At 34.7% G+C, this 144,179-nt stretch overlaps 3 protein-coding genes across 5 annotated transcripts; 1 reads left to right on the forward strand and 2 right to left on the reverse strand.

The window, feature by feature from the left end:
• Positions 1-16,310: 16,310 nt before the first annotated feature.
• Positions 16,311-66,829, reverse strand: HSPE1 (heat shock protein family E (Hsp10) member 1). Of its 2 annotated transcripts, XM_074302784.1 has the most exons (8): positions 36,164-36,379; positions 33,036-33,098; positions 26,651-26,751; positions 23,176-23,218; positions 22,885-22,971; positions 19,537-19,616; positions 18,666-18,777; positions 16,311-18,533 (listed from the first exon to the last, which is right to left on the reverse strand). In XM_074302784.1, exons 1-8 carry the CDS (start codon positions 36,221-36,223, stop codon positions 18,402-18,404), a joined length of 678 nt encoding a protein of 225 aa, XP_074158885.1. In that variant the 5' UTR covers positions 36,224-36,379; the 3' UTR covers positions 16,311-18,401. The 2 variants fall into 2 exon arrangements, with proteins under 2 accessions (XP_074158885.1, XP_074158884.1); XM_074302783.1 differs by lacking the exons at positions 16,311-18,533; positions 18,666-18,777; positions 19,537-19,616; ... (3 more) ...; positions 33,036-33,098; positions 36,164-36,379 and adding exons at positions 63,304-63,546; positions 63,634-63,723; positions 65,540-65,704; positions 66,674-66,829.
• On the forward strand, positions 66,761-78,186 carry HSPD1 (heat shock protein family D (Hsp60) member 1). 2 transcript variants are annotated; one of them, XM_074302781.1, is made up of 12 exons: positions 66,761-66,970; positions 68,435-68,610; positions 70,963-71,215; positions 72,090-72,172; positions 72,630-72,725; positions 73,358-73,451; positions 73,903-74,071; positions 75,371-75,470; positions 75,844-76,089; positions 76,395-76,569; positions 77,241-77,419; positions 77,563-78,186. In XM_074302781.1, exons 2-12 carry the CDS (start codon positions 68,437-68,439, stop codon positions 77,713-77,715), a joined length of 1,722 nt encoding a protein of 573 aa, XP_074158882.1. In that variant the 5' UTR covers positions 66,761-66,970; positions 68,435-68,436; the 3' UTR covers positions 77,716-78,186. The 2 variants fall into 2 exon arrangements, with proteins under 2 accessions (XP_074158882.1, XP_074158881.1); XM_074302780.1 differs by lacking the exon at positions 66,761-66,970 and adding an exon at positions 67,208-67,333.
• A 521-nt stretch (positions 78,187-78,707) lies between these two features.
• Positions 78,708-101,771, reverse strand: COQ10B (coenzyme Q10B). Its single transcript, XM_074302782.1, has 5 exons — positions 101,508-101,771; positions 89,268-89,417; positions 85,398-85,590; positions 82,343-82,444; positions 78,708-79,733 (listed from the first exon to the last, which is right to left on the reverse strand). Exons 1-5 carry the CDS (start codon positions 101,621-101,623, stop codon positions 79,566-79,568), a joined length of 729 nt encoding a protein of 242 aa, XP_074158883.1. The 5' UTR covers positions 101,624-101,771; the 3' UTR covers positions 78,708-79,565.
• Between the last annotated feature and the right edge of the window lie 42,408 nt (positions 101,772-144,179).

Genomic DNA, 144,179 nt, shown 5'->3' on the forward strand with positions numbered 1-144,179 from the left:
TTCACAGACCCCTGATAATATGGGCAAAGGTTGGCCTGGACTGGCAGCTGTCTGGGCTAATCAATAAAGGACCATTAGATAGAGACCTCCAATTGAATCGAAGGCTTTTTCTAGAGTTTAGGAACCCCCTGAAGGGGATCCGGGCTATTCCCAAAAGATCAGTAGAGGGTGATTTGACCAAGATCTCCAATTGAATGAAGCCACTTAACTTGTACATACACATGCTCACAGAAATCTTGTGCATATGCATACATACAGATATATACCCTCTACCCAGACATACACATATATCTATATAATATATACACGTATGCATAATGTTCATGCATGCACACATATATGCAAATTCTAGAATTTGTATATACAAATAGCAAGTTATCTTTATTTGCCTTAATTTCCTGATATTTAAAGAGAAAACTAATAAAGCATCCACCTCCCAGAGTAGTTGTTAGGATCAAAATAAGATGATTGTAAAGTGTTTAACAAAGTGACTAGCACATGCTGAACACTATGTTATTATTATTTCTTTAATAACTCTAAAGTGACTTTAAAATTTCAAAGGTAATAAAGTAAGTTATTTTTAATATATGATCATTTGAAAATCTAATTGATTCCATTTAAAGTTTTGTTTCCTCTTTCAAATACATGGTAGTGTTTATTATTCTATTTCTAAATTTTCTTATACTATGAAATTTGAGAGACAATTGTAACAGAAATGCAGTTGAGCACAACTTTTTAACCTGGATGCTGTTACACAAGAATTGGACTTTTTAAAAGGATGTAATTTTTAAATATTTGAAAACTAATATTTAAATTTTAATATTTAATGAGGTTTATTTTGTTATAAAGAAGATAACATGTAATAGCAAATTATCATTTGAAATCATTGGCTATAGGGGACAGCTAGGTGGCGCAGTGGATAGAGCACCAGCCCGGAATTCAGGAGGACCAGAGTTCAAATCTGGTCTCAGACACTTAACACTTCCTAGCTGTGTGACCCTGGGCAAGTCACTTAACCCCAGCCTAAGAAAAAAAAAAAAAAAAAAAGAAATCATTGGCTATTATAAAGCATATGGTGGTTTATAGATGTTGCTTCAACATATTATTGATGAAACAATTATCAGGTACTTGCTATAAGTGTGAAGTCCTAGAAAAAGGGTAATTTTAATTTATAAATAAAGGATTGATAAGAGAGTTAACTTTTAGGGAAATATTAGCAAAGTTGCAGTTAGTAAAATTTTGCTATTTGAAGTAAAAATTCTTGGGACTGTAATTTGCTATTGGTTTGAGCTTTGATTACAGGGATAGTTGTTTTAATTGTCATGAAGCCAATAGTGGAAAATGGCATGTGCTGCAGTTTAGGAATTGCTAAAGGTGGATGGATGTCTGTGCCTGGAAAGTTTTGGGGATGATCATACCACGGCTTGTGTAGGATCCTCCTGATTGCATTTCCCCAGTGTGCTACATGATTGGCTGTCAGATATGACTCATTCCTGGAATCAAACAGAGTCAAGCGAATTTTTGCTTCTGTTATAATTATGTCCCTCTTTTTTCCTTTTATAGTGAATTTCTCTAATAAAGTTTTTTTCTTAAAAAATAACACTAAATCTATTAAGTTATAGATTGAACATCTCTGAATTACTATAATAGGATACAAATATGAACATCTTATAATTTTAATCTGTATTGTGGTCAAATTATAATATAAGAATGATATTCTCTAAATAGGAAATGATTAAACAGGATAATAAGGCCAAGATATATGTAAAAGTTTTCTAATAAAATGAAATAGTAAATTTTAAGAAAACAACAGGATAGATGTTTTCTCTAAGAATTATACACATATGTATATGATTGGTTTCCAAAATTTATCTATCATGGAAATTCAGGCTTTATGTTTCAGTTCAATAAGTTCTCAAAATTGGATTTTACACATAAATTGCATGGTAAAGAAAGTTAAATTATTTTCCCAGTATTAAAGTATCTGTGATCATTTTAAAAAGCAGAAGTTACTTTTACAGTTGGACTCTTGTAAATTTTTTTTAAAATGCTTCTATCAGATACAGGATTTTGGTAAGGCTAGACATAGTAAATGACATATAAACCGAAAGTCTTTGAAGTTTTAGGATTGAGGAACCAAATTTACTAAATTGTATTAAGTCTTTTTTTTTTTTTTAATTGTATTAAGTATTTTTGCTAGCAGAATTATCTGATAACCTCTAGATTTGAAACCAGAGAAGCAGTCCTCTTCAGGGTTGTTCTGAGAATAAGCATATTGACAAAAAAAAAAAAAAAAAAAAAAAAAAAAAAAAAAGATCACATAACTGGGACTCAAAATACACCCATTGAATGGACATTGAAAATGGACACAAGGAAGAAACAAGAAGAATTGATGTTCATTAAAATTGATGATAACCATTATATTGCTTTGGTCTTTTGTTTCAAGATGTTTATGTTTTATTTAATATGTATGGAAATGCTTGCCACCTAGGGGAGGGGGTGGAGGGAAGTAGGGGAAAATTTGGAACAGAAGGGAGTACAAGGGATGATGTTGTAAAAAATGTTATAATTATAAAATTAATTAAAAAAATACATAAAAAAAGAGATGTTTATGCTTTCTTGGTCATCTTGGTGACATGTAAATCTCTGTTTTCAGAATTAGTTGATTATAAGACTTTTAAGTGATTTGATGTGTACTTGACTTAATGTAATTATGCAGTAATAATGAATTTATGAAAAATCTTACTGCAAAAAACTTTGCAGACACTAGCCCTGGATAGCTGAATGCTTAGATGCTTTTTGGAGATCCATAATCAAGGACCTATGTTATGCTGACTCAAGTCCAAAGGTTGATGCAAGGAGTTTTTCCAAATTGTACATCTCAAGTAACTCATATGTCTTTATCTGAAAGCTGGAAATCAGTTATTATTTCTAAGGGGTCCCCTACCAGATCCTTCTCATTATTCCCACAGCTGCCAAATTTGTGGATATGGTCTCTTGGATCATCCAATGAAAGCCCCTGTTCCTGAGTGGATAGCAGAACTTTCCAATGAGCTCAAGGTCGAATATGGACCCAGAACCAATCAAGACCCAAGATTCCAGATGAAGGCTGTCCTAGATTTTTTTTTGCTCTTCCCTTTTATTATGTGCCCAACCCCTCAGGCCTTGATGCAAACATGAGGTGGCATTTTCTCCTTCTATTTCGTAGCCCCACCTTTTCTGCTTGACAAGCCAACAATGGCTAGCAATGATATCTGAGACATACTCCCCAACATGTCCCCTCAAGGAACTAATCCCCTGGGCAACATCTCAGCCTGGCCTTGTGGCATCTTAGTATAGATCTGCCTCTCTTTAATCAACTGTAAGGTTAAGAGTTCTTTCATACCTCATCCCTTTGATCAATCAGGGAAATGTCAAGATATTAAGAGACACCCTATTTTTCGAAGCTAAGTCCCAGTGAGCTGTCCCTAGTCTACTCTATTTAGCTCCAGCTACCCACAGGTTAGATGCTGGTTCTGACGGGTTGACAATATACACATATAGGACGTGTATGTGTGTGTATTCATATATATATATATATATGCAAATAATGCATTTTAACATGAATTATTCAGGAATTAGTTTTGCTTTACCTATGCATATTTGTACTTAGCTTTATTTTTCTTTTCTTCTCAATGGGTAGAGAAGAATTTGTAATTGTCGTGGCATCCAGCTCTTTGTGACCTCATCTGGGTTTTTTTTTTTGGCAAAGAAACTGCAATATTTTGCCATTTCCTTTTCCACCTTATTTTTGCAGATGAAGAAAATGACACAAATAGGATTAAGTGACTTGCTCAACATCACACAGCTAGTAATTATTTGAGCTCAGATTTGAACTTATGGAGATGTTTTCCTGATTTCAAACCCAGTGCTCTATCTATTGTACCACCTATCTGCCCTCTAAGAATTAATAACTAAATATAAAACTAAACTTAGAAAAATTTAAACAAAAGGAATGAATGTCACAAAATTATAATAACCCCAGCCTCAAAGAAATGACTTGAAAACATTCCTCCACTCTTTTGCAGAAGCATGGGGATAGTGGGTGATCCATAGGTATGGAACATTAGAAATAACATCAGAATTTTTTCTACTTTCATCAGTTTTCCTAGTGTTTTCTTCTTTATGTTTTTTTTTATTTTAATTCTTTTAAGTGATAGTTACAAGTTATATATATATATAAGTTATAGTTTAAGTTGTAAATGATAATTTTCTAGAAGGAGACAGTTGGGATACAAGGAGAAATATTATATAAAAAGGTATCAATAATGGTCTAGACAAAGAACACACGTAAATATTATATATAATATATATCGCAATTGATAGAAGTACATCAGTGAGAAAATTTTAAACCTCAAAGATTTGTGATTTTCCCAACATATATGTTCCTACCCATTAGTGCAGATCAAAAATGTCAAACACTTGGCCAAATTATTCCTGAATGGCCAAAATGTAATTGGGAAATAGAACATAGTTAATGTAGAATTTCATGTCATCATGCAGCCAGCAGGGATCCTTACATATAGGTTAGTGATCCCATTTCTATTTGAACTTGAAATCACTGGGGTAAATCATGACCTCTTTACAACTAAAATGACTGTCAAGAGTTACTGTAGTAGAAAAAGTTGTCATGCTTCAATCAACCTGATCATCTTGTATTTTTTCCAAGACAATTAGGGTCACATAGCTAGGCAGCATTAAGTGTCTGAGACTGGATTTGAGCTGAGGTCCTATAGACTCTAGGGCTATCCACTGCCCCAAACCTGACATCTTTAAACTTAGCTAGGCTAGTCCTTGGATGACAGATATATATATATATATAGTCATTTTATCACCAGTATCCATTACACTGGATGTTCAATCTTGAATATAAATCATACATAGTTTAAATTTTCAAAAGTCAGTTCATCAATATTCCTTGCACACTACAGAGACTTCTCCTGACCCTAGGATCATAGGATATAAAAACTGGGAAGGTCATTTAAGATGATCCAGTCCAGTCCTCTCATTTTATAGATTAGGCTGCTCAGACCCAGAGATAGTGAATGCCCAAAATCACACAGATAGTGCATAGCAGAATGAAGATTTGAACTCTGACTCCAAATAAAGAATCTTTCAACTACATCTTTATCAAGCAAATAACTCACATCTCAAAGACTGCAGCCTTTTGAAGATGGAGATTGCAACTAAAAGATATCAGGGTCGTTTCAAGATTTCAAACTCCAGCTCAGTTTATTAGAAGTCACACCTTATTCTCTTGGATAAGGAATGGATTTCTCACTTATGCCGATAAGAAAGGTGAATATATGCATACCTTATGCCTGTCCCCAGGTGAGAATTACAGAGAGCCTACAAACTTACTTTGTGACTTCTGAATAATATGGTTACAAAGCAAGAAGCAAATGTAGGCATGAACCCAAACTAGGTTGTTCATTGAACTATGTTAATGGACACAATTAGCTTCATAGACACAATGTTATAAGCTCCTGTGGATCAGGGATTGTTTCATTTGTCTTTCTATCCAGTGTCTAGTAAGCAGTAGTCACCTAATAGATGCTTCTTAAAGATCAAGTAAATAATATATCTCAATGACTATAGTTTTTTGAAGATAGAGGTTGCAATTAATGATGTCAGGTCCATTTTGAGATTTTAATAACAGGCTCAATCTATTAGAAGTCACATCTTATTCTCTTGGATAAGGAGTGACAACTGACAGTCTATACCTTCAAAGGCAGTAGTGTTATTGATCAATTTTACTTCACCCCCTTTTTTTGGGGGGGTGCAGTAGTAGTTTCAATGAGACTATGACACATTAAGAATTAACCCACAGGGAGGGGAAAAAAGCAATAAAATTCTAGATGATGTTGGATCTAAAATTAGCTTTAAAAAAAAGTAATTCTAATACTGAAGGGACACGAGAGAAGCAATATGATGCTTATAGGCTTTTTTATTTGCTTACATAAACATTCATTATCTATTGCATTTGCCAACAATACCAAGTGGGGCCAATGTTTGTAATCAAGGGATGTTCTGAAGCAATAATACCAAGGAGGAATGATTCTGCTGTGCTCCCTATTTGAGTGCAACTAGATATTAATAAAAGTAAAAAAAAATTTTAAATGGAGTTATAGGAAACTAGGGATTATTTTTTAAAGAGAACTTTCCACATATCCGCTGATGTCTTAAAAGTATTTTAAGTATTGTTTGGTAGAAATTGAGCTAATAGATTGTGAATCAGTCCAAACTTTATGGATATATATCTCAAGAAACTCACAGAAACAATGGTCCAAGATGCCAAAACATTTATAGCAGCATTATTTGTGGTGCCCATTAATCGGGGAATGGCTGAAAGAATTACTATGGTATATGTAATGACAATGGCTAGCAAAAAATAATGAATATAAGGAGTTCAATGAAACATAGATTTTTTTTTTTCCTAACGCATAGTAAAAATAAGAGCAGCTAGGAGGTGAAGCTAGCTAGACCTAGAATCAGGAAGACTCATTTTCCTGAGTTCAAATTTGCCCTCAGACACACCTTTTAGCTGTGTGACCCCAGGTCAAGTCACTCAACTTGTCACAATTGACAACCACTCCAGTATCTTTACTAACAAAATCCCAAATGGGATAATGAAAAGTCCAGCATGACTACTGACACAACAACCATAAAATAGCAAAATAATCAGAAGAGAAAATAGACAATGATTACCAGGGTGTTAATTGCAAGATCTTTAGAGGATTGTCTAACTTTGAGTTGGCTTCTACCAATGAAGCCCCCTAGAAAAGGCAAAGTAATAAGCCACTTTCCTATGACAGACAACAGCTCTGTCAAAGGTGGTCACTAAATAGTTTGATTTTTTGTTTTTGCTTTTTTTTTTGTTTGTCACAGAGGGTACACTATGAACAATAAGGGAATTTTCTTTTTTCCAGAAATGACTGGTTTAAAAGTAAAAGCATCAATAAAAAATGTTTTTTGTGTAACTCATGGGCAAGTTATTTCTTCTCTCTGACCCTCTTTTATCTATAAAAACATTTCTATTCCCAATATTATTGTCAAAATGCTATAGAAATGTGAAGAGCCTACAGAGTAGTTAGCCAGTGCTAGAAAATGTAAGTCAAATTCTACTTCTGAAACTAGCTAGGAAACTATGAGCAAATTTCTTTAAGCCTTTGACCTATTAGCTTTCTTTTGTTTATTCTCTTTCCCTATCAGACTGCACACTCCTAGAGGGCATTAACTTTTTCCAATTTGTTTCCCAGCACCATAGCATACAGCAAGGCACATAGTAGTAGGTACTTAATGTTCACAGAAAGAAACAATTAAGGTTTCTCTTTCCTGACCCTTATTTCTCCAAATCCCTCAGCCATCTGAAGCCTCCTGCCACAGTCATTTACTCATTCATTGACTCATTCTTCAAAGCTACAAACTCTGTAAAAGGCACAGAACATGTCTCATCTAAATTCTGTATCTTCCCCAATATTGTGTTCTACACTGAGATGTTTAGAGTCAGATACAGATTTGGTCCTCAGCTCTGCCTTATACTACCAGTGTGACATTGGGCAAAGCACTTAAACCTTTTTGGGTCTTTATTTTCTCATCTGAGAAATGAAAGAGGTAGCTAGATGACTTCTTCTAGATCTAAATCTTTAAGTCTAAAATCTTGCCTATTATTATGTAAGATAAACTTTCCCTATCTTGAGTTAATGTTCTTTCTTAGCCCTTTTTCCAGTATTTCATTAAAAGAAAATGGCAGGATGCCTATGACTGAGATGAGAACCAACATCTACCATTAGTCAAGCACTTTTCACTTCCCCCCCTTTCAGGCCCTTCAAAAAAAAAAAAATCAACACATCTTCTAAAAAAAAAGTCCAGCTTTATTTTTTAAAAACACATATTGAACACTGTACATATTGAATGGTGTATTCAAAATAGTTACTTTACATTAATTCAGCACTGAAAGACAAAATCATCATTAAATAGGTTGATTGTTAAGTGAATATGTTCTTCTGGATAAATTTAGCTATAAGGTGGTTGACATCAGAATTTCTTGTATCCACATAATTAAAGAGTTATTCTGAATAGTAGCCAGGACTGGAAAAATAGGGTTTTTGTGTTAGACTGGATGTCACAATGAAATTTTTAAAAACAGGGTTCTACCTATACAGTATATTACAATGAGTTTACAATGCAATCTATACATTTTAGGATATATTCATCCAAGTGTACAAAGTACTATCCAAGGAGCAATTAAAAATGTACAAGTAAAACCTTTTTCTTGCCTGGCATTTCTAGCATGATTTCACATAGGGGAACACAAATTTAAAACTGTGTAAGTGTTCTAAATCCTGATTCCCAAGAAATCAAGACTGACCTAGCTCAAGCTACTTTCAAAAATGCATTTCCTACTCACTACCCTCCCTTTGACAGAGAGGATAGGACTAACAGTATATTACACATACTAAACCCTATGTCTGTTGGTTTTCACTATTTTTTTTTTTTTAACTTAAGAGGGCTCATTTAGGTTAGGAAAAGGTATTCTTAAAAATATCTTTAACATAAAAACAAAAGAGCATCACCAAAAAAAATTTTTTTTACTAATTTTCTATTTTGCCTCTGCGATCTTAAGATATGTTTTATTGATGCTTTTTTTTTTTGTCATTGTCAATTTCCAGCAACTTATTTTCCTTCCTAGAGGACCTTTTCTTATATAATGTAATAAATGTGATAAAGCAATAGTAATTTTCACATCTCTAGTTCAGAATCTCATTGCTGATAATTGGGAAGCAGACTTCCCAAGTCAAAATTCATTGCTGCATTCATTAGAATTCTGAAGTTTTTCAAAATCATTTTCTTTTATTATTGTAGTCAATGGGTAAATTGTTCCCTAGCACTGCTCACTTCACTCTTCATCAGTTCATACAAAATTTTCCAAGTTTTACATTTTTTTTTTTTGGTTCAAAATATTTTATTGCAATTCCACTTCATGCCCATCAGATTGGTAAAGTTGACAAAAAAAAAAAAAAAAAAAAAAAAAAAAGAAAAGGTATGTTGGAGGGACCATGGGAAAATAGATCTATTAATACACTGTTTTTGAAGCTGTGAACTGATATTGCCATTCTGGAAAACTACTCTAGAAAGCAAGTGGAACAATGTCCCAAAAGTCAGTAAACCATATTATTATGTCAAATTATTACTAGATGTTTATGCCCCCAAAGAAATTAGAGAGGAAAAGGTGCTATATGAATTCAAATACTAAATAAATTGTGGTATATTAAATGGAATATTATTTTGCTGTAAGTAATGAGGAAGAGAACACTTTGAGAGAAACCTGGGAAGATTTATATATGAACCCATGCAGAGTGAACAACAGAGTAACTGTTACATAATATTGTAAGACTGTAAGACTTTGAAAGACTTAAGAACTTTGATCAATGCAATAAGCCTGATTCTAAAGGACTGGTGATAAAGAATATTAAACCAGTTCCAACAAAAAATAATGGACCAAATATATGCAAAATGAGATTGACATTTCATTTAGGACAAAGTCAATATAGAAATTTTTTTTTGCTTGACTATATCAATTTGTTAAAAGAGTTTTCTTCCTTACCAAGGTAGAAGAAACTGGCAGATTGTTAGAAACTGAATCAAAAAGACCTAAATTCAAATCCAGCCTCAGACTTATACTATGTAATCTTCGGCAAGCCACTAACTTGTGTTGCCTCAAGTTGTTCATCTGTAAAATGGACATGATAATAGAATCTACCTCCCAAATTTTGTGTGAGGATAAACTTATTTGTAAAACACTTTTCAAACCTTAAAGGGTCATTTAAAAAATGCTAGTCTCATTCATCTTTCCTGACAAGGCATATGAAATATGATTTTATCCAAGCAAAGACTTGCTTTAAGGGATACTAACAACACTACATAAAATAACATACACTATAAGGATGTGTTTAATAATGCCTTTGAAAGGAATTTAATTTTTTTTTCTATTTTATGACCTTAAATATGCTACTTAATATCTTGTGTGACATTGCATAACTCATTTAAGGTGTCTGGTCCGGTATCCTCATCTTTAACATGAGAGGTTTAAACTTAATTATCTCTCGAAGATCTCTTACAGCTCTTAATCCCTTCATGTTTTTGACATTGTTCCATTTCCTTCACTAAAGTGCTTCTCTGATGCATCATGGTTAAGAGACACAAAAATACTGGGGCTAGTCAAATTCTGCCAAATCATACATACCAAAATGCAAAGCATGTGTCAAGCATCTGAAGACACATATGAAGGAACTCATAGACAGGTTGATTACTAGGTGATGAATTACTTTAGCTATAGCAATTCACAAAGACAATCTATCAAAGTGTGGAGTGGGTTACAAATTGTCTCAGTAAATAGTACCCATGATGAGAAAAATCACACATCCCTCAAATGCTGTTCAATCTGGAATAATCTTGCAGATTAAATTTTAGTTCACTTCAGTCACAAGTTTCCTTAGAGGCCAGAAAAACCCTGAAGTATCGATTTAACCAAATTTCCCAAATTCCTTTGAAATACTTTTTATTTTTAAAAATTCATTTTTCAACCTCCTAAAAAATGTTTTCTGCATAATTTTGAGCATGACAATTTCAGCCCTTTATGCTTTTCATCTACACTACTCAATGTTTCTCCTGAGACATGAGAGCAGAAGGGAAGTACCAAATGATGACAACTACAATATTAAGCACTAGTTTAAAAAAACATGTTTGATCCCACTCAAGGGGATTCTATCAGGTTAATATGAATCTACTGAGGAAGCTCTGATAAAGAATCAATGTATTGTGAAGATTCTGGCATCCTTATAAACTGGCTAATGGCAAGTAAATGCAGGTTGGAAATTTAGAGCCGGTCTATTTTTCATTTAGAATTTTAAGGCAGGAAAAGAATGTTTATAATCAGATCATAAGGAATAAACTACTCCGTGGGAGTAAATTAGGGTCTTTGGAAATCAACGAACATTACTACTATTTAATGTACTACATTATAGCACATCTGTAGTAAATATTTTCCAATGGCTAAAAAAATTCATAGATAATCTGTAAATGTTATACTCCCAGCAAGCATTGTCAAGTCTGGCTAATTAAAGTATGGATATTTTGAGAATTGGAATTTTGAGGAACAATTGTGTAGAAATAATTCTCTCATTGGGCACGTAGACAGCACAGTGGACATGAAATCAGAAAGACTCCTTTTCATGTATTCAAATCTGGCCTCAGGCACTTATTAGTTATATGACCCTGTGAAAGATATTTAACCCTGTTTACCTCAATTCCTCATATGTAAAATGAGCCGAAAATGAAAATGGCAAACTGCTCCAGTATCTTTACCATGAAAACTCCAAATGAAATAAGAGCTGGACATAAGTTAACAAAACTCTCATTTATAGTGATCACTAGTATTATGTGTGCTATGTAGTTAGTACATGTCCTCAAACTATACCCAGTTCGAGGTGTCTCTACTAATAACATACCTACATTTCAAATAACACACCTGAAAAATTCAAGACAAATCAATATCAGGAGTTCATTTCCTTCCCACGAGTAGGGCTATTTCAAATGAATATTTTTTAAAGCCCTATGAACATTCTTTCAGCTCTCTTCCCCATTGTGAATGGGAAAGTTTTGCTATGGCAGTGGCTCCTTAACTAATGACTTATTGGAACTTGCCTGATTTGCTTACTATCAAAATATACCAAAATATTTTTCAATAAAAAAAGAAAGCTTAGCCATCCAATGTAAAAAGACATTATTGCATTTACACATTATCATGGCTAAAGGTCCACAAAGTAGAATTACATTGAACTATTTATAAAATAAGGTCTCCAAATTATGTCATGATATGATACCCCTTATGTCCATAAGAGAGTGCAATGGTCTTAAAGGGCACTAACCTTATTGGCTTATATTGAGAAAATCATGTTGTAAGCTGCTAAATGTGAGCTGTTACTAAAAAAAGACCAGATAGTCTTTTAAAGTAACTTCCAACTTTACCATATAAGGGAAGTAGTATGATTCAGTGGAAAGAACACTTGATTTAAAAAATTCCTGTCAAAGTTAATATACACTTTGAAAAACTGTATGTAACAAAAGTTCGTGGTTTAATATATAATGCTCTTTTTTGGTTGTACTTTGTTTCTTAAAGATTACATTCACAATTTTTAAAAAAGCTTATAAGAGAAAGGAAACTAAACTTGGGAATCAAAACACTTTAGTTTGAATCTCAGTTCATCTCTTGTACTGTCTATATGACTTAAAGTAAATTACTTTTTTGAGCCTTGGTATTTCCACTAAATAAGAATATACTCATCTAGCTTATCAACTTTATAAGGTAATTTGAGAAGTGTTTTGTAAACCTTATAGGGCTCTCTGTGGAACCTATATAATCTACAAACATGTATGTGTGTGTGTGTATCATTAACTTAAATGTTAAGCACTGGCTACATTTGGAAGTTATTATTGGATAAGTATATGGAGAGAAATAGCAATCAGGTGGGGACACAAAGAGCCTTAAACTCACATTACTGTGTCATCAAAGACTTCTTTTATAGTCCAGAAACTGACTGGAATCTTTTCACCCCCAGCACCTTCTAAATAATCCTTAAGAGATAAATTCTAACTGCAGTTAATTTTCAACATGCTTTTATAGCTACTATGATGCTGGTTTCTACCCCATCTTCCTCTGAAGTTCAGTGAATGAACCAGTTAGCTAGATTATGCCCAGAAAGACACCATCTGCAAATTATTGTTTGGTTAACACTAATTAAATTCCTCTTGGAATTTAATACATGGTGCAAGAAAGAGCAATCATAGAATCACATTGTTGAAATTAGAAAGGAACTAAGGGAGTAATAATATAGGAGAGTACTAGATTTGGATTCAAAAGACCTGAGTTAAAATACTGGCTCTGTATCTTACCTGTTACTTTGAACATATTACTACTTAATGTTATACCCCGGGTCATAGTTTCCTTAGCTATAAAATTATGAAAATCTTTATTATTTTCTTCCAACTCTAAATCCTTTGACATATGAAATCTAATTTAATTTGCTTATTTTACAGTTGAGAAAAACAAGGGCATATGCTTAAAGTTTTAATCTATCCCCTGTATGAAAACCACATGCAAGATTTGGGGAGCCATAAGTAAGGGCATAATATACAATAAATAAAAATAAGTGCTGTGGTTAGTATTTTCCTAGCAGGGTCCATTTCAAGGATCCAAAGACAAGAACAGAGAGGATCTTTTAAGAAAGGTACAAAGATTATCACATACTTTGCTAAGTGATAATTATGGGAAGAATTTGAATTCTGTAGAATTGTTGAGTGGGAACTATGAGAAGGGGGAATTTAATAATGATCTTATTAATGGTACCCATGTAGAAAAAGCAAGATAATCAACTATTCTTGATCACCAGTATCAGAACCAAAAAGAGTAAATAATAGTGTCTAGAAATACAGAAGACCTGAGTTCAAGTCCTGCTTTTCATATACTTGTGTGACTCAGCAAATTCTTTAAACTTGCATGCCTTGGAGATTTACTAAGATTGTAAATTGCAGAACAATAATCATCTGCACTAGTACAAATAGAGGGTGTCTCCTAAATGGGAATTCCTTACACCAATGAAATGACATTTTATTAACTGGAACAGGAAGTAGGTTAAGTACAGACATGACAGAAGGAAGGCAATAGGGGCAATCCCTATGTAAAAACAGCAAGCAGGAAAAAGAGAAGGTGAAAAAGATGGCAGCAGCATTTCAGCCTCTAGGATACTCCCATGGCTCAAGAAATCAGTACCACCATGGGGTTAATGCTAACTCCTTAAGACTTGGGTAGGTAGGATTCCCAGTGCAACACCTACAAGATTATTAGGCACAATGTGCATTCATTATTATAAACTTCATATGTTTCTATAAAGATGTGGTTTACAAATTAGTTTTATTACCACCACAACCCAAAATTACCAAATCCAAGAGTAATATTTTTCAAAATCAAAGAAAGGCTAATTTTTTAATCCTATAAGAAAATAATAACTTCAAGATAAATACGAATAAAAAAAGGAGGTAAAAATAGCAATCTATCCTCAAAATCCAAAGAACGTATACATGCCATCTAAAATCAAAGAAAAAGTGAATTTCCTTCCTTAGAAATTCTTACAAATCCTATTAAACTGTAATTACTACTAAACTATAAAACAAACACAACACAGAAAGAATCCTTTAAATCAATAGCTAAAGGATAATAAACATTCCTATAAACAAGTCATTCCCATTTTAAAAGTCCCATCATTATCTCACACAATGGCCACAAGCTAAATCCAAAAAATCCCTTACTATCACACAAATGTTAATTAAGAAAATAATATTTCAAAAGTTATGAGTTATAGTAAAAGTTGCTTATATGATCCTTGATCTTAGGGGGGGGAAGCAGCAACTATCGGAAAATATTGCTTATGGGAAAAACAACATGTTCTTACCATTTGTAAAAGAAATTTAGGGAAGAGTAAAATTTTATGATATTTTATGTTTTTAAAAACAGAAATGGTTTTGAAAATGGACATTTTTTACAAATCTTAGAACCAAGGTCAGAAATTTAGATTATAGTGTTAATATCTTATAGCATGTGTACTCTTTTGTGAATTCAGGATACTTATGAAAATTTCATCTTCTGTTCACCCAACTCTATTATTTGTTTTTGTATTTGAAACTAAACATTGTACATAAGAAAGGGAGAAATAAAAACAGTAGACACTTAAAGCACTGCAGAAAAGATAAATAGTTCCAAGTACAGAAAGAACCCTTCTCTAAATTTTAAAAATTAATTTCCACTTTGTGGAGTGAATACCACCTAGTGGATTTAATTGGTAATACTATGTTTATAATATAACCAAGACACTGATTCATGTAACTCTTCAGTTAATTAATTTGATGTTCTCACTGACATGTTTCAGAAAATTCACTGAACTGGTCAACAGTAATGAAACAAATATAGTTGCATTCAGATTATCTATCCATTAGCTTCATTTAAAAATGGAAGCAAACTCTAATATTTCTAACATAAAGCTTATACTATATGTAGAAATAAAATAAACTTGCAGTGGCAACAAGTAGTTGTGAAACTTAAGTATTTCTAAAAACTGGAATTTATATACTTAAACGCAGCTCTTATCATAGGGAGAAAATTCAATATCCCAACAAGCAATGGACCATTCACAATTATCAAAGATCTCAATAATCCATCATTTGCAAAATTCTGGTTATGAAAAGCCACCAAATAAATGCTAACTTATAATTATGCCCACTGCTTTGAAGATATTTGGGGATAAAGGTAAAACAAGGTCAGTTACAAAAAGTTATGGCTTCTGATTAACTTTTTTTTTTTTTTAAAGAGTTAAATATCATTTAGTTCTTAACTAAACCCACCAAAAAATTGAAAATAACTGTTCTTGTGTGTGTTAAAATACCAGTAAGACCAATATTGTCTTTAAAAAAAACAAACCAACCAAAAACTTAATTAACCAAAGGTAAAATAAATCCTTACCATCAGTGTTTCATTTGTTTCTACCGAATTTAGGGTAGAATTTAGGTGGCTCAGAAGATAAGAGTGCTGGGCTTGGAGTTAAGAAAACAAATTCAAATCTGACTTTAGACATTTACTAGCTGTATGTTCTGGGCAAGTCACTTAACCCTGTTTGCCTCATTTCCTCATCTATAAAATGAATTGGGAATGGAAATGGCAAAATATTCCCCTTGCCAAGAAAACCCCAAATGAAGTCACCAAGAATCAGAAATGACTGAAAAAAACAACAAAATTTAGGTAAATCTCATAGAACAGAACCGAGAAACTACCACTCACATAAAATCAATACCTTAAAGAAAAGAAAAAGGAGAAATACCGCACAGAACTAGAATAAGCCATTTATAGAAACATGAATTATAAGAAAAATCTACTGTCCCATGCATGACAAAAGATGAAGAGAAGAGTGAGCCACAAGGCCAAATACGCCAGCATGGAAAGCGAGAAATTTAATTTTAACCTCTTGACCTTTACAACATAATTTAAAGTGGAACCCAATTTCCCAGCATACAGGGCTTTAAGTTCATAAATTTTCCTCTTAAAATACTTACTATACAAATTGATGGGTTTGCCAGGCTCTTTAAACTCTTGTAGTAAGGACTCATAAATACACGTACATTTTTAGATAGATCCAATAAACATCAAGAAAAAAAAAAGGAACTGTTTCACTTAGGTCTTTTATACGCAGGTTACACAGTGTAATAAATAAACTTTACAATACAACATATATGAATGAGATGTTAATATGAATACAAAAGCAAGACAAACTGTTGCAGGATTTTGTTTGGACTTGGTTTTTTGAGGATCAACTCCAAACATATATGAAAGATGGAATAAATGCCTTTAGGTATTTCTACAGTGCAGTGAGCTATACTATTGAAAATACTAAGCAAAAATGTTAGTAGGTCACCTCTCCTAATCACTGCCTTAGTCACCAAGAGATGAAGCCACAGAAATTCATTGGGATATGCCTTGCTAAGGTAAACAGCTGCACTGTATTAACTAGAAATGTACTTCTTCCTTCCCAAATTTAGCAATTTTACTACTTCAGTTGGTTTACAGTGAGATTAAAAGAAATGTAAAATTTCAGAGCTAATTTCTTTTTATCACATATGTAATAAGATATCCTTAAAGATAGAACTAGAGGTGGGGCAAAATATTTTCATAGAAAAATGTCTTAATTAGTAGAACATACTACTGTCAGTCAAATACATCTGAATAAAAGGCCTATTTTAAAAGAAAAAAAATTATAAACATTCTCTATACCTTATCCACATTTCCTCATTGTACATTTTATAACAGTCAAAGTTCAGCCTCAAGTTGGGAAGAAATGGTAATACAAAAATGAATGTATTTCCAAACAACCCTAACTTCTACACTCAAAAAATATTTTTTCTCTTCTGGGCACTTAAAACTGCCCAAAAACCTGTCTTTTGATATTTTCTTCATTGTTTGTACTCTCTTAAACCCTACATTATTGTATAATGTTTCTACACAATATGATAAAAATAAGACAAGTACTTTTTAAAAGATTATATTCAATTACACCACTCAAATTAGCAAATGTGAAGTTCTATCCTTAAGGCATTTCATTTTAGAGGTCCACTAATGCAACAACATTAAGTAGCACTCCTGGATCCTGGGAATTATTGCAAATAATCTCACATGCATACACAATTCAAATATGAGATTTTTTGGAAAGGGGAGAAGGCAATATTTTTCTATCCATATCTAAATATTGTCTAAATGAATAAAAAGATTAATATTACTCATAGAAATATCCAAACTATTTTAAGACTAAAGGTTTTCAAATATTTAGTTAAAATAATTCTGCCAAACATAAATAAATGAAAAAGTGTGTCATTACATTTTTCCTGTAGTGTAGTATGAATGCTAATATGAGGTATACTCTGTAGGCAATTAATACAGATACATATAAGCATATAAGCCTTTGCACTAATAATTCATGGTAGCCTCAAAAAATATTTTTTGGTGAGGGGATTGAGGGAAAGAGGTAGGAAAGAAAGGGGTTTCATTGGGAGAAATATTTATTTGCCTTAGCATCATTACCATGATGTATGCAAAACTTATAATCCACTATTACAGAAAGGTAAATCTAGAAAAACATACAGCTTTCAAGTATGTTGGCCCAGAATATACTTTGTGTAGCAAAGTAAAGTTAATATTATAGCATTAATAACACTGCACTTGCTTTTACATTTGGATATACACATAATCTTCATAGATATATGTCAAAATTCATAAGGAGACCATGGAAACAACTTTTTAAAAAAGAGCTACAGTTTAGTCTGAATTGTATTATGTGGAATTTTTTAGAGTATTCTAAATTTAGGACACAAAAACTAAGGAAAAATGTTGCTATTTCATTAGTAAATGGCTTATGTGAAACCTAAAGCTCACTCATCTTTTTCTGATAGATTTGTTTGATGAGGATTGTGATTCAACGATTGTTTAGCAGCAATTTTACAGAATTGTAAATTCTTTTTATTAACAGGCATTATAAACAGATAATACTAATCTTATTTAAAAACCATGAGTGCCACACTGGTGAATATACAGCTCATGAATAACTTAAAGTCTTTCCCATTTTAAAAGGCAACACACAGCATACAAAACTATACTAAACAAAGAAGCTATAATATGAATACATGATTGAAGTGTCTAAAATGATATATACAGTACATAATTAATGTTAATTATGTGTTCAGTACATTTTTATGTATGATTCCCATCATGCTTCACTCTCCCCAGACACTGAATTCTGCACTTCCTCTTCCAAAATTGGTACAATCAGGTTATCCTTAGACATCAAATTATATTTCATCACAAATTTAGTAAATCGATGACACAAAAATGTTTCATTCTGTGGAATGGAGAAAAAAAATTTTAATTTGTAATTCAAAAACAAAATCAACAGAAATGTATACCACCACTACCACAAAACTATCACCATTTGATAAAAATAGCCATCACCAACACAGAGTAACATACTTACCTCATATTCATCAAATATTTGCCGATGATGAAAATAAGCATGTGAAAATATTCTGTAAATTCTACGGCATACTGATCCTAGTTTGGCTACAGATGACTCCTTTATGCTAACTCTACAAAATAGAGAAACAAGAAATCATCTTTTTATTTCATTCAGTTAACTATTAAGACTCAGAATTCAATCTTATAAAATATTGTTAAAAGTTTTAAGATGTTAATATGATATACTAGGACTCCATTTAGAACTTTTAACATTTTGTCCTCTCAGTAATTATTAACAATAAAAAAGTATTAGTTTCATCTTAATTCTTTCTTGAAAGGAAAAAAATTACATTTTTATGACTTTTAAAATCTGAACTATTCTTTTATTTCAGCTAAAGGTAAAGAAAGTATCTTTTTAGTGAATTTCCAGATTGTTGGCTTTCTATATTTAAGGCTTTAAAAATCATTACCAAATTCAACTAATTGAAAACAAATACAATGCCTAATGATCCTTTTACACTTAGAAAAGAAATGGAACTTCTCAGACTTTATAAGTCTACAGATAAGCAAAAATTTTAAATGCAGAGTCAGCAACCACAAAGGTAAACTCAAGATGATAATCAACCTCTTCTTTAGCATGGGTATGGTGGTCATCTGTATGTCAATCATATATATGTTGCCCATACCACTTCTATGTTGTAATTATTTCATTCGGTTTAAACAAAAGATTTAATCTCAAAACCTGAATAATTTAAAACACATTATACCAGAAATATAATTTGAGTAAAAAATGCATTGTAGCAACAACCTGATACTTATTAAAATATATAAAAGTTTTATGGAAAAAAAAAAATAGAAGAGATAAATAGCACCATATTTAAAAGTTTTACCTGCTAGGGAAATATTTATTGCTATTCAGAAGACATGCAGCACCATCAAGTGTGTGCCTAGTGTAGTCTATAGCAGGACACTACAAAAAAAGAAAGTATAAAATGATATCACCAAACATCTCTATCTCTATTATTATATATATTTATATAGCAAGAACGAAAGGTCAAGCCTTGTCTTAATCCAAAGAACAGAGAATAATAAAGAAAAAGGCTACAATAATTCAGATAGAAATAGAACTTAGCAAACACTGAATGCAAAATAAAATTCTGCTGAATTCTTGATGGTAGAATCAGAACATGCAAACGAATAGTCATTTTAGTAAACAAGACTTTAATATGCTAATGTTAGACTTCTCCAAGACAAACTCTTTCCCTGTTCCTCCCCACCCTAACATTCCAGCCTTTAAGGAATTTTTAAACATCTTTTTTAAAATTTTTTTAAATCTATATCTAAATTAAATTTTTTAAAAATCTATATCTAATCCAATCTCTTCATTTCACTGAAGAGAAAGAAGGCCCAGAGAGAAATCAAGATCTTGATTTAACCAAGATCACATAGTAAATACACCAGAGCAAGAACCTAACTTTTAGTCTTTTCAGTGTTACCACATTATTTTCTAGAAACCATCTGTTAGAATTAAACTTCCTGCCTCACCCCATCAGCCATTAGTGGGTTTTAATGGGGTATGACTAGGACTAGAGATTCTTTATATTACAACTGAAGAAGCTCTTCTCTCTTGTACACATCATATCAGGAACACTGACACCTAAACTATCCTAGTTTTTTTTTTTTTTTTTTTTTTTTTTTTTTACCCTTGCTACTGTCAAATAAATATCTGGGAGAGATGATGAGGGAAAAGTGTTGAACTTGGAAGTCACAAGAACTAAGTCTGAATATCAATAAACTTCCTATTTGGACACTTAATATCTTTGGCCTCAACTTCCTCATATCTAAATTGAGGAAATTGGATTAGAAAGCTTCTAAGTTCACTTCCAGCTTAGATCTATAATCTTAAGGTTCTCCACTCTTCTAGAGGGCAGATAGGATGAAACCAAGAGTAAATAGAATCAAGCAGAGACCCAAGCATGCAAAGAAAAGGACTGAAACTCAGATAAAATTAACAGTAATGATAATTATGGTTCTATCCAGTGGAGAGAATATTTTTAAAGCAAAAATGTGCTTTTAAACCTGCTATTTGGAAATCACCAGCTGTTTCAATGCTGATATGGCACCACAATAAGCAGCTATCTTTATGTGCATATTTACATCATATTTACATTCAAAGGAATGTTAATTTCTTCAAAAATCTAATCTCCATATGCCTACTAAAATATCATTCTCACTATTTATTCAAATAATATATATACCTCCCAAATATACTATCATCCTTCACAGTTAAAACTGATGCAATAATGATAGATTATATAAGCATGAACATGACTAAATTCATAAAACTATCATTCTTTTCTATAAAAACTATCCTTTGGGTAAAGAAGTCACTGTATGTAAATTGAGCATCATTTGATCCTCTGGATCATCTCAGAATCCAACTAATGACTTTGTTTCAGAATGATTAAGTTACCCCCAAAGCTCCTGCTTTCTTCTACAACATATAATGATGCTCCTCTTCCTATCTTTAAGTGTTTCTTCACATACTGTTTATAACTATCCTTTACCACATAGTAACTGCAGAGAATTCGTTTTCACTTATTTTCCATACATTTCAATTCAGAAGGGTAGCAAACAGAGTTACAATACTGATAGATTAGTGGTTTACAAGACCTCTTTTTAGTAGTGATCTCATTTTACTAAATAATATTATGGTAAGAATTAAAGAAACTAGCCATGACACCTCTAGGATATTCAGCAAGTTGAACACATCCATTTATCAAGAGTGACACTTAAACTAGCTTTGGATTGTTTTCTCTTTTCTAAATACCAGAGGACATACTAACCTTGTTTTGTTTCTAATTTTTTTGTCCATCACTGCCCTCCCAAAGTGACTACATAGTAAAGCTCAATGAAAGCCTTTAGTTCTATTTTAATGAAAATGTCTGCTGCCAGTAGGTTTATCTAGATATGGCCTGGGTACTTGGATCTCTATTTTCTTTAGGTTTAACATCAATTCAAAAGTTGTAATATCAACACTATGAAAGAAATCAGCATTTTGAATCTTTTGTTCCTGGTCCTAAGTCCTCTTCAATAATCTTCCTCCAACTACAAAGTAAGCTCCTTGGGGGCAGGGACTAACTAATGAGGGGTGGAAATTCAGGTTGTGATTACACAATTCAGTAACATCCAATTAATGGGGAATAATCAAGTGAGGGACTTATGCTTCAGAAGAGGAAATAAAAGGCTGCCTTTGGAGTTTCAAAAATGTGTCTACTAGGCACTCATTCTAGCAAGAATGTAAAATAAAACTTTCCTGCATTCTTCAAAAAAAAAAAAAAATCAGTCTTTGTAATAAGAACTATTCAATAAAATAAGTGCTTCAAATATTGTATTCTAGAAAAAAATTTTTCCCTCTTTAAAACAAACATTATAGAAGTAGAACAAGGTAATCCCTTGCTTTAGGGTTCTCAAAGCTGCCAAACAGCATAATTGACTGACTGACTAGAATTGTCAGTTTTAGTTTACCCCTCAAAATCTGCCTGCCAAAAAAGATACAATGAACAATTATCAATGCCTACAAATAAGAATGAAGATTCTGAAGACTTCATTGCAAAATTCAGCAGTTATATGGAGGATTTCAATGTATATAACATATGGAAAAAAAACCCCCAACTATTTCATATTACAAAACTCAAAAGAGTTTTTCACATTTAATAACTATATAAAATATCAAATAGTAATCACACTATTCTTACAAAAGGAAAAGATCATGAGTTATGATTCATCCATCATGTCACTTTTTTCCAGTAGCCTATAAGATTATTTCGATTACACAGTTTACAGAAAGGAGAACTAATCATCACTTTACTTCATCTATAACTGTTACTACCAACGTGGCTCTAGTTCATCTAGATCATGGTTCATATAATTAAAAAGAAGTACACAAACACTTTGTTAGTATGGGTAAATAAAATAATTTGAATTATTGGTAGAATGCAAGTTCCTTCAGAGCAAAGTCTATCATTTTTATTTGTGTATTCCTAGTTCTAACATTGTGTTTGAACCTCTTAAGTACTTGATAAATATTTGTTAAATTGAATATAAGCAGTTCTAGTTAAAGATATGCCTAACTTCTTACAACTTATAAAATTTCACTACTCATGTATTTAAGTAAAGAATCTGTATTATAAAGCTATACTCAATCACATTCTAATTATTTTAAAATAAACTCTCACCTCTTTTGGAGTTTTATGAGCTGCACAAAGAAAAATCCATTGTTCAGTTGCTGTCATCTGAGTACACGTGTCTGGGTGGCACTCACTCTGTTAAAATATTTATGCTTAGTCTCAACATACAAACATAATATAAAGTCACAATACTCAAAATCTGCAAGAGATTCTAAGAGAAAGCATTTAAAATTCTGAACAATCCTCTGTAAATACACAGAAAAAGCATAAAGATTTTATACTTTCATAAAGATTACAGTTGAAACATAAAAAATTAAAAATTTTAAGCAAAAAAATTACCTGAAGTTTGACAGCAAGTCCATTTAGCTCTAGGCAGAATTGCCTGGAAATGCAAATATATAAATGAAAACATCAATCTTATAATTTTCCAAAGATAATGTTTAATTTAACATTATATTTTTAACAAAAGAGTTACACTACACCACCACTACAATTCAAAAAGTTTATTTCTTCCAAGTACTTCACAAATCTCATTTATTTTTTAACAAGAATGTAGGTATATGTAATCCCCATATTATAAAAATTGAAAATATGGTATAAAAAAGTAAATAATTTTCTGTACAATCTACTAAGATCAAAAATATTTCCTTTTGCCTAGCTACAACTTAAAACACAGTTGAAAATAAAATTTATAGTCTTACTTAAATCTGATAAAGCCATGACCTTGAATATCCCTTCCAACTCTAAATATAAGAAATTTCAGGAGTATCATTTTGATGGAGTGAATTCTGAAACTGTCCTTGACCTTTGGGGTGAGCCCTGAAACTCTCCTGACAGGGACCCAACAACCCTTCAGGGCAGTTAAATGGTTTCATTAAGATTGGCCCAGGACCACCCCAGGTACTTAGTTCAAATTTAAGTGGTCTCATTTAGCTGGAGATCTGAACCTGATATGACTGAGCTAAAAATTGGCTGAGGACCACTCCCAGTAAGTGGTCTCATTCTACTGGAAATCTAGGCCTGGGGCAGTAATCTCATTCAATTGAAACTTCAGTCTCAGATCTCTTTTAAAGGGCAACTTTGGGGCTCATTTCTTTGCAGAGGCCATAATGCAGGACCATGACTTGTGAAAGAATCTAATATCTAATATCTAATATCTAATCAATCTCTCTCTCTCTCTCTCTCTCTCTCTCTCTCTCTCTCTCTCTCTCTCTCTCTCTCTCTCTCTCTCTCTCTCTCTCTCTCTCTCTCTCTCTCAACATTCTCTTCTCAGCATTAACCCCTGTTTATTTCTCTCTGCCAGGATTTCTCTGCTAGACCTAAATTTACTTCTCTGTCAGGGCTTGCCGCTGAGGAAGTCAGCCTCCTAGCAAAAGCTGACTTCTCAGTGCCAATAATTTTTTTTTTTTTTTTTTTGCCAATCTTAAGTTTTCAGGTTCATGAATTCTTTCATGTTGGACCTGCGCCAAACCTCATCAATTTTGTAATATACACCAGTAGCTGAAGAATTATTAAAGTAATAATATGTCATACAGTCTTATTTTCAATTGCCAAAAAATTGTTTATCCCTAAAAAAGAAAAAACAAAAAACAACTATTTAATAATTTTCAGTTCACTGCCTCAAAAAAAAAAAAAAAATTCTAAACTGGCATAAACTTAATTTTCAAAAAAAAACTTTAGTTCCCTAAAAATGTAACACTAATATTATGGAAAATAAAAGAGAACTTTCTCAAAGAAAAATGCAACATAGTTAAAAAAAAAAAAAATCACCTGGTAAGAGAAGTAATCCTATCTTATTAATACCACAGAAGAACAATGTAATTAAATAAATAGCATGAAGTATCTTAATTTACTTTAAGTTAGGAATACTTTTATAGTGACACTACTGATCAACCAAAGAAGATAATTCTTATTTTCTTTCCAGATTCCTAATAATACTATCTTTGGTATTAATAAATATATTTTAAAATGCATATCTAATATGCTATTTGTATCATGTGCTTAGAGCTATATTTTTAATGGTGATGATAAGTTTTATCTCACCTGGTTCCTGTTATCACCAAATAGTCAAGATAAAATAAAGTATGAGTTGCAATCTGTGGCCAAGAAATATAGTGAATTTAACTGGCCTTTACTGGAATAGAATTTATAACTTAAGATTCACCAACATCTCGTTAAAAATTCTGTTAAACAACTGCCAACAATGTCTCAATGTAGCAATTTCAAACAAAAATCTACTATCCCTGAAACTTTTTTTTCTTAAAACACTTTAAAGAGACATTTCCTGAATGTATAGAATACTGAAAAAACAATATTTAGTATTTTTTTTAAGGGTAACAAACAATAGCACTAGGCTAGTAGACCATGGATGAGAATTATATTTTGAATTATTCACTTAATAAAATAAAAATAAAATAAAATAAAGAATTCTAGGGGCAGCTAGGTGGCACAGTGAATACAACACCAGCCCTGAATTCAGGAGGACCCGAGTTCAAATCTGGTCTCAGACCCTTAACACTTCCTAGCTGTGTGACCCTGGGCAAGTCACTTAACCCCAGCCTCAAGGAAAAAAAAAAAAAAAGAATTCTATTAGACCTAAAATAAGAATACTACAAACAAAAAATGGTTTCTTTTTTCTTAGAAGGAAACTAACAAATAAATAAATAGCCTTTTTTATGGTATCATGCTACAACTATGCAGATCAATTAAAAGTTGATTGAAATTTAATTAAAGAGTATAGAAAAGTTAAGGAACATAAGAAAATATTCCACTTAGTAAAAATAGAATCATAAAAATGACTGAATAAACCTACATTTTTCAATGACTCTGAAGATTAAATTAGACTCATTTTTTTTTTATAAAGAAAATAATGGGGCAATTTATTACTAGTAACTTAACCAAGAAAACCATATGGAATACAAAAATGTTTTAGTCTACAGAAAGGGCAGCATTTTGAAACGAGGGGAAAAAAAGTCTTACCCTAAAAAACAGAGTGATAGCAACAAGAAATGGGGTGTTTTGTCATAGACAGATATGGCATCTATTTTGCTAAGGGGAGGTCATATTATCTACTTTAGTCATAACATGAATCAACTGAAAGGCTATTTTTAATGCCTCATTCCACTCCATAATTTTAATTCCTAATTCAAACTTCCCAGGCCAAACTCCAATCTGGATTTTAAAATTTGAATTTAAAAGCAGTAATTCTAAGTTTGAGCCTAGCAATTTTATGACACTGAGATGATCATACTGTTATACCCAAACTTGTTTTAAAAGCTGTCACTCTCCTCATCCAAACAATACTGAAAAAGATTTGAAAACAAATTCTTTATGCCAAAATTCTATTCAAATTTGGGTTTACAGGTCTACGAAGTCTTACAGAGTCCACAAAGTCAAAGAATAATGAAGAATGGCAAAGGCATGCTATTAAAAAGTTAATAGATACTTAAAGGATGAGTAAACTAGAAATATTCTTATGGAATATAATAAGTACTTGAAACAATGTATAAAAAAGATAAATGTCAAGTTCAAAAATTTAGTAGTGTGTTAGAGCAGATACTTGAGCAAACAATTTATTAACTCTCTCTGAAGCCAAATTCCAGTTGTCTTACTTGTTCTGAATACTGATACAGTAAATGCCAAAGGTGAGAAAATTATAGCATTAAAAGGCACAAAAACTTCGCCATTTGGTTTTTTAAGTTTCTAATTACATAGGTAATTTATATTTATGTATTATAGTTATCAATGAATCAGTATTACTGAAACACATTTAGCAGAAGTCAGGCAAATAAAAATACTAATATTAATTTCCTACCTTAAATGTTCATATTTCCATACACCTTCATCTTGGCCTTCAGGTGGTTCAAGAATTTTGTCAATATTGGAGCAGTCTGCCCTTATGTTCTGTTGAATATACTATGAATAAAAAGTCCTCAAAGTTATTTAAATTACAAACAGTATAACACATTGCCTATGTCAAATTTTATTTTTAAATATATGTAATTATTTTCTGCTATTTCAGAAATTCCAAAATGCTTCACTTTTATGTGAGAAATGAAGTGTATATAGTCCACAATCAATAAGCCAAAGTCAGTAACTACCATGCACAAAGCTAATTCTTCAATATGTTTTAAATGGTCTAATATCAAGGAAATTAAATTCTAATATATAGGAAAGACATTGGATTTATCGGAACTGGAACTGAAACTGAAAATCATTTTCAACTGAACATGAATTTATATTTATATGATGTGGTAGAGGGTTATAAGAAATTATGAAGTATTCAGTTACTATTAGCCACTTCAATTAAAAGTAAAAAAGAAGACAAACTATTCAAATGAAATCAATATGTTCAAGACTGAATTTGGTAACATAGACAAGATTTGCAGATATTCTTAAACTTGAAGCATAATCTTGAATACACCACCATTAGGAAACTCCCCCTTCAATCCATATTTCAATACATATTTCATACTAGCTAGATTCATCTTCCTAATTCATCACATTCATTATCCTAACTCTGCTAAAACTCTTTCAATAACTCCATAATTCCTACCTAATTAAACTGTTCTGTCTGGTTTTCAAAATCCTCCAAAACTTTATTTCCCTACACCTATCTAACTTTATTTCTCACTGCTTCCTAACACTGTTTTTAGTTAGGTTGGTCTTGATTACTGTGCCTCAAAAAAAAAAAAAAAAAAAAAAAAAAAAAAAAAAAAAAAAAAAAAAGTACTATGCTTAATCTTATTTCTGTGATTTGCTCATAGTTCTGCTTCCCTAAGGAAAAAAAAGGTGAGAAAAAAGATCATTTCAAAAATCCTAAAATATATGTAGTGCTGCTTCTCCTTTCCTTTCCCTTTTAAAAAATAAACGCTTTATACAGAGATCTAGGTCATTAAAATGAATAATTTATAAGCTGATTTACTCATAACAATATTGTTTGATGTAAAGACATGTAAGGTATAGTTTTTCCAGAAATAATTAGTAACTGCATTATAAAATGTAATAAAAAAAAAATCTGTTACAAATGTAGCTAAACTGCTGAAGTTAAAAGAATCTTGTATCTCAGTTTCTGACAGTGGATGAAAAGAAAAAAAACAAAGAAATTTGTTTTTAGAGTGGTCTCCTTATTTTACTTAGGCTAGCAGGGCAACAGCTTCTCACAATCTGATCCCAATACAGCAGAGACGTTTTTAATTTGCTGTTTTTCTGGCATGGGCCAGGTCATTCCTCCTGAGGCAGACTGGTGACCCTCTACTCTTGGAAAACTCACAAATATTAATACTGGTCTTTAAAAATTCACTAGGATTTAGTCCTACTATACCTCAGAACTCCCAAACTCAAGCAATCCACCAGTCTCAGTCTTCCTAGAAGACGACATATACCACCATACCCAATGTATGAAAAAACATCAATATTATATTAATAATACTTGATTTTTGTTTCCTAGAGATCAGGTACTACAATTTTTTAACTTTATATCTCCAATACCTAAAACAGTAGTAAATATTTATAAAGAGAAATTAATATTAAAAAAAAAAAAAAAGAATAAAACTATGTCCTAAGGGTTTAAAAGAATTTCAACTAAATCTAAAAAGTCTTCATTTTCTGAAAAGAAATCAGTGGGTTTTCACTAGATAAAATTTGCTATATGTGACTTTGCTTTGTCATTTTCTAAACAATCACTTTCATCAGTTTCTGCTTCCTTTATTGCTTCATGTGTATCTTCATGAAATTCTGAAAATAAAAAGATTGCCCAAAGTGGAAAAAAAATTCTCTACTCTTTCACCTGTTTATTTCTTGATTTTATTTATTTGTAAACACAGACCAGTTTCCTTCTGATGCTCCTAAAGATGAAAGGAACTGAAGCGAAGGAAAAAAAGTTAAAGAATTAGTTTTGTCATTCAAATGTCTTACTTCCATGTTGCTGAAAATATATACTTGGGAAAATCCCAGATGGAATATTTAGCCAAATCCCTGAAAATATTCTGCATTTTGTAACATTTGCAGTTCTAACTGTGCTATTTATTTTGTAATCTTGTCAAATGGAAAGCAGTGCTATCATCACTAATATATTTGCCTTTGTGTATTTGATGCAAGGACATAAACTTGGTGAGCCAAAAATACTTCCTATATCTTAACAAAAGCAGGAATTTTACTTCTTCTATACTTATAATGGATATGCCTAAATTCTTCAAAACATTAAATCTAATCACTTTGTAAAAATTTTATCTTTATACTTATGACAATTTAAAATATATATTACTTTTTCTGCAAGACTTATTTTTTATAAATCTTTGTTAAATATCACTCCATCCCACCAAATCATAATGAAGTTCTCTTTCACTTTATATTAAAAGTATCTAATTCCAATCTAATTCCACCTCTGAATCTTAGCGAGGGCAAAAACATCTTAGCTCACCATGTCAAAAACAAAAAAGCAGAAATAAATCTATGAGCCTACATTGTTTTGGGTTTTTTTGTTTTGTTTTGTTTTTTTTCTGAGGCAATTGGAGTTGAGTGACTTGCCCAGGGTCACCATCCAGGAAGTGTTGTGTCTGAGGCCACATCTGAACTCAGGTCCTCCTGACTTCAAGGCTGGTGCTCTGTCCACTGCACTACCTAGTTGCCCCTTATCAAAATTTTAAAACAAAAAAAGAGTTCCTTTTTTGTTTCAGGCAAAGAAGCCTGGAGTTACCTGAGTTAAAGGTTCTCAACAATAAACAACAAATAGTAGTCATGAATGGAACAAGTATTATACAAAGAATGAACAATAATTGCACTTTCTATACTGAAAGCTTCAATTAAGCCAATAAAATCAAATAGCTTTCTGATCATAGGACATAAACGTGAGGAACAAAAGAAATGCCCCTTGAATAGCACTGAATTTTTGCTTCTAAAAATTTGGCTCAATTCTAAATCAAATCTTTAATGGACTTCACCAGAAACTCATAACCATTTGAGTACACAGAAATCCTTACTATATTTTCATTTTGTTTTATAAATTAAGGCAGCTAACTAATGCAATAGAATGCTGGGTTTAAAGTTAGGAAGACCTGGGTTCAAAACCAACCTTGGACATTTATCAGCTCTGTGTTCCTGGGTTTTCACTTAAAGGCTATCTGTCTCATTTTCCTCATTTGTAAAATGGAAATACTTAGACCGTCTCTCAGGGTCATTATGACAACAAAATGTTGTCATAGGTATTACATTCAGAGTATGACATAAGTATTTAAATTCTGTATCTTAGTATGTATAAACTTTTCTACTGTACTGAGTAATTTTAACAATTTTTTTTTTAATTAAAAGAAAAAAAATTTAGATACTCCTACTAGGTTATCATGCAACTTTTATTGGTTATTTTTATTTTGTTATTTTCATGTTGTTGTTTTTTGTTATTTTCATGTCTTCCTCATTAGATATGAACTCTTCAAGGAAAGGGACTGTCTTTTACCTTTGTTTGTATCCTCGGCATTTACAACAATAGCTGGCACATAATAGGTGCTTAATAACTATTTTTTGATGGATTGACTGATTCATGGCTCAATCTCACATCCTGAAACAAAACAGTGGCTGACAAAAGTTTAAAATGAATATACCTTCCATAATAGTTACATGAATTTTAATGAAATGTGACTGTGGATAAGTAGAGTTTACAAAGACAAGTTGAGAATAATTGCTAAATAATCTGGACAAAAAGGCAACAATAAAAACAATTCAGAGGGGATATGGAAAAAATAGGATGATTCTGTCACTTAGGAATAACATTTACTTTTAAACACTGTAAATAACAGAAATTTACAGTATAAGATTCAATTTTTTGTTTCTGGGTATTTATGTTTAAACTGGTAAGAGAGAAAAGTACCAAGAAAAACAAGTTTAAGATAGCATCTCACAGTTGTGAAAGAATTTGGCCATTTTGGAGAGCAATCTGGAACTATGCCCAAAAAGTTATCAAATTGTGCATAACCTTTGATCCAGCATTGCTACTACTGGGCTTATATCCCAAAGAAATACTAAAGAGGGGAAAGGGACCTATGTGTGCCAAAATGTTTGTAGCAGCTCTTTTCGTAGTGGCTAGTTAACTGGAAGATGAATGGATGTCCTTCAATTGGAGAATGGTTGGGTAAATTATGGTATATGAAGATTATGGAATATTATTGCTCTGTAAGAAATGACCAGCAGGATAAATGGAGCTTAGAGAGACTTGCATGAACTGATGCTGAGTGAAATGAGCAGAACCAGAAGATCACTATACACTTCAACAACAATACTGTATGAAGATGTATTCTGATGGAAGTGGATATCTTCAACATAAAGAAGATCCAACTCACTTCCAGCTGATCAATGATGGACAGAAACAACTACACCCAGAGAAGGAACACTGGAAATTGAATGTAAAATATTAGCACTACTGCCTATCTACTCAGGTTTCTTATACCTTCGGAATCCAATACTTAATGAGCAACAAGAAAATTGGATTTACACACATATATTATATCTAGGTAACACATGTAAAATGTATGGGATTGCCTGTCATCTAGGGGAGGGAGTAGAGGGAGGGAGGGGAAAATCTGAAAAAATGAATACAAGGGATAATGTTATAAAAAAATTACTCATGCATATATACTGTCAAAAAAAATGTATAATTATAAAATTAAAAAAAAAAAAAAGATAGCATCTCACAACTATCATAATTAAAATAACCCATACAGGCAAATATTGAGGTTAGTGGGCTCTAAATTAGGATTAATGAAAATTGTGGAGGATTTTTGCCACTATATAACAAAAATGACCAAACTCTGACCTAATGATTCCATTCCTGAGACTATAGTCTACAGATTTTATCAAAATTAAAAGGAATATGTATCTAAATAAAAGTATCCATAGCTACGTTGTCACAGCCAACAGATAAACCAAACCCCTCAAAATTAGAAATCTTTACGTTCAAGGGTTGGAAACTGATGTACAAATTACAGAATACTAATGTATTATTGTGCCACAAAAAATTATAATGAATATAAATAAATATGGAAAGACATATGAAATGATATGAAATTAGAATAAGACTTACAATGACAATTTAAGAACTGACAATAACAGCAAAATATATATATATATATAGATTAAGAATAGGATACAGAATAAAAATTAGCATAATTTGGTTAAAATGTATATGACTATTTTCCAGTCAAAATATGGTTTTGTTTTTATCATTTTATTTGAAGATTTATTTCATATTTATTCCATTGTTTATTTTGTATTTTTAGCTACAATTACTATCAAAAAAGGGAGGTAGTTTCCTCATCTGAGATTTCCCTAAGTCAATAAAAACAGGTTCAGTCCTTAGTCCTGTTACTAAATTTGTAATAAAAATTTTAAAGAGATGACAGGAACAAATAATGACAAATGTTGGAGGGGATGTGGGGAAATTGGGACACTAATACATTGCTGGTGGAGTTGTGAAAGAATCCAGCCATTCTGGAGAGCAATCTGGAATTATGCCCAAAAAGTTATCAAACTGTGCATACCCTTTGACCCAGCAGCGCTACTACTGGGATTATATCCCAAAGAAATACTAAAGAGCGGAAAGAGACATATATGTGCCAAAATGTTTGTGGCAGCTCTTTTTGTTGTAGCTAGAAACTGGAAGATGAATGGATGTCCATCAGTTGGAGAATGGTTGGGTAAATTGTGGTATATGAAGGTTATGGAATATTACTGCTCGGTAAGAAATGACCAGCAGGAGGAATATAGAGAGGCCTGGAGAGACTTAAATCAACTGATGCTGAGTGAAATGAGCAGAACCAGAAGATCACTGTACACTTCAACAACAATACTGTATGAGGATGTATTCTGATGGAAGTGGAAATCTTAAACATAAAGAAGATCCAACTCACTTCCAGTTGATCAATGATGGACAGAGGTAGCTACACCCAGAGAAGAAACACTGGGAGGGGAATGAAAATTGTTAGCACTAATATCTGTCTGCCCAGGTTGCATGTACCTTCGGATTCTAATGTTTATTGTGCAACAAGAAAATGATATTCACACACATGTATTGTACCTAGACTATATTGTAACACATGTAAAATGTATGGTATTGCCTGTCGTCGGGGGGAGAAAGATATGATGATACATATTGAGTAAAATTTGTAGGTCATAAAGTTGTTAGTATCCTAGAAGAAAATACTTCCTACCTGTTGAACAGCTAATGTGCTGTCCATTTCATCAAAGGATTCATCAGGCCAATTATAGAAATCCTATGAAAATACAAAAATTAGGAATGATCATTTCAACTTTTTAAATTACATATCAACATCTAACAACTAGAGAGAGGAAAAGGCCTTATAATATGGAATTAGAAAAACAATTTTACAAATTATACATAATATTTTCAAATAAACAGGAAGATTTTTGCTTCATCTTAAAACAAATTATATTCTTTCTTTCCAAATTTCTCAACATATACTTTGAGAAGTCTTATTGAATTAGTAAGTCAAGATATATTTAATACTATGAAAGCTTAACTATGGCAACTTATCTTGAAAATATTTCTAAATATTTGTTAATTGAGCATATTGATTTTCCTTGATCAAGGCTACCAAATTAATAGGTAAGTTTTTTGCTATATAAATACAAAGTGAAAGGATCCTATAAAATGGTTTTGTTCCAAGTTCTAAAGCAACCAACTCTATTAAAATGCAATGATCATCTAATTGTAATGAAATTGAATTATTCTAATACTTAAAATGGATCTAATTAAATATTAATAGCTTCCTTAATAATTAGAAGTAACAGGAAATAAATACAACACATTAACTTTAGGTAATTTTGAACATACTGTCATCTCCTACCTCAACCGCAAAAGTGCCACCAAAAAACTATGCTGTAATAATTCTTTCCACATGGTTTAAGCATAAACATTCATTCAAACATTAGGTATTTATTATCACCTACTATATACAAAATACTTAGTAGGCATTCTCTAAAATGAAACTGTTCTTGCTCTAAAAAAAAAGCTCACATACATCTTTGGGAAAAGAGCGTGCACATAGATAAGTCAATACAAATTTATATGTGGAATAAATGCAAATTAATTTTAATACACATTTTTTTGTTCTTCAAAATTATTTTAAAAGCTGATACACAATGCTTAAAAAGTTACCAGACAAAAACAACAATCTTTAGAAATGACGGAGAGATTATATAAAATGATACAGGAGAATGATCATTTTAATTATTCATGTTCACTATATTTACTATGAAACATGTCCAGAAACAAGATTAATTAAATTTCTCTCATTCCAACCATCTACTTAACTTTCTCAAAACAAAAGTAGGTGGAAATGAGACCAGAGATATCCCATCCCATTAGTTTTGTCACCTAAAATCATAAATTTGGAGAATGATCGATTTCCATATTTATTTAATATGACATACTAGGCTGGAAATGACAAATCCTTAAGTAGTCATTTTTTATGTCAGACTTTTTTGGATGGCTACTTTTTAATTTTATAACATGGACCTATAACCCATGTTTTGAGGGGGGGAAAGGAAAAAAGGGGAAGAGAACTACAATTCTTTCTTCTATAATATAGCTATTTTTTCTCACATGAATATCAATATACATTAGATGTTACCATATTATTAAGGTAACGTTTTCTGAACCAAAAAGTATCCCCTAAATAAATAAGATAGCAGTGAGGTGAGTATAAACATCAAGATAGGAAAAAACATAAGTTCATAAATTAAGAAAGCTAATTTAGCACAAAGATAAAGTGGAACCAATAGTAACAATCCAATGGAAAACTTTTAAAAATCAACGGTCGATAAAATTACACTTAAAAAGGATAAAGTTCACAAAACATAAGAAAAATGTTTGAATCTGTTACTAACTCAGGAAAGATAAAACTACCAGGAAAAACAACTGAGAGTCATTAAATTGTTTCTTTCAAAACAGGTTAAGTATTTTGTGTTCAGTTAAGTGCTGGAGATGGCCTAATACATCTTTAGCAACATATTTCACCCTTTCTGTAATTTTTCTTTCTTTCTTTTTTTTTTTTAGGCAATTGGAGTTGAGTGACTTGCCCAGGGTCACCATCCAGGAAGTGTTGTGTCTGAGGTCACATTTGAATTCAGGTCCTCCTGACTTCAGGGCTGGTGCTCTATCACTGAACCAGCTAGCTGCCCCTAATTTTTTTAATTTCCATGTCTTAATGACATTTAATCTGATTTCTTTAAAAATGCTATAGAGGTGGAGATTCTTTAGTACTTTGGAGGACTTTGGCTTACTGTTGAAGCCTATGGACATTCTCAGAATGATATTTTATAGGATTATAAAGGAAATCAGATATGTATGAATATACATATCTACGCATATATACATACACACAGATACACATATATACATATACACAGAGATATATATATTCCCTGAATCTAGTGTAAGGCTTCGAAGAAAGTCCTATGAGGTAGTCTAGTTTATAAGTCCAGGAAGCAGTTGGGAATTTTTTTTCAAATACAGCACCTCTTAGCCAAATTTCAAAAGAAAATATATAAATTTAAAAGCACGGATTCACCCCCATTTAGTGGTTTGTTAGCAAAACCTGAGCCAGATCATTCCCATAACGTGGGGAAGGGCTAACCCGGAAAAAAGCAGACGCTGCCTCCTAACAAGTCTCAGCCTGCTGGAAGAAAAACTCGCCGGACTAGAAAAGCACACAAGGCTATCAACAAGAACTTGTCAAAGGTAGACCACAATGCCCGAGCCACCTCATTTACCCTGGGAGATGGAGTTCACAATCAACCCAAGCTAGGATGGAGTTGGGTAAAAGGAAAAGGCTGAAGGAGTAGGCTGAGGAGGGGGAGAGAATTGTGTTTACACTGGCACTTATCCGGGGCCTCCTCCCCCGCGGGGGGTAGGGTCCTCTGGGTTTTCCCGGAGGATGGGGGGTTTGGGGGGAGGGGAATGGGGACGCGAAGCCGGGACCGCCAACAGCTGCTCTTGACAGTCTCCAGACAGACAACCCGAGGCCCCTTCTCCGAAGCAAAGCTCATCCCCCCACCCCCACTCCCGGCCCGATCCCTAGCGGCCTCTCTTCCGGAGCCGCCCGAGGCTGGCCGCCGGCTGAGGACCAGCCAGTGGCTGCGGAAGCAGTAGGCCGGACACCAGCCCCTGCGGGGAGACTTGCCCGGCACGGCCCGTCCACCTTCTGTCAAGACTCCATCCCGGGGACAAGCCTCTATCCCCTTCCCAGCACGGTCAGAGCGGCGTCTCGACCGGCGCAGAAAAGCTCCCGGTCTCCAAAGTGACCTACGCTGGTACCTGAGCCTTGGTGCCGGGCCTGTTTCTCCTCAGCACTGCCGTCCCCTCCGCCATGACCATAGTGCCAGAATCTGGGCGGCTAGAGCCGGTACCCGGATGTTGGGGGACGGCTCCCAGCTCGGAGGGAGGGGGGCGGGGCGGCGAGGGTGAGGAAGGGGAGGGGAGGGGAGCCGAGGCTCCGGAGGGCTGGGGAGGAGAGTCAGCCGGCGGAACAGCCGTCCTACACCGCAGCTGGGGCAGGCGGGAGAGCAGCAGACGGAATCACTCCTTTGTGGGAGCAGGCGGGAGAGAAATCGGATAAAGAAGAGAGGAAGAAAAGGAAACAACTGTGGTGGAAGGACCGGAGATCAGGGAAAGAACGACTAGATTAGGGAAAACTGGGAAGAAAAGGAGTGAAGGCTTTGCTGGAGCGGGGAGGGGGCTGGGAAGGAGGCGGGAACTGCGGGAGGGAGGCTCCGCCTGCGGGCGGGGAGAGGAGAAGACTTGGAAGAGCCTGGGAAAGCGCACTCCTCGGTGGGAATGCGCTGGGCACCTCTTCTCCGCGCCTTGTCCTTGTGCTGCATGAAGTGGTTTAGGAAAACGTGTTATCTTTTTCCAAAGCAGTCTTTAGGCCTGAATAGAGAAAGAGAAATAGAATCCCAAAGATAAGTCGTCCATGATGAAGGGCCTGGACGGTGAGCTCCCTCCTAGGAGCCTGGGATGTTTACCCTGGAGAAAGGAAGACTTGGAAGGACAGAACTATTTAAAAGCCCGCCTATCTTATGGAAGCCCCCGGACTCCAGAGGATCAATAGATAGAAACCACAGCCGCAATTTAGGCTCGGTGGGGGAAGGGGTAAAGTGCTAGACTTGGGATCAGAAAAGTGCTTCAAATTTCCCTTCTAATGAATGGCTATTTCTCTTTGAGCAAGTATTTTTTTCTGTCTGTGCCCCATCTGTATAATGGGGAGATTAATACCTGTAGGTCGTGAAGCTCTAGTGAGATGAATGTAAACTAGTTTTGCAAACCTTAAATTACTGTGCGTGAAACTTTGTGATTAGTGTAAGTTATTTGAAAGCAGAGACTTTTTAAATTTTTCTCCCCACTTGATTGATTGGTTGATTAACAATTACTTTATCCCAAATGGAATGTGCTGCCTCAGGCTATAGTTGATTCCCACTTCTCCCCTCCACTAGATGTCCTCTGACTTCCCTTTTAACTCTGAAATTCTGATTCTGTCAATAAAAAGCCCAAATACTGGTCTCCATGGCCGTAGTGAACCAGCAGAGCAATCCTTGTGGGCGCCAAAGATAGAAATTTAAAAGTGGCAGGATATCTCCAAGATATTTCTCTACACTCCAGTCAGTCAAAAGGCATTAAGCACTTAAAATTTTGCCAGGAACTGTGAAAAGAAAGTGTTCCTGTCCTCCAGGAATTCTCCATGTAACGATAGACTCAAAATCATGCATTTGCAAGAAATATGTAAATTGAAAGTCTTCTCAGACCGAAAACTGTAGTAGTTTTTAGGAAAGAGAGAAGGGATTTGGTAATCCACAAGACCTCCAGCATGAGCTGGATCCCTGTTTAAAATTAAGACCTTTTGAGTTCTGTGTGTCCTATTTTCTGTGTTTAAAAAACCCCTAAGTGCATACTTGTATCAGGAGCAATGGTCATCTGGTATAGCACATGTTTATGTTTCCACAAGTCATTGTGACAGAAGAAAATGATTCTCTAATTGAAAGTGTTTCAAATGGAAATTTTCTGTCTTTTGTGTTACCATCTTCTATTTGTTTCTAGCTTGAGTCATTGATATTGTGTTTACCCCAGTGATGTAAAGCATGGTTTTGTGGCTCAGAAACCTTAAAACTCTGAATATTTGAAGAATGGTTTATACTAATTAGGAGGCCAGTTTAAAGGGTAAAATCAAAGGGGGGGGGGGGGGGACTAGATGACTAGATTCCAAGAAATTCCCAGGTCTTTAGAGTTCTCCAGTTTTGTCTGAGAAGTGAAGAGTTATTCTTAGTCTAAGTGAGATAACTGTCCACTTGTGGAATTAAGCTCAAATGGATTGAGGATACTCCAGAAGAAGAGGATACTCAGAAAAAAAGGAACAAAGCTGAAGATTCCAAGGTAGGTGCCTCTTTGAGGAAGATAATGGAAAGTTGTTCTATAAATTCAAGAAACTTTCTCTGGGCTTCAATTTCCTTACCTGTAAAATAAAAATAATATTTGGACTACTACAGGATTGTTGTATATGTAAATATCAACTTCACTTTAACTTTGGAATCCCCTCAAGTTGTCCTATATAATCTTTTCTTCCTTTCTTACCACCCTCCTAGAAAACGACTCAATGTCTCCATTTCTTCATCTTCCACTCATTTCTCAGCCCCCTGAAGTCTGGCTTTTCGATTCAACTGAAACTGCTTTTTCTGCTTTAACTGTTTATCATCTCATACTTGAACAAGTTTGAAGTATGCTTTCTGGTTGGTCTTCCTCCCTCAGGTATCATCTAGTTCCAGGCTGTGGTCCATTCAGCTGTCAGATTTTCCTACAGAACAGATCTGACTCCCCTCCCCATTGAGGAAACTTCTGTGGCTCTCTACCAGAATCAAATATAAAATCTTCTTTTGGTTTTTAAAGCCTTCACAGAAGCTGGCCCTTTCCTACCTTTCCAGCCTTCTTTTATCTTACTCTCCTCTACAATCCCCTCTTCCAAATGTTTTCTCTGGCTGACCCCATGCCTGTAATTGTTTCCTTTCTCACCAAAACTTCCTGGTTTCCCTGATTTCCTTCAAGATTCTTTTATAATTGATCTTTAATATTTATATTTCTCCCGTATCTTATATGTTGAATTTTCCATTGAGTTCTGGTCTTTTTGTCACAAATACTTGTCTTTCATTTTGTCAAATAATCTTTTCTAAAATTTAGGATTATACCCAAATTTGCTGAGTAACTTATTTTTGGTTGCAACCCAAATTTACTCTTCATAATAAAATATTTTAGTAAAATTTAACATGTATGGGATTGCCTGTCATCTAGGGGAGGGAGTAGAGGGAAGGAGGGGAAAATTCAGAACAGAAGTGAATACAAGGGATGATGTTGTAAAAAAATTACCCATGCATTTGTACTGTCAAAAATTATAATTATAAAATTAATAAAAAATACTTTAGTGTAGAAGCTGCAAATTCTTATGTAATCCTAATTGTAGTTCCTCAGTATTTTTTTTTTTCTTGTTGCTTATAATATTTCCTTCTTGAATAGAGGCAGAGCCAAGATTGAAGAGTAAAGACAGGAACTCGCCTACCTCTCCCCCACATTGTTCCAAATTCCTTTAACTAATGACTGAAAAATTTTAGAGCATCAAAACACCCAAAAATACTGAGTAGAACATGTTCTGATTAAAGATGGGAAAGGTCTGTGGCACCAGATAGGAGACCAGCACACAGTTCTAATTCAGGGTCAGGCCAGTGTAGCCCAACCCTACCCCCCAGCCCTTGCCCTACACTAGCAAACCAGGAATGGGTCAAGGGTCCTTTGGTTCTTCAGCAATATTGGTGGCTTCCAGACTAATCTGCCCAGAGACACCAAAGGCATTTTGCTAGGGTGAGAGGGCCTTGGAAAAACAGCAAAACAGAGTGGGCGTGGGCAGTGGTATGAATGGCAACTTCCTGAGGCTTTAGTTCACAGGAGTCTCTTAGCAGTGAAAAAGATCTCTGTTGTTATAGCACCCTAGATCTTATTATAGTAGAGCAGGGACACTCCTAATATTTCCAGGACAGAAATGAGTGCTTGTGGTGAGGTCCCTTAAAAGAATCTCTGAAAACAGCTGCACAATATCCCTGAAGCTTTGCATAGTGCACTCTTCACACTAGAAACAGAGCCCTACTCTGACAAAGAGTTAAAAGCAGAATAATTAAGAAAATGAGCAGACAACAGAAAAAATTTCTTGACCGTAGAAAGGTACTATGGTAACAAGGAAAATCAAAACACATAATCAAAATAAGATAACAAAGTCAAAGCTCCTAAATCCAAACCCTCCAAGAAAAATAAGAATTGGTCTCAGGCTATGGAAGAGTTCAAAAGGAATTTTGAAAATCAAATAAGAGAGATGGAGAAAAAATTAAAAAGAGAATTGAGAGTGGTCCAAAAGAAAATACCAAGAGCTAATGAGAAGAATGCTTTAAAAAGCAAAATTGGCCAAATGGGAAAAGAGGTTCAAAAGCTCACTGAGGAAAATAATTAATTAAAAAATTAGAATTGAGCAAATGGAAGCTAATGACTTTGTGAAAAATTAAAATTCACTGAATTAAAAACAGAAAACAATGTGAAACATCTAGAAAATAGATCCAGGAGAGATAGTTTTAAAATTATTGGTGTACCTGAAAGTCATGATAAAAAAAAAAAGAAATAGCCTGGACATTGTCTTTCAAGAAATTACTTAGGAAAACTGTCCTGATATTCTAGAACCAGAAAGTAAAATAGAAACTGAAAAACCATTGATTACCTCCTAAAAGAGATCCTAAAATGAAAACTTACAGGAAAATTATAGCCAAATTCTTGAACTCCCAGGTCAAGAAGAAAATATTTCAAGCATCCAGAGAGAAACAATTCAAAGATAGTAGAGATAAAGGATTATACAAGATTTAGCAGCTTCTACCTTAAAAGATCAAAGGGTTTGGAATAAGATATTTTGGAGAGCAATAGAGCTAGGATTATAACCCAACAATATTGAATATAATCCTTCAGGAGAAAAGATGGATATTCAGTGAAATAGAGGATTTTCAAGCATTCATGATGAAAAGACCAGAACTGAATGGAAATTTTTATTTTCAAATACAAGACCCAGGAAAAGCATAAGGAGGTAAATCAGGAAAGTGATATCATACTGGACTTAATAAGGTTTTATCTGTTTACATTCCTACATTGTTACTCATAAAAGCTTTTTCATTATTATGGCAGTTAAACGTGTGTGTATGTATTTGAGGATCACATTTAAGCGTCGAATCCAGAAAGCGACCTCCTATTTGTGAACCACAGTACATTAGAGAAAACTAAAGGAATGCTTTGGTAATCTTTATCTAACTCTCTGAACAGAGCTTATAGGCTTCAAGAAAGATTGACACAACCCAGAGAAATCAGAAATATCTTTAAAAAATGAAATTAAGTGGTGAGGGAGAAAGGGACAGGCAGAAATGGAATGGTATAAAATTATCTGCCATAAAAAAGAAGGAAGAAAAAACTTTTACAGTGGAGGGGAAGAAGAGGAGAATGGATAAGTGAATGAACCTTACTGTCATCAGAATTGGCTCAAAGAGGCTCTATGGATATAGAAATTATTTTACCCTGCAAGAAAGTAGAAGAGGAATAGGATATAGGAAGGGGGAGGGTAATAGAAGATAGGGTATATTGGGGAGGGAGTGGTGTAGTAGCAAAACACTTGAGAAGGGATAGGGTGAAAAAAGAGAATAAATTAAATGGGGAGAAATAGGAATAGTAATTGTAAAAAAGAATTTTACAAGCAAATTTCTTCTCTACTAAGGCCTTATTTCTCAAACATAGAACTTCAAATTTATAAAAAATAAGAGCCATGCCTAATTGGTAAGTGATGAAAGGATATGATCTGTGCCTAAAGGATTATAAATTAATTCCTATCTATCCTTTGATCTAAAAATACCACTATTAGGCATGAATGCCAAAAAAGATTAAAAAAAAAAAAAAAAAAAGGACCTATATTGTACAAAAATATATATAGCAGCTCTCAGGGCAAAAAATTGGAAATTAAGAGGATGCCCATTAATTAGAGAATGACTGAATAAATTTCGGTATGTGATTATAAGGATTATTATTGTTCTTAGGGAAATGATGAGCAGGATGCTCTCAGAAAAACCTGGATAATCCTCCATGAACTCAAGCAAAGTAAAATGTATTATATACAAAGTAATAATAATGTTCTGGGATGATCAGCTGTGAATGGCTTTGCTATTCTTGACAGTATAATGATCCATGACTACTCTGAAGGACTTATTATTATTATTATTATTTCTTTTTTGGTATTAAATCTTTTTTTTGTTTTGTTTTTTATTAATTTTATAATTATAACTTTTTTTTAACAGTACATATGCATGGGTAATTTTTTATAACATTATCCCTTGAACTCCCTTCTGTTCTGAATTTTCCCCTCCTTCCCTCCACCCCCTCCCTTAGATGGCAGGCATTTCCATACATGTTAAATATGTTATAGTATATCCTATATACAATATAAGTGTGCAGAACCAAATTTTTTTGTTGTTGTTGCATAGGAAGAATTGGATTCAGAAGGTAAAAATAAGCTGGGAAGAAAAACAAAAATGCAAACAGTTTACACTCATTTCCCAGTATTCCTTCTCTGGGTGTAGCTGGCTGCAGAGATCCATTGATCAATTGGATCTGAGTTAGATCTTCTCTATGTTGAAGATATCCACTTCCATCAGAATACATCTTCATACAGTATTATTGTTGAAGTGTATAATGATCTCCTGGTTCTGCTCATTTCACTCAGCATCAGTTCATGTAAGTCTCTCCAAGCCTCTCTGTATTCATCCTGCTGGTCATAATCTTACAGAACAATAATATTCCATAACATTCATATACTATAATTTACCCAACCATTCTCCAATTGATGGGCATCCATTCAATTTCCAGTTTCTGGCCACTACAAAAAGGGCTGCCACAAACATTTTGGCACATACAGGTCCCTTTCCTGAAGGACTTATAGATGAAAAATCCTATTCATACTCAGAGAAGGAACTGATTTTATCTAGATAAAGATTGCAGCATTACCTCTCCCTTCTCCCCTCTCCCCTCTCTTTTACTATTTTTGGGGGAGAGGAAGAACACCTATGTTTTCTGTTACAATATGACTTTTATGGAAATGTTTTGCATAATTTCACATGTACTTTATTAATATGGGGGCTGAAGATTGAAATAAGAGAGAGAATATACAATTCAAAAGTTTTAAAAACATTTTAAAAATTATTTTAAATGTAACTAGAAAAAAATTTAAATAGAGATCACTTACATTAAAGTCCTAAGAGTATTAGGCTTTAGCAATTAAAATGTTGCCATTAGTGATTATTTGTATTTAATTTGATTTAAACCAAAATCTGACCTAAAGGAATAAGACAAGCCCTGAGAGCTCTCTCCTAATCAGTATTATTATGATAAATCAAAACTTAACATGAAAAGATATTTGCTGTTTGGTGTAAAATATTGGTTGTATGGGTCCAAGAAAGTTCTATTTACTTCAGTTTACTGTTCTTTAAGGGGCTAATAATAAAACCCACCTCCCAGGATTGTTATGAGGATCACAAGATTGTTAGGTGCATAGCATAGTACATGGCATAGGGCAAATGCTATGTGAATGTTAACTGTTTTTACTATCTTATTAATTATGTGTAATTATATACATATAATAATTTAATTATATGTAATTGTTTCATATCTGATAACTTTACATGGGTTTTTAGATGTGGCTAGTATACAATATCAATATTGGTGATATGAATGATTTCCTATGTAAGGTTATTTGGAAACTCATTCAGCTAAATTAAGGTTATCTGATTGGAAACTAATTGTTGTTTCTTAATTTGAATACATCATATTGGTTTTTTTTGTTTGTTTTTTTTTAGAATTTTTTTTCACAGTATATATGCATGAGTAATTTTTTTTTATAATATTATCCCTTGTATTCATTTTTCCAAATTATCCCCCCCTCCCTCCATTCCCTCCCCCCATGACAGGCAATCCCATACATTTTACATGTGTTACAATAAAACCTAGATACAATATATGTGTGTAAATACCACTTTCTTGTTGCACATTAAGCATTAGATTCCGAAGGTATAAGTAACCTGGGTAGATAGACAATAGTGCTAACAATTTACATTCACTTCCCAGTGTTCCATGTCTGGGTGTAGTTATTTCTGTCCATCATTGATCAACTGGAAGTGAGTTGGATCTTCTTTATGTTGAAGATATCCACTTCCATCAGAATACATCCTCATACAGCATTGAAGTGTACAGCGATCTTCTGGTTCTATTCATTTCACTCAGCATCAGTTGATGTAAGTCTCTCCAAGCCTCTCTGTATTCCTCCTGCTGGTCATTTCTTACAGAACAATAGTATTTCATAACCTTCATATACCATAATTTACCCAACCATTCTCCAATTGATGGGCATCCATTCAACTTCCAGTTTCCAGCCACAACAAAAAGAGCTGCCACAAACATTTTGGCACATAAAGGTCCCTTTTCCCTTCTTTAGTATTTCTTTGGGATATAAGCCCAGTAGTAGTACGGCTGGGTCAAAGGGTATGCACAGTTTGATAACTTTTTGGGCATAGTTCCAAATTGCTCTCCAGAATGGCTGGATTCTTTCACAGCTCCACCAGAATACATCATATTGTTTATGATATAATTATATTTCTAAATTTTCTTATATTGTCTCTGATAATCTAGATGTTGTTAGATTTAGAATTATACTGTTTAAAAAAATCAATGGGTTAGGAAGCTATTAAGTCACTCTGTTGGCTTTATTGACCTTGTATTGGTAATATTCTGAAGTAGTATAATTTAAGAATTTGGAAGTTTTGAGTACATTAGGTTTCACCTAAAATTACTTGGATATTACTTATTTATATTATGAGTTTGTTAACTAAATATATATATATATATATCTATATATATCTATATCTATCTATATATATATATATCTTCCTTAACCTGAGAACTTTAAAGCTTGGCTATGATCTTCCTGTAAGTTTTCATTCATCTCAAGATTTCTTTCAGGTGGTGATTATTAAATTCCCCCCCCCCCCCCCTATTTCTACTTTACCTTCTTGTTCTAGAACTTCAGGGCAATTTTCCTTAATAATTTCTTGTAAAATTATATCTAGATTCTTTTTTTTTATTGCAACTTTCAAGTAATCAACAATGTTTACATTGTCTCTTCTTGATCTGTTCTGAAGGTCATTTGTTTTTCTAATGAGATAGTTCACATTCTTTAATTTTTTTTTTCATTCTTTTTGTTTTATTTTATTATTTCTGGTTTCTTTTAAAATCATTTGCATCTTCTTGCCCAATTCTAGTTTTTTAAGGAATTATTTTATTTCGTATGTTCTTGGATTTCTTTTTTTAATTGGATAACTCTCTCCATAATTTTCTTGATCTTCTTGGATTGCTCTTTTCCCCTCCTTGTTTTTCCTCAATCTCTTTTATTTGATTTTTAAAGTCCTTTTTAGTTCTTCCAAGAACTCTATATGGGTCTGTAATCATTTCTCTTTGAGGTAGGAGTAGCTTTTTTCACTTCACTGTCTTCCTTCAAACATGAACTTAGATCTTCTCTATCCTCATAGTAACTGTCATGGCCCATTCTTTCACTTTTGTTTACTCATTTTTATTTTGTTTTATTTTATTTTCATCAACTTATTATTGTAATCAGGTTCCAGTTCCTAGTAGGTAATAGTGCCTTAGGCCTCAGGTCTTGCTTACTACTCTTTTCTGAATACTGTCCAGGGGCCTAAATTCAGGAATTCCTCTCCACTCCTAAGACAGAGCTAGGAGCCATATGTTTCCAGAAATGCTCTTGCTTCCTGTATAGCTGCAACTTATAGCTCCCCCCTCTGCCAAGTAATTGAAACCAGGAATTTGGTTTTTCTATAAGTGCCCATAGCCAACAATGTCCCTGTCCCTCTGCTACAGCACTTACCAACACATGCTGACCGATTCTCTCCCACAGCTGTATCCTTGGGCTTAGTCTGGTCTGCACTGCTATGCCAGCTATCCTAAGTCAGTAAAGGGTCTTTCAGCCCTTCTACTCAGTGCCTACTCAGCCATCCCATCCCCACACTTTTTAATGAAGTGAAAGTTCTTGAGGCTAGATTACTTTCTACCCAGCTACCCCCAGGGCTTGTTGTTTGTAGAGATATTTGTACTTCAGTAAGGCTAAACCTATTCCTAGAGGTTGAATTTTTCCTTTGATTCAAGTTTTCTTAAGTGGACACTACTTTATTCCAAATTTTGTTTATTTTTGCTGTTCTACTGTTCAAGTTGAGTCTGTTCTGTTTTGTTTATGGGGGAAATTTGGAAGCCTGGAATTTTGTGACCTACTCTGGCATTTTTATCAAGAAGCCTTTCTAGATTCCCTTTAAATGCAAGTACCTTCCCTCTGAAATAGATCTCTAATTTATTTTGTATATCTCTTGTTTGCACTTTTTCCCCCTCATTGCACTAAGATCTTTCAGACAAGAACCCTTTGCCTTTTTTTGTTTTTGTTTTTTTGGTTTCCTCTAGGATTAATAGTGTCTAGCACATAGTAAGTGCTAGATAAGTGCTTCTTGATTTACCTTAACTCTACATGGCATTTTCTTTGGCCTAATCCAATTTTATTTCCTTCTTACAGCATTTAACACCCTCACCTCCTTACCCCTGAGGTAGCTGCTGTATAATAGAAAGTGAACTAGATATGGAATACTAGGGTTGTCTCTTCTCCACCCCTCACTCCAATCCTGATGACTGAGTCACTTTGAGCAAGTTACTTTATATATACTCTTTTGTTTCCTCATCTATAAATGGGAGAGAGTTGACTAGATCAGAGTGCTTCAAACTTTTTGTTCTCAAAACCACTTTACATCCTTAAAAATTATTAAGAATCATAAAGAATTGTTAGTTTTATTAGTTTTTGATAAATGTTTAACAGCTGACTCTGGCAATGTTTAACAACTAAGGACACGCTTTTAAGTTTAATCTGCATCATTAAATTTTTCTCCATCATTTAAGTGTAGACAATCAACAAATTAATAAATCAAGCCTGATTTGTAGCATTTATGAATTTCTGAAGTATAAATGCTCACACTGAAAATCTAACAATAAGTTCTCAATAATCATATCCCAGGATACCTTTTAATATTTACCATGTTTGAAATTAAAACTGTAAATTATTTAAACATTAATTCAATTAATATATAAAGTAATATATAAATATTTTTATGAAAACTATTTCCAAAAATAAAAAATTAAGTGAGAAAAGTGGCATTATTTTGCATATTTTTTCCAAACCTCTTTAATGTCTGACTTTATAGAGAATGGCTGTATTCTCATATCTACTTCTCTGCATTTGCTCTGTTTTAGTTGAATTATATGAAGGAAATCTGGCCTCATACTGAAACATAGTTGGAAAAGGGATTAGTATTTTATTAAGCAAATGGTATCAATATTATTATGAAAATAATTTTGACCTTTAAGATCCCCTAAAAGGGTCTCAGAGTCCTCCACACTGATGATCCTCAAGCTCCATTACAGGTCTAACACACCCATCCTGTAATATTTTCCTCAGAATATACCAAGGAACTCTAGGTCTGAAGTATCATTATGAAATATCATTTAGCCTATAAAGCAGAATAAGAAAAGTAAATGGAATGTTGTGCTTAGAGAAGTATAAAGCATCATCCTGAGTGGGAGGGAAAGTTTTTCTGATGTAAATCCTGGCCTTGTTCACAGGAATAACCTTGTTCTGTAAGAATGAAATGTTTCCTTACCCTCATATTTATGTTGATAAGCTTTCAGGGTTAGTTTTGAAAAACATCAGCAACTACATCAGAAATGCTTTGATCACCTGACAGCTTGGAGTAGAGAAATGGAATGCTATCCTTGGAGTTAATATATGAATGTTTTTTGGAATTCAAAAATCCTAGGTTCTGGTCTTACTTCTGATAGTGATTTGGAACAAAACTGCTAGAATTTTTTAGAATTCAAGAATCCTAAGTTCTGTTCTTAGTTTTGATAGTGATTTGGAACAAATCAGTGAGTCTCAGGATCTCTATTAGTAAGAAAAATAACATCCTTTTTGCTTTGTTTGTGGAAAGGGCATTTTCAAGGATAAATTGGAACACTGGAAGTAAGTTGGCAGGTTACAATAAAAGATAAATAGAATATGTTAAATAGAGGAAATTTTGAGTACCAGATTGAGAGTTGGCTTCTAGGTAAGGATGACTTGGGTTCATCTTATATAACCCCTTATCCATAGGGATCTCAATGAATAACTTCAAAAATAAAACAAAAAGTTCTCACTTCAGGCAACTATCTAAGATGATAAATTACAGAAGAGTGCCTGTTTCCATGACAAGAAGTTGTTCTCTTCCCCTCCTTCCAACTCCCTAAATCAATACAAGATTGATTCAAAAAAACCAAAAGTTTAATTTTTTTCAACCTTTTATTTTGCCTTTGGTGGCAGTACTGTCATGTTAGGTTGAAAACAGAAGGCCAGGATTAGCATTCTAGAAATGCCATTAACAGGTGCAAAACCTTGGGCAAACTACTTGACCTTAATGACCTTCAGGAAATAAGGATTTTATTTTCCTTGAATTTCCAAATTCAAAAGTTGTTGAAAAAAATCAAATATCTTTAAGGTGCTTTGTAAACCAGCTAAACTTCAACCTCACTTTGACTTTACCATCAAGTTTTGATGCTATGTAATCTTTTTCCATTCTAGAAAAAAATCATTTCACTTAAAACCTTCACTTGCTTTATCACCTATTTCTCAGCTCCCTGCAATCTGTCTTTTATCTTAACATGCTTTCTCAGTCCTTACCTACCTGACTGCTCTGCAACATTTGGCATTTTTACCTCTTCCTACTTACTCTTCCCTTCTTTAGTTTCAGTGAAAGTTTTCTCCAGGTTCTCTTATTACATGTCTGAGTATTCTTCAATCTCCTTTACTCTAATTCTCTGTTCTGTAAGGGTGGGTATTCCTCAAGACCATCTTGTGATTTTTTTTTCCATCCACTCTCAATTATCTCATCCTGTTCCAAAGGTTCAGTTGTCATCTCTATGTAGATGACTCTTAATATATAGCTAGTTCTAGTACTTCTTTTGTATTCCATTCATTTATTATACAATCTGCTGTCCATTTCCATCCAAATGTCATTTGGGAAGTGTAAAAGCAATAAGTACAAAAGAGAAATCATCTTTTTTCTCTAAAACTGTTTTTCTTCCAGACTTCCCTATTTCTTTCAAGGATTGTACCCTACTTCTAGTCTCCTAAGGTCAAGAATTTAAGATTTATCTTTGACTCTTCACTCTTCCTCACCTCTTCATATCCAGTTACTAAGTCTTGTCAACTCTACTTCCATATAATTTTTCATATGGATCCACTTCTATTTAAGCCCGTGGGAATGTATTATTACAACAACCATTTAATTAGTATTCTGGCCTCCCTCTCTCCAGTGCATAATTCATCATCCATACATCTACTAAAATAATCTCATATAAATAAAGATGACAATGTTACTCCCCTATACAAAAACTTCCCCATTCTTGTTGCCTGTAGTATCAAATATGAATTTTTTAGCTTTGGATGTTCAACCTGGCTCCAATTCTTCTTTCCAATTTTATACTTTATTCTTTCATGCATTTTACATGCCAAACACGTAAACTATTAGCTAGCTGTTTCCCAATTGCAGCCTTCACATAGGCTCTCTGCCATGCTTGCAGTACCACTTTTCTTTCCTCTAATCCTTGTCTTCCTTCAAAGCACAAATTAAGAACCACTTCTTATATGAAGCCTGCCCACATTCAATTGTTACCCCAGATTACATTTGTCTTTATTTAACTGTGTATGCATGTCAAATTTATCTTTTTAATCACACTAGAACATAAGTTCCTTAAGAGCAAATGTTTCATTTTTATTTTATACCTGCAGTACAAAGCAGGATCTGATAGTATATCAGGCATAGTATGCATGATATTAAATTCCTTCTGCATTTTTAGGGAGTATACTTATTAATAATAGCTCATATCTTATATAGTAATTTAAAATTTGCAAAGTGTTTTCTTCATAGCCTTTTATCTTAATAGGTGGTATAAACGTTTTTGTACTCACTTTACAGATATATGAAGAAACTGAGATTAAGAAGTTAAATACTGACCCCTGATCACACACCAACAAAAGTGTTTGAAGTGAGCTTCAAATCTAGGCCCCAGACCCTAACACTCGTTTCATGAGCAACATCTATACAATACAAGGCCTTCTGTTTTACATGATAAGAACATTATTTGTAAATTAATTCCCCTCTATGGAAGTGATAATCAGTTAGTTTTCCTTGATAAAAGATTCTCAAACTTCTGATTATTTTTACTCTCCCTTATTCTAGGCCTTAATTAGACTTCAAGGGGAAGAAACTGCTAAACTCTATAAGGAATTTAGTTGTAGTGATGGTATAAACAACAAGGATCTCTTTACATTTTAAGAATGTCTTTGCTTAATTAAGACAACTCTGAAATACCGCTACAGATTGGCTAAAATGACAGGAAAAGACAAGGATGAATATTGGAGGGGATGGAAGAAAACTTGGACACTAATATATTGTTGGTGGAGTTGTGAATGGATTCAGCCATTCTGGAAAGCAGTTTGGAATTATATTCAAAAAGTTATCAAATTGTGCTTACCCTTTGACCCAGCAGTGTTTCTATTGGGCCTATACCCCAAAGAGATTTAAAGGAAGGAAAGAGACCTACATGTGCAAAAATGTTTGTGGCAGCCCTTTTTGTAATGGCAAGAAACTAGAAACTGAATGGATACCCATCAATTGGAGAATGGCTGAATATGAATGTTAGGGAATATTATTGTTCTAAGTGAAATGAGAAGAACCAGGAGATTGTACATAGCAACATCAATATTATATGACAATTAATTCTGGTGAACATGACTCTTTCCAACAATAAGATGACTAATGCAAGTTCCAATGATCTTGTGATGAAGAGAGCCATTTACACCCAGAGAGACTATGAAAACTGAATGTGGATCACAACATAACATTCTCACTTTTTTTGTTGTTCACTTGCATTTTCTTTTCTTACTCATTTACTTTCCTTTTTTGATCTGATTTTTTTTTTGTGCAGCAAGAGAATTGTGTGTGTGTGTGTGTATATATATATATATATATATATATATATATATATATATACATACATATTGGATTTAACATATTTTAACATGTATAACATATATTGGATTGCTTGCCATCTAGGGGAGGGGATGGGGGGAAAGGAGGAGAAAATCTGAAACACAAGGCTATGCAAGGGTCAATGTTATAAAATTATCCATGCATATGTTTTGAAAATAAAAAGCTTTATATATAAAAGAATCTCTTTGCTTAAACAAATGATTAGCCTTCAGGATAACAGACTTAAAAATATGTTATTCTAAATGTGATCTGTAGTCCAAAGAAAATGAAAAAGCAAAGAGGAAACTTTTCTTTCAGAGACTTATGGAATCTTCACTGGCCATTTAGTACAACTGATATGTGGGAGGAAAAAATTTCCTTAGCAACAAACTTCTGTCTCTATTTCTGTTTCTCTGGCTCTTTCATTCTGTAACTCTATTATTCCCTCCCCCTTCTCATTTTTATGTATAGTCTGTAAATTTGATAAATGATTCCTATCTTAGTTCTGACCCTGACTTACTTTATGATCTTTCTCTGTTGTAATTTTTCCCTTTTATGGAAGAAAGGATAAGATAATATCCAGTAATTACTTTGTAAGTTAATGATTCTAGCTTTATTGTAAAAAAATGTAAGTTTGATATATCATTATTCTTTTTCTAAAATAGTTTATCTTCAAAAATTATATTCTACCCTTGGAAATCACAAAAGAAAAGCAGATACATTTAGTTAGAATATTTTGTATATTTAGATACTTTTTAAAAAATTTCTTTTGGAATTCATGCCTAGGTATTGTTAAGTCAAATGATATACATGATTTTATAGCCCTTTGAGCATAGTTTATATATTTTGATCATTTATCAATTAGGGGATAGTTTTTTCTTTTTTAAATTTGACTCAGCTCCCTATATATGTGAGAAATAAGTCATCAGAAGCAGTTTGCTTCAAAATTCTTTTCACAATTACTGTTGCTAACTGTATTCTTCCTCCCCCCTTATTTTATAATATCTTTTCACCCTCTCTCTCCTCAAAAGTGTTTTGCTTCTGCCCACCTCCTCCCCCAATATGCCCTTTCTTTTGTCATCCTCCCTGCTTCTCATATCCTCTTCTCCTACTTTCCTGCCAGGGTAAGATAGATTTCTTTTTTTTTTTTTTTTTTTTTTTTAATATGTTTGTGGCAGCCCTCTGTAGTGGCTAGAAACTGGAAACTGAGTGGATACCCATCAATTGGAGAATGGCTAAATAAATTGTGGTATATGAATGTTATGGAATATTATTGCTCTGTAAGAAAGGACCAGCAGGATAATTTCAGAAAAGCCTGGAGAGACTTATATGAACCATTGCTGAGTGAAAAGAGCAGGACCAGGAGATCATTATATACTTCAACAACAATACCATATGATGATCAATTCTGATGGATGTGACTCTTTTCAACAATGAGATGAACCAAATCAGTTCCATTTGTTCAATAATGAATAGAATCAGCTATACCCAACGCAAGAACTCTAGGAAATGAGTGTGAATTACTACATAGCATTTCCAATCCCTCTGTTTTTGTCCATTGCATTTTTTATTTCCTTGACAGGTTAATTGTACATTATTTCAAAGTCTGATTCTTCTTGTGCAACAAAATAACTGTATGGTTATGTATACAAAAATTGTATTTAACATTTACTTTAGCATATTTAACATGTATTGGTCTACCTGCCATCTGGGGGAGAGGGTAGGGGAAGGAGGGGAAAAATTGGAACAAAAGGTTTTGCAACTGTCAATGCTAAAAAATTACCCATGCATATATCTTGTAAATAAAAAGCTATAATATAAAAAGGGTTTTTTATTTTTGAAGAATATACATAGATAATTTTTCAATATTGACCCTTGCAAAACTTTATGTTCCAAATTCTCTCCCCTTCCCTCCATCCCCTCCACTAGATGGCAAGAAATTAAGTATATGTTAAACATGTTAAAAATATGTTAAATCCAATATATGTATACATATTCATACAATTATCTTGGTGCACAAGAAAAATCAGATCAAAAAGGAAAAAAATGAGAAAGAAAACAAAATGCAAGCAAACAACAAACAAAAAGAGTGAAAATACTATGTTGTGATCCACACTTAGTTTTCATGGTCCTCTCTCTGGGTGCAAATGGCTCTCTTCATAACAAGATCATTGAAATTGGCCTCAATCATCTCATTTTTGAAAAGAATTATGTCCATCAAAATTGACCATTGTATAATCTTGCTGTTGCCATGTATAATGATCTCCTAGCTTTGCTTATTTCACTTCTCATCAGTTCATGTAAGTCTTTCCAGGCCTCTCTGAAGTCATCCTGCTGATTGTTTCTCATAGAACATTAGTATTCCATAACATTCATATATCATAATTTATTCAGCCATTCTCTAACTGATGGGTATCCACTCATTTTCCAATTTTTTGCCACTACAAAAAGGGCTGCCACAAACATTTTTGCATGTGTGGGTCTTTTTGCCTCTTTTAAGATTTCTTCAAGTTATAAGCCCAGTAGAAACACTTTTTTTTTTTTATCAAAGATATGAACATTTTGATAGTCCTTTGAGCATAGTTTCAAATTGCTCTCTAGAATGATTGGATCAGTTCACAATTATATTAGTATCCCAGTTTTTCCACATCCCCTCCAACATTATCCTTTCCTGTCATATTAGCCAATTTGAGAGGTGAATTATAATACTTTCATATAGTATCTTACTTATTAACTGTGTGACCCCAGGAGAGTCATCTATCAGTTTCCTTATCTGTAAAATAAATTCGCTGGAGAAGAAAATGGCATGCCACTCCAGGGTCTTGTCTTTGCCAAGAAAATCCCAAATGAAAATCAGAGTCAGACATGTTTGAAATGACTGAACAAAAATTCTGTGAATGGATACTTAACCTCCTATTCTCTTGACTTTCCCTAGGATGTTTGAATTAAGTATTATGTGCCAGGCACTAGAGATACAAATAATAAAACTCCCAGCCCATACAGAGTTTATATTCTAAGGGAAGAAAGAGATGAATACACACACACACACACACACACACACACACACATATATATTACATACATATATGTATATATAACAGCATAAAATACAAAGTGAATAAATACAATTATGTATTAAGTAGTTAAATACAGACAGTTTTGGAAAAAGGACACTCAGTTGTAGGGATCAATAAAGATTTGAAGGACAAGATGGGATTTAAAGGAAAAGAGGTCTCTTTGAAGCAGGCACTTGGGAAGGTCATGGCAAAGGAAGGGGAACAAAAGTTTGGATGTTTCTTGTGAGGAATAGAGAGAAAGCCAGTTTGGATGGATTGCAGAGTTTAGAGAGAAGAGATATTTATAAAAATAATGTACACACATTAAAACCATCTTTAATGAGGGTCTTAAAAGGAAATAGGCAAGATTTTGTAAGCAATATTCCATAGTGGATATCTTATCATTATGGAAATGACTGAACAATGTAAAGAATAAAGAGATTCTATTCTGTTTATTGCTTGACTATGAAAGAACACTTCATTTTCCAGAGTAAAACTCTATCTTAAAAGTTCTTTTGTAATAAAGTCACTCTTAGGCATAAACTAAAATTATATATAAGAGTTTGTCATTTCAGACTTCATCTGTTTCAGATCCTAAATAGGATATATTAAATGATCTATTCACAAATTTTAAATGATGTCAACCTTTTAGACTTTGGCACTTATTTGTTGCACAGATTGCAAACTATAAAGTATATGTGGGAATGGCTCAACAATTTAAAAACTTAATGTACATCAGGCACTATCCAAAACACTGGGGACCACAAGTATCAGCAAGTAAGACAGATCCTGTTCTCTAGGAATTGACATTCTTATGGAGAAAGGCAACATACCACTGATGGTATTTGAATATAGGTTGAAACATACTTTTTTTTTTTACGTGACTATTTTTAGGGAGTTTGGGATCTGTATTTTCTTTTGCAACATGGCTAATATGGAAATATTTTGCATGACTGCTTACCTTTTCAAGGTGGGACAAAGGGAAGGAGGAAGAAAATTTAGAATTCAAAATTTTGAACAAATGATTGTTAAAAAATTTTGTTTACATTTTAATTTAGAAAAATAAAATAAAATTTGGATTAAAAACAAGCTAGTCATTTTATAGTTATTGAGATGAGAACCAATTATGGAGAAAGTCCTCTGCTCTCAAGAGAGAATCATTCTGTTTTTTCCATGTCTTTTCCAGTTTGCAGCAGTGTAGAGAAAGAGATTTTCCTCTTCTGCCACAAAAGTACATAAGTGTAAGAAATGCTTTGCCCAACAGAGAGCAAGTCTAAAGAATGAGCTGCAGGGAGAAGTTGCAAAGAATGGAAAAAACACAAAAAATACTGTGAAGAAGGAACAGTATGAGGACACCAAAGAGGAAATCTTGCAACAGAGTTTCCACAAATCCTGCTTCTGACACACCGCATGCTGATAGTTGTCTATAGTCTCTCCAATATATGTATTTTCTTTTTATCAATTTTGCCAATCTGATAGGTATAAGATGGAATCTCAGAATTGCTTTAATGTGCAACCTCAGAATTGCTTTAATGTGCATAAATGCTAGTTATCATGATCATCATTTCTCTGGCTATTCATGACTTGAAGCATTTTTCACATAAATATTCTTAGTTTGAATTTCTTCTGAAATCTGCTTTTTAAATATCTTTTGACCATTTATCAGCTGGGGAATAACTCTTGTTATAAATTTGAATCAGTTCATTTAATATTCTGGAAATGGAGACCTATATTAGAGACATTTGTTGAAAAGATTGTTTCTTGATTGCCAGTTTCTTAACTACCTTGGTTTTGTTTGTTTACATTTTTATTATTGTATGTAATCATAATTGTTCATTTTAAAACTTCTGAGAATGTCTACAAATATCCTTTACTTGATCCTGTAGAATTTCTCTATTTGCAGTGGAAGAGCAGATTCAATAAGTAAAATTTACCAAGACCCAGACTCATTTTTCTAAGCAATCAGCTTTATTATCATAAAAGCAACCAAACAGCGAGTAGGCATTCGTTGGTCTGAGGAGCTTGCCTGATAATTTATAAAACAAGAGTTGTGTCCTCCCAAGGAAGATAATCCTTCAACTGTTAATTGGAACTAACAAAGGCCTTGCTGGAACCCATTCTATATCCATATATCTAATAAAATTTTTTCTTGTTTCTCTAGCTTTTTTCATATATCACTTATTATGTTAAAGTAATACATTTGGAGCTTATCTGATATATGATATGAGATATTGGCCTATAGCTCATTCTTAGTGAACTACATTTTAGTTTTCCTGGTAATTTTTATCAATAGTGATTTTCTAACGTTGGGGTTGAGTATGTTAAATACTAGGCCATGATGTTTGCTTCTCTACATGGTGTCTACATTTATTAAACACTTATTATTTACAAGAAAATAAGCACTGAGAATACAAAATATGGCTCCTCTTCTCAAGGAGTTCCCATTAAAGGAGACAATATTCAAATAACTACATACATCATGTATACAGTGTAAAATGAAAAGAAATCTAAGAGAAATAGCAGTTGCAGGGAGGGGGTAAAGGATGAGGATTGGAAAAGGTTGATGACTACAAAAGGCTTCCTGTAAAAAGTGATACTTGAACACACTTGATAGAAGCTAGGAAAATAAAAAGCCAGAGGTGAAGAGAGAGCATTCCAGAATGAGGAACTTCCCCTGAAAAGAACAAAAAAGCCAATGTCATTCCATTGTAGAGTGAGTGGAGAGGAGTACATTTAGTGTAAGATAGAAAGTGATCAATCAGATAGTGAAGGGTTTTTAATATTCAAGAGAGGATTTTGTTTGATCCTGGGGAATGATAGGAAGCCACTGGAATTTGTAGAATAGCAAGGTAACAGATTCAGACCTTTGCTTTAGGAAAATTACTTTGGCAACTGGGGAGATAGATTGGAGTGAGAAGAGATCAGAAAAAAGGCTATTATGAAAATCTACTTATGAAGTGTTGTATAGAGGTCTGGAACTCTGAAAAGGTATACTTGAATCAAGGACAGCAGGGTGCTTCTAGTTAAGCACTTACTCAATATGATAAGGTGATGTAATGGCCCTTCTAACAGTCCTCTGCATGCTCAGTGTGCTGTAGTGATGTAATCATAGTGAAGTATGATTGGAATGAAGATGAGGGATTATAATTAGATTTCTACTTTATTTTAGTGTTCATTTTGTTGGCATTGCCAGAGTTGATGTATATATTTTCTTGGTTCTGTTTTCTTTACATCAATTTATATCTTCCCATGTTCCTTTAAAATCTTCAGATTTGTTATCTAAAAAGTAGGAATAAGAATACTCCAACTATATGCCTCATAAGATGGTTATGGGACACAACATTATATACTTTTAAGTGCTCTATAAAAATGTAATTATTATTCTAGTGAATAGTGAGTTGGAATTCAATGATGCTCTTTCCCAAATCCCATTTTTTTCTTATCTCTTCTTTCTTGGATTTTCACAAATTTAATATCTAAGTTGAACTAGATTTACTACTTTTTGTTGCTGAGGCAATTGGGATTAAGTGACTTGCCCAGAGTCACACAGCTAGAAGTGTTAAGTGTCTGAGGTCACATTTGAACTCAGGTCCTCCTGAATTATTACATAAACAATTATTATTTTCACTCCAATCCCTCTCTCATTCCTCTGAGCAATTCTTATGTAGAACTAGCAGTGGCAGAGCAAGAGCTTTTCTATATTAGTAGGAATTTTCTTAGTAGGAATTCCCGATACTAATGAAATCATAAGTATTGACCAAAAAAATCCAACCAAAGCAAAACAAAACACAAAACTAAATGAATATATTGTAATTGGTGGAGGTGGTGGAGAGGTATGGCATTCATTACAGCTTGAACAGAGGTGAAGAAATGCCTCAAAGAAGCTCCTCAAGATATGACAGGAATCTAAAAGATCTAGTCCAACCTTCTCATTTTCATTTTATAAATAATACCATCCCTCCACCAAGAATGAAATTACTTGCCTAATGTCACACATGTAGTGAGTAGCAGAGGGACTTGAATCCAGTGTTCTTTTTGTTAATATTGTTAATGAAATTTTCTTCAGATTTTTTGAATTCTATTACCTTTTACGTACCATTTTGTGTAGTCATTCTCTAATCTATTGGGAGCCATTTTCTAGGATTATTATTGTTGTTTACTACAGTAACTTCCACAATGGATATTGATAAGTAGGTTTTGGTATGTAGGAGACTTTCCTTTCTATCAGATTTGGATTCTATCCAGCAAGGGATTGATTTGATTCACCTGATTCCAATCTGTTTTCTAGATTATTTGGATTAATTTCTAACTCTATGACTGCCTATATTCTTAGTTTTTTCCAACATTAACTAGTTTGGTCTGTTGTTACCTTTGTCAATTTTCTAGATATGAGCTAAAACCTTGAGTATTTTAATCTACATTTCTTTTAATCTGGGATTATTTTTCATAAGCCAATTTCTAATTCTTGGAGGAAGGAGAAAACAGTTTATATCCTTTGTATATCCTGTTTACTCTTAGAGAGGATAAGAACAAATTCAGGGAAGCAATTATCTCTGTTATATTCTTATCCATAAATTCTACCCTCATCTATCCTAGGGATGGTTATAGGCCAGCAATAGATTGGGAGGGCCTTCCATTTATTAGCAAAATAATGAGGACACTAGGCTGAAAGTAGAATTGCATTCCAGTCTTAGTTCTGTTCATTGTGTAAACTTGGGGCAAATATTCTAACCTCTCTGGGCCATGAAAGGCAGCCGGATATGGTGGACAGAGAGCTAGTTTGAGTCCCCACAAAATCCCCCCCAAATCCTGCCTGTAGCACACTGCACACACTGATACAGTGTGCCTTCATCATTTCTATATAAATGAAATCACAGATTTTGGTTCCAAAAAGAGATAGAGAAAATAATTATTCACTTATATAGTATAGTTTACAAAACATTTATCTCATATTTACCCAGAATTAGGTAGAGCAAGTATTTACAAATTGAAAAAATATCTATAGTCTCAACCAATGTTCCACACCTTGAGGCTAAACTTATTCTTTATAATTTCATATTTTCAATTTTCAACATTTTCAATTGTTTTCTAGTTGTTTTTCCATTTACATTGTTGTAGCCATCGTGTATATTGTTTTCTTGGTTCCAGTACAAATATTATCCATATCTTGGATGATGAAACAGGTTTAGCAAGATCAAGGGCTTGTGAATGGTACAAATCCAGGATTCCCAATTCCAAGGTCAGTGGTGCCTCGCCCCCTACTGGTTTGAGGGTGAAATATTTGCTTACAAAAAAAAATTAACAGGTTGGGGAAGATAGAAATAATATGCATAAGAGGTTATTAACATTAGGAGTATATTATGAAATTAAACTAAAAGCTAAGTCTGCTTTACAAATTTCATTAGATGTTATCAATGAATTGAATTAAACTCATTCCTAAATAGTTAGATGCTTTCACTCTACATTTTTGTGCATTAAATCTAAAGTTCCATCATCACTTCCATAAATCTTATTTCAAGGTTTAATAACATTGCAACATATTGCATCATGTTCTGAATCATATTATTTACAAAAGTAATGCAGGTCTGAGCAATGCTTTTTTTTTTTTTAATCATATTTTCTTGAAGTCATTGCCAAAACTCTCTTAAAACCCAATGGACTAATTAAATTGCTTGTCAAATAGTCCCTTATTTTTATTATTGTATAGTGTTAGAAGACACATAAGAAATGATTTGTCAGATGCCTAATGCCTAAATGATACAGATAAACTAGTCACAACCAAGGTTGACCTGGTTCTAAGTGCCTACATAAAACTGGGTGCTAAAAAGGAAACAAAATCAAGAAACAGGAGAAAATACCATCATCACTTTTGACACTAAAACCAAAGGACCACTTTGGTCCTCCTATTCTAATTACAGAGTAAGTCACAGAATCAACCTGACAATAGCTTTAAAAAAAAAAAAAAAAAAAAAACACTTCGGGTGCTCCAAACAGCACTTTGCCCCATTTTAAAGGATACTTTCATTCTGTGATTATACCTCAAGTTAACTTAATATTCACGTGCAGATTCTTTCATTATTCGTGGTAGGTAATTTTATTTTTATGCTTTCTCTACTTATAAAATTCAGTAAACATTTATTAAGCACTATTTATTAAATACTATGCCAAGAGCTGAGAATACTAAGAGGCAAAGGATAGTCCTTGTCCTGAGGGAACTCACAATCAGAAACAGCAGCTAAAACACACACACAAGCTATATACAGGATAGATAGGATAGAGTATAAAAAGAGAAAGCATTAGAATTAAGAGGTTAAGAAAAACTTTCTCTAGATGGAATTTTAATTGAGACTTAAAAGAAGCCAGAAAAGTGGAAAAGAGAATTCTAGGCAAGAGGGACAGCCAGAGAAATGCCCAGAGCTGAAAAATGGAGTCCTTTGTGGAATAGGCAATAGGTCAATGTCACTTAATCAGAGTATGTGGCAGAGTAAAGTATAACACTTGCAAAAGTAGGAGGTGGGTATGATATGAAGGGCTTTGAATATCAAAGGATTTTGTATTTAATACTGGAGGAAAAAAGGGGTCAAGTTTATTGAGTTGGTAGGGAAGGGTAGAGGGGAGAAATGTGACATGGTCAGACATACATTTAAAAGTCACTGTGGTAGCAAAGTGAAGGATTTATTAAAGTGAGGAGACCTAAAGTAAGTAGAGCATGAGTAGATGAGGACTTGCACTGGTGGTGACAATGGCAGAGAGAAGAGGATATATTCAAGAGGTGCAAAGGTGAAATTGATAGGCCTTGGCAAAAGATGGAATAAAGTTAAAAGTGAGGCCACTCATTCATTTGGAGATATGATATTGAAGGTCAAAAAAAAAAGGATGCATTGGAACAGTTACATTTAAGAATCATAAGTATAGAAATGATAATGATAATGAAATCTATGGGAATAGATGAAATTATCCAGTTGAATACTACAGAGGGGGAAGAGGCACAGGACAGAACATTGTGGACCAAATATGGTTAGAACATGATCTGGATGAAGATGTAGCAGAGTAGCAGAAAGATAGGAAAACCAGGAGTATTATCCCAAAAACCTAGAGAAGAGTTATCAAGGAGGTGATCAAGAGTTTTCAAGAGCCACAGAGAATGCAAATGAGGAAATATGAGACAAGATTGTGGGTTTTCCACTCAAATTTAAAAAAAATAAGATCACACTTAAATACTTTTAACTTTCCAGAAACACTTAAAATTATTAACAAGATATTAAATAATTTACTGCAGTGCTTGCATTGCGGATGTCCTAATAAGTGGGAAACCTAAGCTTTTCTTTACACTCAGACTCCGAGAAAGGACCCTTTAACTTTCTTTTATCCATTTCTTCTTCCCCTATTTCACAGACAAAATGAAAATATCAATAAAGTATTCTAGAATTGAGGGTTACCTCAACTTTTAATATTAGTCTTCTATCAAGCAGTTTTGTGAAAATTTTTCCTAATCTCAACTCAAGCGACTTGAAGAACTTTCTTCTCACCATATGCAAGCATTCAAAAAGATTAGGATAAAAGATAACAAATCCCATTCCTATATTCTTTTGCCTAGTTAATGAAAAATTAAGTGTCTGAAAGCAGATTTGCAAAACCTATATAGAATTATGTGACTAAGTTACCAGAGGATAAAATTTTTTGATTAGAAAATAAAGGGGAAAAAGACTAAAGGGTCTATGAATCCAAGTAGAGAAAAATAGTTATAAAAATGAGTTCCTTGCACATTTAGATGGAAACACAAGCAGAAATGTTCTTATTTTAGGATTTACAAGGACTTTAGTAAGAGCTGATATACTGTCATGGGAGTTCTAAAATTTATTTATGATTTCAAATTAAATCCTTTTTACTGACACCAAAGGAACATTTTATTTTAAATTATATCATTCATCTTTGTATTGGAGTTTGGTTGGTCCAGATAATTTACTTACAGGGTCAAGGTCTACATTCCAACCCTAGTTAGCCACCTCACAGTTAGCATTGGTTAGAAGATTTGCTTTTCAGCACAAATTCTTTACCACACTAAAAGCAAACACTTTATTAAGAGCACAGCTACACAGCACATAAGATATCATCAAAATAGTGTTTAATGTGAATGGTTCTCATCTTAGCCCCACTAAATACTACCTTATCAATAATTTTCCTGTCATTATACCATTATCCTGTGTCATGTAATGGTAAAACCTACAAAATAGCAGCTAACATTTTTATGGTGCTTAGTTTGCAAAGTATCTTATTTCAAACATTCTTAACAGGTTTGTTATCCTCATTTTAGTTGAGGAGACTGAGGCTAACCCAGGGTCTCACAACTAGCTAGTGTCTGAGCAAGGATTTGAAATCAGGTCTTTCTGACTCTAATCCCAGTGTCTATCTACTATACCATTCATCTGTCCCCCAAAGGAACTGTATTTTATGAAACAATACTATGATTAAGTTTCACTATTAGAACTATAGAATTACTCTTAAAAGCCAAAAAGAACGTACTCAAACCACCAACATTTAAATAGTCAATTCTTAGCAGATAATTTTCTGGTCTTAAAAAATAAATCTATCTTGGAAAAGCTTGATTTTCCTAACTAAAACCTTTGAGATGAAAACTTTCTTCAGCAAAAAAAGTAAGCAGTGAAGATTTACTTACCTAGGTCCTATCTCAACAATGTAAACTTGCTATTTTTAGAAAGTTAAAATGTTACTAGAGAGTAAGGTAGGAGTAATGTTACTGTTTATTGTTTTTAATCAGATACAATTGTTTTGTCCCTCATTCTCCAAGATTATGATTTCAGGGAAGCATACCAAGACTTGCAAGTGAATTCGATTTAAAGTGAGGGAGAGCTTGTAAAATTTCAACTTTCTCCTCTAGAGATATCTGAGTCTAGTGACAAGATATAGATCAGGAAGATTGGTGATGACCCTGGATGCAATGGGGGACCTTGCCCTTTTAAAGGTAGTCTTTTACCAGTTTTCTCAGTTTGAGGCTTTACCCATTTAGTGATTAAACAAAGTTAAAGGCAAAGCCCCAATATGAAAGTCTTTCAACATTAACAAACACAATTAAAATAATATTTCAAAGAATTCTTAACACAAGAAATATAGTTAACCATTCATGTATACAATTTTTTTTTATTTGGAAACTTTCATATCGATGCAGAGAAATAGGATTTTAGACACAAGATATCCATTAATTATAAAACCAAGAGACCTGGAAATTATTTACATGATGAAATGAAAGATTTTGGAACTTCAGTGGAATGGGCAACTTTCATGACGCCACTTAGTGATTTTAGTCCACATATTTCCCCAGAATATCACTATCTCGAAATAAGAAATAGTCCTGCAAGTTTAAAAAAAAAAAAAAAAAAAGTTATTTAATTCTGCTAGCAACAGCAACTTAACTAATTTAAAGTTATATTACACAAACCTTGTCTTCTATAACTACTTTGGTGCCACCATATTCTGGAAGAAGAACTTTATCTCCAACTTTCACACTAACTGGTTGAATCTCTCCACTCTACAAAATAGAAAAATTTTTTTAGAAAATATATCCTATTTGTCCAAATCTCCCATCAAGGTTATTAAACCAATATAAGAAAAATACTTTTGTAGCTAGCATATTTTAACTTTGCAAGATTAAGATTTCAAAATTGGTTCTTTACATTCAAAAGCCAAAGAATTTATCTTTAGCATGAAAACTGTGCACTTAAGTTACACAAAAACATGTTTAAATTTCTAAAGTACTCAAAGAACTTTATAATCAAGTTAAACATTAAGTTAAACAAATCTACACAGACCACAATTTCTTTCTTTCTATTACACAACTCAAAAGCTTCTAAAGTTAAAATTTCTGGTGTCAATTTTAATGTACATTCAAATTCAAGAAACCCATATTATATAAAATGGGAGTGCTAATAAGCAATAAGTTAAGGGTGAATTCGCTACTTTTATTATTCAGCTATAATAGCATGAAGTAAAAGTAAGAGAACAAAAGAAATTCTGATCAAACAGAATGCAAGATAAACAGATTTCAGCAAGGAACAATAAAAGTTGCGAAATTCTACTCTCAAGGCTTCAGAAAAGCTTGCTAGCATTTTATAATCTAGGTTCTGTCACTAAACAATCTCTGGGACCTAGGACAAATAAACTTTGAAGAAGTTTTCTTATCTATAAAATAAAGTTCAATTAGTATAGTTCCTGGAGTTAGGAAGACCTAAATTCAAATCCAAACTTACATACATGTTGTATATCCCAGTGAAACTTAACCTCCAGTCTTTCTTCAAATGTTAAACATGGATATTAGTAACATACTTCCTAGATAATTTTTGTAAGGTACACAGTGCCCAGCACAAAATAAGTACTTAATAAAACACAAGTACTCTTCCCTTAAATTTCCAAATAGCCCTAAAATTTTGGATTCAATAATGTTTTAATACTTAGAATTTTTGGACTTTAAATACACTCTTCTGAGTGTAAACTTAGCAAAATTAATGCTTCCTAACAAAAAAAAAAAAAAAAAAAAATTAGAAAACTAGGAATTCCACCGTAAAGACAGCGTGGAAATATAAGCATAATTAAAATGCAAGTCACATGGCATAGGAATGTTCCTCAAGGGACTTGCAGAGTCTGTAGGTATAAGCCAACTGCTATGAACTTCAATTTAGTAGAAAGAATAGTTATCTTGTTCAGTATTCCATAATGATAGAAAAATCCCCAGTACTTTTGCTACTTAATATTTTTATTACTTTAGGACAAAATAATAACAATAATATACTATCTTTGAAATATTTACTTAAGTATAAAATTACTACTTAACCACAATTTTGCTAAAAGAATATTTGTACTGAGAAGAGAGAGATAAATATCCAGTCCCTGACCTTAAAGACCCAGTCTAATAGTGATAACATGCAAAAATTGTACCAAAGAGAATCATGTTTGTGGAAGATAAATCCTGAGGACTGAGAAAAGCCTCCTTCAGAACATTTGATCTTGAGTCTTGAAGGAGCAAGGAAGTAAAATAGAATAATCCATTCACAGGATCAAATAAAAAGAAATGGATGCCTGATTTCTATCAAGATCAATAATGAGAAAACACTATAATCATCTTCTGGGGCTATTTGCTATGCAGTAACAATCTACACATGGATACTTTTCATTAAAGAAAACTATTAAGTTTTTTTTTTCCAATCAATTTTTTGAATGAATTGAAGACACAATGAGCTAAGTAATAATACAGAACTAGCTGTCTATTTATTATGTTTGATCACTATAAAGTTGTGCTAAAGACACTTTCATTTCTCTTACTGTAGTTAAAACTGGTAGTCTAGATTTACCTTTCCTTTAGATCCTGATCCAACAGCTACCACTGTTGCCTGTAATACTTTTCCTTGAGATTTTTCTGGAAGCATAATTCCTCCTTTGGTAACAGTCTCAGCTGCACTCCTTTCAACCAAAACTCGGTCAAGGAGGGGAAGAAATTTTCTAAAAGCCTGCCCTGCCTGTTGAGAGAGAAATTTGAGATGTTTTCTTTAAAACACGCAAAAATCGCACATCATTTCTTTTTGACGGCTATCAGGAGTCAGAATTTCGGCCCAAGTTTTCCCATTCCTTATACAGTGGGGGACCCACCAAGTTTTACATTTCTCTTCTAATCATCACTCCCAAACTTTAATTCATTTCCCGAGGGCACCCTCTCCCCCAATCGTAGGTCAGAATGGCTACCAGGACGACCTCCAAAGTTACACAAGGTCAAAGCATTTCATTTCTCTGCAGAGATCGAGGAAAAGAGCGGGGGCGCTCTAGGGGTACAACCTGCACCCCATCCCCGCCCCGCCCTAGGCAAGGGCGCCAAGACTTCCACATGGCCGAAAATACCCGCCCGAACCTGCAGGACCCGCCTCCTACTGCCTCGGGGCACGTGGGTCGAGCTAGGGGGACTCGAGTTCCAAAAGATAAAAGTTGCCCCCTGTCATGCTGCCCCTCCCCACAAGCTCTAACAGGAGAGGGAAAGGGGGGCGGGATCCACATGTTCCCAGAGCCGGGGGCTCCCTAAATCAAGCTTTTTTCCTAAATCACTTAACATTTCTCTTAGTCTCAGATTCCTGGCCTGTAAAACAAGGGCATAGATCTCCCAGGGTTGCTGAGGCTCAAATGAAAGAATCTAAGTAAAGCGCTTTAGAAAACTTTGAGCGCTACATATGTGCTGTTACACACCATCCCGAAAGCCTTGGCGCAGTTTACAGCTTCCGTGGCTTAAAATCGCACAAAAGTCTTTCCAGGGCATCCCGGATCATTATTATTAAAAGTACAGTGATTGCACGGATAAAGGATTTGGCTACTTTTGATTCAAATTAACTGTCAAAGGCCTGTCGCCGGTCAGACTGCCGACCTACCTCGCGAAAGAGTTCAAAAGGCCTCACTGAGGGCAGTGGCTACTTCATTTCAAGGGCCGCGAGGGCCGGACTTACCATGGCTCCGCAGTGCCCTGCAGCTGTCGCTCTTGCTCAGTCCGTTTCCTCCGTCCCTCCCCGGGCACCGGTAGACTTGCAGCCCAGTCCGCTAAACACGTGAACGTCGTAAGAGGGCGAACACCAGTTGTTGCGCAGGCGCGCCCCCGCCCCCTATCTTGTCCAAGCCTTAGGGGCGTTGTAGCGGAGACCTCTACGAGAAGTGCTATTCGTCCTCCTGACAGCTACTCAAACCCACCCACAGGAAAGGGAAACAGAAGAAGAGTTTTCTGGTCTTTTCTACGCAGCGGCGCTCCGGTAAATTAAATCCCTTTGGGCCCCCAGGAAATGACGCAACTTCACCCTTGACCCGTGGCTATAGCGGCGCGTTCCAGAAAGTTCTGGAAAAATGGGGGTCCCAGGAACGAGCCTAAACCATGCCCTGCCGCTCTAGCTCCTCCCCAGTATCGCCAGCGAATGTAGGGAGGGGCGGGGCCCAAGTATAGCTCATGCAGATTGCGGGGCTCTAGGGGGCGGTTGGTAGGGGGTGGAGGCGCCATCGGCACATGTGGTGCAGTGGGGGGGCGGGGTCTGGGACTCTTTGCCGTGTGCGCCCTGTACGTGTGTCCCTCACTCGTTGCTGCCGATCTGCACCGCGCGCTTGTCCGCCTGCTCCAGCAGGTATACTAGGGTCTGCCTCGCGCTTTCCTTTCCCATCCCAGTCCTCTCCTCCTTGGTTCTTTGTTTCCCCGCCCAAGCTTGGCTCGTGGATGGCGGAAGAGAGTTTTTTCGCGGCATGCGCCAGGCTCCCCGCGGCCTCACTTTACATGCTCTTCCCTCTGGGTTGGGGGGCGCTGCTTCAGCCGGCGGGAGGGCCTGGACCTGGCTGCGGGAAATGGCGGCTGCCGCCGTGGAAAAGCAGGGCCGGGGTGGGGTCGGGTGGTGGAACCCTGCGGCATTTATCTCCTCCGAGCATTAGGCTCAGGGCTACCTCGTTCCGGGGCTAGGCCCGGCCGCTAACCTGGGAGCTTCTAGACATCCCTTTTCCTTCCGGGGGCCGGCAGAGGTACAGGGCGCGCGCACGGGGTCATCGAGCGTGGGGCATGGCCCACAGTCGCACCTGCAGAGGAATGATTGTAACTTGGGAGTCTTTGCCGAGGGCAAAAGGAGTGGTGGGCAGCCCGAGTCTGTGCAGCTCTGCTCTTCCGACTGTAGGGGGAGGAACGATGGGATCCTTGACCTTGTACCATGTGTCCTGATGGAAAGACATGTGGCCGGGCGTGGGGAGCGGGCCGGCCCCTGCACCAGTAGTCTCAAATGTATCTCACATTGATACTGTTTCTACAATTTGGATACAAAGAGATTTCCTCCTGATGGACGTTTTGCTGTGTCAGGGATTTTCCCTCTAACCCCTCATCCCGTCTTTATGTCATTGCCTCTGCCCTCACTTGGAGTTTTTCCTCTTGCCTTTGATTCATCCTTGAAGCACGTTTCCAGCTAGTGCAGAAATGAATGATTAGCTCTGGTTTTTACCTGGGGGCCAAAGGAGAAATTTCAAGCAAAGGTGGGGCCAAATGGCGCAAGGGAGCAGAGGGCTTAGATGTAGCAGTAGTCAGGTGCCCACTGGTGGTAATGGCAGGAGTAGAGATAGACTTTCAGAAGATGTTGGGAAGCTCTTGTGCAATGGGTGCCTACTACTTCATATTCCTTTCAACAGGTGGCATAATCGAGCCACAAGAAATCTAGAGCATTCGAATTGATCTCATGGTTTCATTTTTCCAGAAATGCTCCGGTTGCCCACAGTTCTTCGTCAGATAAGGCCAGTGTCTAGGGCACTGGCCCCCCACCTGACACGTGCTTATGCTAAAGACGTGAAATTTGGAGCAGATGCCCGAGCCTTAATGCTTCAAGGTGTAGATCTTTTAGCAGACGCTGTTGCTGTTACTATGGGGCCAAAGGTATTAATCTTTTTTTCTCCCTCAAACTGTCTTATATTGAATAAGAATATATACAAAGTTTTATAATGTCAAGGGAGCTAAGAGTAAGATTTTACATTAAGTGGGTAACTTCAAGGTTTTTTTTTGTTTTTTTTTTTTTAATATATATAAACTTGAGTTAAGGCCCAGAACTACCTCAGCCAGATTTTTAATTATGTGATTTCCTCTCAGTTCCCACTTTCCCAATTTCACTTTTATATTAAAGTTAGGAGTGAATTGCATTACCATTTAGTACAGAAGCAATTCTTAACTCCAGGCAAAACTAACCTGCTTTGCCTCTATTGTTTAAACTTTGGCTTAAATCCTAATAGCCTGAATTCTTAAAGAGTTAGGGAATGGAAAAAAAAATAACAATACTTGTGGGGGGAGGAGGCTCTGTCATTTGAAGAAAACTGCTTGTGTTTTTATTTTTTTTTAATCTTTGCTTAACATTGAAGTAACTTTTGAGTGTGAGGTGCTAGCTTCAGAAGAAGAGAACTTGGGTGAGTGAGAGGACAGGTTTGATAGAAAAAATACCTAACAGAAATTGGTTTTACGTTAGTTACCGAAAATCTCAGTTTTTAAAGGATTGATTGTAATCATAAGCAGTTTATCCAAGTTGGTGGAGTTATCTTGGGGGATGACTTGCTCCATATGTCCTAATTAAGTTTAGTACCAGTGTCTAGAGGTCTGTGTAATCATAAATGAGATTATCTCCCACTCGTGGAGAAGAGGGGCATGGTATATCATTTTCACTTGTATTGCAAATCATTTCTGACCAACATCTGCCATACAACAGCTCTTGAACGTGGTAGCTATTCATAGAAGAATTTGGGGTAACTAAAATTTCATCATTTCTGGTGTTAAATTCAATAAATAATAAATCCTAATTTTTTTACATTAAACATTATGAAAGACCAATATTCTTTCATTCATGCAAAGGTTTTCACTTAGGCTTGGGTGATATATAACACTAAGGTATTTGGAAGGGATCTTGAAGTCATTATCTAGTGCAGGACTTTGCTCTTGGGGAGATTGGGATTAAGTCACTTTGTGGGAGGGGGTTGTCACACAGCTAGTATATGATTAAGTTTCTGCAGTGGATTTGAACTCTGGTCCTCCTGACTTCAAGGCCTGGAGTGCTCTATCCCTAGTGTTGGGCTTCTTAAACTTTTCCGCTTGTGACCCCTTTTCATTGGACACATTCTTATATGGCCCTGAGTATATAGTTACATGAAATAGGTATATAAATCAAACATTTACTGATAACAAATCATAAAGAAAATTTATTTTAAAATAATTCTTTGGTATGTATAATTTTGCCATTTGAATCTAATGAGGTGAATGTGCTTGTTTATTTTTACATAAAGAATTAAATCTAGACGGAATATTTGATACTGCAAGATGTAGCACATTCAGAAACCTTGTCTCCAGACTTTTCACCCACAGTTTAATAAACTTTGATCTAGTCCAACTCCCTTGTTTAACAAGTTAAGGAACTGAAAGCCTAGAAAGTCAAGTGACTCACATAAACCACAGGAGCTAAACTGGGAGCATGTAAAACTTTTTGACATTGCTGATTTAGGCTATAAGTGGAAGTCAGGATCCATTTGGTTCTTTCTTTGCATTGGTTCAGGAGTCTTCTGTTTCTTTGAACTCTGTTCTTAACCAGAGATTAATATTGTATTACATTCATATGCCACAGAGGTTGAATTTCTGAACATTTCTGGACCTGAATTTCCTCACCTTTAAAATGAAAAATTCCTCACTTTAAATTAAGTGGATGACCTGGGATCATAGATTTAGAACTGAAGGGAACCTTTCAAGCTATCTAGTTCATTCTCTCTATAGGGCAAAGAAACTAGGTTCTGAAGAATTAGGATTTGAGCTCAGATAAATGCTAGGCACTTTCCACTACCCTCGTTTTAAGACTAGAATGTAACAAAGAGTTTTGAAAGTAGGGATTGTTTATTCCCGGAGTTAGGACTGATGCTGCATTTCAAAAGTGTGAAGTATGAGAATGGTTTAGGTAGGCCTAGTATACTGTCCAGAATTTGTCCCCTTGTTTTGCTAGAGGGGAAAGGTCACTTTGATTGAATTCTGCCCCTTTGCTAAATCTATCCTTAGGAATCATGGTTTGGGATTAAATTATTAGTGAGACAATATTGTAATACTTTCTAGTGGGGTATATCCAGTTCTTTGGAATGTTTTATATCCTTTCCCTGTGATATTGTCCTCAAAATTTCACATAGGTATTTCTGTTTCTGTTTAGACCTACCTTTGGAAGGAATGCATGTGATTATCACATTTATTAATGTGTTCTTACCTTTGTAGGGCAGAACTGTGATCATTGAACAGAGTTGGGGAAGTCCCAAGGTAACAAAAGACGGTGTGACTGTTGCAAAAGCAATTGACTTAAAGGACAAATATAAAAACATTGGTGCCAGGCTAGTTCAGGATGTTGCTAATAACACAAATGAAGAGGCTGGGGATGGCACTACTACTGCCACGGTCCTTGCACGGTCCATTGCTAAGGAAGGCTTTGAGAAGATTAGTAAAGGAGCAAATCCAGTGGAAATCAGGAGAGGTAAGACTTCATGTCATTGTTATGACATTTAAATATTAACAAGTTGTCTATTTAGGAAAATAACCATTGACTAATTCATTTGAAAGCCTGTTTGTTTTAATTTTATCTGCAATTTTAAAAATTAATTTTTGGCTATGTTGCATCAGGGCTAAAGTAATAAAAATAGATGTAATAATTCCTTACCCTTAAATTGACAAGTCCTTGAAATAAGTAGAGAAATGAGCTTTAAAAGGAAACCAAAACTGCCAGCATTAGTCAGAATGACTTATGATTTTTGTCAATTTCCTTTGTAGAAAGATTTTTTAAAATTCAGCTTTGTCAGTGCATAATTAAAGCAAGCATAATGCTTTTATATTACTCAGGTTTTAAAACCTGTATTGGATATAGGTTACTTTATGACTTTTTTTTTTTTTTTTTACTTTGAACTCTTTGTTGGTATATGTCTAAATCCAGGATCTCTGGATTAATGAGTATACTCAGTTTGTATTATTTGGATGATTGAACTGGTTCATGGAGCTACCAAAAGTATATTGGTATGCCTGTTTTTTCCCATAATTCCTCTACCACTGTGACTATTTTCATTGTCACATTTTTTTAGTTTGCTGAATATAAGGTGAAGTTCCTGTAGTTTGTTTTCATTTCTTAGTTACTTGGGTCAGTCATTCATATTGTTAAAGGTTGGGACATTTTTGTTCATATCTTTTGATCACTTATCCATTGAGTTTTTTATAGTATATATTACTGAAAATTCTTTTACGCCTTAAGACTGGCACAGAAGCAACACAAAGGCTTCTTAAAGACTTTAATTCCTTGCCAGATTGATGAAACTATTTGGTAACTCAAGATAAATATAACATTATTACTCTGGATTCAGGTGTAATGTTGGCTGTTGATGCTGTCATTGCTGAGCTTAAGAAGCAGTCTAAACCTGTCACAACCCCTGAAGAAATTGCTCAGGTAGGCATTCTTTGTAAGTTGTTTTCATTGTGGTCACACAACTGTATCCTGTTAAAAGTAAAAGCCAAAATAATAAGTTGCTATCATTTTATTTTATGTTGGTCAAGCTAAGAATGTTCATTGTAAATTGTATTTCCAAGTTTTCTTGCATTGTTTTCTATTTTAAGAGTTATTCCGACTGAAGTAATGCATTAGCCTCTTAAATCAAACACACACACACTCTCTCTCTTTCTCTGTGTGTGTGTATATATTTGTATTATCCAATTGTGTTTAGGGAATAGGTTTCTATAGATAAAACTGTCTTGGTGATTCACTTCACAATGATATATGGTTTTTCTGTTGCTTTTTATATTTTAATGGTGGGTGATATAAATAATAAAGGTGCTAAGACCAAAATGGATTGTTTATTGACAACAAAACTTTTACCTTTGAAATAGTAACTTGAGAATCATTTTAGGTTGCTACAATTTCTGCAAATGGTGACAGAGAAATTGGCAACATAATATCTGATGCGATGAAAAAGGTTGGACGAAAAGGTGTCATCACAGTAAAGGCAAGTTATGATGAGTCTATTGTGTTGGGTCAAAGATAGAATTCTCAACGCGTTGTATAGCTTAACACATAAAGCTGCTTATTTGATAGCCATGATAAAAGACATTTGGAAAGTTTACAATAGTATAAGTAATGAGTTAATTATTGTATACCAAGATTTTATCTTAACTCACCCTGCATTTTTGAGTGTTTTGAGTTGATGATGACTGTACTAAAAAAAAAAAGGTACACATTTGGTTTCCTTTGTGACTAGTGGCATAAAAAGCTAATAAGGTTCAGAGTGACTTTAATTTTATTAATACTTAATCTCTTGAGTTATTGAATCCATTGGTTTTTTTTTTTTAATCATCCTGATGTTCCTTTGAGTAACAAAAAACATTCTTTTGAGAACATTATAACACTATTGAAATTCCTAGCTCAAAACTATGAAATAGGGTTTTTTATATATTGATAAATAAAAAATTTATACTAAACCGGTTTTACCTTAGTTTGCTTATTCCTATTTATACATAGCCCCAGTGGGCTAATTTGTAATTGCATGTTTAGATTTTCACCCTCTCCCCCAATTTTGTTTGCTGTCTTGATTCTTGTATATGTTTGTATTCTACTGTATTCATAGTTTGTCTTTTTCAGGATGGAAAAACGTTGGATGATGAATTGGAAATTATTGAAGGCATGAAGTTTGACCGAGGCTATATCTCTCCATATTTTATTAATACAGCTAAAGGTGAAGAATGTGTCATCACTGACATTCAAAGACATGTATAGAGTATATAAGCTAAATTGTACCATTTCTGGAGTATTTTTCCATTTGGGAAACATGGGGGGGGGAATACTGGTCACTAGTCAACATAAGCCAAGTCATTTTAATTAGTAGGAAAGATTGGGGTTGGAATAAGAAAAAAGGGTGGAGAAAATGACAGAATGAATTCATAAATTGGAGGGGTGGTTGGGAATAAACCAAGGAGCTGAAAAATGGGTTCTCTTTACAGGTAATTTAAAACAAATCTATTTAGCAATCTTTCTCTAGGCACATTTACCTGAGTTAGATCATAAACTCTTAACTTTTTAACATAATTTATAACATACCAAATTTAAAAGGATAGTAAGTGGTCCACATTAGATGAACAGTAAAATTTTTTATTTTGCTTACAATTGCCTTCTTATATATCATACAGGTCAGAAATGTGAATTCCAGGATGCCTATGTACTCTTAAGTGAAAAAAAGATCTCTAGTGTCCAGTCTATTGTACCTGCACTTGAAATTGCAAATGCCCACCGTAAACCTTTAGTCATAATTGCTGAAGATGTTGATGGAGAAGCATTAAGTACACTGGTTTTGAACAGGTAATGAGGCATGGGTATTTGAAGGCTCTACAAATTGAAAGAGCCAACTGTATTGATAAGATATTGGGTCAAAAAGTTTTAAGTCCTATTGTAATTTTTCAACTCATAGATACAGAAAAATACCTAAGTACAGAAACAGTTGTATTATCTTTTTAAATTTTTTTTTCCTTTTTCTGAGGCTGGGGTTAAGTGACTTGCCCAGGGTCACACAGCTAGGAGGGGTTGAGTGTCTGAGACCAGACTTGAACTTGGGTCCTGAATTCAGGGCTGGTGCTCTATCTACTGCGCCACCTAGCTGCCCCTGTATTATCTTTTAACTGCAAGAAAGCCTGGTACCAGATGTTCATTTGGTATAATTCTTGTTGATGCTTTCTTTGCATTTATCTTGCCAAATGTTTTCCCATTAATTTCAAGACATCCAATTTAATGGCTAATAAAGACTTGACTGGGGAGGCAATTGAGTATAGTAGAATATTGGTGTTATAAAAGTTGTGTTCAAGAAATTCTCTGGACTCTCTCATGACTGCTTACCTTTTGTTAATATAGTATTATGAACTTTTACTAACACAGTTGTCATAATGGGCAGAGAGCCTTGGAGTCAAGACCTGTTTTTTTTTTGTTGTTGTTTTTTGAAGGATAGCCATGAACAGATTATTAAATCTTAGGGGGCTTGGGAGCAGCTCTTACTTTAAAAAAAAAAAAAAAGAAGAAGAAAGAAAGAAAAAAGGGGGGCAAAGACAATTTCATTGATCTCCAATTTTATGACATTAGATCTTTAGAGAAAAAAACAAGTTTTCACTCCCTATTATGTTAACATTTTGAACATAGCATTCTGAATTTAGAATTTGGACAAACTAAACATATAGAAAATGTGTTTAAATGAAACATACCAAATATATTTTTTCCATCCCTTCATATATTGTCAACATGACTGGTGCTTAAAAATGGTCTTAGATCTTCAGCATTTCAAGGGTAAAAAAATCTCCCATATTGCTGACCTTAACTTTTTTTTTTTTTTTTTTGTATGTGCAAGGCAGTGAGATGTTAAGTGATTTGTCCAGAATCACACAGCTAGTAAGTGTCAGGTTAAATTTGAACTTGGGTCCTCCTGACTCCAATGGCAGTGCTCTATCCACTATGCCATCTAGTTGCTCCCACAGCTTTGGTTTTAATACTTTGTGGCTAGCAACGCTTAAAGTTGAGCGCAATAAAAGGCAATAAAACCATGTCTAAAGAATGAAAACTGAGTTTCTTTACTGGTAGTCCTAAAATAGTTTTGTAATGTTTCTGTGTTTATAGGCTAAAAGTTGGGCTGCAGGTTGTTGCAGTAAAAGCCCCAGGTTTTGGTGACAACAGGAAGAATCAGCTTAAGGATATGGCTATTGCAACTGGTGGTACAGTAAGTAAAATAGTTTTAACACAAGTTAGTTTAACACAGAAGTTTACATTTAATCTGATAAATTGTTTTTAAAATGTGCAGCTTGACATAGTAAAGCAACTGAATTACTACAGTGCCTTACAAATGGTATATAAATTTTAAGTTGGACTCAGTTTGAAAATCTGAATTTGATAACAATCAGAACAAACTTTTATTGTAGCAGGATGCCTAGATATATACTGTTAAATTCTTTATCTGAAGTTAAAATATCACTGGGTTCTTTTGTAGGTTAAATAGAGTGATGTGTTCTAAATAATCTTGATGTGATGCAGAATAGTTCTGTTTAATGAAATTGTTAGCTAATATCCAGCATATCTCCTAATAACTTTTACAGGTTTTTGGAGAAGAGGGTTTGACTCTGAATCTTGAAGATATTCAACCTCATGACTTTGGAAAAGTTGGGGAGGTTATTGTGACAAAAGATGATGCCATGCTTTTAAAAGGCAAGGGTGAAAAATCCCAAATTGAAAAACGTGTTCAAGAAATTATTGAACAATTAGAGGTTACTTCTAGTGACTATGAAAAAGAAAAGTTAAATGAACGTTTGGCCAAACTTTCTGATGGAGTAGCTGTAATAAAGGTAAGACACGATAACCTAATTCAACCGTGAAAAATTTGAACTCTTTCCTTTTTGATGGCAAGTTACTCCTTTTATTGTTAGGTTAAATCATCTGACTCCCATGATGCAATGTAAAAAAAAAAAAAAAGTCTAAATGGGAAATTGGTTAAAGACTATGATTAGGCAAAATGAACATTCAGTATAAGTTAATTGTTAGATTATTAAGTGTTTTACAAAAACATAAGTTGACTACATAAATGTTGGAGGTTTTTTGTGTGCTTTTTAATATGGTAATGTTTAACTATTAAGTTTCCTTGTACTTCTAGGTTGGTGGAACAAGTGATGTAGAAGTGAATGAAAAGAAAGACCGGGTTACTGACGCATTAAATGCTACACGTGCTGCTGTGGAAGAAGGCATAGTTCTGGGTGGTGGCTGTGCATTGCTTCGATGCATTCCTGCATTAGAAGCATTAACTCCAGCTAATGATGATCAGAAAATTGGTAAAGAATATAATCTTATAGATTGGTGCTTGAACTAGTGTTAATTCTATACTATAACTGTTTACAGAAAGCAGAAAAAATCCTTGATATAATTTAGGGAGATAGGACTAGTTTTCATTTGAGGATTATAGTTCTTAGTAGTTTTAGAGTTGAAGGGTCTCAGAAGTCACTTAATCCAACATGATACCTGAATAGGAAAGCTCTCTAACACTGTCTCCTGACATAGGTCATCTCACTTTTTAAGAAGCTTTATATCCACACTATATTTGTTACTGGCATTGTCCAGGTCTGTTAATCCAAAATAAAGGAAATTTAACTAGTTTTGGGGACAGAGGGTATTGGGAGGTGTGATCTAATATTTTCAGATTTGTAATTTGTCATATTATAACCTATTGTTATATATATATAGTGAATAGAGTTAGCGATACCTGCCTTTGAATTCCCTCAAACTCAAGCACAGTGAGCCAGACAAGTCACTTAATCTTGATCTGAGTTTCCTCATCTGTAAAACAATTATTAAAATAGTATCTACCTCTCAATTGTTGGATGTAAAGAAAAAAAATCCAACCCCACAAAAAAACAAATTATTAATACATTTAAAATTTAATTGCTATATGTTTGCTATTATGAAGCTCAAAGACAATCTTTATAAAGGATTTTTCCTTCTATAGGAATAGAAATAATTAAGAAGACGCTGAAAATTCCTGCAGTGACCATTGCTAAGAATGCGGGTGTTGAAGGCTCATTGATAGTTGAGAAAATTTTGCAAAGCTCCTCAGAGATAGGTTATGATGCCATGCTTGGAGATTTTGTGAATATGGTTGAAAAAGGAATAATTGACCCAACTAAGGTAAACAATTTTTTAAAAAACTTCATTGTTACCATATTTTCTCAAGATAGTAAGTTCAAACTGTAGAGAATGATTGGTTATGTGAGCTGTTGTTTGGAATTTTAGGTAAAGTTAATATTTTGACTTTATTCCCCCCCCTCTAGGTTGTAAGAACTGCTTTGTTGGATGCTGCTGGTGTAGCTTCCTTGTTAACTACAGCAGAAGTTGTTGTTACTGAAATTCCTAAAGAAGAGAAAGAACCTGGCATGGGAGGAATGGGTGGCATGGGTGGAGGCATGGGAGGTGGCATGTTCTAATTTCCTGGAATAATGCTCTTAGCATTATGATCTGTGATGCAAGCAAGACTCAAGGCAGTGTTCTTCGCTAACTTCAGAGAAGTCAGTTGGAGACAGGACTGAAGAAAAGGCTGATGTTCAAGAAAATCACTATAACCATCAGTTACTGGTTTCAGTTGACAAAATATGTAATGGTTTACTGCTGTCATTATCCATGCCTACAGATAATTTATTTTGTATTTTTTGAATAAAGACATTTGTACATTCCTAATACTGGGTGCAAGATCCATGTACCAATGTTCTGCTTTCAACTTAAACCAGCTGAGGCATTTTTACTATTCTGTGAAATCAGAATTGTAGTATTGCCATCACTAGAAGGAAAGTTCAGAAGCAGCCTTTCTGTGCAGACGAAGACTAATTAAAATTGTGTACAAAGTAGAAAAATATCCAATTATGTGACGACCTTTGTGTAATAAAATTGTTTAAAGTTAATAATTGTATTCTCATTTCTGTGTATTGGAACTAAACCCATAAAAATCCAAAATTTGACCAAAATGGTGGTTTAGTCTGAATTCAAATATAAATGGAAATAAGGTGAAATTTCAAGATTGGGAAAAACAATATTCCTTTTTCTCTCAACTTCTTAGCCTTGGCAAATTACTGAAGCTCAGCTACATTTGTTCACCTGTAAACTGGGGATGGTATCTTAACCTAAAGGAAGGTGTTGGGTCAATTTGTTGAAATCTTAAAAATATGTTCAGTTCTGGTTTCACCTAAATATTGTCAAAGTGATATTTAAAGAGTGAAAAAGATAATGGTACAATTATTTTATGAAAATGATTTTTAGATTTAAAAGTTCATATGGTGTAGAATTTGATTATAGAGAGAATTGTGGAATAATGATAGATATGGGGATAAACCCTAAGCCATCAGAAATGATTACTTACTTTGTTCTTGTGCTATAAATATGCATTTATAAAAATAATAATTATAATGACAATTATGCAAAAAAGTAAACAAATTGCTTTAACTTTATTAAGTTACCTCTTCAGTGCTTACATTGATTTGTTTAAAAAAATATCAGTTAAGGTTTAAAATACATTATTGAAAGTGAATGCACACTATAAATAAAAATATGAGGATGCAAACTGCCAGAGATGTCAACCCAACTATCTGAGTCTGTTGTCAATGCAATTGGACACTCAATTAACAGTGTTGAAAGAGCAGCCAAATAAGTACCTGGAGAAAGGTACAAATTACTAGGAAAATAGCTTAAAGCTCTGGACCACTGACCAAAAAATAATAAAAAATCAGGCTAATATAATCACTATGAAAATACATAGAAGTATGCTGCATACTCTCATAAGCAGTATTTTTAGGTCACAAAGTTTTTACCTTAATGATGCACTGATGATTATCAAACATCCCAGGCCATCAAAGTAGGCCCTATAACAATAAGTTACAAATATTTTGGATTTAATAACTTAAACTTGATGTATTGTGAATATATTACACAGCAGAAAAACTATTATTTCAGGTAAAATAGTAATTACAATTGCTTTTTTGATTTACAATTTTGAAATTGTCCTGGGAAAAGTGTTATTAGTATTCTAGCAATAGTAACTACATTTCATTATTCAAAGTACAGAACATGCTAATGTACAAATTACCTTGAATTGCACTTGATTGAAGCAAATAATTCTATATACATCTGGTTGCATATTTTGTGTGCATATTTTCAATGGTGTAATTTTTACACTCTAAGCTAGGTTTAACAGCCTGTCTTTTGAAAGCACAGTGATGAAAACACTTTTTAAAGTGAACTAGATTAAAATCATAATTATAAGCAGAGAGCACCAGTTCTTTTTCTTTTATGTGTGATGAACTTCATGTAGCATCAATTCCCGAGGTATACTAGTTTCTGGACCATATAATTTGGATGCTCTTCTTTCAAAGGCAGCTACCATCTGCTTCACAACTTCATCAAAAAATAGTGTGGCAAGCTGAGAGTGTAGAAGAGAACGAAACTCAAAGGAAATCTGTGGGGAAATGTCAAATTGTTTAAGGTGAAATATGTATAGAAAATGAATGAGCTAATATTTAAGTGCCTATTATGTGATAGACACTGCTAGACACTGAGTATCCAAAAATAAATATTAGTCTCTCATCGAGAAGCCCACATTATTAGGGAAAACAACATGTTCATATAAATATCTATGCAAAATGTATATAAAGTAAATACAGAATAGATTTAGGTTGAGAATAGAGCTAGAATCTAGAGAAGGGGAGGCTTGAGTAGAACTTTGAAAAAAGCTAGAGGTCCTAAGGACTGAAAGAAAAGAGTATATTCTAGGTATGAGGTGTGCAAAAGCAAAGGGAGAAAAATGGAATTTCATGTCTGAGGACTAGCATGTAGCTATTTTGGCTGGACTGTACAAGAGCATGAATGTAAACAATGGATAACAAATGTAGAAAAGACATGGGAGAGTCAAACTGGAAAATTTTAAATACCTAAGAGGTTGGTTCTATGGATCAAAGGAGCCATGGACAAAAGTTTTGTGGCAATGGAAAGCATCACAGTTGGCAGCTATATGAAGGATGGACCGAACAGAAGGGACACAAAAGGCAGTAAAAGCAATTAAGAGGTTTTTGCAATTGTGTAGGTCCAAACTAATGAGAGCCTGAACTAGAGCTATAGTCCTAAGTGGAGGGGATAGAGGCCAAAAGAAAAAAAAAAATTGTACAAGTATAATCAACAAGAACTAGCAAATGCATAGTTTTAGAACCATTGTCCTAAGGAAAATCAGTATCTCTGGCAGACACAAAATGTAGGAAAGGGTTATGAGTGTCTAAGTGAGATTCCTAGTTAACTTCACATTAGAAGGAAGAATGTTTCCTTATAGGAAATTTGTCAATCTGCAATTATAGATTAGGCTGAATTTTGCTACATAAAAACAGAAATTTGCGTAATTACAAGACAGAAATCACAAGGAAGATAGAGAAAGCTTTGCTTAAGCTCACACCAAGTGACACTCCAGCTTGTTTTGTTCCCTCTTTTCAGGTCTTCTCCCATAATGAAATAAAGGAATGGAGTGCTGAAATAAGCATTGGTAGCTCATACCTCTTTTCATTTCAACCACAAGCACAGCATGAGAGATTTATATCAAATGTTTTGCTGAAATTAAAGCATATTCTATTTACAGTATTATTCTGGAGTATAAATCTTATTTTAGTGACTGTCAAAAAAGTAAATTAGGTTAGTCTAAAATTTTTAATGAAGACATATCGTCTCACAGAGATTACTGCTTTTATTTCTAAGCACTAATATACCAAACCTACCTATTTACTTATGTGTTCCAGAATTTTACCACAAATATAAGTCTTCCCATTTTTGAAAATCAAAACATTTGCTCTTCTCCATCCTGGGAAACCTCTTTCAGTTTTTAAGATATTTCAGAGATCACTGGGAGCAAATAAATAATATTTTCCAGCTGTAGTTCTGGCCTGATGACCTGGGGCCACCTAGAACTACCTCATTGTCTCCTTACATATATTGGATTTCCATTAGCTTCTAATTACTTTTATACTTAAGAAAAATATTATATTACAAACACCTCTGCTTTGTCATTAGTATTTACCATTAGTAATCATCATCTTGTTTTCCCTGAACAGAAGGATGTTTTGTGACCCTTCTCTTGCTCTCACATAGTTTTAAAAAAATCAAAACCAAAAACTATGCTGTGATTTAACATTTGTCCTTAGTATTATTTATCACCAACTGTAGTGCATTCTGGGTTTAGTGTTGCTGACACAATTCTCATTGTTATTCAGTTGTTTTCTCATGTGTGACTCTCTACAACCCCATTTGGAATTTTCTTGGCAAAGATATTGGAGGGGAATTGCTACTTCCTTCTCCAGCTCATTTTATAGGTGAGAAAACTGAGGCAAAGAGGATTATAAGTGACTTCCCCAGGTTCACATAGCTAGTAAGTGTCTTTAGACCAAGATTGGCCAAGGTGGGGCGGGGGTAGGGGGTGGGAGTAAGGGAGAAAAGAGGCAATTGGGATTAAGTGACTTGCCCAAGGTCACACAGCTAGTAAGTGTTAAGTGTTTGATGGTGGATTAGAACTCAGGTCCCCCTAAATTCAGGAACAGTACTCTATCTAGTATGCCAACTAGCTGTGAGGCCAGATTTGAACTTCTTCACTTCAGGTCTGGTTGGTGCTCTATCCACCTCTCATTTATTTGTCCCTGCTTTGTCTCTCAAAAACCTATCATAATTCCTATATTTGAAGTCATTATCCAGAAATCTATAACCTATTCTCAAAGAGTGTATTGCCATTGTGTTCACTTCTTAAATCTGCCTCTGTCCTATCTTCACCTGGCAAAAATGATAAAAATACCATTTATGGGTCAAGTTCTTCTCTTTTTTGCTCTGGACTTTATAATCTTTAACAAAGATTTCTAGATTATATCTGGTAGTATCCTTTGTCCACATGAACCACCAAGATCAAGTTTGACAATTCTTGGGAAGCTTGTTGTCATGACACAAATATATTCAAGATGATCAACTAGTCTATTTACTTCACTTCTCTATTGATTTCATATATCTGACTTGAATAATTCAAGTATTTTATTATATACATACAGAAAAATCCACCGTACAAGTTCTTGGATATCCAGGAAGGCCAGGGCTGAAACGCCAAACTGTTTCTAAGTGGTTAAAAAGTTTCCCATCTGTGCAGGTTGCCTAGAATATGATATAAAGGCACAGTTAAATGCATCCATTTGGTATTGGCTAAGGTTCACTGAGTGAAATAAACATTTGGAAAAGCTAAAACTTTTACATGTCAGACAACTGAAAGCAGGATAAGATTTAGTGGATAGGTAAAATACTTCACTAAGGGAACAAATTATCACCATTCCTATATTTATTCAGGGAACTGACTTCCTGAATTATTATCCAGGGCTGGATGCCTGGTTCCCAACAGTAGAAACTCAGAATTCTGTCCTATCCTATATATACTAAAAAAGGGATTGAGGGATCTGTCCCAATTTCTAACATCCAAAGAGATAATATATGTCAGAATGAGAGTCAAAAGAATAAGACTTATTCTTAAGTTTGGTTGTTGTTTTCCAGTCTCATCTAAAGCCTCTGAACCTATAAACCAATGTTTAAAATATGGAAATTTATTTGAAGAAATCTGAAACAAATGTATATTTATTTATTAGATAGCAATTTTATGTGAAGAAAATGTTAATGTTTAGTAACTAATATTTGAAAATGACTGCCAAGGACAAGATGCAGGAGCTTAAAAGTTTTATTTATAGATGACTTTTAAAAGTTTATTCTTTTTATCATCTCCATTAATAAACTTGACTCTGTGTTAAATTATTGGTTAGACTTCAAGATTTTCTTTAATGATTAAAACACTGTATCTAATTAGTATTCAAAAGTTCCACATTAATCATTATCTTTATTAGCAAATTCCTTAACTTAATCAACATAATACAATTTATAAGTTAAAAGAGAAAGTTGGTGTAAAACAATGCAATTCAGAGAAACATTCACTGCATGTTTGTTGTGGAAAATCACCAAAGATGGAACACTAAAATTTACAATGTAAATGGAGAATGGAATAGAGCATTAGTGTCAAATTCAAATAGAAACAAGGATCCCGAAACCATACATAACGTTCCCAGTGGGCCACATACTGACTGAGGAAATCACAGGTTTATATATTTCTTTGTTTATCAATACACTAACTGATTCAGGCCAGTTTTAGAAGTGTTGTGAACCACATCATCTCCCTTCCTTAAGTGTTCCCTCAGAACTGGAGGAAAAGCCACACAAAATACAAAACCAATATCTTAAGTACTTAAAACAAAGAGATACAAGTATAATCCATGGGATCATTATTAATGAAAAGTAGGAATAAGAGTAAATAAAGGAGAAAGGGGTGAGAGGAAATATACTGTATTTCTCATGGCTTATTTTTACACAAATACAATCACAATTTAATCTAACCACCTACTGGTGAACTTCATCAGAAATCTCAAATATTTCATTCCCAATAGCATTTGGCAGAATATACTGAATGCTATGGGTACTGTTAGTATTGATTGCTTTCCCTAGGTGAACTAGGGAAATATAAAAAAAACATTCCTGAGAAACAGATCATAAGGTAAACCAAACCTTTTCTTCTTTTGGAAATATTTGCATATTTTAAAGGTTTTGGTTGATGGAAAATTTTAGTATTAAAAGAAATGGCTCAAAAAGTTACAGGCAAATTTCTGGCAGTCCCAGAATGCCTCAGGTATTCTCCTTGATCTTCCTAAATATTTCTTAAATTAGTATACAGGAAATTGGACTTGGGTTATGTAACTATGATTTTTCATGATTTTCTACAATTATATTCCCTGAGAAAATGGTCACATAAATTTAAGGTTGAGAGGCCATCAAGATTCAAGAGAAGCAAAATGAGAATTTAACTGTTTAGTGTTGAAGTCAAAACTTAACAACAAATGTGATCTGCTTCATATTTAACAACCTTTCTAAAAAGAATTACTTTGATGATACATGATATAGAAATAGTCCTGGATTCTGAAAGGCTCTGGAAATACAGTGAAAACTATGGACTTTTACTCAACTTGACAAGTTTCAAATAGGCACTTCAAACCAGCAACATTCATCACTCCCCAGTGATGAAACTTTTTGATTAGCTCAACTTACCATATCTATTAAGGCATAAATATGTTGTTAGAAGGAATGATCCACACTAAAGCAATCACAGATCTTCTAAAATATCTTAGAATTCAATGACAGCCATAATAGTTACTGTTTTGCACAGCAATTAGGCACAACTGATATGCAATTCAAATCAGTGAACATAATTCTTTTTGCTTTTAAATGACCAAGTTAAATATTTCTAAGAGGCAGCTAAAAGGAAGGAACAGGAGAAGTCACAGGAAAAACCTGCCCTAAGGCACTTCTGAAGATCACCAGATAAGGGCACTAGCCCCCAGGAACCTCTATAGCTAAGTTTCTCTACATCACTCCAGGTCTGGCAGAAATAGGTCTGACAATGAAATCCTGACTTAGAATCCTTCTCTCTGCTGTCACAGAGCTGCTGCTATATCCTTTCCCTAACTTAGCTGAATGCCAAAGATGTAATATAGTATTTGGCTCTTAGAAAAAGTACCAAGTAAAAATATGCTAGGGAAATTACCAGTAGTCACAAAAACAGAACATATTCTCATTTTGATTCTAATAACAGTGGAAAGTCACAAGGATGCTATTCCAGGAAAGCCTTTTTTTCTGGTCTGTATATACTTGTCTTGTTTGTTTCTTTGTGTTCATAAAGAACAAAATACACTTAAATGCTTGTTATGTGCAAGGCTGTGCACATATTAAAGGGGGACAAAACATTTCTATTCTTTGACTTTGTTCTCTTAATTTGCATAAAATATACTTTCTCTTCTAAGTAATTTTCTGTTTTCTTAAAAATGGAGTATTTTCTTTCTAAAAAGAAACCCAAGAACAAATTTGTTTTCACTTGTTGGCTTAAAACTATGGAATACTAGGCCTCAATAGAAAGAAAAAGTTTCCTACTCCAACTGTATATTAACGTCTTAAACTAGGGGGAAATACTAAATACTAAAAAACACTAAGGGAAAACTAAATAAATAAGGAAAAAAGTTACCTTGACCAAGTGTGGTTTCACCAAAGTTACCATGGATGTATATCGCTCCAACACAGGTGGAAACCCAATTTCTAGACGTGTTTTGCAGTATCCAGATCTCTTTGAAATTATATCTGATTTTTTGCACCAAGGTACAAAATGTTTGTAGTCTTCCATACCAGATACTACATCATACATTTCTTGCATAGAATATCTGAAATAAAGTATAGAATTGTATATATATATATATATATATATATATATGTTTCTGTTATGTTAATATTTTAAAGTAAATATAAACAAAAAACACATATGGGGCAACATTATGGACAGAGACATTAATTTCCAGAATAAATAACTTCAAAACTGAATTAAGAGATGGGGAACTAAGTAATAAAATAAACTTATGTTTCCAGAAATTGGATTAAAAATCCATGAAACTTAATTTGTTGATTATGTTGAGATCTTTATTTTCCATTTATCTATTAGACTATTCTTGTCTACCATTTCAACAGGTTACTTTGATACTTTAAAAAACATTCTCATCTTTTACAAAGGAAGAATGAATATTACCACAAATTAGTGCTAGCCTAGCGTCTTTTCTTCACATTATACATAAGAGTAGAAAATGTTTCTATTCTTCCATTGCTCAAATGCAAAATTCTATTTAAGTTTCTAAAAAACTCATGTCTTAATTTTTACTATATATGTATATAAGTGTATATAAATATATGTGTGTGTGTGTGTGTGTGTGTGTGTGTGTATAAGTTAAGTAGGCTTGTTTCACATTTTTCAGTACCTTTGAAGCACAAAGAAACAAAAGAACTCTTTTCAATAATCATTTTGTATTCACATTTGTTGAAGCTGCTTCTTTCTAATTACTGTACAGAGTAGAGGGGCGAGGGAGTAAAATGAGCTAATTGTACACATTCAATCTTCAATCAACCACTTCCCTTCCCTTTACTGCAGAAGGAGAAGGAAAATAGAGCTATCATGGGGAATGGTGGTTTTGACAAGTGCAAGACCCTTTGACATTATGAGCAAGTGAATTTTTTTTCCATTTTCTTTTCTTAGCAGCAATAGCAAAATGCATTCCTTCTTTTATTGCTCCTGCTACCCGCAGTTCTCCCTAAATAGGGAGGGACAAGAAGCATCAGAGTAAGAAATGAGAATACATTGATAAAGAACTGCCCTTAAGACACGTCCTTCAAAATGAATCACTGAAGAACTCTTGCCATTAATACAGGAAAGCCAAATCTCTGCTAACATCAAATTAACTATTCAAAGAAAAAATAAACAACATATTTGGCATAGTGGATACAGTGCAGGATTTGGAGTCAGGAAGACCTGATTTCAAATCATGCCTTAGACACTTGCTAGATGTGTGACCCTGGGCAAGTTACTAACATTTCCAGACTCAGTTTCCTCATCTGTAAAATAGGAAAAATAATAGTTTTGCTATAAAATTAAAGGAGAAAATAAATGGGAAGTGCTTTGCAAACCTTAAGGTACTAGGATAAATGTTAGTTACTATTATTATTTGATTAAATGCAATACATAAGCAAAGCAAATATACACACATAACAGGCATTCCAGGTTTTTGGCTAATAACAACAAGCAACAAGCCACTCAACAGGAAATTACTATACTTAAGTGTTCTTGTTTATGGCTCTATATGGACATTTTAAAAGAATGCCATTTTCTTCAAATTAGCTTTTTTTTTTTTGGTAGAGACAAAACAAAATGTAGTTTAAAAAAAGCCCTTGGGCTTGGAATGAGAGGCTCTGGAGATTCCATTTCAAGCCCAGCTCTGCTACTTACTAGCTGTGTCATCTGGAGACAAGGCCTTTCCCTTCTCTGAGGCTTAAGTTTCCTGTAAAATGGGGACAATGATCAATGTGTCACCTACTTTAAAAGGTTCGTGAATTAAAAGAAATGAAGACACTAATTACTACAAAAAGTATTCCAACAAAAATGACTGGCTAGTTTTCTTTAAACTAAAGAATGTTAAAGGATATTTAAGATAAAATTGTAAGGAACTGAAACTCTTTCAACCAAGAAGGAAACATAGCATAGGCTCAAGTAGCAAATTATATTTCCAAATTAAGAAAATTTATTTGAAGGGCTGGAGTTTTCTTTTAGTTAAATTTTTTTCTAATAAATATATTCAGTGTTTAAAACATTCTTCCCCTGCCCCCAAATCATTAAAGTGGAATTAAGGAACTGTATACTTCTGAATTCCTAACACAATTTTTCGCACCTAATAGTGTATTTTAGTTGGTGTTGGAGATAAGTATTTTTTCCAATTTAATTCCAAAGAAATTTAAAATTTTTAGAGTTAGAGTACTGTAAAGATATTCTAGTCCAATCCCCTTATTTTGCAGATAAGGAAACTAAGGCCTATAACAGGGAGTATATCTTATTCAAGGTCAAACTAGTTAGTGTGTTAGAGGAATAACTATAATCCTGACTTTTAAGTACAGTACTTTTTCATTATACTCACCCTTGGAAGTAATTAAAAACCACTCAACTGGGGTGGGAGGCTAGCTCCTGAACTTAGCCTAATGGCAAACCCTCAATCCTTGTTAGTTTCATTCTTTTACTTCCTTAGAGGTAAGAAGTTTGCCGTTGCTTTATTCATTGGCATTTTCAATCCCAGTTATAGGGTCAAAGAAAAAGAGATTTTTAAAATAAAATAAAATAAAATCACTAAAGTAGGGAGCATAAGAAAATTAAAACTATATAGTATTTCAGAAATTGTGAAGAACATTAAGTAAAGTATATAAGTGTATATAAATATATGTGTGTGTGTGTGTGTGTGTATAAGTTAAGTAGGCTTGTTTCACATTTTTCAGTACCTTTGAAGCACAAAGAAACAAAAGAACTCTTTTCAATAATCATTTTGTATTCACATTTGTTGAAGTTGCTTCTTTCTAATTACTGTACAGAGTAGAGGGGCGAGGGAGTAAAATGAGCTAATTGTACACATTCAATCTTCAATCAACCACTTCCCTTCCCTTTACTGCAGAAGGAGAAGGAAAATAGAGCTATCATGGGGAATGGTGGTTTTCTTGAAGGTGAATACTATTTACATTTTCATATTATTGGTGTCTAGCAAATATGTAATACATAGTAGTAATCAATATACGTGAACTAAATTAAATGAAGTTACAATCTAAATAGATTCCTATTAAAATGAAATAATTGTAGGAATTAAATACAAATGAAGCTTTCTATAAAGAAGAGTGACAAAAGTCAGAGAGAGAGGGGATTCAATTATGTCAAATATAGAAAATGGAGAGAAATCTCAGTCATTGGATCATCGATGATAAATTGGTAAAGTTTACCTTTAATTTTTTAAAAGGCAGATTTGGTAGAATTTCCATCTATCTGCTCAAAAGTATTAATGTATTCGATGTATTTATGTGAACTAATAGTTCTCTCCATTCCCATGCCTTTTGCCAAATCAGTAGCTACTCAATGAATTTTTAATCTGTTGGAGACCAGAAGTAAAGATAATAAATAAAATAAATCCATAAAATACAACCGAATTGCCTCTGAGAAATTAAAAAGTGAGAAAAAGAGGAGACCAAATTTCATAAGCAACAATACAGAAGGCTTTACTAAAATGATTTGTAAATTATTAGGTTTAAACTTTTATCATACATAGTAGAATAAAATTATACTTTTAAAACGTGTAAATCACTAAAAAATTTAAGAAGCAATGAATTAAGAAACAAAAAAAAAAAATGAAATAAAACTTCTTAGCAGAAAAACTATTAAAAGAAAAATCAGAGAATCTATAGAAAGATAAAAGGGGTAAATGAGGTTCCATTATCAGAGAAATGACATTTACTTGCCACTTATTAAAACTATTAATTTTATACAAACCCTATAATTCTCCTCTCTGAATATTCTTTTCTTTTGTTTATTAAAGGGGCAGCAATTTTGAAGAAAGTTCTTGCAGAGGTCTCTTTAGGCATAAGTGAAGTGTGTAATGAAGGCGCTTTGGTCATCAAAATACCACAGGAAGTCAAATGTCTGAAAATACAAAAAATTGACTTCTTAGAGTGATTGGACAATTATCAATAAGCACACAATTAGAGCTCGTGAAACAACTATCATATTTTAGAATCATCACAACTGAAACATATAAATATGAAACTATAAACTTCATAATACATTTTATAAGCTTATATATTTTGTAGGTTCCTTTTTTTTTTTTTAAACACCTAATGGAAACTAAAAATAACAAGCCTATAGTCATGAGAAAGAGTATCCGCCACATCATAAAATACAAAAATGCTTTCTCCCTGAAAATTTGACTTTAAGTCAACTTACAGTCATATGAACTTGCAATAGATTCAATTTATCCCATTCAATTTATCTACTTTCTAGCGACTAGAAAAAGAGGAAATTACAAACACATTCATTTGAGATGAATTTATACTTATTTATAGATAAAAATCATGTTTTTGAATTTTCACCACATATTCCAAAAGTTTTCAACATATGCTCAATTACTGCTATTCTACTAAGTTGAATGACTTTTTGAAGTCTATTATATAGATGGTATTAAAAAGGGTATGTGTGTAAGGGTAGAGGAAGAGGAACCCATATATCTTTTTAATGATAGATTACATGTATGTAAACAATCACTTGCTGGTTCTGGAAAGCCGTTTCAATGTAAACAAGTGTGATTCTCGTGAAAAGCTTAAAGATTTGTGAAAGAAGAATGATAGCATGAAATTGTCAATGTTTCTAGGATTGTTCTCTCCAAAAGCTGGAACAGTTTTTTTATGCTTTTCTTGTCTTGTCTTGGCCACATACAACACACTAAACAGGTGGACATATTAGGAAATGTGGAATAGGCACCAGCATAGGAACTCATAACAGCTCACAGCTTTAGTTTCCTTATCTATTAAAGCAGGGAGCTGGACTGATGATAGATCTCTATGATCATAATACCTAATCAATGATTATTTAAGAACTTTACAATTATCTTGTGCAATGTATTTCCATATGCTTTAATGTGATTGGATCAATTCCCCTCATTCCATGGACTTTAAAAATTTTGCATACATTTAACTGCTATTGCCACTTCATCTCAAAAAAATATGTGGATGTATTCTTGGTCAATATATGAAGTTTTGTATCCAGAGATTATCAAATACAATATTTTCTGTTTGCTGATGCCATTCATTCACTGGGGGTTTGGTGTGTGTTCTCTCTGTTTTTCTTTTCAGCTAGCTGCCTTTTTGACATAAAGTTTTCTAAATTTTTTGTGGTCTTTATGTACTCCTATTTATGATATAACTCTCATGTACATTTCTTTCTCAATCTTTCCTTCTATTATTTGTACTTTTCTGGACATTTATTTTATGACCTCACTAATCTGCATTTTTTGTACACGGAAAAATTCTTATCTGCCAAAAACATATTTGGGCACTTAAAATGAAATAGGCTTTTCAAGTATTACTTAAATCACTCTGCACTTATTCAACAAATATATATGAATATCTATTTGTCTTACCCAAAATATTATTTCACTCATTACTGGAAAGAGGGTAGTCACAAAAGACATATAGGGCCTCTTGTCTTAAAACAATAAATTAAATAGGAAAAAAATACATGATTAAAACTTAAGTATAGCATCCTAAAGGGACTAACAGTCTTTCAAGAACTATTTGTCAAGACTCTGACTTTCTGTTTTTCTGTCTTAAGTAAGTAGCTGAGAAACCAGTGACTCTAATGAATGTCAGGGACGGGGAGAAAGTAAGGAGTTTGTTAACTGAATTTTTAAAGGTAGTAATGTTGATGGGAATTTGTTTTGTATGACTACACATGTATGCAAAAATTTTTATTTTTCTTGTCTCCTGCATGAGTAAAGGAGAGGAAGAATTCCCCCACCACCACCCAGGCTGGGCTTAAGTGACTTGCCCAAGGTCACATAGCTAGGAAGTGTTAAGTGTCTGAGATCACATTTGAACTCAGGTCCTCCTGAATTCAGGGCTAGTGCTCTATCCACTGCGACACCTAGCTGCCCCCTGGAGAAGAAGAAATTAAAGGGAGAAAATTCAGAATTGAAAATTAAATTAAATTTAAAAGATAGTCATAAACTTGGATAGCAGAGACTTAGCTACAAGGGTTTTCATTGTATTAAGTGCTAACAGAAATTGGAGAAAAGGAATGATTAGGATAGATTAGTTACTCAGGGAAAGCTTCTTAAAAGAGTTTGTCTTAAATCAGTTCATGAAAGAAATGACAAATGCTAATTAGTAGAGAGAAGGTTGAAGAGCATTCCAGAAAAAAAGATTAGCATGAACAAAGATAAAGACAAAAAAACCAAGCCTTATACAGATTTTTGAAGAGAATTAAAAAAAAAAAAAAAAAGATTAAACTAGATTAGAAGAATTAGATGAAGGAAGAATTGTATATTATGTATAATTATATATTTGCATATATGTATATATACATGAAATATAAGACCCAGTCATGGATCTACTACTGTAAACAAAAATATGTACATGTTATACATACATGGAAACTAATTTGGAAGAACAGTTTAAATTAAGAGAAAATTCTCAATTATACACATTAGAAAAGCAAGTTTGTTTTTTTCAAGTATTTATTGTAATTCATATTAAACCATCAATTTTTTTACAATGATCATTAGAAATAAACTGGTATATCAATTTAAACAGATGCTTCTGATGTGCTTAAGGTTATCTGGTAACTTGTTTCCTTAAAAATATTTAATTTTAAGCATTCCCCTTATAATTTTGTTTGCACCATTAATTTGCATAATATATAACAAAAAGATTTTCTTTTCTTTTTTTTTTTTTTTTTTGAGGCTGGGGTTAAGTGACTTGCCCAGGGTCACACAGCTAGGAAGTGTGAAGTGTCTGAGACCACATTTGAACTCAGGTCCTCCTGAATTCAGGGCTGGTGCTCTATCCACTGTGCCACCTAGCTGCCCCTGACAAAAAGATTTTCTAAGCAAGTGTAAATTTCAGGCTAGTTTGAATTGTCAAAAATTATAATTCAGTTTCTGGCAACTTAATGGTGTCAAAAGTTAGTAAACTGCATGTGTTGATTTCCTAAGAAAATATAAATTTCAAGCTATTCTGAATTATCAAATTTCAATTCATCTATTAAGAGGGCAAAAGTTATCAAACTAATTGTCTCAGCTACCATTAGTATGGATTATTCCTCAAAAGATCAAAATACAACTGATAGGAGCAAAGAACTGGAAATTGAGATGCCAATCAACTGGAGAATAGCTAAACAAATTATAGTACATGAAGATAATGGAAAATTGCAAATGACAAAAGGAAGTATGGGGGGGGAAACACTTGGGAAAACTTATATGAACCGATGCAAAGCAAAATGAATAAATTTTGAATAAGACATACAATAACAGCATTATTAAAACAAATTACTTCTAAAGAGTTAAGAACTATTAAATCAATGACCAAAAATAATTCCAGGGCAAAACATATTAGCCATGTCCTAAGGGTAAAAAAAGACTGAGAGAAATATTTTTTGGATTCAGCCAATGCAAAAACAACAATCTGTTAACAAAAATTTTTTTTTTCTTTTTTCTTTTCAATGGTCCGGGGAGAGGGGGGGGAGAGAAGTGAAGATATTTTGGTTAATTGAAAACAATTTCTTTTCTTTTCTTTTCTTTTTAAAGCTTTTATTTTTAAAACATATACATGGATAAATTTTCAACATTGATCCTTCCATACTCTTGTGTTTCAGATTTTCCCCTTCTTCCCCCCCCATATGACAAGTAATCCAATATATGTTATACATGTTAAAATATATGTTAAATATAATATGTGTAAATATATTTATACAATTCTCTTGCTGCACAAAAAAAAAAAAATCAGATCTAAAAGGAAAGAAAATGAGTAGGAAAACAAAATGCAAGCAAACAACATCAGTGAAAATGTTATGTTGTGATCTACATTCAGTTCCCACAGTTCTCTTTCTCTTTGGGTGTAGATGGCTCTCTTCATCACAAGATCATTGGAGCTGGCATCAATCATCTCATAAAAAATTTAATTTTAGAAAATTAATTGGATCTCACTCTAACTACATCAGAAAAAGACGTAATTTAAATACCAAGGATTATTTAAAAGTCTTTCAATCTTCAATGAGGAACAAATTTACCATCCTAAATCTCCAAATCATTGTAAAGTATAAAAATAATGTAGTCTTAGGCTTTCTCCAATTTTACCAAAGTAGAACCTCCGTAAAAGTCCATGTCTCGGGGCAGCTAAGTGGCGCAGTGGATAGAGCACCAGCCTTGAATTCAGGAGGACCCGAGTCCAAATCTGGTCTCAGACACTTAACACTTTCTAGCTGTGTGACCCTGGGCAAGTCACTAAACAAACAAACAAAAAAGTCCAGGTCTCATGCCTCACTGTGGCATGGTGGCCAGAATGGTTTCTTAAAAGATTAAACTAGCAGGGTACAAAGATCTGTTGGTTCTACCAAGCTGGAGATCTTTTAAAAAGCCAGTACACTACAATGGAAAGAGCCACTCTGCAGAAACAGCCCCCACTGTTTCTAAGAACTGGAAAACAAAATGGGATCTCTTAGACTGGGGAATGGTTGAACAAACTGGGGCAGAATACTACAGTACCTTAAGAAATTATTAATGTAAAGATTTCGGAGAAACTTGGGAAAATCTATATAAACTAATATTTAGTGAAATAAATAGAATAATTTAATAATGATAATGATAACTAGCATTTATATAGCAATTTAAAGTTTGCAAAGTGCTTTACAAATATTCTTATTTTATCCTCATAACAATCCTGGGAGATAGGTGCTATTACTATCTCTGTTTCACAGATGAGAAAACTAAGGTTGAAGGAGATTGTGACTTTCCCAGGGTCACATAGAAAGTAAAGATCTGAGATTGGAGTTGAACTTAGGTATTTTTCTGGGTCCACTACTCTATGTCCTGTATCTCCTAGCTAATATAATGGCCACAATAACGTAAAGGAATACCACTGGTAAAAGATTTCATATCTTTCATAAAAAGTTATCTGACTTACATATTTGAAGTATTCTTTTTCACACAATGGCTGGAACATCTTTGATTAGAAATACAAAGTAATCTTTTCAGATGTAGACAATGTGTTTACTTTTTTTTTTCCTCCCTAAGATGTTTACTTTGTTGGATTTTACTTATTTGTTACAAAGAAATATGGTACAGGAAAGAAGAATTTGTGGAAAGCTATGGTATTTGGGGTATATTTGTAAAAAGCATTAAGAACATTGAATTTGGAACATAACCTAGTCATTCTCTGAGAGTTGCCTTATAGGTTTCAAAACTTTTTTTTTCTTACTTCATCCTTAAAATCCTAGAACCAAAATATTGAATTTTGAAGTAAGAATGGCTATGAATGGCATAAGACTCATGGTATTTGGCCCAGTACTTGAACACTTTTTGCATGTTGATAATGACAGAGCAGTTAGCACATGGTATCCAATGTATGTTTATGTAACCATTTGGAAACTGCAGTTTTGTGGCTATACAGTTATATGACTTTTTTTTCCCTCCACAATCATTTAATTCCCCAAAACTTCAATAAGATGGAAATAATACTGAGTTGTTTCATTCTGCAAATATAGCCAAATAAAAGTATTAACTTAAACCATTCAGGCTAAAATCATAAAAGGCTATCATCACTGAAATTCTTTATTTTCTATTTGAAATGTCAATTTTCCTATACTTGAATAATGCATGTTTCTCTCCTTTAACAATAAAAAAGACCATTTAATAATTATTTCACACCAGTTAGGGGGCACAGTAGATAGAACAAGGCATGAAGTCACTTGAACTAAAATTAAAATCTAATCTCCATGTATGGTTCTGGTCAAGCACTTAATTCTACCTCATTTTTGGTTTCCTCATTTATAAGATGGAGATATTAATAGTACCTTTTTCCCAGGGCTGTTGTGAAGATAATAATATTTGTTAAAGCACCCTGCAAACTTTGAAGTATAATATTTTATTTCATAACATAAGTCTTTTAAAAATTTCTAGGGAGTAACAGACCTACTAACAAATCTAAAGATAATGTTTTAATTTCCTCAAAGAAAAAAAAAACCACACACACACACATCCAAAGAGATAAAGGAAGACAAAGTATATCTTTTTGGTATTTGCACCTGCTATCTATAAATGAACATTTAACCCAGATCAATATGACAATAGCATTTGCTGGAACAAAACTAACTTGCAATTTCTTGTTCATCTCTTTTAAAAATACATTCTGAAGAGAAGAATTTAAGACCAAGCAAGATATAGGAAGCACTATGAAATAGAAAATGGTTCATTTTGATCATATTAAATTTAAAGTGTTTGCATGAATAAAACCAATGAAACCAATATTAGAAAGAAAGCAGAAAACTGAGGAAAAAATGTTTATAAGAAGTTTCTCTGATAAAGGCTTTATTTCTGAAATATTTAGAGAACTGAGTCAAATTGATGAGAATACAAGTCATTTTCTAACTGATAAATAAATATAATAATTAAATAAAGTACATATATAAATCATATAAATAAATAAATAAACAAATAAATAAATAAATAAATAAGAATATGAATGGGGAGTTTTCAGACCAAGTAATTAAAACTATCTATCGTCATATAAAAAATGCTCCAAATCACTAGTTATTAAGAGAAATGAAAATGAAAATAATTCTAAGGGACCACCTCAGATTGGCTACTATTACAGAAAAAGATTCTAATAAATATCAGAGGGGATGTGGGAAATCTGGGACATTAATACTGTTGGTGGAATTGTAAACAGATCCAATCATTCTCAAAGCCATTTGGAACTATGCCCAAACAGCTATAAAGTTGTACATACCTTTTGATACAGCAATACCACACTATTAGATCTGTATCCCAAAGAGATCACAAAGGGGAAAAGAACCTACTCCGTACAAAAATATGTATATAAACTTTTTTTATAGCTAAGAATTGGAATTTTTAGAGAATGTTCTTCAATTGAGAATTGAGAGAACATGTTGTGCTATATAATCGTAATGGAATATTAATGTGCTTTAAGAAATAAGAAGGATAATTTCAGAAAAACTAAAAAAATTCAGAAAAACTGCTACAAAGTGAAGTGAGCAAAACCAGGAGAACACTATACACTATATATATCCACACTATACACAGTAACAATACTCTATAATGAAGAATTGTGAATACCTTAGCTATTATTAACAATATAATGATGCGAGACAATCCCAAAGGTCTCATAATGAAAAATACTATCAGCCTTTCTATAAAAAATTAAGAAAGTCTGAATACTGACGGAAGCATACTATTTTTCACTTTCCTTCTTTCTGGTTTTTAAATTTTCTTATATAAAATTATGACTACAAAAATGTTTTACATGACTGCACAAATATACCCGTTATCAGGTATACTTAACTTAGGGAGAGGGGAGAAGAAGGAGGAATAGGATTTGAAACTTAAAAAAAAAAAAAAAAAAAAAAAGAAAAGGAAATGTTAAAATGTGTTTTTATATTAAATTGAAGAAAAATAAAATATTAAGAAAAAGGCACTCTCCAGAAAAATCATTACTCCTTCAAGGACTTAGTTGATTATTGTCCTTCATTCTTGAAAAGGAACAAAATGACATCACTATGTTGGAGTCAAGTTACACTGTATCAACTGTGCCTGATCAGACCAATACAAGCTCTGAAGGCTCCACCACAGGCAGAGCACAAATAGTTCACATGAACATTAGGAGGGGAGACGTCTCTGAATTTGTACATCTCACATTTCTTTTGAGCTACTGCAATTCTGCTTTGCTTTTACAACACAACACCTTCTCTGATGAAGACATACCAAGGGCTTAATGATAATACAGTAATTCAATGAATGAATTTCATTAAAAGAATTCATGTCAAATGACCCACTCCCAAGTATGTTTATAGCTTTAGAAATAAACATATTTTTATATGATCCTGACTAATATAACAAGTTGCCTAGTTACTTCATCAGATTTGTGATTTTATCAGTTTACTTCCTTCACTAATGTAAACAATTGCAACTTCACACCTCAGCCACTGTGATTCTTGCCTGTTTTTCCCCATAAATCTTCTATAGAGGACTGATTCAATGTGTTAGAGATAGCCTGAATCAAAGAATTTTAATTTATTGAATCCAACTCTCTTATTTTCCAGATGAAGAATCTAAGGCTAATGAAGAAAATAAGTGAAATTATTTTTCAGAGATTTCAGAGTATATCTCCTTATTCTTTTAGCATCTATCTTGAAGGTACCAATTTATATATTTGGGTTATTCATTTACTGCTTCTTGTTCTCATCATATCTCTAGCCTAATATATATAATATATACATACATACATATATATCTTTGATGGCAGCAACAAGTTATTGCTAATAATGTAGCTGGTAATAATATGACTTCTATCCACTTTGCCTCTTTCCAATGTTGTCTAAGTTATTTATAGTTTTAATAATTCTGTTCCATGATTCACAACATATATAACAATACAAGAAGAATATTGTTAAAGAGTATGTGTGGTGGCACATGTCGGTGATCCAGAGTTAATTGGGAGGCTAAGGCCTTGAAGGATCTCTTGAGCTCAGTTGTTGAGCTTGCAGTGAGGCTATGCTGATCATTTTTTTTTTTCTGCTAAGGCAATTGAGGTTAAATGACTTGCCTAGGGTCACACAGCTAGGAAGTATTAATTGTCTGAGGTACACCTGCAAACATTTTTAAAAACATGTACTTTTTTCAGATACTCTGCTAGATACTTGAGCTGCAAATAAAAAAGTGATGAAGTCCTAGCCCTCAAGAATCTAATATTTCCTATAGAAATATAACACTTAACTGGGGAATGGTGATTTGAGGAGTGGTTTAGGCCATTTCAAGGACAATAAGTGGCAATATAAAACAGAACAAAAGACTATTACTCTCTTCTGGTTCCAATGGCAATATAAATTTGTTATGATACCTGATTAATGTTACCTGAACAAAAGGTGAACAGAAGTGGGAACTGGTGCATAAAGAGGTAGATGGCAAGATTCATATACTGAAAAAACTCCAAGAAACGGATGATTTAATAAATGGGATGAGATGAGATTTTGTAGCTAAAAGAGTCACTATACAAAATAAAAACAAAAACAAAAACAGACCTAGAGCAGAAGATCGAGTTCTTAGCTCAATTCCTTCATTTTTTTTTTTTTAATATAAATGAAGAAACTGAAGTACAAAAGAAGGAAAATGACATAGTCAATATTAGAACTCAGATCCTGTGGCTTCAGTTTCAAAGTTCTTTCCATAGTACCATGCTGCCTCCTGTTCTAAATGTTACAACAATTTCTTAAAGGCAATGGTAAAATCTCATTCTACTCAATTCTAGGGCCAACCCATTATCCATCTGCAGCATTCACCAAAGATATATGATACTTTACATCAATAAACTAACCACCCTTCCATCTGTTTATTAATCTGAACAATTTTTTTTATTCATTTTGTTTTTACAGTGTTCATGGTTAGCCTAATCTCTTGTATTACACCACAGACATCTTTGAGGAAGCTCTAAAATGTTCCAGGGCAATGAGTATATTATCTGTGAATAGGAGCATTTGGAGAACCTAATCATCAAATTTGGACAATATTTTTTGGGACAGTATTCAGAACAGTTTCTTGTTGATTTAAAGTTTATTATATGTAGTATTTATAATGTACACCATAAATAGGATTGGCCAATACATTTCTTAGGGGCAGACAGATATGAACCATCCATATTCAGACAAATGAGCTAATATAAAACAAGAGTTCATAGATTACTGAATAGTTCAAATGATGTCTGTTTGGTCACATTGGCATTTTGCTCTAATATCAGAAATTGGACACCATTTCTCCTAGTCTTCTTGAAATCATTATGGAAACTATACTTCTTAAGTACATATTTGAGAGAGACTTTTCAGGCACCTGCCATTTTGTCTTCAACTGGCTGGAATTACATATCCTCTTGATGATAACAACCTTTTTGACATAATTCCATAAATGTGAATAATTGAGGACTGATTGCCAAGTTGCCTGTTAGGGAAATTTCTGTCAAGTAAATGCTATGCTATAGAAACTGAATGTGGATCAAAACATAGTATTTCCACCTTTTGGGGGGGGAGGGGTTTGCTCTTTGGTTTGTTTTTTTCTTGTGGTGTTTTTTATGCCATTTTGGTCTGATTTTTCTTGCTCTCCATGACAAATACGGAAATATTTTAAAAGGATTGCACATATCATATTGCTTGCTCTCTTTTTGAAACCAAAGCCTTATAAAAATGAATGTTGAAAACTATCTTTGTATATATTTGGAAAAACAAAATACTACTGTGAAAAAAAAAAGTATCAAACAAATAACCTTAAAAAAAAGTAAATATTATTTCACACTTGACTTTAAAATAAAAGTCAAAGATAAATTCCAATGGAAAAACCCTCCTAAAAACAAACTGAAAATTATTCATGAAGAAGAAATTTAAAAGGCCAACAACAGGATATGCCACATACTACAGTATTGTAGCCACTAGAAACCAAATCCTCACTTAACAACTTACATTTTCTTTACAATACTTACAGAGCTCTAAAATTTCTCTACTCTGATGTCCAACTATGCCATAAAATATTTCTCCTCTGCTTGCTCAGTGTATAGAGGTATGCTAAACAAAATTTTTTTAAATTAGATAATTTTAAATCTAGTAGAGGAGGCTGATACCTTAAAAAAAATGCTATTGTGAAGTGTTTCATAAATGAAAATTCCTTTAACTGAATAATGACGACTTAATTTGTGCTTTGTATATATGAGATGGGGGTAGCTAGGAATTATAGTAGATAATCTAGCCTCAGACACTTATTAGTTATATGAAGCTGGGCAAAGCCTCACTACCTCAGAAGTGGAGCACCGGTTTCTGTCTGGGTGGAGTTTCCTGTACCAAAAGAATCACAAGAGAATCAACAACAACAGCAAAAATTGACACAGGGAGCAAATGAATAGAAATTTAGATTCCACTCAAAAGTTTTAATAGCGAGGGAATGATTTTTGTATTCTTTGCTGTGGTTGTATTTCTTCATATTTTCCCCTCACTGGGATAAAGTTTACATTTACTCTTCACTTCAAATACAAACTTTTAATATTTTCGGGACACAATTTAACCCAAGTTAACCCTGGGCAAGTCCTTTAACTTCTGCCTGCCTCAGTTTCCTCCTTTGCCTTATGAGGATTACAATAGCATCTACTTATCAAAGCTGTGGTTGAGGTTCAAATGAGATAGTAATTGCAAAGCTCAAAGGCAAGAGCCTGGAAAAGTTAGTTGTTATTAATAGCACTTGTCTTCTAAGGATGAAATGAGCTGATTTCTGTACAACACTTTTACCAATAGAAAATGTTTCACAAATAGATCATCATCAATCCCCGGTAACCCATCAGTGACAAGATAAAATAAGAGAAGAGCTCAGGGAAGTCCCTTCATTCCCTCTCCAAACCTAAAAGTCAAAGGGGCAAGTGCCAGACTTTCAAGGTTACTGAACCCGACAAGCGGCAGAGGCTGGGGTTGGACTCGGGTCTCCAGGTCAGCACCGTCTAGGACCGCTCACCACCCCCATGTCCTCACCCCAACTCGATTACGATTCGTTTGGCAAGCGTCAAAAGGCGGGGGGAGCAAAGGGCTTCTAACCCCAAGTCAGGAAGGCCTGTCAGGGCATCCGGCGGGACAATGGGCGGAGGATTAGCGGGGCCAGGCTACCGACCCCCTCCCCCCGCAACCCCGAGCTCCGGCTTCCGCGCCGGCAGCGGGGGAAAGGCCGGAAGAACCCCGCAGCAGGTTATTTCTCCACCGCACTTACCACGGCTCAACCCGAGCCCCCAGCGGGCGGGGCCGTCATTCCTTTGGATTCCATACGAGGGACTCCGCGGCCTCGAGGAAGGCCGGCCGGGGCCTGAATGTACTCCCCCGCCCCGGTCTCTCCTCCGCGTCCCCGCTCCCTCCACCCCCGGCAGCCGCCTCAGAGACAGACTTCAACAACAAGACTACAAAGACCGCAGGGTTTCCCGACAATTTTACCTGACGCTCTTCGAGGGGCCTCGCGTCGGGGTCGGGCCCCCAGGTGCTGTCGCCGACTTCGGGCGATAGCCCGAGACCACCCTCTTCAAGACCCCCTGACCGGTTCGTGCTGCCATGATCTTGCTACTGGACAGGTCCACAAGTCTCCCCCCTGGGTGAGGGCCTCCCAACGCGCCGCCCTCCTCCCGGCCGGTCAGGGAGCACAGCTCTGACCCTCCCGCCAATCGGCGGGAGCCGGGAGGCGCCAGGACACGCCCCCTTTCGTCTCCCCGTCCGTGACGCGCAGAGCTTACGTAGGCTCACACTCCCCTACGGGAGGGAGAGGAAAGACCGGGGAGGGAGACCCGGCGTCTTCCCTGGGACCAATCAACGAGCTCCTGCTGTAGCCGCTCCCTCTCCCTTTCGCCCGCCCCTCCGGAGATGCACAAATGGACTCGGGGTTTCGATGCACACCCTTTCCTACTCCCCACCCCCACCCTCACCCCCGAGAGAGCTTCACGTAGCTTCTCGGATCCTGGCCCTCCAGTTCCGGGCCCTCCAGGGGTGCGAGCGCGTTTTCTGCCCGCCCGTGCCCGCAGCTGGGCGGGTAGGTTTGAACTCCACTTCAGGTAGAGGAGCTCAGTGTGCGGAGGTGAATTACATAAGTGCCCCAGCCTGGCGGCTCCTGAGCCAGGGACCGAAGCGCAGTCTGCCAGTGTGGAAACCAAGTGCCTACTGTGTGTCATTCATTGTGCTAAGTACTGTGCCTGCCGAGAAACGCTGAAGCAAATCTAAACAAGCAACAAAAAAAATCCTCAAGGAATCTACATTCTAATGGAAGAAAAAACAGACCAATAATTATGCACGTACAAGATACATTGTGTGGAAAGTAATCTTGAAAGGCCTTTGAGGAAAGAATTAAATATTAAAATAATTTTAAAGTTAATAAATTTAAATAAAAATAAAATAGAATAAAAAATAAAATTAAAAAGTATGCTTATATTGCTTTTCTGCATTACAAAGCTGTTGCATTTGGCGCTATATCATTCGATTCTCAGAACAACTCAGAGGAGGTATTTCGAGTTCATGTTCAGAGAGGTTAAGTGACTTCCCATGGTCACACAGCATGGCTGGATTTGTACCTCGGGCCTTTGACTCTGAAATCCCAAAGTTCTTACACTACACAGTCTCCCAGCTAAGTTTGAGGAGGTAGAGTTGTAGGTATTATTATCTCACCAGCCTACATCAGGGATACTGTAAGAGCAAAAGTGAGGTAACAGATGGGAAACCCACCTTGAAAAATTAAAAACACTAAGCAGATGGACATTATTTTATCCAGTTCTAGACAGTAAGCTCCCTGAGGACAGGAGCTCTAGGGCTTTCTCCTTTTTACATACTCTTCTGCATTTCCTGAAAATAGACCTTGAAGGATTGCCAGGTACCGCAACATTTTTTAACTGTAAAAAGGAATCTCCACTAGAACATAACTAATAGACAACTGATTGTTCTGTACTTTATAGTGTTACTTTTAGATTAGACACTGAGCTACTGTCCAGCTTTCAAATTTTGCAGTGCCTTTAATTGTAGGATGATTTCTACTACAGCATACATCACACATGTATGGCCAGTAGTTAGAGTACTTACTGCACCTGGAGTCATGACTGCTTGAATTCAAATCTCAGAGTCAGAGTTAAAAGAGTTAACCTCTGTCTTTTTACTGGCCTCCAAAATGAGGATAATAGCACTTTCCTCTCAGGGGTTTATGAGAATAAAATGATATGAAGATGTATTCTGATGGAAGTGGATGTCTCCAACATAAAGAAGATCCAACTCTCTTCCAGATGATCAATGGACAGAAACAACTACACCCAGAGATGGAACACTGGGAAGTGAATGTAAAAAAATATTAGCACTACTGTCTATCTACCCAGGTTACTTATACCTTCGGAATCCAATACTTAACGTGCAACAAGAAAATTGGATTTGCACACATATATTGTATCTAGGTTATACTGTAACACATTTAATATGTATGGGATTGCCTGTTATCTAGGGGAGGGAGAGGAAAGGAGGGGATAATGTGGAAAAATGAATACAAGGGATAATGTTATAAAAAATTACTCTTTCATATATACTGTCAAAAATGTATAATTATAAAATTAATAAAAATTAAATAAATTTTTAAAAAAGAGAATAAAATGAAACGTGTCAAGAGTAGTTAAAGGACAACACTGGCCCAAGAATGAAGTAGAAGAAAACTGGTCCAATTTCAAGAAGTAAAGAAGGTAGTCCTTTAATGTTTGTGGATTATCCTTGCTGACTTCATGTTAAGAATACATTATTTTATACAAAGGGTGATACCATAAGCAGATTAAAGAGAATGGAACAGTTTAAGTGTCAGGTCTGTAGTTTTAGGACATTAGGGATTTAGGAAATTATGAGAGAGCATTATGAAGCATAAAATGGATCATTTGGATTTTATAAAAATAAAAGGCTTTGCACAAAAACGCCAATATTATAGGCCAGTACTTAAAATAAGGTACTAACTGGAATTGAGGAGACAGTGATTTAATCCTACAACAAATAATGGTTTCCTAGTGATATGATTGGTGTATACTCAGTGTGGAGAATATAAGCAGGAACTGAAAGCCACAGAGGGGAAGCTCTCAGAGCCCGAGAGGACAAGCGCACTAGAAGCTCTCTGAGGCTGAGAAAGATTCATTCCATTGTCCAACTTTGTGGTGGCTGGAGGCTGAAGCACAAACCTTTGGATTCTGAGAGATTCAGAGGGCAAAGAAGACAGGTGAGAGATTAAGCTCTCAGAACCAAAGAGAGAGGTAGGCCTCTAAGAAAGCTAGCTGGAGGCCCGGGAAAAGAGACAAGACTTTGAAAGAAATAATAAAGAATTTGGACTTTAACCCCTGGTGACTCTTGTGGTGATTACTGATTTGAAATGAAGGCTACTCCCAGAGACCCCAGGAAAACTGAACCAAAGAGAACATGACACTCCAATGCAATCAAAATTAGAAAGAAATCAGAAAACTGGGAAATTTTTATACCAAGTTTCTTTTTTAAAGGACTCATTTTTCAACTATATAGAGAACTGAGTCAAATGTGTAAGAATAAAAGTCATTCTCCAACTAATAAATGGATATCCTTGGATATGAATAGCAGTTTTCAGACAAAGAAATAAAAGCTTCTATAATCATATGAAAAGTGCTCTAAATCACTAATGACTAGAGAAATGCAAATTAAAACAGCTCAGATTTCTACCATTTCACACCTATCAGACTGGCTACTGTAACAAAAGGAAAATGATAAATGTTGGGATACGGGAAAATTGGGATATTAATGCATTTTTGGTGGCATTGTGAACTGATTCAACCATTCTGGAGAACAATTTGGAACTATCCCCAAAAGGCTATAAAGCTGTGCATACTACTAAGTCTACATCCCAAAAAGATCATAAAAAAGGAAAAAGGATCTATATGTACAATAATATTTATAGCAGTTCTTTTTGGGGTGGCAAAGAATTGGAAATTGAGGAGATGCCCATCAACTGGGAATTGACTGAACAAGTTGTGGTATGTGATTGAAATGAAATATTATTATAAGAAATGATGAGCTTTAACCCTACTATAGCTCAAAATTCTTAAACTCAACTCATATAGTAGCAGGGACTCTATATCAGTATCTATCATCATTTTTTCAAACTTAACGTGCCAACTCCTGATTTCCCAAGTTCTTAAATTGTGTAATAAATAATTGTTTTCATAATATTTAACTTCTTTCAAGGCTCCATTCATATGCTGCTTCCTCTATATAGCCTTCTCTAACTCCTCTAATTAAAGTATTCTCTTTCTATTAAAATATTTATAACCCAGGTTCCTTTGGACATGCTCAGTTCTAGCATGAAAATACTCTTGAAAGGCCTTTTGAGCACTCTTACTTATCTAACACACAACTCTGGTGTTCTCCTGAATGGATGAAAGGTAGACTCTTTGATTGTCTGGCTGATTCCTTAAAATTGAGACAGCCATTTAATGTTATTTTTCTTTTGCTCTCCCATGTGCTGTGCCCAGCATGGAGTGGATGACCCTTTTTGAAGAATGAGTCAGGACTAAGAGTTTGAGCTGTGGAGATTTTGGAGCCAAATTTGCAAGAGGAATGATGGTGTAGTCAGGCCTGTATGGAAGCCCAAAGAAGCCAAAGTGCCTGGGATTCTAACCAGAGTAGCGTTTTAGACTTGCAATTGGGATGGTCCTCTATGAGAACAGAACTATGAACCTAATCTCTTTCTCCTAAGAGATTGGGATAATGAGAGGAGAGAAAAGGATAGAGGAAGGGAGGGAAAGAGGATTATATCTCCACCAATCTTGGGGGAATAAGTTCATATATTTGTGCTTTTATCTATTGAAGTAAATATTTCTGTGAAAAAGCTTAATCTATTAGTGACTAAATGGAATTTGGGTGCAGAGGACCATCCTTTAGACTTGAGGGAACACTTATCAGTGGTAGCTGGAGCCATTAGCAAAAACCCTACATAGCCTAAATCTTCATATGGGAACTAAAGAACTCTGGTTGGGGATGATGGATAAAGTAGAAATATGACATATCTGGGCTTCAGGTGGTGGGAAATAGAGTTTATCTGTGTTACATATTCCTGGAGCACTTTGTCTACCTTTACTATTTTGTATTTATTGTTGCTCCTAGACTCACCTTCCTATCCTTGGACTTTGGAATAATAAATATTTTTTTATTAAAGCTTTTTATTTTCAAAGCATATGGACAGATAATTTTTCAACATTGACCCTTGCATAGCCTCGTGTTTTAAATTTTCTCCTTCTTCCCCTCACCCCTTCCCTAGATGGCAAGAAATCCAATATATGTTATACATATTAATGTTAAATCCAATATATGTAAACATATTTATGCAATTATCTTGCTGCATAAGAAAAATCAAATAAAAAATGAAAGAAAATGAGTAAGAAAACAAAATACAAGTGAACAATATCAGAAAGAGTGAGGATCAAAAAGAGAAAAAAAGAGATCATGTTGTAATCCACACTCAGTTCCCATAGTTCTCTCTCTGGATGTAGATAGTTTCATCACAAGATTATTGAAACTGACCTCAATCATCTCATTATTGGAAAGAATCACATCCATCAGAATTGATCGTCATATAATTTTGCTATTGCCTTATACAATGGTTTCCTGGTTCTGTTCATTTCACTTAATATCAGTTCATGTAGATCTCTCCAGGCTTCTCTAAAATCATCCTGCTTATTGTTTTGTATAAAACAATAATTGGAATAATAAATGGATACAGAAGAACCTGATTTATCTGAGTACTTAATTGAGCATATATTATTGGAACAGAATATGAATAGTTCCAATTCAACTTCTTTCCTAGTTATAGAACCTGATGCACATTAATCCAGTTCTCATTTTCCCTTAAGTTGTCCATCCTCTCTCACTAAATACCATTCATTCAAACATGAACCCAGGCTATCCTATTTATTTGCATAGCCTTGAGCAATAACCTCCCAAGCATAATTTTGCAACCATCCTGTGGGGCCTAAATATTGCAGAATCAAAGTATTTAGAGCTATAAAGGAAATCATTGGTCATCTAGTCCAACCCACATCCAAATGAAATTTCTAGTGAAATAGATTTGACAAGTAATCAAGTTTTTGCTTGAAGACCTTCGGATAAGAGGGAACCTATCACATGTTAAGGCATCCCATTCTCCTTCTGGATAACTTATTGTTAGGAAATTGGAGGGGATTATGAAGCTTAAATTTTTGTTGTTGAGTCATTTCAGTCTCGTCCAACGCTTTGTGATCCCATTTTGGGTTTTCTTGGCAAAGATACTGGAATGGTTTGTCATTTCCTTCTCCAGCTCATTTTGCAGATGACTGAGGTAAATGGGTTAAATGACTTGGCCAGGGTCACATAGCTAATGGATGTCTGATGCCAAATTTTAATTCAAAGATGAGTCTTTCAGACTCAAGGCCCAGCACTCTATCTACTGTACTAACTAACTAGCTGTTCCTAGTTAAATTTGCCTCTTTGTAATTTCCAATGATGACTTCTAGTTCTATCTCCTTGGGTCAAACAGAAAAAGTCTAATCCTTAATACACATAATAACTTTTCAGATAATTTCTGTAACATACAATTGCCATAGATCCAAATTTGGTGAGTTTTTTTTTTTAAATGTGAATCATGCCTCCCAGAAGAGCAATTCTGGGATACTTGGGTTGCATAGGCAAGAATGTGCCTAGAAGCTTGCTCCTGAAGTAGACAAGGTGATGAGACTGGCAGACAGCCTAAGAAAAATAGCTGCAAAGGCACTGGATACTCTCATAGCAGCACTAGCCAATTATAATTTCAGCATAGTCTGAAAAGACTAATGTGGATACACACAATTGTCTCAAATGCCATAGAATTCTAGAATTGTAGTGATACAAGAAGAAGGTATGAGAGCAATCTGTGACACTCACGGAATTGGATTACAACTAGATGGAAGAATAGCTTGGGATTCTCACCAGACTGCACATCAACTGCATATATGAACCTTGTGATGTTGAACTAATCTTCAACACAGCAGTTGTCTGCAAATGACTGGAGGCAAGAACAAATGACTGATGAAGGACTAGGAAAAAAAAACCAAGCCAAAATGCAGGGTGATGATCCTATTCACGTGAAGTTCCTAACAGTACAAGACACCCTACTGCTGAGGCAATGGCAGAAGTTGGAGTTGTATGATCAAAAGTTGTCTTGGACTGTGACTGAGCCCACACATGGAACTAGGAAGCAGCTGGTGCTACCCAAAGTGTGCTACTCAATATCTATGAATGCCTTGCAAGATAATTTTGGACATATGAGTCAAGAAAGGACCTTAGAGAGACAGCTAGATGGCACAATAGATAGATCACTGGAGGAGACTTTAGGACTGATAAGAAACTAATATCACTGGCCTAAGATGGCTACAAATGTCACAAGGAGTATAAAACTTTGTGACAGATGTGTATAAAGGAAAATATTACCAACTTATGCTGCATTTTTGGAGAATATATGTATTAGTTCTAAAGACTTGTCTCTATTGACTTTTCTGTCCCTAGAAGGAGATAGTACAAGTACAAGTCAAATCTTTTTTTTTTTCCCCAGTCAATTGACTTGCCCAGGATCACCTAGCTAGGAAGTGTTAAGTGTCTGAGATCAAATGTGAACTCAGGTCCTCCTGACTTCTGGGCTAGTGCTCTATCCACTGCACCACCTAGCTGCCTCTTACAAGTCAAATCTTAGTGGTGACTGACCATCCAGCAGGTATACATAATAATACCCAACAAGAAACTGAAAAATTAAAGTGTTGTGGGAAAAGTATTTTTCAATGTATGAATTTCTTGCTAGTACCCATTCTAATCAAAGCAAGGACTTTGAGAGCAAGTTACTCCATGAAATGCAGGCCTTGGAAGTTGTCAAAATTCTAGGATTACTCCTTATCATCCCCAAGGAAACCCATATTCTAAAGATTTTAACTGAATACTGTTGAATATGTTGGGATCAGAACAAAAGGTTCAGTAGAGTCAATGTATCTTCTAGTACATTCATACAATTCCACTAAGACAATGCTACAAGCTTTTCACCATACTTGCTCATATTCTTGCATGAATCATACCTGCTTTTTGACTTGTATTTTGGTACCTCAGAGAAGGAAGGGATGCAATTATTCATACTTGGTACATTTTCCAATTGAAGAAGAAACTGAGAGATTTAATTACAAAATAGCCCCAGAAGTGTAGGCAGGGGTTCTCAAACTATGGCCCACGGGTCACATGCGCCTGCAGAGTTATGGCAAATGGGCTGAGGGGCCGAGACAGAATGTGAGTTTTTGTTTTTACTGTAGTCCGGCCCTCCAACAGTCTGAGGGACAGTGAACTGGCCCCCTATTTAAAAAGTTTGAGGATCACTGGTAGAGGGTCTATGTATTTACCATCTTCTATTGCCCATAGAAAAAATGAATGTAACTTTCTAATGAATTTGTAGAGAGAAATGATGGACACTCGCCTAGCAAAAGGTTGAAAAGAAGGGACTATTCATCCACTGTACAGAAATTTAAATAAATGGCTTTCCTTTCAATTCTCTAAGTATATTTGTTATGGAACTGGGAAAGGGTCGATATAAGGTTATGGAGTTTGTGATCTGATCTTTCTTGTAAAATGACAAAGGGATCAGAAATTAGATTGAATCTAATCATATCCCATTTCTCTGAGAAGAACAAAATAGTGCCCTTGGCACCAACTTCCTGCTTCCCCTTCTGGCAAGAATTAATCTCCCTTGGAGTAGGTTGAGAGGCAAAGGGGCTTGAGATGGTTATCCTGCCTCCCTTCTAGCCACACAGCAACAGGCCTCACACACTAATGCTCATCCTCTCTATCCCTTCTGAGGACTATCTGGAGCATCCCAAAAGGATTAGGTAAAGGTAGGAGCTCTTTTATTTCTTTCCATCTCCACCTTCCCCCTCACACAGAGCAAGGTCTTCATCTCCATCAATAAGGAGAAAGTGTCTTACCAATAGATTTTGAGGAGGTTATAATCTGTTTCTATAATTCAAATTCAGCATGAATTTGAAAAAAAAAAGTAACACCATAGATTTAGAGCTGGGAGGGACTTTAAAGCCAATTAGCCTCATCAAGACTCTTATTTTACTGGTAAAAAAAACTTAAAGAATAGTTAAATGACTTATTCAAGGTTACCAGAAGCACATAGAAGTGATTTCATATTCCAAGACTTGAAATGATGCTTTCCATTAAGCCATGATACTTCTAAAGACTGTTCATTGTAACCTTGGGCAAAAGGTATTATAAAGGAGAAAATTAGAATTTGGATAAAAAAAGAAAAAGAAAGAAATTTTGTATTGACCATAGATGTCATTTACCTGTGCCCATTATCCTAGGTAATTGAGGATTTCCTTTGGTTAGCCCTGCTAAACTTTGTGGAAGTTCAGGGCCTAATTTTAAGAAGTATTAGTTTGCCAGATATTAAGAGATGAAGTCACACCAGTAACCTTTGTAAAGAAAAACTTTTTCCTCACTGTCCAATGCAAAAGTTTATGCCAAAGGCAAAGGAAACTTTTAAACACAGCAATAACTTGTTCATTGCTTGGTAAATCACTGATTTCTCTTATCTAGAGCTTACTGTATATTTGGAGGGGGAGAAAGGGAAGGAAGGGGGCAACAATCCAGAGCTAACTAACTTGCCTAGGATTACATATCTAGTAAATGTGTGATATGAGATTTGAACTCAGGATCAATGCTTTATCCACTGTCAAGACTTAGATACCCCTATGCTTTTTTTCTTGAAAGCACATGTTTTCAAAATATTATTCAATTTAAATTCAACAAAAATTATAATAGTTAATAGTATTTTATTTTGTCCAATTACATGTAAATATAGTTTTTAACATTCATATTTTACAAGATTTTTGAATTCCAAAATTTCCTCTCTCCTCCCCTTCCCTTTCCTAACACCCACCCCAAGATGGCAAGTGATCTGATGTAGATTTTACATATGCAGTTATGTTAAACATATTGTCACCTTAGTCATATTGTGAAAGAAGAATCAGAACAAAAAGAAAAAACCCACAACAAAGAAACAAAAATAGTTAAAATAGTATGTTTCAATCTGCAATCAGACTCTATAATTCTTTCTCTAGATGAGGAAAGCATTTTCCATCATGAGTATTTTGGAATTGCCTTGGATCGTTGTATTGCTGAGAAGACCTAACTATATCACAGGTCATCAATATATAATGTTGCTGTTATAATGTTCTCTTAGTTCTGCTCATTTCACTCAGCATCAATTTATATCTTTCCAAGTTTTTCTGAAATCTGTCTGCTCATTATTTCTTTTTCTTTCTTTCTTTCTTTCTTTCTTTCTTTCTTTCTTTCTTTCTTTCTTTCTTTCTTTCTTTCTTTCTTTCTTTCTTTCTTTCTTTCTTTCAAATATTAAACAGTCCCTGCCTTCTAGCTTATATTCCATTAAGGATGGAGAAAAACATGAATATTGATAAGTAAATACAAAAAAAAAATCAAAACATGTAGAAAATAAAAAGCTTCTTGTAAGAGGTTACATGAGCTGAGACTGTAAAACAGATGGCAGTCCAGTGGGGTAAGGAGAAGCACAAGTAGGTGTACATTCCTGCATGGGAATTGCACATTCACAGGCTGCTAAAATAGAAACTAATGAATTGACTCTTTTATATATCTTGAACACTACTGCAGATCACTTAGAACACAGGGCACAGGGCAGAAACTATCTTATACTTATTTGTTTCTCTTCCAGTACCTGGCACTTTGCAATGAATATTGATTAAATGATGTAATTCTCAGGGACAGTCAGAAGCACACATAACTGGGCATGCAGTATTTTTTTTTTTTTTTTTTGCTAATGATAGTTGATTGGTGCTATGTCCAAGCTACTAAAAGAAGAGATATATTGTATTGTTCAGTTGAGAAATAATTTTTCTTTTTTTTTATGGTTATGAACATTTCTTTTTTTAAATTTTTTAAAATTAATTTTATAATTATAACTTTTTTTGACAGTACATATGCATAGGTAATTTTTTACAACATTATCCCTTGTACTCCTTTCTGTTCCGAATTTTCCCCTCCTTCCCTCCACCCCCTCCCCTAGATGTCAGGCATTCCCCTACATATTTAGTATGTTACAGTATATCCTAGATACAATACATATGTGCAGAACCGAATTTTTGTTGTTGTGTTGTTGTTGTTGTTGCAAAGGAAGAATTGGATTCGGAAGCTAAAAATAACCTGGGAAGAAAAACAAAAAATGCAAACAGTTCACACTCAGAGAAATGATTTTTCATCCTCTATTTGAAGTTTTCTTGTAAAAAATATTGGAATGGTTTGCCATTTTCTTCTCCAGATAGTTTTTCAGGTGAAGAAACTGAGGCAAACAGGGTTAAGTGAATTGTCTAGGATCACACAGATAGCTTTGAGACTAGCTTTAAATTCACAAAGATGAATCTTCCTTACTCCAGGCTTGGAACTGCATCCACTGTACCATCTAGCTGCCCAGCTTCCTATCATAGGAAACAGAAAAGGATAAATTGCTGCCTTATTGATAACTTTAATTTCTTTACCTGAAAATTGCCCATTCATATCCTTTGACCATTTATTAATAGAGGAAACAAGCTTTTATTAATCACTTGCTATGTGCCAAGCACTATCCTAGAAGATAACAAAAACAAATATTAAACAGTGTCTGCCTTCTAGCTTATATTCTATTGAGGATGGGAAAAGAACATGAACATTGATAAGTAAATCAAAAGAATATACAAAATAAATAGAAAATAAAGCCTCTGGTAGGAGGTGACACTTGAGCTGAGACTGTAAGACAGATTGGCACTGCAATGAGGTAAGGAGAAGAACAAGGAGGTGTTCTGAAAATATTGTCACTGTTTATTTTCCAGTCACCCATTGACTAGAAACCCATAAAAACTGGAACCCATAAAACTAAATAACTGAATGACTTTTCAGCTGAAAGAGAAGCTTGCATTAATTCTTTTAGAATTTTTTTTTTTTTTTTTTTTTTTTTTTTTTTTTTGTAATAAATGACGATCCTCTCTGTTCTGGTCTTATAGTTTCTCAGCAAAGGGAAATGATAATTCACTGAAACGTCCCATAGTAGAAAATGAGAACCTCAGAAGGTAGCTGCTGTTCTTCTTGGCCCCGTCACAATTAACCCAAAGAACTGTCTTTGAGTCAGAGACATGGCAAGATCAAAGAAGAATATTTTCTTCATTTCCCTTGATTCTGGAGCCCCTAGATGAAACTTGGGGAGGGTAGTAGAAGCGTGAAGGAGGGAGAGGAGAGAATGGGATGGGGTACCTTAAGACTTATCTCACATTCTTTTTCTGAGATTAACACTGTATACTTCTATCCAGATTTCTCAAACTCACTATGTCCCAAATGCCTCATTTCTTCCACCTAACCTTTACCTCCATCCTAATCTTCCTCTTTCGGTTGATAGAACCACCCAATTACACATATTCAAAATCTCATTATCACCTTTGACACTTCCTTCTTCCCTACTATTTCATCTTAGTAAGGAGACTGGCTAGTTGGGGACTTGGTCTTCAGAGAATGTAAATGTGTTCTGTTTGGTGAGCCTATTTTTGGAAGTGTGTGATGATGTGTAATAAAGGAAACTTATCCTTGCTTCAGAGCACACACACAATTATTCTGTAAATGTTGCTTGTCCACTGACTCCATAGTGGGGGGAAAAAAAAGCCTATTAATTGGCCACTGAACTGAAACTGAGATTTTAAAACATTTTCCTGAGTTCAAACATGGTCTCAGATTTACAAGCTGTGTGACCTGGGCAAGTCACTTAATCCCATTTGCCTCAGTTTCCTTATCTGTAAAAGAAGCTGGAAAAGGAAATGGCAAACTAGTCCAGTAATTTGGCCAAGAAAACCTCAAATGTGGGAAACAACTAAACAACAGTAACAGCAATTATTCATGGAAATTCGCATAACCTCATTAAATCTTATTAAAGGGCATTATGTGATTCATATAAACAAAAATTTTTAAATTCCATATCTCATCCTCATAGGGAAGCTATTTTAATTTCTTCAAAAGTTGAGTACAAGCTCTAGAAGATCTAACAAGCTGGAAATTATAAGTATTGCATGGACCTAGATTATGTGTCTGCTGACTAAGGATCAGCCTTGCTAAATTGGGAGATGCTTATTACTAGAAGGTTGGTGACCTTTTGGTGATCTGGTAATTAATATTTTTGGCTCTAGGAACTCATACAGTCTGCTAAACCTTAAAGAAGTTAAAGTCTGCACTGGGAGAGACTATTCACATTCATAAAACCACAAATCTTTTAAGCATCTCATTTTGGGGGTGTCTAGACCTGTGATTTCAAGAGAATATATAATTCTTTTAACATATGCTTTATTTGTGCTTTTAAAACGCTATATTTGTGAACACTCAGGTAGTTGGAGATAAAGCTTTCTTAACTAAATTAATTTGAAAATGTTGAACACGGTTAAGCAAGATTGGATACACCTTTCTAGGGTTCTGTTCATATGTTCTGTTGTTATATATGCCTAATAATAGAAAATTGAGTATATGAAACAACAACAAAATTATGCAATGATCAACTATGACAGACTTAGTTCTTTTCAGAAGACCAGTGATCCAAGGCCATCTCAATAAACTTTGGCTAGAAAATGCCATCTGTGGAGACTGAATGCAGATCAACACATGTTCACTTTTTTTTTTTTTTTTTTTCTCTTGTGGTTTCCCTTTTGTTCCAATTTTTTTCTTTCCCAATAGGATTGATAAGGAAATGTTAAAAAATGAATGTATGTGTATGACCCTCCCCCATAAAAATGTTGTTTTTACATGTAACTAGGGAAAATGATTTTTTTTCAAAAAATAAAATAAAATTGGTCTTTATTGGTAGTTTTTATACTTCATATAATATTTTCTCTTAACATTTTCTTAGTAATTAGAAAGTGAATCTAATCTGAATTTTTACTACTACTAATCAAGTTAACTTTTATTTATTTTGAACTTGACAAATAACAATACACAAGAACATTTTTATATACTAGCAACAGAAAAAAGGATTACATATGAAATGATATAGCTATTCATTTTAAAAGCTTAAATTTTACCAGGTTACAGTAAAATACATTTCCCTTAATTTACTAGTTTTACAAAAGGCTAATATTCTTGGAAAAGAAGTATCTTTTCTGACAAATGTCTTTCCTTGTTAATATTGCTAAAATCTTAAGGCATACTTAAATGGGATTTGTTAAAAGAGATGACCTTTTAACAAATATATGAAATTCTCTCTTAACAACATCATTCCACTTTCACAAATACCTCTAAAACTTCATAATCTTTAATACTTAATTTTTTTATTTTTATTGAAAACAGTCACTTTATTATAAAAATTTTTGACAGTATATATGCATGAGTAATTTTTTTTCTAACATTATCCCTTGTAATCATTTTTCCAAATTATCCCCTCCCTCCCTCTACTCCCTCCCCTAGACGACAGGCAATCCCATACATTTTACATGTGTTACAGTATAACCTAGAAACAATACATGTGTGCAAATCCAATTTTCTTGTTGCACGTTAAGAATTGGATTCCGAAGGTATAAGTAACCTGGCCAGATAGACAGTAGTGCTAACAATTTACATTCACTTCCCAGTGTTCCTTTTCTGGGTGTAGTTGTTTCTGTCCATCATTGATCAGCTGGAAGTGAGTTGGATCTTCCTTATGTTGAAGATATCCACTTCCATCAGAATATATCTTCATACAGTATTGTTGTTGAAGTGTATAGTGATCTTCTGGTTCTGCTCATTTCACTCAGCATCAGTTCATGCAAGTCTCTCCAAGCCTTTCTGAATTCATCCTGCTGGTCATTTTTACAGAGCAATAATATTCCATAACCTTCATATACCATAATTTCTCCAACCATTCTCCAATTGATGGACATCCATTCATCTTCCAGTTTCTAGCCACTACGAAAAGAGCTGCCACAAACATTTTGGCACATACAGGTCCCTTTCCCCTCTTTAGTATTTCTTTGGGATATAAGCCCAATAGCAGCAATGCTGGATCAAAGGGTATGCACAGTTTGATAACTCTTTGGACATAGTTCCGAATTGCTCTCCAAAATGGCTGGATTCTTTCACAGCTCTACCAACAAATTATTAGTGTCCCAGTTTTCCCACATCCCCTCCAACATTCATCATTATTTGTTCCTGTCATCTTAGCCAATCTGACAGGTGTGTAGTGGTATCTCAGAGTTGTCTTAATTTGCATTTCTCTGATCAGTAGTGATTTGGAACACTCTTTCATGTGAGTGGATATAGCTTCAATTTCTTCCTCTGAGAATTGTCTGTTCATATCCTTTGACCATTTATCAATTGGAGAATGGTTTGATTTCTTATAAATTAGGGTCAGTTCTCTATATATTTTGGAAATGAGACCTTTATCAGAACCTTTAACTGTAAAAATATTTTCCCAATCTGTTACTTCCCTTCTAATCTTGTTTGTATTAGTATTGTTTGTACAGAAACTTTTTAGTTTGATGTAATCAAAATCTTCTATTTTGTGATCAATAATGATCTCTAGTTCTCCTCTGGTCATAAATTCCTTCCTCCAGGAATTTATGACCAGAGGAGAACTAGAGATCATTATTGATCACAAAATAGAAGATTTTGATTACATCAAACTAAAAAGTTTCTGTACAAATAATACTAATGCAAACAAGATTAGAAGGGAAGTAACAGATTGGGAAAATATTTTTAAAAACAAAGGTTCTGACAAAGGTCTCATTTCCAAAATATATAGAGAACTGACCCAAATTTATAAGAAACCGAACCATTCTCCAATTGATAAATGGTCAAAGGATATGAACAGACAATTCTCAGAGGAAGAAATTGAAACTATATCCACTCACATGAAAGAGTGTTCCAAATCACTACTGATCAGAGAAATGCAAATTAAGACCACTCTGAGATACCACTACACACCTGTCAGATTGGCTAAGATGACAGGAACAAATAATGACAAATGTTGGAGGGGATGTGGGGAAACTGGGACACTAATACATTGCTGGTGGAGTTGTGAAAGAATCCAGCCATTCTGGAGAGCAATCTGGAATTATGCCCAAAAAGTTATCAAACTGTGCATACCCTTTGACCCAGCAGCGCTACTACTGGGATTATATCCCAAAGAAATACTAAAGAGCGGAAAGAGACATATATGTGCCAAAATGTTTGTGGCAGCTCTTTTTGTTGTAGCTAGAAACTGGAGGATGAATGGATGTCCATCAGTTGGAGAATGGTTGGGTAAATTGTGGTATATGAAGGTTATGGAATATTATTGCTCGGTAAGAAATGACCAGCAGGAGGAATATAGAGAGGCCTGGAGAGACTTAAATCAACTGATGCTGAGTGAAATGAGCAGAACCAGAAGATCACTGTACACTTCAACAACAATGCTGTATGAGGATGTATTCTGATGGAAGTGGAAATCATCAACATAAAGAAGATCCAACTCACTTCCAGTTGATCAATGATGGACAGAGGTAGCTGCACCCAGAGAAGAAACACTGGGAGGGGAATGAAAATTGTTAGCACTAATATCTGTCTGCCCAGGTTGCATGTACCTTCGGATTCTAATGTTTATTGTGCAACAAGAAAGTGATATTCGCACACATGTATTGTACCTAGACTATATTGTAACACATGTAAAATATATGGTATTGCCTGTCGTCGGGGGGAGGGAATAGAGGGAGGGGGGGTAAATTGGAAAAATGAATACAAGGGATAATATTATAAAATATATATATATATATATAATAAAAAAAAAAAAAAAAAAAAATAAATTCCTTCCTCCTCCACAGGTCTGAAACGTAGACTATTCTCTGTTCCTCTAATCTATTTATGATCTCATTCTTTATGCCTAAATCATGGACCTATTTTGATCTTATCTTGGTATATGGTGTTAAGTGTGGATCCATATCTAATTTCTGCCATACCAATTTCCAGTTTTCCCAACAGTTTTTTTCAAATAATGAATTTTTATCCCTAATGTTGGTATCTTTGGGTTTGTCAAAGACTAGATTGCTATAAATGTACCCTTTTTTGTCCTTTGTATCTAATCTGTTCCACTGATCAACTGGTCTATTTCTTAGCCAATACCAAATGGTTTTGGTGACTGCTGCTATATAATATAGCTTTAGATCAGGTACACCTTGACCACCTTCATCTGACTTTTTTTTCATCTGCAATTCTTGACCTTTTATTCTTCCATATGAATTTTGTTGTTATTTTTTCTAGGTCATTAAAATAGTTTCTTGGGAGTCTGATTGGTATAGCTCTAAATAAATAGATTTGGGGAGTATTGTCATCTTTATTATATTTGCTCAGCCTATCCAAGAGCACTGAATGTCTTTCCAATTATTTAAATCTGACTTTATTTTTGTGGCAAGTGTTTTGTAATTTTGCTCATATAATTCCTGACATTTCTTTCATAGATGGATTCCCAAATATTTTATACTCTCAACATTTGTTTGGAATGGAATTTCTCTTTGTATCTTTTGCTGTTGCATTTTGTTGGTGATATATAAAAATGCTGAGGATTTATGTGGATTTATTTTGTACCTGCAACTTTGCTAAAGTTCTGAATTATTTCTAATAGCTTTTTAGCAGAGTCTTTGGGGTTCTCTAAGAATACCATCATGTCATTTGCAAAGAGTGATAGTTTGATTTCCTCATTTCCTACTCTAATTCCTTGAATCTCTTTCTCAGCTCTTATTGCTGAGGCTAGCATTTCTAGTACTATATTGACTAGTAACGGTGATAGCGGGCCACCTTGTTTCACTCCTGATCTTACTGGGAAAGGTTCCATTTTATCTCCATTGCATATTATGCTTACTGATGGTCTTAAATATATACTCCTGATTATTCTAAGGAATAGTTCATTTATTCCTATACTCTCAAGCGTTTTTAGTAGGAATGGATGTTGGATTTTATCAAATGCTTTTTCTGCATCTATTGAGATGATCATATGGTTTTTATTAATTTGATTATTAATAGGGTCAATTGTACTAATAGTTTTCCTAATATTAAACCAGCCCTGCATTCCTGATATAAATCCTACTTGATCATAGTGTATTATCCTGGGGATGATTTTCTGAATTCTTTTTCTAATATCTTATTTAAGATTTTAGCAGCAATATTCATTAAGAAAATTGGTCTATAGTTTTCTTTCTCAGTTTTCGATCTACCTGGTTTAGACTCCTTCATCCTCTATTTTTTCAAATAGTTTATATAACATTGGAGCTAATTGTTCTTTAAAGGTTTGGTAGAATTCACATGTAAATACATCTGGTCCTAGGGATTTTTTCCTGGGGAGTTGATTAATAGCTTGTTCTATTTCTTTTTCTGAAATGGGATTATTTAAGCAATTTATCTCCTCCTCTGTTAATCTAGGAAGCCTATATTTTTGGAGGAAGTCATCCATTTCACTTAAGTTATCAGATTTATTGGCATAAAGTTGAGCAAAGTAATTCCTTATTATTTCTCTAATTTCCTCTTCATTGGTGGAAAGATCCCCCTTTTCATTTGTAAGACTAACAATTTGATTTTCCTCTTTCCTTCTTCTGATCAGATTTACCAAAGGTTTATCTATTTTATTGGCTTTTTCATAAAACCAACTCTTGGTTTTATTTATTAATTCAATAGTTTTTTTTACTTTCAATAATATTGATTGCTCCTTTTAATTTTTGTATTTCAAGTTTGATTTTTGGTTGGGGATTTTTAATTTGGTCTTTTTCTAGCTTTTTAAGTTGCAGGCCCAATTCATTAATCTTCTCTTTCTCTATTTTGTTCAAATAAGCCTCTAAAGATATAAAATTTCCCCTTATTACCGCTTTAGCTGTATCCCACAGATTTTGGTATGATCATCATTGTCATTACCTTGGGTGAAATTATTAATTGCTTCTATAATTTGCTGTTTCACCCAGTCATTCTTTAAGATGAGATTATTCAGTTTCCAGTTACTTTTTGGTCTATTTACCCCTAACTTCTTATTGAATGTAGTTTTTAATTGCATTGTGGTCTGAGAAGAAGGCACTTATTATTTCTGCCTTCCTGCATTTAATTTTGAGATCTTTATGTCCTAATATATGGTCAATTTTTGTATAGGTTCCATGAACTGCTGAGAAGGAAGTATATTCCTTTCTATCACCATTCAGTTTTCTCCAAAGGTCTATCATACCTAGTTTTTCTAATGTTCTATTTACTTTTAAAATTTCTTTCTTATTTGTTTTGTGGTTTGATTTGTCTAAATCTGAGAGTGCAAGGTTGAGATCTCCCACTATTATAGTTTTATTGTCTATTTCTTCTTGCAACTCTCTTAACTTTTCCTTTAGAAAGTTAGATGCTATACCACTTGGTGCATATATGTTTAGTATTGATATGGCTTCATTGTTTATGCTACCTTTTAGCAGGATATAGTTTCCTTCCTTATCTCTTTTAATTAGATCAATTTCTGCTTTTGCTTGATCTGAGATAAGGATGGCTACCCCTGCTTTTTTGGCTTTACCTGAAGCATAATAGGTTCTGCTCCAACCTTTTACCTTTACTCTGTATGTATCTCCCTGCTTTAAGTGTGTTTCCTGTAAACAACATATTGTAGGGTTCTGACTTTTGATCCAGTCTGCTATCTGTCTCTGTTTGATGGAAGAGTTCATCCCATTCACATTTACAGTTAAAATTACTAATTCTGTATTTCCTGCCATCATATTATCCCCAGATTATGCTTTTTTCCCTTGACCCCCCTGAACCCCTTCCCCAATATTTAATTTATAGACCCCACTTGTGACGCACAGCCCTCCCCTTTTAGTATCCCTCCCCCCTCCTTCCAAAACCCTTCCCTTTTCTTGTACCCTTTCCTTATTCTCCTTTTCCTTTTTCCTTTTCCTCTCCCCCCTTTTAATGAAGTGAGAGAGAATTCTCTGAAAAACAAATATGTCAATTATTTACTCTTTGAGCCTACTCTGATGAGAGTAAGATTCACACAATGTTTCACCCCCTCTCTAAATTCCCTCAGATGTGATATATTTTTCTATGCCTCTTCCTGGGATGTAGTTTCCCTCTTTTTATCACTCCTTCCCCTTTTTCTGATACTTTACTACTCGCTCCTTTTTTTTAATATCAGTAAAATCAAATTATCCATGCGGACTTTCTATATATCCACAACAGAGATACAGTTCTCAAGAGTTTTTTTACCTTTTTCTGTTTCTCTTCAGTCTTGTGGATGTAGATCAAATTTTTTGTTTAAGTCTGGTTTTTTTTTTTCTTAGAAACAAATGGAATTCCTCTGTTTCATTAAATGACCATCTTCTTCCATGGAAGAAAATGCTAAACTTAGCTGGATAGTTTATTCTTCATTGCAATCCTTGATCTTTTGCCTTTCCAGGCCCTTCAATCTTTTAATGTGGAGGCAGCCAGATCTTGAGTGACCCTTCATATTTGAATTGCTTTTTTCTAGCTGCTTGCAATATTTTTTCCTTTGTTTGGTAGTTCTGCAGCTTATCCACAATATTCTGTGGAGTTCTTTTTTTAGGGTCTTTTTCAGAAGGTGTTCAATGAATTCTTTCAACGCCTATTTTCCCTTCTGTTTCTATTATCTCTGGACAGTTCTCTTTGATGATTTCCTGTAAAATAGGCTCTTTTTTTGGTCATAGTTTTCGGGAAGTCCAATGATCCTCACATTATCTCTCCTAGATCTATTTTCCAGGTCTATAGATTTTCCCAGTAAGTATTTGACGTTATTCTTCAGCTTTTCTTTTCTTTTTTTTTCTTTTTTTTTTTTTTGTTTTGTTTTGTTTGACTGATTCTTGGGTTCTCAATGAATCATTCATTTCTATTTGTTCCATCCTGATTTTTAATGAGTTATTTTCTTCATTCACATTTTTTAGTTCTTTTTGTATATGCCCAGTTGAGTTTTTAAATGAATTATTTTGCTCTATTGAATTTTTTCCATTTCCCTAATTTTTAGAGAGTTATTTTCTTTTTCCAATTCAGAAATCCTACTTTCCTGTGATTTTTTAACCTTTTCTAATTCACAATTTTTTCCCCTGAATCTCCTGTGAATTCTTTATTTTTTCCAACTCAAATTTCAGAATGTTGTTATTCTCTATCATAGCTTCTCTTTCCTTTCCCCATTTTTCTTCAAACTCTCTTAACTTTTTAATAGCTCTTCTAGAAGAGAGTTATGTGATGGGGGGCAGGTATCATTCCCCTTTAGAATGTTATCTGCTTACTTTCTGCTGTTAACTTCCTTGGGGTTGGATACCCGCTCTTTCTCTGTGTAGAAGGAATCAATATTTCTCTTCAGCTTTTTACTCATGGTTAAAAATCTTTTGGGGTCTGTCCTTGGGGTAAGACGTTTATTTATTTATTTCTTTACCAGATTCCTCCCAGACCAGATGGATGCAGCGGTTCCTGTATCTGAGCTAAGAGATAGCTCTGGGAGAGAGTTCCCCTCCCCTCTCTGGAAGTGCCTCAGAGGTGATTAGTACAATTACGCTGTGAGGGTTGCCCAGTGGAGGACCCCGCTGTGTGTCCTAGAGACTTCCCTGAGGTTTAAGACTGAAGAGTAAAGGCGACACAAAGCCCAGGCAATGCGTCCTGTGGGGCATTGGATATCAGCAGCTGAAGTGAAAAGCCCTTGTGCTCAAACTGGAAGTGTCTGCCCGGAAACCGAGGTCCCTATTTCAAAGGTTCTGCTTCTCTGGGACTTCCTCGGCTGAGTTCTACAGCCTCTGGCCAAGCCTGGCACTATGTGGATTAGATATTGCCTCAGACTGTGTCCCTGCTGTTCAGGCTCTTAACTACCCCAAGGTGAAGCCAGGACAGCAGAAAGTGGCTGCACAGCTGTGCAGAGATCTGTTAGGTCACTTCCAGATTGGGGTGGGTCTAGTATCTGGATTTATATTTTAAAGTGGCTTGATTTCTCTTCTGAGCTGCTGTTTTATAAGCAGAGAAGAGCTAACAGCCTGTGCCCAGATTCCGCTATCTCAGTGGCTTCTCTGATCCCAGAGTTCTCCCTAGCTCGATCGGCACAGTGTGCTAGCACCTAACCCTGTCTGTGCTGGCCATTTTTCTTCCTCTCCTGGAAACCGACCTTTTCTGTTGAAATTCCAGATTCTCTTCAGCTGGTATGTTGTGCTTCCAATCCTTGTGGTTTCTATCAGTCCAGCATTATTTTTGAGGCTGATTTAACTAATTGGCAATGAGGGAAGAAGGGAGCTTACAGATTCGCGTGTATCTTCTCTGCCATCTTGGCTCTGCCAATCTTTAATACTTTAGATGGCACCAGTCCTCCACTTATAATAATGGATAACTGTAGTTTAAATGATTAAATTTGAGATATTCCAAAATTTATCTAACTACTAGAAATCACGAATTACAAAGGAGACATTTGCTCTTTTTGTCCTTTTCATAATGTGAATTTGGAAAGCTATACTCTTAATCCAGTGATGTTATATTTGTTCAGGATATTTTAGACGCTTTTCTTTGTGAATTACCTTTAGAGTTTTTTTTTTGAATGTTGACAATTATTTGTCCTCTGACCTTGACATGAGGGAGTAGAAATTGAGGCAACATGGTACAATATGTGGAGTTTAAAATCATCCAACCTACAACAAAGGAAATAGGCTAAGTTCTGAGGCAATGACACTTTATCAAAGGGTCTATTGTCCCCTTTAAAGAAGTGGATCTCACATCTTCCTCACAATTTGATATGCCTCCTTCCTGCAAGGCCTTTTTTTGAACAAAGTCTGATACTTTAATACTTTAGAGGGGTTACACAAAATACAGATCCTGTTGATCTTTCTCTTGAGGGCCAAAAATAATGTATCAGCCAAAAACTTGTATCATAAGGGGAGTCTCAGATTGAGTGAAACATCGGGGATCTTCAATAGATGGTTGTAAAATGGTCATAAGATGGTCACTTGTTCACATTGGACAAGAAAGAGTGATCAAGAGGTAAAAAAATAAATTGGAGGACTTTTCATATAACTGAGTCACCTCCATCATGCTGGGCTTAGTCATCAAGGAAAAATCAAAGTAACAAGGGGAAAAAAAAAAAGGGTGGAAGTCCTCTAGTTAGATTCCTGTGATTAAGCAAGTGAACAGTTCACAATTCTGAGGCCTACTATCAGAACTTATCATCATCACCCCATGGAATCATATCAAATTGATTAATATTGATTGGAATAGAGTAGAGGTACAAATCAATCATTTTTTTCCACAGGTAGAAAGAATGCTGAGTCAGACAATCTGGGTTTGTATTCTAGCAAATCTACTTGCTACCTTTGGGACCTTTACCTTCTTTGGGTCTAAATCTCTTCATCTGTAAAATGAAGAGTTTGGACTAAACTATAAGTGGACTTTTCTCTCTAATTCTATGATCCTATGATGTCATGGAAAACTAGGTCAGATGAATAAGATGGGCAGTACTATTTTGGATGGAAAATGATATGACTAAAAATGAGGAGTCATATTTCATGTAGCCCATAAATTAGACTTGAAGGAATTTCCAAAAGGAATCTCAATCATGTTCCATCTCTGATCTCTATGTTTTTGCTGATCCACAGATTTAAATGTACTTCATTTAGCACTGCTTCCATGACTTTCTTTTCCTTTAAGACAGTATATGACAGCAAATGAAGCCTCTCCTGATTCCTCCAACTCATAGTGCCTTCCCTCTCAAATTATCCAACACTATCAGTGTTAACTTCGTTTAATATAGTGGTATTTATTCATTTTTTTTTCATTATACTGCATATGTATACTTGTTTTCTCATTAGAATATAAGCAGCTTGGAAGAAGAAATTTGTTTCATTCTTTTTATTTGTATCCTCAGTACCTGGGAATCATTATTTAATAACAATATAATCATTTATTAATAATAGTAATAATAGTTTGTTGATTTCATGAATAAATGCTTAGCTTTCCAAAGCTGCTACTCCAAACTCTCATTTGGATGTATAAGTTCCGTTATGTTTGTTTAAAAACAAATCTCTCATTACTTTTAAGTCAGACACTCATAAAATGTGAGTCTGATAATATCTTTTTTGTTGTTGCTTTTTTATTGAGGCAAATGGGGTTAAATGACTTGCTCAGAGTCACACAGCTAAGAAATATGACATCTGAAGTCACATTTGAACACAGGTCCTCCTGACTTCAGGATGCTCTACCCACTGCGCCACCTAGCTGCCCCTGAGTCTGATGATATCTTAAAGATGATCTAGTCCAAACACTTTGACATCTTTCATATGAACATTCTTTAATGATTTGAGTAAGTATTATTGTCCCTTTTCAAATCACTGAAGTCGATAAGAAAAATTTAATCTCATAAATTCAGAAATATTAGGATAAAGAGTTGCTGGTACTGGCTCCTGCCAATTCTTTAAATATGGCAGGAACACTAACACTTTGGGGCTATGAGACTTGCTTGAGTGCCTCATCACACGAAGAAGGCTAAAAACTTGTTCACAATTCCTGTTCTGTCTACAGGTACTATGCTCCTGTTCCCACCACAGAATTCTGGTTCTATGCCCCACTTGAGATAATGTCAGCTCCCACAGGACCCAAGAACGCCTGTATTGTCCTGATGTAAATTGTGTCCCCTTTAATCTGTGAGGGAAGGGTCAAAAAGGAATCTTTGGGGAAAGGGTGATTTGGGATCTCAAACTCTCCTGACCTCTGGGAGAGGCACACCTTCCTGTCCATAAGAGAAACTTCCAAGATAAGTAATCTCATTCAATTTTGAATTGAATTGAATTGAAAAATCAGTTTCTCAGATTCATCTGGAGATAGAGGTTTGTGCTTCACATGTCATGGATTGGCCTGACAGGGGATAAATTGACCCCCCTCCCAATGTCCTGCTCTCTGGCAGGAGTTTGGGGCTTGATTAAGTTCCCTTTTGATCTACCATGACAGTCCAACACCCGGATGTGGCTAGTAAGACCATTGTATTTCTTTTTGCTATGGGACTTCTCCTTCCTTCTTGCTCTGGCACTCTGGTCTCATTCGCATTCCTCTCCCCCACCTTCCCAATAGAAAGTGTATTGCAGGGAAATTTAAGAATTATTTAAAGACTTTTCTTCTGCCTTGCCAGTTTTGTGACCTGTTATTTAAATACTCATTTCTTATTATTCCCTCCTAACTTGCTCCCTTATTGGGGCATGATTTAATGGTGAAATTGGGGACCCAATTTTCTCTTCTCAGACCTCCAGATAGTCTTTTTGCACTGTTCTCAAAGACTTCTCATATTCCCTCTGAAATCTGGGAGAAAATAGATTCCTCTTTGGGCCATTCCAGCCTTAGTCAGGATTGAGAAATTTCTTAAGCACAAACTTTTAGCTAGAGATTTAAGAGATTTGGAGCCATTTAACTGCAATCTTATATTGATCTGCAGTCCTGAAAGGTAGGGCTGCGACCTGGGAGATTCCAGACGGGTCACCTATTTCTCAAAAGGAACTGGACTCAGTTTCCCTAGAATGGCTCTCGTGTCTTAGAGCTGGACAGCCCTTTTAATTGAAAAAGCCTCAAAATTTACCCCAGAGCACCAGAGCATTTTATAAGCCAAAGGGCATCAGTGGCTTGCTAGTGGGAGGCTTACCAGATATCAGGCTCTCCTGCTAGATACCCCCAACTTGACTCTCTGGTTGTGTCATACTCTAAATCCTGCCACTCTGCTCCTTGAAAACACTCACTCAAGAAACATTATTCATTATCATGAGGAAGTTTTAGATTCTGCCTACTCCAGCCCACCTGATTTAAGCAATATTTCCCTTGACAACCCAGATGGTAAATGGTTTACCATTGAAAATGGGGAAAGAAAGGCAGGTTATTCTGTGGTGACCTTCAATAGCATCAAGGAGTCTAAGCCACTGCCCCCTAGGACTTCTGCCCAGAAAGCTGAACTCATTGCCCTGACCAGAGCTTTGGAACTGGGAAAGGGAATGAGAGTGAACATCTATACAGACTCCAAATATGCTTTTCATATTTCATATTTTGCATGCTTATAGGGCTATAAGGAAAGAAAGGGGACTTTTGACAGGAAAGAACTCTCCTATTAAATATGTAGTAGAAATTCTCCAGTCACTACAGGATGTCCATAAATCCAGAAAGATTTTAATTATATTGTAAAGGACACCAGAAGGGAGATTAACTTCAAGCCAAGGGGAATGGGTTTGCAGCTAAAGCTGCTGCTCATTCACCCCTGACTATGGCACCTTTAATCTCCCAGCTTTCAGATTCTTACACCCCTTCTTATAGCCTACAAGAGCAAGCCCTTTCTCCTTCTGTCTGGTTTAAACCTCCCCCTCTCCTGAAGCCTGTTCAGAGAAGGGGCACATACCCAGTTGCTTTTGATCTTTGTTGACAACTTTACTAATTGGGTAGAAGCTGTTTCCTGCAGGACTGAGAAGGCTCAGGAGGTATCAAGGCACTTGCTAAAAGAAATCATACCTTGCCTAAGCCTCCCTAGCTCTTTGGAGAGTGACAAATAGTCAAACTGTTACCTCTCAGGTATTTCAGAGCACTCCTGTGAGCACTGTGGAGAAAGATGGGTGAAATTGTTTGTGGCCTTCTTTTTCTCACACTTATCTTCCTAACTTTTTCTCACTCCAAGGATGGGAACTTTGTTCCTAGCATCTTCTCTCCAGCTTTTCTCGATGTCATTCTATGGCCCCTGCTAGTAGTTAACTCCTTAGATGTTCAGCTAGGGAACTATTTGTTTCCTCAAGGCTCCAAGCTACTTGGACACACAACATCCCTTAGATGCCACTGCTATTTTCAGATTTTGCACTTCTCCCTGGCCTGAACCTCCATTGAACACAGGGGCAACTCTATGACCTTTGTCAGCTTGAAGCAGCTATAGAAAATGAGACCTTTGTCCCTTTGCCCCAAATGAATTTGGGGGGATTGCTTGAGGGGGGAAAAATACAATTTGTATTCCCTTTAATCTTTGGGGGGCCCTGATGTAAACTGTGTCCCCTTTGGGGGAAAGGGTACTCCTGACTCTCAAACCCTCCCTACTTCTGGGAGGAACACATCCTTCCCAGACAACTTCCAAGATAAATAAAGTCATTCAGTTTTGAATTGAAGATCATTTTCTCAGATTCATCCAGATATTGGCGCCTGGCTAGGGGCCAAAGATCCAAAAAAGCCCCAGACCTTAGAAGGCTAATAAATGATGACTGAATACCAAAGTTTTGCTAAATGCCCTTCTGGACTTAACCCACTGATGAAGAAATTTTCTTTTCAGTGTAAACCCATCTTTGCTAATTTCTAACAGGAGTTTGCCCTCTATTTTCTTTCTTTCTTTTTTCCTCCTTTCTTTTTTTCCTTCCTTCCTTCCTTCCTTCCTTCCTTCCTTCCTTCCTTCCTTCCTTCCTTCCTTCCTTCCTTCCTTTCTTTCTTTCTTTCTTTCTTTCTTTCTTTCTTTCTTTCTTTCTTTCTTTCTTTCTTTCTTTCTTTCTTTCTTTCTTTCTTTCTTTCTTTTTCTTCCTTCCTTTCTTTCTTTTTCTTCCTTTCTTTCTTTCTTTTTCTTCCTTTCTTTCTTTCTTTCTTTCAACTTTTTATTGACAGAACATATGCCTGAGTAATTTTTTACAACATTATCCCTTGCACTCACTTCTGTTCTGACTTTTTTCTTCCCTCCCTCCATCCTCTCTCTTAGATGGCAAACAGTCTTATACATGTTAAATATCATACATGTATCCTAGATACAATATATGTGTGCAGAACCGAACAGTTCTGTTGTTGCACAGGGAGAATTGGATTCAGAGGGTTAAAAAAAATTTAGAAGGGGAGAAAGACAAAAAAAAATGCAGTTTACACTCATTTCCCAGTGTTTCTTCTCTGGGTGTAACTAATTCTGTCCATCATTGATCAATTGGAACTGAATTAGATCTTCTCTTTGTCAGAGATATCCACTTCCATCAGAATACATCCTCATACAGTATTGTTGTTGAAGTGTATAATGATCTCCTAGTTCTGCTTATTTCACTTAGCATCAGTTCATGTAAATCTCTCCAAGCCTCTCTGTATTCATTCTACTGGTCATTTCTTACAGAACAATAATATTCTATAACCTTCATATACCAAAATTTACTCAACCATTCTCCAATTGATGGGCATCTAATCATTTTCCAGTTTCTAGCCACTACAAAAGGACTGCCACAAACATTTTGGCACACATAGGTCCCTTTCCCTTCTTTAGTATTTCTTTGGGATATAAGCCCAGTAGGAGCACTGCTGGATCAAAGGGTATGCACAGTTTGATAACTTTTTTGCCCGCTATTTTCTTAGTGCAAATAAATCCATTTTTTTGCCACAAACCTTGGGCCTGTATTCATTGGGGAAATGCTAATCATGAGAACTACCTCAAAATCTAAGAATAATAGTGTTGTGGATGAACCCCTTTCATATATAAGTGCTCCCCCACTAACAGTGTTTAATCTTCCTTTTAGGAGGTAGTTCCCAGCTGCAGATATTGTTTTCCTTACTCTGAAATTAAACTTAGGTGTGTCCTGACTCTTCTGTCTCTAGCTTGTTCTGTTTTGGCTCTGGCTACTCACGGTTCGAGGTTAGTTCTAATCCAGTTGACAATGTACACACACACACACACACACACACACACACACACACACACATTTTCAAAAAATAGCTGTTTTCGTGACTGTTATCTTTTAAGGGAGAAGTACACACCAAGTTTTTGGTACACTGGATTGTCTCCTTCCTATCAAACTCTAATTATACAAAATATTTTTGCAAGTAATGAATAGAAAATAAACTCATTTGTTCAAGCAAGATAGCACACAGAAAACGTATACAAATTAGCTGTACCCAAAAAAACATAATAATGAATAAGGTCTTTAGATGAAAGAGAAAATCTCTTTCAGCCAGAAGAGACCTTTACTCACTCAAGGGGTTGCTGTTATTCAGTTGTGTCAGATTCTTTGTGATCCCATTTGTGGTTTTCTTGGCAAAAATATTGGAGTGGTTTGTCATTTCCTTCTCTAACATATTTTACAGATGAGGAATCTAAAGCTAGTAAGTGACTCCAGGGACTTTATCAACTGCTCCTCACCCAAGGGAAATTTTCTCCAAAACTCCCAGGAGGTGAGCTGAAAATCAGAGATATGTTGAAAAATCAGCTATGTCTACATGTTTGCCTTCCAAAGTCAGTCTCTTTGTCTGTCTTTTTCTCTTTCTCTCTCACTCTTCATCTCTCTTTCTCTCTCTCTGTCTCTGTGTGTCTCTGGTCTCTTTCTGTCTCTCTCAATAGAAGAATGCATCTCTTCTCCAAAGTTGTGGCACCATCTCCAACCATTTTGCAGTAATGTCGTTGTTCAGTTGTTTCTGACTTTGTGATAGAGTAGGGTAATGGGAATTGCTTCTTTTTCTCCCCTCCTCTTCATCTGTCTTTCTAGCAAGTAGTTCATGGTAATTTCCCTTCTCACCTCCCACCCAAGATGTGGAAGGTAGCTTTAACTATATAACTCACTTGTTTCCAAGGTAACTTGGGAGGATTGAACTAATATTCAAAGAGAAATTAAATATTTCATTAAGCTCTAGGACTTGTTCAGGCAGTACTCACTTAGACAAAAGATAATCTTTTTGTTCCTGAGAGAAGGAAGATCAGACTTTTAGAACTGCAATATCTAAACCTGGTGTCCATGATTGAACTTCCTTAGAGATAAGAATTGTAATATGTTTCTGATCCCTAGATAAGTACTGTGACTTATCAGGACTATAGCCCAAGGGAGAAACATGAAAACACCTATACACACATTACCAATTCATTTCTTCTAGAATTACTTCCCATTTATACTATATGCATCTTGCATATTCATGAGTATTTGTGTATTATCTCCTCCAATTAAAATGCAATCTCTTTGAGAAAAAGAACTCTATATTTAACCTCCCCTTTTATCCTTAGTGTTTAATATAGAACCTGGAACATAGTAAAGGCTTAATAAACACTTATTTGATTATTTGGCTGATTAAGGGCAGAGGTTCCTTGGCTGACATTTTATTAGACAGGGAAAACTGTGTTTCCTACTGTATAGGACAGTATTGTCCACAAAAATAATTAGAGACTTTCAGAGTAAGAAAAAGGGGGTTATTATGATCTCGTGAGAAAGTGTCAGCAAAGTGCAAAGCATAACTTGTAAAACACAAGATTAAATATCCTGAATGCAGAAGCCTTCACCCCTCAACCTGATCTTTTTTTCCATTGTTTGCTAAAGTCCAAGCTTACATTCTAATCACAAATCTAACCTAGAAACAAAAGAAAGCAAGTCAATAATAATAAACTCTTAATTTTAATTTCTCTAGAGAACTGCTATACAAACAAATATAAAATTCAAAGCCACTTAAAAGAAGTACTTAAATGCTAATTAAGAAGTGGTGGGAAATAGGTGGTCATAGTGTAGAGGGATGAAACCCTGAAAAAGGTGTGCTTGAATTAGACAAGAGAACTCTTAAGGCTAATTACCTATTTGAAGTGAGATAATGTTAGAGAAGGGATGGTCACTTGGCAGCAGGACAAGGAGGAGAGAGGCTGGAGACTCTGGACTCCAGAATCCAGGATACATCTTTGGCAAGCTTCGGGAAGCTTGCCTGCCTCCTTTACTTCTCCCCCTGAAGACCAAGGACTTTGATTTATCCTGACTCCGGCTGATCCTGAGACCCTCCAGGGAGTTAGTCCAGACATTATAGCATAGCACTGCAACTTTTTAGCTATAGCTCTATTTGTTATTATAAAGTCACAAATCATAATTAAAGTATAGTTTAAGGCTATAATCCTGTTGAGGTTGGGAAGAGGGATCCTAAAAGTTTGGGGTCATAGACAGGTGTTGTGAGGTGTCTCAAAAGAATTCTGAGGCTTGAAACCCATTCCAAGTCAAGAAACAAAGTATTATAAAGCCATTACAAAATGGGGCTGAATTTCCAAAAGAAATTAACAGAGAACCACATGATGAGACTATTGCAGGACTTCAAAACTTGCAGGAGTCACATGATCCCTATTCCCAGCCTTGAACCCTGGGATGTAGGAAATTAGTGAAGTTATGGGAAGTGATGTGACCCACAGTGACCCACTTTGATCATTGATCAAAGACCATTTAGTCTATCCATTGAAAAGCTCAGGCATTTTGCTTTTTAAATCTTGGACAAGAACTGAAATTAGAGGGAAAGAGAGAGAGAGAGAGAGAGAGAGAGAGAGAGAGAGAGAGAGAGAGAGAGAGAGAGAGAGAGAGAGAGAGAGAGAGAGAGAGAGAGAGAGAGAGAGGAGAAAAGAGAGAGAGAGAGAGAGAGAGAGAGAGAGAGGAGAAGGAGAAAGAGAGAGAGAGAGAGAGAGAGAGAGAGAGAGAGAGAAGAGAGAGAGAGAGAGAGAGAGAGAGAGAGAGAGAGAGAGAGAGAGAGAGAGAGAGAGAGAGAGAGAGAGAGAGAGAGAGTTCAGCCCAGGAAAAGACCTAGATTCCTAAGGATGGAAGTGTGAATATGTGGGAAAGATTAGAGATAGAGTTTAAGCATGCTTCTTCATATGGAACCACCAGAAAAATGGCCTGAAGCACATCCATTTTTGCCCGAAGTATTCCATTGTATTCTATAATGTCTGATATATATATATATATATAAAGATATATATATATATATGAGTCTTTGACATTAATAGCTGCAAAACTATTTAGCTAATTTGGGATTATTCTGTATTGCCTATGTGTGGCTCAGTGATGGCTCTGTGCTCTGACCACATGTGTTCCTTACTTATGTGTCTTCTAGCTATGGCTCTGTGCACCCTCTTCTGTGAACAAAGTATGAATTAGTGGGAGAGTATGACCCAGGTTTATGGATAGAATGTGATATTTTAGTTATTTTTGCTTTGTCTTCTATTTAGAAAATATTTCTAATTAAGAGTTAATAACTGATTTTTAGATGGGAAGCATGCCAATGGGGACTCAAGAGCTAGAACTGGAAGTAATAGGAATGCTGCTACCATTCTAAGCAAAAAATAATTAGCCAATTGATCAAAATGCATCTATTAAGCACTTATGTGCCAGGCACTGTGCAAAGCATTATAATGAAGTAGTGAGATTCCAGACTTTGTTTTTGTCTTGTTACAAATGGTCATCTTTGAGAATGAAAGATGAACAACTATAGATGATGTTACTAATAAAGTTCTAAAAATCCAAAACACACAACCTCCATACAATTCTATTTTATGCCTAGATTTATTCATTTTTTCATGTTATTAAAACAAACATTTCATAATTACAAGATTAATTTATAATATAACAATTTATAATCTTAACAATATAAAATAAAACCTATTTGATTTTGACAATAAAAAAATCTTTAGATTTACTAGTGCAGTTCTCTAAGTCAAAAGATATAATCTGTTTTGTAGCTCTGTAAAAAGTGTTTTTGAACTATAAAGCAAATTAAATGGTGACTACTGTTTTATTAAAGGACTGGTATACTTTCCCCCCTTCTTCTCTAGGATCTGTAATTTTATTGTTACAGGGAACTTTCAATGAAGTTATTCTCTCTGGCAATATGTATGAACAACTTTTCTGTAATTTATAATCTTAGAGAATAGCTTGGGTTAACTAAAAGGTTAAATAATTTGTCCAAAGTTACCAATCTAGTTTTTATGAGTTCAAGGAGGGACATGAATCCAGGGAGTTCTGATCTTAAGCTTACTCTCTTCCAACATGACCAAGTACCAAGGTATTCTTGAAGTACGGGACTGGTCTCTCCCATGGAACTGGGGATGTGCTCTGGCCTCTTGCCGAAGAATATACACCTTATTGAGATATAACTTCTGACTGATCATCAACAATCATGGTTGCATTAAAAACAATTGGACACAGAATCTAAATTAGCTATCCAGTGGATGGGTAATAAGAGGAGCTCAGATGAACCAGATTAATTTCTTTCTCTTTTAAAAACATTTATAGTGTTTCTTCTTTACATTTTTAATAAGGGAAATGAGGGACAAAGAAACTCAAGGAAAACTTTTTATGACTTTTTATTTTAACATGTACAACACTGGTCAAATTAGGAACTATTATAGTATAGAATGGCATTATTCACAATACTTCTATCCAATTTTTGCCAACTTGGATTTATCAAATAACAAATGCCTACATGCAAGTGGTTCTATTTCTAGATTTTCTATTATGCTCCACTGATCTATTTTTTTCCTATTTGTTATATAATACTAGAGGCTATACGAGGGCATTGTAAATTCTAGCTGATTTCTGCTATGCTGGGAACACATGCTTCTGTTCTGAGGATGAACCTAGCTAAATCTACAAAGGAGAAGCTCATCACCTCTAGTCTGGTCACTTGACAATTATCTATGGTAGCTCCTAAAGATACAAAAATATCTCTAGTGTCATAACCTTGTGCGTCAATATTCATCAGGAGGCAGAAGAGAGGATGCTAAGAGAGAATCATATAAGTTTTCATACTTTAATGACACTAACTTAGCTGCTAGTACTTAATTTTTTTTCATGATTCTTTTAACATTTAATGAAATGATTTCTCCTTAACTATCAGACAACAAGGTAAATTAGTTTGCCAACCATTCTCCTCTCCAATATCATATTTTTCAGCTTTGAGATGCATTATTAGGATGTCAATAGGAATCATCTTGACCTCTACCTGAAACTGTCATACTACTCATTCTTTTTTTTAAAATTAATTTTATAATTATAACATTTTTTGACAGTACATATGCATAGGTAATTTTTTACAACATTATCCCTTGTACTCCCTTCTATTCCGAATTTTCCCCTCCTTCCCTTCACCCTCTCCCCTGGATGGCAGGCATTCGCATACATATTAAATATGTTATAGTATATCCTAGGTACAATATATATATATATATATATGCAGAACCGGATTTTGTTGTTGTTGTTGTTGCAAAGGAAGAATTGTATTTGGAAGGTAAAAATAACCTGGGGAGAAAAACAAAAAATGCTAACAGTTTACACTCATTTTCCAGTGTTTCTTCTCTGGGTGTAGCTGATTCTGTCCATCATTGATCAATTGGAATTGGATTAGCTCTTCTCTATATTGAAGATATCCACTTCCATCAGAATACATCCTCATACAGTATTGTTGTTGAAGTGTATAATGATCTCCTGGTTCTGCTCATTTCACTTAGCATCAGTTGATGTAAGTCTCTCCAAGCCTTTCTGTATTTATCCTGCTAGTCATTTCTTACAGAACAATAATATTCCATAACATTCATATACATAATTTATTCAACCATTCTCCAATTGATGGGCATCTATTCATTTTCCAGTTTCTAGCCACTACGAAAAGAGCTGCCACAAACATTTTGGCACATACAGGTCCCTTTCCCTTCTTTAGTATTTCCTTGGGATATAAGCCCAGTAGTAGCACTGCTGGATCAAAGGGTATGCACAGTTTGATAACTTTTTGGGTATAATTCCAGATTGCTCTCCAGAATGGTTGGATTCTTTCACAACTCCACCAACAATGCATCAGTGTCCCAGTTTTCCCACAGGCCCTCCAACATTCATCATTATTTGTCCCTGTCATCTTAACCAATCTGACAGGTGTGTAGTAGTATCTCAGAGTTGTCTTAATTTGCATTTCTCTGATCAATAATGATTTGGAACACTCTTTCTTATGAGTGGAAATAGTTTCAATTTCATCATCTGAAAATTGTCTGTTCATATCCTTTGATCATTTATCAATTGGAGAATGGCTTGATTTCCTATAAATTAGAGTCAATTCTCTGTATATTTTGGAGTTGAGGCCTTTATCAGAACTTTTAACTGTAACAATGTTTTCCCAATTTGTTACTTCCCTTCTAATGTTGTTTGCATTAGTTTTGTTTGTACAAAAGCCTTTAAATTTGATGTAATCAAAATTTTCTATTTTGTGATCAATAATGGTCTCTAGTTCTCCTTTGGTCACAAATTCCTTCCTCCTCCACAAGTCTGAGAGGTAAACTATCCTATGTTCCTCTAATTTATTTATGATCTCGTTCTTTATGCCTGAATCATGGACTCATTTTGATCTTATCTTATAAGGTATGTGATGTTAAGTGTGGGTCCATGCCTAGTTTCTGCCATACTAATTTTCAGTTTTCCCAGCAGTTTTTGTCAAATAATGAAGTCTTATCCCAAAATTTGGGATCTTTGGGTTTGTCAAACACTAGATTGCTATTTTTATTCACTATCTTGTCCTATGAACCTAACCTATTCCACTGATCAACTAGTCTATTTCTTAGCAAATACCAAATGGTTTTGGTGACTGCTGCTTTATAATATTGTTTTAGATCAGGTACAGCTAGGCCACCTTCATTTGATTTTTTTTTCATTACTTTCCTTGAAATTCCCGACCTTTTGTTTTTCCATATGAATTTTTTTGTTATTTTTTTCTAGGTTATTAAAATAGTTTCTTGGGAGTCTGATTGGTATAGCTCTAAATAAATAGATTAGTTTAGGGAGTATTATCCTCTTGATTATATTCTCTTGGCCTATCCAAGAACACTGAATGTCTTTCCAATTATTTAAATCTGACTTTATTTTTGTGGCAAGTGTTTTGTAATTTTGCTCATATAATTTCTGACTTTCCTTTGGTAGATATATTCCCAAATATTTTATACTATCAACAGTTATTTTGAATGGAATTTCTCTTTGTATCTCTTGCTGTTGGATTGTGTTGGTAATGTATAAAAATGCTGAGGATTTATGTGGATTTATTTTGTATCCTGCAACTTTGCTAAAGTTCTGAATTATTTCTAATAGCTTTTTAGCAGAGTCTTTGGGGTTCTCTAAGTATACCATCATATCATCTGCAAAGAGTGATAGTTTGATTTCCTCATTACTTACTCTAATTCCTTTAATCTCTTTCTTGGCTCTTATTGCCGAGGCTAGCATTTCTAGTACAATATTGAATAGTAATGGTGATAGTGGGCAACCTTGTTTCACTCCTGAGCTGCTAGTATTTTAAATCTGAAATTCTTGTTCAGTGATCAATGAAGGTTCACATTACTAGAGGATCATAATCATAAGGATGTTTATATTATTTTTATAAATTAAATTAAAAGACAAAAGAAAGTTGCATCTAAGCAGAAAGATGGTTCACAGTTTGTTCTTGGAAAAACAAATACATGGATTTATATTTGTTTTTTTTTTCTTTTATTACTTACCTGAAGGTGCTAAGAAGAGCCAAGACAGTGGAGTTTTAGGATGTAGTACATCCAAACAGGTCTAGAAAATGTACCAGACTTAATCTTGATGGGGGAATCCTTAAGTAGGCACAATGAACCATTTGTCCATTTGAAGTTGACAGGAGGACACAGCCATAAAAGTCTTTGGACACTGAGGACTTGAGAATCCAAGAGCAGATCACCCCATTACCCAGGGAGAAGCTGTGCACCAGGGCAAAAAAGTCACAGATCCACAATGGGCCACCCCCAGTCTGGCATGGAACTCCACAATAGAGGCAGATGCCAACTGTTATCTATATTCAATTCTGGGTGAGAGAACAGGGCAAATTGAGAAAAGATCCTCTGCATAAGGATAGCGATCCCCATTAGGGAATTATTGGGCATTGTTCAGAAAAATGTATGAATTCAGAGGCAAGTAGCAGCTATGTGATTCAGATCATAAGAGCAGATTGGGAATTTATTTCCAGCATCAAAGTGGAACATACAATTCTGTCATTCTGGACCAATAGACCTTTCCATCTGACTGATAGAAACTGACTCCAGCAGCAGTCTATTCTTATCCAGATCCAAACTCAACATCAGGAACTTGCAGAGCTCCGACCATAGTGTACCAATCAGACTTTGCTCTAAATCATACCATTTTGTGAGACTGAAAGCTTATAGATCTCAGATTGTCCTTCAGGTCCAGGAATATTACAGTCAATAACCCCAAGAAAGCAACAATAGAACCAGTTCAGTTCACTCCAGAAGTACCACAGATTCTGAAGCCAGTGAGAGGACTGTGGGAACTAAGTGTGGATCACAATATAGTGTTTTCACCTTTTTTTTTTTAATGTTATTTGCTTGCATTTTGTTTTCTTTATCATGTTTTCCTTTTTTGATCTGATTTTTCTTGTGCAGCATGATATTTGTGGAAGTATGTATAGAAGAATTACACATATTTACCATATTTGGATTACTTGCCATCTAGGGCAGGTGGGGAGAAGGAAGGGAAAAAAAACTAAAACATAAGCTTTTGCAAGGGTGAATGTTGAAAATCATCTATGCATGCATACCCTTTGATCTAGTAGTGTTTCTACTGGTCCTGTAGCCCAAAGAGATCATAAAGGAGGCAAAGGGACCCACATGTGCAAAAATGTTTGTGGCAGCCCTTTTTGTAGTGGCAAGGAACTGGAAACTGAGTAAATGCCCATCAATGACTGAATAAGTTATGGTATATGAATGTTATGGAATATTATTGGTCTATAATAGAAGAAACGATCAGCAGAATGATTTCAGAGAGGCCTGGAGAGAGTTACATGAACTGATGCTAAGTGAAATGAGCAGATCCAGGAGACCATTAAACACAGCAACAACAAGATTATATGATGATCAATTCTGATGGATGAGGCTCTCTTCAACAATGAGATGATTGAGTCCAATTCCAACGGTCTTGTGATGAAGAGGGCCATCTACACCCAGAGAGAGGACTGTAGGAACTGAATGTGGATCACGATATAACATTTTCACTCTTTTTTGTTGTTTGCTCACATTTTGTTTTCCTTCTCATTTTTTCCTTTTTGATTTGATTTTTCTTGTGCAGCAAGATAATTGTATAAATATGTATACATATATTGGATTTAACACACACATATATATTTTTAACAGGTTTAACATATATTAGATTACTTGCCATCTAGAGAAGGGGGGGGAAATTTTGAAGACAAGGTTTTGCAAGGGTCAATTTTGAAAAATTGTCCATGCTTATGCTTTGAAAATAGAAAGCTTTAATAAAAAAATTATCTTTGCATATGTTTTAAAAAGAAAAAGCTTTAATTAAAAAAAAAGTACCATAGAGCCTGGAAGAATGAGCAAACAAAAATAAAAGTCTACCATAAAGAGCTATTGTGGTGGTTGTTTATTCATTTTTCAGTCATATCTGACTCTATGATTCTACTTTGTGTTTTCTTAGCAGAATCCCTGGAATTATTTTCCATTTCCTTCTCCATTCATCTTACAAATGAAGAAACTGAGGCAAAACAAGGTCCAGGGTCACACAACTAATAAGTGTCTGAGGCCACATTTGAACTCAGGGAAAATCAGTCTTCTTGACTACTATGCTAGTACTCTATCCATTGCACCTTTTCACTGACCCATTATGGTGGCAGAGAAACTCAAGACAAATGCAGAAAGACTCCAAAATAATTATAAGCAAAAGCCTCAAAAATAAAACAAAACAAGAGCTTGGGAAAAAATCAATCAGAATTTCTGTAAAAGATGGAGTAGAGTTTAAAAGAGAATTAAATAATGATTTTTATAAATGAAATGAGTATACTTGATGGGAAAATAGGAGAAATGAGAATTATGGAAGAATTGGAAAGGAAATATTCAATGGTACAAAAGGATGAAAAATCTTGTCTAAGCAGCTAACTCTGAAAAAATGCAGATGGCAACTCTATGTGACAATAAGAAATAAAACAAAGTCAAAAGACTGAAAAAATTGAAAAAAATCTAAAATATTTCATAGCAAAAAATTTGACCTAGAAAAAAAAGATCAAAGCCATTCTGGAGGGCAATTTGGAACTATGCCCAAAGAGCTATCAAACTGTGCATATTCTTTGATCCAGCAATCTCACTACTAAGTAAGTAATCCCAAGAGATCATAAAAGAAGGGAAAGAACCCACATGTGCAAAAATGTTTGTAGCAGGTCTTTTTGTAATGGTAAGGAATTGGAAATTGAGTGGATGAATGTTGGGGAATTGCTGAATAAGTTACAGTATATGAATGTAATGGAATATTATTGTTCAATAAGAAATGATGAGCAGGCTAATTTCAGAAAAGCCTTTAGAAAGATTTACATGAATTGATGCTGAGTGAAGTAAGAACATTGTACACAGTAACAACAAGATTAATAATGATCAACTATGACGATTTAGCTTTTCTAAGCAAGATGGTGACCCAAGACAGTTCCAATAAACTTGGAAGAAAAATGCCATTTGAAATCAGAGGAGAACTATGGAAACCGAATGTGGAATGAAGTTGACTTTTTCTTTCTCGTGGTTTTTTTCCCCTTTTGTTCTGATTTTTCTTTCACAATATGACAAACATGGAAATATATCTAAAATGATTGCACATGTCTATAATTGCTTGCTATTTTGAGGAAGGGAGAGGTGAGGGAGGAAGGGAGAAAAAATTTGGACTCAAAATCTTGCAAAAATGAATGTTGAAAAGTATATTTATACATAATTGAAAAAATAAAATATTATTGAGGGGGAAAAAAGAGATCAAGAAGGAAAAAAAATTAAAAATCATTGGACTATCTGAATGCTATAGCCCTCAAAATAGCCTAGATAGCCTATTTGAAGAAATATTAAAAGAAAACTGCCCAGATATTTTAAAACTAGAGGTCAAAGTAGAAATGAAAATAATCCATTGGTCACCCCTTGAAAGAAACTCTGAAATGAAAACTCCTAGGAACATTATAGCTAAAATACAGTTTCCTGGTCAAAGGAAAAAGAAAAAAATACAAACTGCGAGAAAGTGGTCCAAGAAACCATAGTCAGATCAAACAAGATTTAGCAGCTACTATAGGAGGATTAGCAACCTTGGAATACAATATACCAAAACAATATAGCCCAACAGCTAAGCATGTAGCAAAATGGACTATAATGCAACTGGGAGAAGCTGGGGAGATGGGGGTGGTGAGGAGTAAGGCAAGGGAAGTAGGAAGAAGGGAATGAGACTTTAGTGAGAAAAAGGACTTGCAGATATTCCTGATGAAAAGACCAGAGTTGTATAAGAACTTTGAAATTCAAACACAGGAGTGAAAAGAAATATAAAAAGGCAAGTGAAAATTAAAAGGGACTAAAGCATAAACTATTTACATTCTGGGGGTGGGGGAGTAGTGGTACATGTGATCCCTCTGAACCCTATCCTCATTAGGGGTCAAAGAAAGTCTAAGTAGATAAGATAGTAGTTGACACTTTAACTTCACTCTCATCTGAACTGGTCAAAGAAAGGAAGAAAACTCACAGTTAAATACAAAAATATATTTTATTCAATAGGGAAATAGGAGACAAAGAAGAGAAGGGGGGATTTAGAGGGTAAGTAATTTAAGGAAGAAATCATTTCCAAGCAAGATAATTCTAAGAATGCACAAAAACATTTATAAATCCTTCTGTGTTAGCAAATAATGGGAATCTGAGGAGATATTCATAAATTGTGGAATGAGTGAACAAGTTATGGAATATAAATATGATGGTATACTATTATGACATAAGAAACAACAGAGTGGATTTCAGAGATACCTGGTAAGACTTATATGCAAACATATAAACTGAAGTGAACCAAGAGAATAATACATACAATAAAACAATATGGTAAAGGTAAACAACTTTGAAAGAATTAGGAATTCTGATCAGTGGATTGATATGACTATTCCAAAAGACTAATAAAAGATTAAAAGACTTGCTCATGGTCACACAGTAAAGTATTCAAGATAGAATTTAGATCCAGCCTTGTATACACTATATTACCTAGTTGCCAAAACAATTTTGAGGGATTTATGAACTCCAAAGTCAGATTGTAAAGGATTAAGAAGAAAGTGAGAGAAAATAAAATGATGGCACCCATGGTAGACAGATTTCGAATTTGTCTACAAAAGACAAAAGAGATATAGGACAGTAGAGGGAATTGGAGAATCAAATGAGGGTTTTTTCAGGATGGAGATCTACTAGCATGTTGTAGACAGTAGGAAATGGGTTAAATAAAGAGGAAGAAATTAAAAGTAAGTGAAAGTGAGGATAACAAAGAGGCAATCTGTTGGAGTGATGGGATGGGATTATTTGAACTAGTAGAGAGATTAGCCTTGGTAAAGATTATGGCCGTTCATCATGTTAGACAGAGGTAAAGGAAAAAAAAAACAACTGGCCGAAGGTATGTGAGTGATAAATGATAAGACAGAGGGCAAAAGAGGGACTTCAAAGAAAATAGCCTCAATTTTTTTTTCTATAATATATAAGGCAAGATTTTTAGCTGAGAGGGAGTGAACGGAGGGGAGATTTGAAAAGGGATGAAGGACGGAAAGCCTCTGTGGAAAGTGGGTAAATTGATAAGAGGTATACTAGGATTGAATTGCAACAGTGAAAGTACAATGAGGTTATGTAACATAAATTTATGGTAGATCCAGTAGGAACAGTTGCATGATTTTTCTCTGCCTTCTTTCAGCAATGAATGATGGAAGTAATTCAAGGCTGAGATCTTGGTGTGTATAATCAGCAATATGATAAATGGGATTCAAGAGAGGAAGATAATGTACAGTTGAATTGGTTTACGAGGGAGAAGAGGATAGAATAGCTAGTGCAGGGGAGATGGCCTGAGAAAGAATTGAGGGGTCAAGGAATTAGAGGTGACAGTACGTATGAAAAGTGAGATTATGTAAGGGGAGGCAGAAGGAGAAGTGAAAATTCATATAATTGTGAGACATGGGAATTTCAGAATTATCAAACACAAAAGTGGTTATATTAATGAGTGATGGCAAGATCAAGGGTATGACCATCTTTGGGGGTAGCTGAGATGGGGTAGTGGAGTATGTCATGGTAGATGAGTAGGAATGAATGGTTAGGACTTTTGAGAGAAAATCACTATGTATATTGAAGTCCCCTAATCTGAAGGGGAGGAGAGAAAAACTGTAATCCAGGTATTATACTCATTGAGGAAGGAAGAGGAATGATTTGGGGGTCTGTAGACAATAGCATTAGAATTTTGATTGGGTATTGGTAAATATGAATAGTGTAAATCCCAAAGAAACAGAAGTTACTAAGTGATGGAGGAAAGGAGAGAAACTGAAATGGGAGCAAAGAGTATTCCAACTCCCCCAATTCAATCAGTGAGCAGAGGGAATTGAGTGAAGGTGCAGATAGCTTTGGAACAAGTGACTAGGAAGCCTCTCTTGTCAAAGGAAAGCCAGATTTAAATAAAAGTTAGCAGTGGGAAAAATTAGGGGAAAATTCATTTAAGATGAAGAGAAGTTTGTTGCCTATAGAATAGGTATTCCAAAATGCACAATGGAAGGATTGGGTGGCACTAGGACTATTTATATTACATAAAAAGATTTTTTTGTTGGAGCAGAGAATTAAGTGGAAGAAGTTACTGATAGAAAAGAAAAGAATGATAAACACAATTGTAATGTGCTGTTGTCTCCAGAAACTGCCGATTACTCTCTGGGAGGAGATCTGCTGTGTCAACTCAAATCTCTCGGACAGATTCTTCTTTCTGTAGAGAACCGTTGTCTCCAGACAGTTACCGTGAACTCTGGTCCAGAGTAGTGACTTCCCTCTTTTATCCTCCCAGAGAATGGGTGTGGGATAATGCAAGGGCTTCTGGGGAAAATTACTTCAACCAATGAACTTGCTCCTCCTAAGCATGCAAGCTCTTCCCCAGGAGTTCACAAGTCAAACTCCCAGTAAAGGCCGGAACTAGAGAATTATTAAGTACCGACTTAGCACTTAGTAAAAACCTACTATCTCATTATCTCATTAGCACTTAGTAAGAACCTAACACACAATAGGGAAACTTTAAAAATGAAACTGGAGAACAGAAGAAAGTTAAGAAGGAAACAAAGAAAAGTGCTACAGCTTTGGAATCAATGCATTAAATTTATCATATAATTACAAAACAAGTTGTATATAATGGTTGCATATACAATTCTCTTTTTCTGTTTTTTTTTTTTTGTATATGGAAATGCATATATTTGTTGGTGTCTTTCAAATTCAGAATAATAAGAAATAAAAATGTATTAAGAATAAAGTAAAATGGACTCATAATAAATATCTATTAT

Source organism: Sminthopsis crassicaudata, chromosome 3 (assembly GCF_048593235.1).
Source record: "Sminthopsis crassicaudata isolate SCR6 chromosome 3, ASM4859323v1, whole genome shotgun sequence".
In the NCBI taxonomy this organism is placed as follows: Eukaryota; Metazoa; Chordata; class Mammalia; order Dasyuromorphia; family Dasyuridae; genus Sminthopsis; species Sminthopsis crassicaudata.

What these genes read in the sequence shown, in the direction of transcription:
- COQ10B (XM_074302782.1), bottom strand. Translation starts at nt 101,623, where the DNA reads ATGGCAGCACGAACCGGTCAGGGGGTCTTGAAGAGGGTGGTCTCGGGC. An exon ending in GGCCCCTCGAAGAGCGTCAG is followed by an intron (nt 89,418 to 101,507) that starts GTAAAATTGTCG and finishes TTGTATTTTCAG; the next exon opens with ACATTTGACTTCCTGTGGTA. An exon ending in TGAAACCACACTTGGTCAAG is followed by an intron (nt 82,445 to 85,397) that starts GTAACTTTTTTC and finishes ATCATATTCTAG; the next exon opens with GCAACCTGCACAGATGGGAA.
- HSPD1 (XM_074302780.1), top strand. Translation starts at nt 67,219, where the DNA reads ATGTGGTGCAGTGGGGGGGCGGGGTCTGGGACTCTTTGCCGTGTGCGC. An exon ending in TTGTCCGCCTGCTCCAGCAG is followed by an intron (nt 67,334 to 68,434) that starts GTATACTAGGGT and finishes TCATTTTTCCAG; the next exon opens with AAATGCTCCGGTTGCCCACA. An exon ending in TTTTATTAATACAGCTAAAG is followed by an intron (nt 73,452 to 73,902) that starts GTGAAGAATGTG and finishes TATATCATACAG; the next exon opens with GTCAGAAATGTGAATTCCAG.
- HSPE1 (XM_074302784.1), bottom strand. Translation starts at nt 36,223, where the DNA reads ATGGTCATGGCGGAGGGGACGGCAGTGCTGAGGAGAAACAGGCCCGGC. An exon ending in GGCCCGGCACCAAGGCTCAG is followed by an intron (nt 33,099 to 36,163) that starts GTACCAGCGTAG and finishes GTATTTTCATAG; the next exon opens with GATTTCTATAATTGGCCTGA. An exon ending in TGGAAATATGAACATTTAAG is followed by an intron (nt 23,219 to 26,650) that starts GTAGGAAATTAA and finishes TTGCATTTCCAG; the next exon opens with GCAATTCTGCCTAGAGCTAA.